Source organism: Spermophilus citellus, assembly GCF_964194105.1.
Source record: "Spermophilus citellus genome assembly, chromosome: 3".
NCBI lineage: Eukaryota > Metazoa > Chordata > Mammalia > Rodentia > Sciuridae > Spermophilus > Spermophilus citellus.
The window spans coordinates 169,297,595-169,441,773 of record NC_138184.1 but is presented as its reverse complement, the minus strand read 5'-3'; the positions used below and the strand labels follow the sequence as shown (position 1 = coordinate 169,441,773).

General features: G+C 34.7%; 1 pseudogene across 1 annotated transcript; it reads left to right on the top strand.

The window, feature by feature from the left end:
• Positions 1–129,450: 129,450 nt before the first annotated feature.
• Positions 129,451–129,952, top strand: LOC308643459 (large ribosomal subunit protein eL29-like; annotated as a pseudogene). The gene has a single exon. The product of its transcript is annotated as a large ribosomal subunit protein eL29-like (transcript).
• Positions 129,953–144,179: the final 14,227 nt, after the last annotated feature.

Below are 144,179 nucleotides of genomic sequence, written 5' to 3'. Positions count from 1 at the left end.
AAATCCATATGCAACAAAATGAAACTGAATCCCTTTCTCTCGCCATGCACAAAAGTTAACTCAAAATGGATCAAGGAGCTTGATATCAAATCAGAAACTCTGCGTCTGATAGAAGATAAAGTTGGCTCCGATCTACAGATTGTGGGGTCGGGCTCCAAATTCCTTAATAGGACACCCATAGCACAAGAGTTAACAACTAGAATCAACAAATGGGACTTAATTAAACTTAAAAGTTTTTTTTTCAGCAAAAGAAACAATAAGAGAGGTAAATAGGGAGCCTACATCCTGGGAACTAATTTTTACGCCTCACACTTCAGATAGAGCCCTAATATCCAGAGTATACAAAGAACTCAAAAAATTAGACAATAAGATAACAAATAACCCAATCAACAAATGGGCCAAGGACCTGAACAGACACTTCTCAGAGGAGGATATACAATCAATCAACAAGTACATGAAAAAATGCTCTCCATCTCTAGCAGTCAGAGAAATGCAAATCAAAACCACCCTAAGATACCATCTCACTCCAGTAAGATTGGCAGCCACTATGAATTCAAACAACAACAAGTGCTGGCGAGGATGTGGAGAAAAGGGTACACTTGTACATTGCTGGTCGGACTGCAAATTGGTGCGGCCAATTTGGAAAGCAGTTTGGAGATTCCTGGGAAAGCTGGGAATGGAACCACCATTTGACCCTGCTATTGCCCTTCTCGGACTATTCCCTGAAGACCTTAAAAGAGCATGCTACAGGGACACTGCCACATCGATGTTCATAGCAGCACAATTCACAATAGCTAGACTGTGGAACCAACCCAGATGCCCTTCAATAGATGAATGGATAAAAAAAATGTGGCATCTATACACAATGGAGTACTATGCAGCAATAAAAAATGACAAAATCATAGAATTTTCAGGGAAATGGATGGCATTAGAGCAGATTATGCTTAGTGAAGCTAGCCAAACCCTAAAAAACAGATACCAAATGTCTTCTTTGATATAATGAGAGCAAGTATGAACAGAGCAGGGAGGAAGAGTAGGAAGAAAAGAGTAACATTAAACAGAGACTTGAGATGGGAGGGAAAGGGAGAGAAAAGGGAAATTGCATGGAAATGAAGGGAGACACTCATTGCTAAACAAAATTGCATATAAGAGGTTGTGAGGGGAATGGGAAAATAAACAAGGAGAGAAATGAATTACAGTAGATGGGGTAGAGAGAGAAGATGGGAGGGGAGGGGAGGGGGGATAGTAGGGGATAGGAAAGGTAGCAGAATACAACAATTACTATTAGTGCATTATGTAAAATTGTGGATGTGTAACTGACGTGATTCTGCAATCTGCATTTGGGGTAAAATTGGGAGTTCATAACCCACTTCAATCTAATGTATGAAATATAATATGTCAAGAGCTTTGTAATGTTGTGAACAACCAATAAAAAAAATGTAAAAAAAAATAAAAATAAAAAAAAATAAATAAAAAGAAACAAACCAACCACAAAAAAAAAAAAAAAAAAGAATTATGACTTTATTCTGACCAGGATGCACATATTGCATTGAAGATATGCTTTCTCTAAAGAAAACTACATGGAAACTAATGTAGAATATTGCTTATTGCAGGAATAAGTAACAAGAATTTAGATGATCCTAAGGAGCTTCTCTTAGACTAGAACATTCTATTCCCAAAAGATGGCTTTATTAGACTTTGTTACTCTTGGTCATTAGTCAAGATGTCCTCTCTCTTATCTAACCTATCCAATGCTTGAACATGGAAAATTATGTTGTTGTTTTTCTTTGTTTTCTAGGTCCTTATGTATGATGAATAATAAGCAATTCTCCAAATGTTCCTTTCCTCTTTTTTTTTTGTTTGTTTGCTTTGTTTTATTTTATTTTATTTTTGAAACACTTTTTCACTGTGTTGCCCAGGCTGGCATCAAGAGATCTCCCTACTCAGCATCTTATAAACTATATTTGACTACAGTTCAGTCTATACTAGTAATCTCCAAAAGTGACTTTGTATAACTTTGATTTTATCCACTAAATATCTAATACTTTTTCTCACAAAAGCTCCCCATTTTTATTTCTACATCCTTTAAACAGGTTTAGCGAGGCATCTTACACTACCTGTACCTGTCACAGACACAGCTTTAGCCATATGAAAATTCTTTAGTCCTTATAATCAGGTTTGCTTTGAAAGATCCCTTATTCCCAGCTGCTATTAACACTGCCATCTCTTACTAATCTTACTCAATGAGGCTTCTAGCAAGTCAGAGGACTTTGAGACTACAACAGCAGTTGGTATGAATTGCCAGGAAAATAACAGATTTAGAAAGAACAGGATGGGGCTTAGACTTTCTGTAATGAAGACAGTATTTCTACCAGATGTTAACTGACTTGTCTCAAGAAGATCCCAGAGTCAGAGCCTGGGATGTTTGATTCAAAAATTGAAAAGCTAAATAATTTTGATAATTTTATGTTGGTATCTCTCTGTTACTCTCTAATAGAAGTATATCACATACAAATCCATTTGACCATAGAATTCTGGAACACCTACTAACATGCAACGGAATTGTGGTTTGAGAGATCCAGCTTAACTATTAGGGATTCACATTCAAATACAAATACAAACACCAATTTAAGTAATACATAAAAACTTTGGATCTTATTTATCATGGCTCCCAACAGCAGGGGAAGTTATAGACAGTTGTTTGGAGGATCCTTTTATGATAGAATAAATAAGTGGTAATAATACCAGGGAGAAACCATGGCTCTTGAGTATTTCTCAAAGTGTGATCTGTGACCCACTTATATTGAAATCAGCCAGGCTGCTTTACAAAAGTTCAAATTCCTGGGACTCACTGTAGACTTACTGAATCAGTATCTCTGAGAATGGATCAAAGAAGTTAGGACTAAAATGTTTTTATTGTTGCTGCTGTTTGTTCTTTGACCATCTTTGTTTTGTTTTTGGTAGCACTGGGGATTGAACCCAGGGCCTGGGACATGCTGAGCCCACACTCTACCACTGAACCACGTTTCCAGTAACTGTGACATTTTCATTCAAATTTGAGTTTAAGGAATATCGAATTAAATTCTCTGTTTAACTTAGAAAAAGACAAGTCATTAAAGCTCAAACCATTTTGGAAATCACCTGGCATTCATCATGCCACAGGGTTCAGGCAATGTTCTTGTCAAAAAGAGAAAAACTTTTTTTATGAAGTTTGTGTAAGCTTGAATCTACATAAGCTTCTTCAATACCCCTCCAATTCTACCATTCAAGTAATAGTAGTCCCACTTGTTAGTGGTTTTGCTTTCCATTTTCAGTTAACCACAGTTGAATGTGGTCAGTACAAGGCAAGAAGATATCTTGAGAGAGCAAGCGAGAAACCATCCATGTAACTTTTATTTTAGTACTTGCACTTGTTGTATTTTGTTACTATTGTTGTTAATCTCTTACTGTGTCCAATTTATAAGTTAAACTTCATTGTAGTTTATGTATGTGTGTATATTTTTAAAAATAGCATATTTAGGACTTAGTACTCTGTGGTTTTAGGTACTCACTCAGGGTCAGGAAACATCCCCACTCACACCATGGCTAAGGGGAGATACTGTGTATCCAAAGAGGCCTCATCTTTACAAGGTGAAACACATCCAAATCTTTTATTTATTTTTTTTTTTACTTTTTTAGCTGTTGATAGAGCTTTATTTTTTATTTATTTGTATGTGGTGCTGAGGATCGAACCCAGTGCCTCACAAATGCCAGGCAAGTGTGCTACTGCTGAGCCACAGCCAGAGCCCCATATCCAAATCTTAAACTAAGTACATTGTATATGCAAAATAGGAAAAATCTATATTCTTTTTTTATTTCCTATTTTTTTCTATTTTCTTTCCTATTTCTATAATTCAGAAAAGAAACCTATAAGACCCCAAAGAAACATGTAAAAGTGAGCAATTTTTTAAATTTGATTTCTTTGGAATAAAGTAAATCAAATTTCTTATCAATCAAGGATAACCTGAAAGAAACAAATTGGGAGACATTACCTGATTTAAGCTTCTTTCAGCATTTACCTAAATCAAACTGAATTATTACATTACTTCCCTGTCTTTCACAGCAAGGCTTTGTGAAACAGATTTCCACACAGTAAACTTTGTATACATGTCACAAAGGTAAATACATCCTTTTGCATTCCTGTCACTCCTTAAAATATTTAAAACTCTCCCCTTCCAAATATTTTGACCTGTTTGATTTTTCTATTTTGCATCCAGAAAATTTGGAATTTGTCCATTGATGAGTATTTATAAAGCTATATAGCTAGATCTAACTATATTTCTGTCTCTTCTCAAACCCCTAAATAGTTTAATTTCTTTGATATCATTTAAAGTATCTGAAAGGATTTTGTTCTATAAGTCTGTGCACATAGAAAACTATGCTTAAAAACTATAAGAAATATTTTTTTAATTCTTAAAGTTTAGTTTTAGTAAAAGTAATTTAATGTTCAAATGGCTAATATTTAAATGTGGGCACTGGTTAGGTGTGTCTCTAGTTCAAATGCCAATTAGTCATTTACAAAGGTGTTTGGATATAAATGTGAAATATTGGATGCACTGATTAACTGAATGTTACGGCTGTAATCATGCTTGTAGCTAGAAATAGTTAAACAGTTACTGTAGCCTAGAATTATATTAAGCATAAATTTTCATTAATTTGTTTAATCTTTATAACAATTTAGGTATATTGGTTTCATTATCCTCATTTTTTTTAAATTATAAAACTAAATTCAGGTATGTTAAACATCTTGTTTAAGGTTATTTAGCATGCCTAGCCATTCTAATGAAAACATTTCTACCCAATTGTGATTAAGAAATCAAGGAGGCTGAGATAGGAGGATCATGAGTTCAAAGCCAACCTCAGCAAAAGCAAAGTACTAAGCAACGCGGTGAGACCCTGTCTCTAAATAAAATACAAAATAGGGCTGGGGATGTGGCTCAGTGGCTGAGTGCCCCTGAGTTCAATCCCTGGTAACCCCCTCAACAAAAGAAATCAATACAGGAGCCTACAAAAATACTCAATGTGATTATTTTCCTGTTAACTTTAGATCAGAGCTACATCTGTCTAGTTTCCAAAGGACACCTGCAAAGTCGAGCTGTCTGTGTAAGCCCTTGGCATCTTCCTTTGACTCAGGATTATCATCTTCAAGTAGACAAGAATGGCATCATTGTGAAGTGTGCTGTGGGACACGTTACTGATCATGCCCTTCCAGCTTCTACCACCTTTTTTTTTTTGGGGGGGGGGGGGTTTAAAGCCTGTTCTTAACCTTTCTTTGTGGGAATGTCATCTCAATCTGACAAAAATATCGAAGGAAAAGCTGAATGGCCCAAAATAGGCCCATCACACTAGATGTCATAAAAATTTAAATCTTGAGTGAGTGGAACAAGAACAGAAAATGACAAAAATGAATCATGAGATTAATCTTCCCGGAAAAGAGTGTCATTAAGTCAGAGCTGCTCCCTTCCTGTCTTTCTGACAGCTTTTCCTTTGGTTGGATCCATTCTATTACAACCAGAGAACCCCAACCAGAATCCCCATGAAGGAACCATTCAGGAAAGTTACAAATGATTTTATTTCACACCGCAATCAATCAGAAGCCTTTGTTAAATAAAGCACTGGGTTATCTGCATAATGATTTTAAAAAGAAGTATAAAAACTCCCTGTCCTAAAAATATTGCAATCTAAGTGAATATATAGGGCATATATGCATACAAACCCGATGTCATTCATAATCTGAAAGTTTGTACAAAGTGCCAAATAGCTGAGTAATGCAGAATATAGAAGCTTTTCCTGTTGATCAGAACACAAAGTCATTTCCATAAGGGTCACAGAAAGGTTTCATTTTATAGATGGACTTCAGCTAGACACATTTAAATTTTAATAGGGAAATGGTAAATTCTACCAGCTTAAACTTATAAAGCTTGTCCTGGAGTGCACTTAGAGAACCAGTTTAGAGAAACGGTATCAAAGGTGGCAGGATGCAATTATAACATAATTAGCATGTATTGATTAAGAGTATTCTAGGATATGTGAGGTTTAGTACTGAAGATGCTTATCTTTCTTTCATGATCCAACCTTTAGTTCTACATACTACTTGAAAGAAAAAAAAATATAATGGCCAATTATTTGACAACCTGCCATCTAACATGGGAGTTTCATACAAAACTTCCTGGCATCTGGATTAGAGACAAGCCAACAAGATAAACAAGAGAAAAGAAGGGCACACTATCACACCATAATATTTTATGAATCTTAAAGCTGATTTTATCACCTTAATATAACTGGGATTGTATACTTTTGGTGATATTAATTTTCTTTTGTAAATGCTGCATCTCAGTCCTAACTAGAATCAGAACTTCATATGTATCAGAAAAGATTGATATGTTAATAAATAGAAATTGATAAATTTAGAAATTGATAATTTAGAAATTAGAAATTGATAAATCTAAATGGATATGTTTAATATTAAGTGAATAATTAAAATATGAGCTTCTTGGTTCTAAATATTTATCATTAAATATTTGTTTGACTTAGACTGCAGCTTCAGATAGAAATCACCGGTTATCTTTTGTATTAGACTGGGGTAAATTTAAAATTCATATTAGGTTGTTGCTCTTTATTTTTTTTTAATTGCACAAGCTTTCCTAGTAGTAAATATAAACAAATTGAATATATAGCTTGCTATACACTATATGTTAATATTTTATTTTTGATCATATTGATATATCATAATACTAATTGATAGCCCATTTTTCAAGTGGGGAGATTTTTCAGATAGAATTTTGTAGATATGAAGAGAAATTAAATCCCAAATCTATCTAGATCTAAAGTTTTTTGTTTTTGAGAACACAGTATTTCTAAACCAGATTCATCATCTCTCTATTCTCTCTCCCCTCCCGCTTTCCCCATCTATGCTAATTCAGAAAAATTATGGTGCTTAGAAGACAGGCTCCTGAGTTGGACTGACCCACCTTCAAGCCCTGACAAAAATGAATCATGAGATTAATCTTCCCGGAAAAGAATTTCTTACATTTACCAGCTCTGGGATGTGAGAAATTTACTCAAAGTCTCTATGCCTCAGTTTTCTCATCATTAAGATGAGAGTAGTAATTATTCCTATTTTATTCTGGTGTTATAAGGAGTAAATTTTTAATAATTGGGCAGAGTGTGTACCACATGGTTAGTTAAAAAAATGTCAACTATTTTTACTCTTCTTGGTTTCCATATTTGGATTTATAATTTAGTTGTTCATTTCGCTATTTAAGTGAAACATTGGAATCATTTGTTCTCAATGCTTTTCTTTCTCTTAACTACCAACAATATGTAGTTAATCCTGGTCTTACTTTTGAAATGATTTGTTCACAAACTTTAACCCTTATAGTTTCTCAGACATAACTACAAATCTGGTCTTTATGGATTATTCCAAGTTATTCCCAAAATCAGGACATTAATCTTCTGGTCTCTGGAGGTTTCTACAGTGAAATTCACCCATTCTGAGGGATGAGCATGACAGATGAGTAGAGCTTGAGAGAAAAATTTCAAAGCTGAATCTTAATTCCCTTTAACCCATCTAAATAAGTTTCCAATTAAGTATGTATTTTGAAATGTACCAAAGATTTTTACAGTAGTTACTGGAGGCTGGGAGAAATGGGGAATTGAAGAGAAGGTGGTCAAAGAATGAAAAATTTAATTTGATAGGAGAATAAGTCCAAGAGCTTTATTTTGCAACATCATAACTATAGTTAATAACAATATATTCTATTTTTTGAACTTGCTAAGACAGTAAATTTTAGGTATTCTTACTGCAAAAATAAGTACATGAAGTAATGTATATATTAATTAGCTCAACTTAGTTATGTCACAATGTATAACATGTCAAAACACATTAACATGATAAATATACATAATTTTTGATATTATATATAAAAAGTTAAAAGCTAAAAATGTTATCACAGTAGTATGTATACATATGCTTGATAGTATTCATGTATTAAAGATGTTTCACTAATGTTTTATTTTAGGATGGATGTTTAAAAATATTCCTGATAATACAAACTCTATAATTATGTGGTTATACAATTAATTATGTATACCATTTATTATAATACCATACAAAAAATATGAAAATCCCAGTTATCAACTCTTGCTTTCAAAGTTCAATGTAACCAGACCCAGTATTAGACTCTGTTTCATTTCTATTTTATATTTTACTTGTTTTAATGTAACCTGTTTTCTACCTTACTTGAGAATTTTATTAATCAGATTCTTTGGGGTCAGAATCGACACCACACTACCCCCCCACCCACTTTTCCATGTACTTTAGCTGATTTGAGTCTTTTTCTAACCCCACAGATACATTCATAGGAAGCAAATGTTCTTGCTAGATTGTTCCGCTTTGAAAACTGAAATTGGGCAGGTTAGACTTAGGAGTACAGTTCTGTTCTCCTTTCTTTATCCATAATTCTTCTTAAATCCACACCTCTTCCAGAAATCACATTTGCAGATTTGGGAAATGAACAATGAGCAGGCCATGTATAATCAAAAGGAGAACAAATTGAGTTCCCAGTATAGAAGTTGATTTGACTCTAAATGTTCTTATTAATTTGAAATAGCACTCATCTGATTCCAGATAAGAAATTCTAATAAAAGCATGAGTAAAGGAGAATATAATGCTTCATAGTATATGTTGTACTTCCATTATCAAAGTGCACCATTTCATGGCACTAACATTTTTCTCAGCACCTGTTCATAAGTTGTACTGAAGTAAGAAATAATGAATTATAACATAGAAAGTAAACCTACTTTTAAGTATAATATGACTTTAAGCTAAAGTTTCTTAGAAATTATTGGGGAAAAATCAGTTACCTTGAATTTTTAAGATTTCCTTGATCATAAAAGATAGAGAACACTCAACTTTTTGTTTTTCATGATAAACATACATTTCACCAAACCCTTATGAGTACAAAGATAGGGAATATAATAGTAATAGCTGATAGAACAGGGCATTCAATGTACACAATGTACAAATATAATGCCCAAAGTGGAACCTTCAAAGTGCTTTCAACTTTACTCATGGCTCTTATTTTAAATATACTTTGATATTGAGCCAGAGAAGAGTTTAGTCAGGCAATTTGCTTATAAGGATCAACCAGTAATTTGAACCAACCATAAATTTCAAAACATGAAATAGATTGCAACCATACATTACAAAACATGAACTAGATTGCAAGCATAAAAATATCACAAGCTCTAGCCTTAGGTAAGATGTTAAAATCAATGATAACCTAAAAAAAAAGTTTTAATAAGACTAAGGAGGCCCTTGAAATACCAGAAGTATATCATACCCCAAACAGTAAAATGAATTTTAAACTCTTAGGGCTTCCCTCTATGACCTTTAATATCTCAGTATGTATTTAAAATGTGATGTTTGTTCATACTTCCTCTCTTTATTTTGGCAAAGTCAATTTGTTTTCAGTATGTAGAAGTACTACAGAATGATCCCAATGGAAGATAATTATGTTCTCTTCTTTGTGTGATTGCATTTTTCAAGTGAAATTAGAAAGTTTAAAACCTACAAGGGAAAATCATCACAAGGTTTTAAATGAAATCTATCACCTCTAAACATCTATGCAGTACAGGTTAACAATGACCTAAATGCACTTTCATCTGAATACTCTAGTATTTATAATGAACTGATGTTCTCAAATATGTATCTAATGAAAAAGTATCTCCTCTACAAAATTCTTTCATCATAAATATCACACATAAATCAAAGGAGATTCTTTCAAAGTTACAAATTATATTTTCCTTCACATTTACAAGTTTTAGTAAGTTATTATAGAGTATGAAGATAGTCATTGTGTACATTGAATGCCCTATGCTATCAGCTATTACTAATAATTACTGGATTTACCAGATCATATTTTTAAAGACTGGACAGTTGTTTCAAACAAAAATCCATTTAGCCATGCAGTTGCTAGCCATCAAGATGATCTGAAATGACCCCAGATCCCTGAAAATTATATCTTCTGTAGTTTCCTTGCCTATAAATATAAAGCCTGCTCAGTGTAGCAACTAAAATACATCAGAAGTACTGATGTGCTGTTTCAGAGGCTTCCTCCCTGCTCTCAGTCATGCATTCCAGGAGAAATAAGCTGCTACATCACAGGACATTCAGGTAGCCCCAAAGAGAGGACCAGGACACAAGGAGACAGGGATGTGGCTGCACCTCAGATTCATCAAATGACTGAAGCCTGGGTCAATACATTATTTAAGCTCATGAGAGACCCTGAGTTAGAAAAACATGGCTAAGCAGCGACTATAATCATAACTTTAAGAAACCATGTGAGATTACCTACTTCTTTAAAGTACTAAATTTTAGGATATATTTTCACAGCAATACATAGTACAGCTTTATATATTTATGTAAGACAAATAAAGAATTCCAAAAGAATCATAATTTTTCTTTGGCCATTCAAAAAGATTACACAGCATTTCAGAAACTCCTTCAGTAAGTGGATGAGCTAAAGACAACAACAACAAGAAATGCACATCATCAGGAGTCTAACTAGCTGTTTTATGTACCTAGAAAATGTAAATATGCTATATACATTAAACAGAAAAATTTAAAAATGCTTGTTATTATTTTTATTGCCATTATTATTTTCTCAAAAAAGTTTGGACCATGATTTATATGAACCACAGAACTGCTTTAAAAAAAGAATTTAAGCCAACCTAAATTAATAACTTATTTTCACCTGCAAAATTTAGAATGATTCCTTTATTTCTTCACTGAATTGACAACCTTTTTTAAAAACATAGTTTTTAATTAAAAATAATCTAAAGAGTTATTGAGAACTTTATCTTGTATTTTTTTTTTAGTGTGCTTGAGAGTCAAAGCACATATTTATACCTACTTAAGAAACTGGTGTGAGTTTAATGTATCTAACAATATTTCATCAACTGTCTTTCTTCAGCATTAAATGTTTAAGTATATTCTCACAGAAAAATCTCCAAAAATGAATAACTTATCTAATGATTTTTCAACTCAGAAATTCATAGAACCCAATATCCCAGAAATTGCTGTTCTCATTGTATTTGGTTCAAAATTAGAGTCATGTTATATAATTATTATTTCCTTTTTACTTTTCTATTTCTGCTGTTTTATTTTACATTTTTTAAGAGAGAGAGAGAGAGAGAGAGAGAGAGAGAATTTTTAAATATTTATTTTTTAGTTTTCGGTGGACACAACATCTTTAATTTTATGTGGTGCTGAGGATCGAATCCAGAGCCCTGAGCATGCCAGGCGAGTGTGTTACCACTTGAGCCACATCCCCAGCCCTCTGTCATTTTATTTTGTTCTTTCTTGTGTTTTCATATTCTCATTATCACATTTTTCTATTCATGGTCTTAATTTGTAAGTAAAACTTGAAATAAATGGTAAATTTGGAATAGGGAACAAATTTTTAGATATTGTCTAGGGCTCATTTTAAAAACAGATCTAGAGAGGAGCAAGATGGCAGCTAAGATCCTCTGGTGATCATCTCCTCACAGACACACCATGTTTAAATGGCGTACTCATAAATCAAATTACCTTCACAAGAGCTAAGGAAAATAGGTAAGGAATCTTTTTTTTTATCCTTAATAAAGGGCAATATTGAAGTAGGCGAAAAGGAAGAGATGCCATAGTCATGTCTCCCCCAGCTCCAAGCAGCCCAGCTTGAAAAGACTTGATTCTTGCTTATTCTCTTCATAAAGTCTTTGTCATAAAAGTAAAAATTGTAAAGAAGCCCAAGTTTGCATTGGGAAAAAAATCATAAATCTTTATGGTCAAGGTGTTAGTTCTGGAAAAAATCATTGAGATAAGATGAGCACTAAAATTGAACAAACTGATAGATATGAAACATCAGGCCAAGAATGTTTTCCAAAATTAAGATTTTAATGGTAACAAAGAAAAGGTCCTATTTGTGAAAAATAAAACATACTTCAAAGATGTAGTCATCAAAATAGCATAGTATTTGTATATAAAGAGACCAATGAAACCGAATGAAAAGTCTAAAAGAAATGTACATCTACAACAGCTGGTTTTTGACAATGGTACTAAGAACACACACTGGAGATATTGTAGTCTTTTCAGAAAATGGTGCTGGGAAAATTGGACAGACACTTGGAAAAGCAGGAACTGAGACAATTTTCATTTAGCACTTAGAAAAATCAATTCAAAATGTATTAGGGAAATGTATGGCATGAACCACTAGAAAAAAAACACAAGGGAAATGCTTCAGGATATTGGAATGGGCAAGGTTTTTGGTCAAGATCCCAAAAATGCAGGACACAAAAGCAAAAATAGAGAAACTAAGACTACATTAAACTGAAAAGTTATTGTGTAGTAAAGGGAAAAAAAGTTAACTGAGTGAAGAAACAACTCACAGAACTGGAGAAAATATTTACAAACTATATATCTGACAAAAAACTGATATCTAGTATCAATAAAGAACTCAAAAACTCAATAGTAAAAACAAAATAAAATATAACCATATTTTAAAATAAGCAATAATATGCAATTGATAGTTCTCAAAAGAAGATATACAAGTGGCCAATAGCCATATGAAAAAATAAAGAACATCTCTAATCATCTGGAGAAAACAAATCAAAACCACAATGACATCTTACCTCACCCCAGCAAGAATGGCTATTATCAACGAATAAAGATAATAAATGCTGATAAGGATGTGGAGAAAAGGGCAATCTCTCATACTGTTTATGAAAATGCAAATTAGATATGCCTTATGGAAAACTATATGGAGTTTCTCAAAAAATTAAAAATAGAACTGCCATATGATCCAGCAATCTCACTACTGTGTGTATATATATCCATAGGGAATGAAATCAGTATATTAGAGACATATCTGCACTCCCACATTCATTGTAGTTATAATAACCAGGAAATGAAAACAACCTGTGTGTCCATCATCTGATAAATGAATAAATAAAAGGTGGTGTATATAAACAATTGAATACCATCCTGCCATAAAAACAATGAAATCTTGTCTTTTTCAGGAACATGGATGGAACAGGAGATCATTATTTTAAGTCAAATAAGCCATTATCAGAAAGACACTCATGTTGAATCTACAAAAGTTCATATCATAGAACTGAGAGTATAACAGTGTTTACTGAGGATGGGGGAAAGTAGGGTGTGGGAAGAGATAAGAAGATGTTTATCAATAAGTACTAAATTATAGTCAGATAAAAGCAAGAAATTCTGGTATGAAATTAAACAATAGGGTAAGTATATACAACAATAATGTACTGTATGTTTTGAAAAGCTGTAAGAGAGAATTCGAAAATTTTCACAATAAAAAGGACAATACTTAAGCTGATTTAAATACTACCCAATGTATATGTGCAATGCCCCACAGGTATGTATAATATTTAGTTCTTATGTTTCTGTCAAAATAAAAATTTAAATAAATAAATGCATATTTGAAAATCCTAGTGATTTTGCCAGACACAGTGGTGCATGCCTACAATCCCTGAAGCTTAGGAGGCTAAAACAGGAGGATCTCTAGTTCAAAGCCAGCTTCAACAATCGTGAAGGAGTAAGCAACTCAATGAGACCCTGTCTCCAAATAAAATACAAAATAGGGCTGGGGATGTGGCTCAGTGGTTGAATGTCCCTGAGTTCAATCCCCAGGACCTATGCCCCCTCCCCCCCCAAAACAAAACCTTAAACTTAAAAAACCCAATGAGTTTGAATTATATTTGAAATAGCATTTAAAGTTCTTGCCATCAAAATAAATAAATATATAAATCTATAGGTTCCTTTTTTCCTACATGTAAAGAGAAAAATTACTTCCATACTACATAGAATATATGCCATAGGAAATAGAAAATATGATATTACCTTCCCTTTCTGATATACTACCTGACCCAGGAGCCTAAGCATGTCTTTGATCTCTGATCTGTATTTGCCCTCTCTCTTACATAGATTCACCCTCTTGTAATCTTGCTTTCCTATTAACCCTTAACTATGTGGACATTCCACATAGGAGCAGGGGCAGCAGAAGAAAATAGAAAGAACAAGATCACAACCTGAAGTAAGCTCTATGGCTTTTAAGTATTAGCTTTCATTGACTATTTTACATTGGTGTATTCTGTTGAACTGTTCTCAAGATTTTTTCCATATGCATGTATTTTCTATTATGTGATTTTATTCTTTAAATTAATTCACTTTAATAGCTATATTTTTCATTATGCACATTAAAATAGATAACTAATGAAAAGAAATTTACTTTGCATTCCACCTACAAACAACTCAAATGTTCCTAATTGTATCACACTGTGAGTACGCTGTTCTATACTATTTATTGATAATGGAAGACCTTTGCTCCTAACCAGAGCTCACAAATTTCTTATAAGTAGAAATTGTACTAAGCATAATAGATTTCATTTTTTTTAGTTCTCACAGCACTTAGCAGGATTATTGTTCCTAGTATGAACTTAAATATTTAATTCTTATCTAAAAAATTGAAGTGAATCCCAACCTTCGTAGCTAGCCTCTTCTCCCTCATCATATTCTTCCTTCATCTTTTCATTCTTTCTGAGCATTTCTTTCTTTTCTCTTTTCCCCATCATTTGCTTTTCCAGTCTTCTACATTCACTACCCTCTCTTTTGAAATGATCTTTTGTTTTTTCAACTGAATAATGTCATGTTCTTGTTCTTACCAGTAAAGCCATCTATATCTCTCAGTCCTTGCCACCTTCAATAAAAGATTCTTTTTTTTAAAGACAGAGTTCTTTGAGAGCAGGGATCTCCAATGTCTAGTATTACTTTCAGTATGTGTTAAGTGCTTAATGGAATTTGAATTGTTTTGAAGTGAATTCCATTGAAGTAAAATCTAATTGAAAAATAAGAGCATACATCTCCAATCATCATTTGTAGAATGGGTTCTAAAGAAAAAAATATTGTCAGGTAAAAAAATGAATAATATTACTTTCATGTTGTGGCACAGCAAATGTTGTTTATCCACCAAATCCCTGGGTATATAGACTTCATTTCTTAGCTTCCCTGAATCTGGGTAAAACCATGAGATGGAGTGTGTGCAAAACTTAAGATAAGTACCTAAAATCCTCTTATGTTGCTCTCTCTATTCTCTTGAGTGCTATAAAGCTGTGGAAAATCCAATATATATACAAAACTCTAGGGTAGAAGGACTGTGCGGTTCTTGGATGAATCAATGAGCAGAGACCCTTCACAAAACAACCTTTAGTCCTCCAACACAACAGGACTCGTAACCTGAACAAGAAAAGGCATATGTGTTTGAAGCTATTGAGATTTAGTTTTAATGTTTGTTTGTTGGTTTGTTATAGAAAACAACAGTAATTCACTTTAATGCATATATAAGAATTATTTTCTTAAACTTGAAGTTTTAATTATTCTGTTTCATTTTGGGGGATTACAAATCATGAGGAGGGATAGGACATCTATTAAGGCTGGTACCAGAAGAAAGGATGCACATAAGTTACACTCTTAGTTCTATTATACATGTTTTTGTATCATGAAAGGATCACAAGTTATAAAAACATTAGAAAATGCAATGTTTTGTTGTTCAGATGTTGGTATTAAACACCTATCCTTGAGATTGAAAATTCTCATTTACTTAGAATTATCCTTATGGAATGTTTTTTGGCACTGTACATAGCTGAGACCTGCTTCCAACACATTAAAATAAATATAAAATTTAAAAGCACATCATAACCAGAATTATACTTCCTAGTTAAATATAAGGGTCTGTGGACCTAGGAATGCATTAGTATATATTTAAGTTGTAAAACCTCAATCCAAAACTCTTTTAGTGTGTACTTTAAATAAAAATATTCATGTAAATGTATTTGGTTTAATTATTAATCAATTTTAAAAGAAGATCAGATCTAGTAATTATTAAACATTTATATTTGTTATAATAATTTGATAATGAGTATCAAAAAGTTCATCTTCATAATTAAATAATTTAGAAATTAACCTGACTTCAATTTTTTTCATGTAATTATTTCAATAAAACTTTTTCTTTTCATAGCTTATCTCCAGTAACATCAATCATGCTAGACTTAGCAGAAGATATGAGGTTGTTACATACATGAGCACCAGCCTAGGGAGCAAACACCAAATGCCTACAGGCCCACAGCCTGCTTCCACCACCATTAAAAGAGCAGTTATTTTGATAGTCCTAATGAGAACATTTCTTGCCAAATGCTTCTCCCTTGTTTTAGGCACTATTCTTAGAACAGCTTCAAAGAACTATTCAGGAAGGGGATTTCAAGAGGAGTATTTTCTAGACATCTTTGAATTAGGCTCTAAACACTACAAAGTTATAGTACTTTTCATTCTGTTAGTGTTCTACATGTTGGTCTCTGGAGAGTTTAAATAAGCAAGTATGGGATATTCCCAAAGTTAGAATGGTGCCACAATCAATTTCTGTTGAGCAGCTGAGAAGCTGAAGTGGGCAGCAATGAAGCAGGGTCACACACCTTGGAAGAAATTTCCTAAACATTTTCTTTAGTTAATTAAGATGCAGAAGAAATGTTAAGAGTATACAACAGCATAAAGGTGTTACATTTCTACTTTAACTGGCCCTGAGACTATTGTTTTTTTTAATTAATAGACTTTACTTTTAGACCAGTTTTACATTAAAAGAAAAAATGAGCAGAAACTGCAGAGAATCCCTATTTGTCTCCATACTCCCAAACATAAACACACACATGCACAGTTCCCCTATTATTTATCTCTTGCATCAGTGTGGTACATTTGTCACAATTTAGGATCCCATATTGATATATCTTTACTAGCTAAAGTAAAGTTTGCAGTTTACATTAGGATTCATTCTTGTGCATTGTACATTCTGCATTGGAGAAATGTATGAGAAGTATTTACCATAACCCAAATCATATGAAATAGTTTCCCTGCTCTAAAAATTTCTGTCTTCTACTTATTTATCATTTCCTTCCTTCTGCCAAGCCCTGATCTCTTTGTCTTCATAGTGTTGCCTTTTACAAAAACGTTGGAATGCTACAATATTTTAGATTGAATTTTCTCACTAGGTAGTATGTGTTTAAGGACCCTCCATGTCTTCTTTTGCTTTTGACAGTTCTTTTCTTTTTATTGCTGAATAATATTCCTTGGATATACCACAGTTTGTCTAACCATTCACCCACTGAAGGACATTTTGCTTGCTTCCAAGTTTGGGGAGTTATCAATAAATCTGCTATAAATATTCATGCGTGGGTTTTGTGTTGACATAAGTTCTCAACTCTTTTCAGTAAATACTAGGGAGTATGAATGTGATTGAATCTTGTGAGAAAAGAAGTTCAGTTTTATAAAAAACTACCAAATATCTTCCAAAGTGCCTGTACCATTTTGCATTTCCACTGGAAATGAATAAAAGCTTCTGTTCCTCCACGTCCTTGTCAGTATTTGGAGTTGTCAGTGTTTCAGATTTTGCCCACCCCAATAAATATGTGCTCTGTCTCATTGTTTCGATTTGCAATTTCCTAATGATATATGATGCCAAGCATTTTTACTTATATATTTGCCATCTCTATATTATCATTAGCAAAACATTTCTTGTTACCCATTGGTTATATTTTAATTTGATGATTATTTTATTAAGTTTTAAGAATTCTTGTATATTTTAAATATCAGTCCTTTATTAGATATACATTTTACAAATGTTTTAAACATTTCAAAATTCTGTTGTCCTTTTTAAGAAAATATAAAATATATGTTTTAAGTCATAAATTATTAATTTTGTAAAATTAAAGATAATTATTTATCAATTTATATGAAAAGGTAATTCTTAGGAACACAGGGTCTGCATATACAATGACATGGGAGATCTTTCCATATCCTAAGTTCTTATTCAATTCCTTTCTTCAATGTTCTATAATTTTTATTATAGAACTTTTTAATCTCCTTGATTAGATTTATACCCAAGTTTTTGTTTATTATTTTGTTTTTCCTTTATAGGTTATTGTGAATGGGATTGTCTTCCTGATTTTCTCTCAACAGTTTTATTATTGTAGTGTAGGAAAGTTATTGATTTTAATATGTAGCTAATTCCTGCAACTTTTTTGAATTTGTTTATCAGTTCCAGAAACCTCTGGTGATATAAAATCATGTCATCTGCAAAGGATAATTTGATGTTGATGACTTTTTTTCCCTTTGGTATGCCTTAATTTATTTCTCTTGCCTAATTGCTCTGGCTAGAGTTTCAAAAAAAAAAAAAACAAGTATTCAAACACACACACACAAAAAGATAGTGTGTCCATCTACAATTAAAAAAAGAGAATTTTCAGAGAAAAAAAATACATTTGTGTGAATAAAAACACATATGAAGCATTAAAAAAAGAGTTATATTGCATAGTAATGATGAGGCTAGACATCTTTGCCTTGTTCCTGACTTTAAAGGAAATATTTTCAGCTTTTCTTCCTTCAATATGATGTTGATTTTTAGTTTGTAATACATAGTCTTTTTAATGTTGAGATAAGTTTCTTCTATCCATATTATCGCCAGTGTTTTTAACATGTATGGATACTGAATTTTGCCAAAGGGTTCTTCTACATCTACTGGGAATGTCTAGAATTCATATTCTTAGTTATATTTATGTGGTTAATTATATTAATTGATTTTCATATGTTAAACCAACCTTGCATCCCTAGCATGAAACCCACTTGTTTATGGTTTCCTCTCTTACTGATGTATTTTTAAATGTGGTTTGCTAATATTTTATGAGGAGTTTTTGCTTCTATGTCCATCGAGGATATTATTTTATAATTTTCTTTCCTTGATTGTCTGATTTGGTATCAGGATTATATTGTCTTCAAAGGAATATATTTTGGAATGTTCAGTCTCTTTGTATTTCATGGAATAATTTGAGGAAGACTGGCATTAGTTTTTCTTTAAATGTCTGGTTGAACTCCCCATCTGGTCATGAACTTTATTGTAAGGTTTTTAAGGACTGCTTCAATCTCACTGCTTGATGTTGTTCGGTATGGATTTTCCACATCTTAATGGTTCAATGTGGATAGATGGTATGTGTCTAGAAATTTGTCAATGTCTTCTAGGTTTTCCAATTTATTGGGGTTAAATTTCTCAAAAGAAGGATCTAGTGATCCTCTGGAATTCCAAAGTGGCAGTGGCAGAATGATGCCAAAATGGCTATGCTATCCAAAGCATTATACATATTCAATGAAATCCACATCAAAATACAAATCCCCAGCAGGGAACTAGAGAAAAGAGTCCTAAAAATTCATTTGGAAGAATAAAAGAGTTATAATATCAAAAGCAATACTGAGGAAGAAGAGCAATGTTGGAGGAATCACAATACCTGAACTCAAATTATATTATAGAAGTATAGTAACAAAAGAGCCTGATATTGGCATCAAAATAGACATAAAGATCAATGGAACAAAAGAGACAAAGATAGATCCACATAGTTACAGTCATCTGATACTTGACAAACGTGCCAAAATATAGATTGAAGAGAAGATAAACTTTTTAACAAATTGTGCTAGGAAATGGATATTCTTTATGTACAAGAATGAAAACTAGATCCCTACCTCTCACCAAGTTCAAAAATCAACTCACAGTTGATCAAGGATTGAGGAGATTGGACCAGAAACTTTTCAACTACAAGAAGAAAATAGGGTCAATACTACAACATAATGGCACAGGCACTGCTTTTCTTAATAAGACCCATAAAATTCATGAAATAAAACCGAGAATTAATAACAGGGGCAGTATCAAATTTAAAACTTCTGCACAGCAAAGAAAACAATTACAAGTGTGAACAGAGAACCTAGAGAATGGGAGAAAATCTTTGCCAGCTACTAATCCAACAGAAGATTAATATTCAGAATACTTAAAGAACTAAAAACAAAACACCCCCACTCAAAAAATACAAATAGACAATCAATACATGGGTAAAAGAACTAAAAAAACATTTCTAAAAAGAAGAAATTCAAATGGCCAACAAATTTATGAAGAAATGTTGAACATCTTTATCAATCAGAGATGCAAACCAACACTATATTAAAATTCCATCTCACTCCCATTTGAATGGCAATCATAAAGAATACAAAAAAATAATAAATGCTGGTGAGGATGTGGGGGAAAATGTATGCTCATATATTTTGAAGGGAATTCTAATTAATACTACCACTTTGCAAAGCATTAGGGAGATTCCTCAGAAGATTAAGAATGGTATTACTCTATGACCCAGCTGTCCCACTCCTTGGTATTTATCCAAAAGAACAAAATTCAGCATACTCTATTGATGCAGTCATAGCCATGTTTATAGCAGCACAATTTTAAATAGGCAAGTTATGGAACCAGCCAAGGTGCTCAAATGAATGTATTAAGAAAATGTATACATGCACAATAGAATTTTACTCAGCCATAAAGAGCAAAGTTTGGGCATTTGCTGATATATAGATCAAATTGGAGAACAGTATACTAAGTCAAATAAGCCATCTCAGAAAGTCAACTGTCACATGTTTTCTCTCACATGCAAAAACTAGAGCAAAGTAAGGTTAAAAGCAAGGAAAGATGCCGTGAATATAGAAGGAAGATCAGAGGAGTAGAGAAAGAGGATGGAGAGGGAGGAAGTTGATTCAGGAAAAGGGAGGAACTACAGGACAAAATTGACCAAATTTTGCTAAGTACATGTATGAAGGTACTACTGTGAATTTCACCCTTATGTATATCTATGGAGAACCAATTTAAAAGACAATACATAAATAAAAGAAGGACCAGTAGTGTAGAGGAAGTAGAACAGGCAGAGGGAAAGGGAAAGGAAAAAAAGGAAGTACTCAGGACTGAAATGGAGCAAGTTCTATTCCATGCACGTATGATTTTTTTTTTCAAATAAATCTCATTTTTATGGCTGGCATTTAGCAGTATTACATAAATGTCACTTACGTTTTATATTGATTCCATACAACTCTTGTAATGTTTAACTTATGTCAAATTCTCTTCCATACAATAATTTCCATCAGAGTTAACATAAATAATAAATTTGATGAACTCCTGTTACATAAAGTACCTCCTTTGTGATGGAATTAATATAAAAAAATACTAAGAACACATCTAGACGTGACATTTTAGGTTCAAACTTTATGAAGACTCCCTTCTTATTATGCTAATGTAACAAAAATAATGTTTCAGTTAAATCTAATTGGGTAGTTAAGTTCCTTTGTGGTTTCATGGAGATTAAGCAGGGATCACACTGTATTGACTAAAAAATATTTGTGAGCATTGAATCAATATATAGAAAAAGTCAGTTTCACATATTTTATTTGTAAATTGTTCACAAAGGATTCTATTTACTCTTTTATGAAAGAACTTTTACCTTAGAAAAAAAGATCAATGCTTTTTGCTTATCTAAATATTTATCTTATAGTTCCCAATGACCTAAGTTTATTTCTGAGTGTTCCTATTAATACACATCTTGAGTAGGAAAACACCAAGAAACAGAATTATATTTTGGCAAAGAAATTTATAGTTCTGTGGTTTGGGAGGTACCAGAGAAATCATCTTCTCCCAATTTTTGTCAGGATACCATCTGAAAAAAAAAAAAAAACCTAATATCCCAACTTTGCTTGAAATACTATAATAATAAATTTCCCCATTACATTATAGTCCTTTCCAATTTCAAATAGATCCAATTATTTAATATTCTTTCTACATATTTTGATACAAATTATTCTTTCTACACATTTTTCTGAGTGTTATAGAGTAAACATAACTTAAAAATAATTTACCTGTTTTTATTAGTTAGTCAGGCACTGTTGGTAGCAATTGAGAATATAACAGTGAACACAACAGACAAAAGTCCCTTTCTTGCCGCTAGAAGGAATCAAAGTAAAAAACTTTAAAAAATTATGTAAAAACATGTTACAATGTGACAAACACTGCTGGGAAGAATAGGCACAGCACAGAGGATAAGTATGTGTTTCTGTGGAAGTGGAGATGGGGAGATGAAAGGCTCAATAGGTTGGCCAAGGAATTCCTCAGGTAAGGTGAGGTATGAATAACCATCTGACAGTTGTTGTGAACTCTGTGGATATCAAGAGAAGCATTCCAGGGATTAGGAATAGCAATGGTAAAAACATCACAGGTGGGGAGTGTGCCTGGTTTGTTAAATAATGAACAAGGCGAGCGAGGTAACTAGAGCAGAGCAAGTGGGGTGTTAAAATATCAGGTCAAATTGGGTGACAGGCACCAAATAACACAAGCCTTTCTAGGCACTGGTAATTTTTTTGACAATTTATCACAGTAAAATGGGAAACTATTTGAAGGGCTTGGGGCAGAGGAACAAAATCTGATAATCTGATTTATGTTTTAATAGGCTCTCTTGCTACTGTATCGAGAACTGACGGAAGCAGAGGAAAAAAAAAAAAAAAAAACAGATGTAAGACAGATAACTTTGACCAGAGTAGCATAAGAACAAAGGTTCTAGCACATCATTGGATTTATTAACTCAAGAGGAACGTACTCTGGTATGGCTCTGAAGAGTAGGATATACAAAATCTTTGCTCTTGCCACTTAATGGAGGAATAAAAATGAATAAATAATAATGTCTGAAAATGTCCCATTTCTATCATATAAGAGAGAGTGATGGGTTTGATGGCTTGGGAGGAGGTGACTCATTTAGTTTAAGTGGGTAGGGAACCTTCTCTAGGGGCTAGACATTTAAGCTAAAGCTCTCGCAAACTGCCTAAACTAGAGGAAATACTGAAGAGCATGAGGAACTGAATGAAGTCAGAGTAGCTAAATAATATGAAAAATAGGAAAGGATATGGGGGGGATGACTGAAGGAGATACCAGCCAACTTACACTGGGCCCACAGAATGAGGAGGTATTTGTTTGCTATTGATGCTGTAACAAACTGAATGGCCTGAAACACTTGCAGTTCTGAAGGTTAGAAGTCCAAGAATGGATATTTTAAGGCTAAGGTCAAGGTGTTAATAAGGATAAATAAGAAAAAAAAAATAGAACTTCCTGACACTTTTGCTAAGATAAGCTTCCTGGTATTTTACCATACCTCTCATCTAAGCTCTTATAAAAGAATTGCTTTAATTTATATGATTAGTTTGATAATTTTTAACTATATCACCATAGTAGGATTCAGGATAATGAACTAATTATAATTTTCTCAATAAAAGAATATTTTCATTAAAATTAACTGAAATTTTCTTGTCAAAGATGTCATGTAATAGACAAATCTGACTAGAGCTAATTAAACCTGAGAGAAAGTGATAAGTTTATTTGGAAAGGCTCCTTGAAAAGTTTACTTTTGTCTTTATATTGTGAACTATAGTAACTCACCTCAGAGAGAAGATTCTTCCTCGAAGATAATATTATTTATGGAATTATTATGAAAAACTAGAAAAGACAATAATAAAGATGGTAATAAAAAGTGTCTTCTTAACTATAAGATGGAAACAGTAACTCACTTTATATTTTGTAGATTTGGTTACATACAAAGTAGTTAAATGATGATTGCAATTTGAATATTAAGCATTTCAAAAAAGCAAGCAGTTGGCAATTACTCTAGTTTTCTTGAATTATAAATGAAGAAATATGCAAAAAATATGGATAAAGAAAATGTGGTATATATCCACAATGGAGTATTACTTAGCCATAAAGAAGAATGAAATTATGGGATTTGGTTGTTGTTGTTTTTTTTTTTTTTTTTTTTTTTTTTTTGTAAATGAATGGAACTAGAGATTATTATGCTAAGTGAAATGAGCCAGTCCTCAAAAATTAAAGGGCAAATGCTTTCTCTGATATGCAGAAGCTAATTCATGATAAGAGGCAGGAGAAAAAGAGAGAGATAAAGGACAAAAAAAAGGGGTGGGAATTTCATTGAAATAGAGAAAAGATCAGTAAACAAAGGGGATTGAGGGAGAAGAAGAGGGGACCGGAAAAGGGAAGAACAGTGGAGTGAATCTGACAGGACTTTCATATATACATACATGGACATAGCACAGTGAATCACAACATCAAGTATATTCACAGACACTAATTTTAAAAAAATAAATTATATATATATATATATATATATATATATATATATATGTGTGTGTGTGTGTGTGTGTGTGTGTGTGTGTGTGTGTGTGTGTATATATATATATATATATAAACATATATCTCAGAAAGATCAGTAGAGTACAGGGAGGGGAGCAGGGGAAGAGTAAAAGTGCTGGAGACTGATTTACAGCAAATTATATTTTATGCTTTTGTGATTATGTCAAAATATACCCCAATCTTTTACATAAATGAAAAGAAACAACTAAAAAAGCAGAATTAAAAAATGAAAGCTTGAAACTATTAAAAAAGTAAAAGCAAAATGAAAGCTTTTTGAACTCTGCTTTTTAATTTATATTTCTATTCCCCCTGTGTATTTCATTATAAGTGTTCTCTCCATCCTTTAGGTCATGGACCAGCATTTCTTTTTCTGTAAAAGGAAAGGAATTAAATATTGTAGATTTGCAGGCCATGTGATCTCTTGGAAGTGCTCAACTCTGCTTTACAGCAGAAAACAGGTGCAGATGATATGTAACCAAACAAATATGGCTACGTTCCAGTAAAAATCCCATTTTGCTTGCTGAATCACAGTTTTCTGACCCTTTTTTTTTTTAGATTATTATTTCCAGTTCAATATTTTGTCTTACTTTTTAAAGAGGGCATTTGTCATTTAATCTTAGAAACACTAGTTTAAAATTAGAAATGATTTCCTAATACAAGACTTCATAGAATCTTCAATGGGTTTTATATATACTAAGTGAAGTTCCAAAAGGTGAATACTGTATGTGGGATTTCTAAATGAATTGGGAAATTAAAATATTTTTAAGATCATCTGCTGGGGCTATTAAATCACAGAAAACACTTGAGTAAATCTTGTGAGATATAAAAACAAAGAGTAATTTTGTGTTATTTCCAAAACAACTCAGGAATTGGGGGAAAAAGTGTTCGAGAGAATATTATAACACTTTGGAAAACAGAATGGAAGATAGAACATATTTTGCAAAATTAAAGAACACAGTGATAAAGACTATAAAATAAATAAAGAGGTACATTGAGAAATAATAGCAGGGAGATATAAATGAAGACAGGGAAAGTAGGAAGGACTCTTGATAAAGGAGAAAAAACAGACACATGAAGAATACAGTGGAGTTGGGTGAACTTGATGGGACAGAATTGTAAGACTTTGTAAATATAAACCAAGGCAGGCTATGAAAAAACTCAAACCATGTTTAGGTCTAAACATTGCCTTGAATGAAAATAAGAAAAGAGCAAATGCTTTTTGAGCCTGCAAGCAATATCTCTGGTTCTTTATTTTGAAAAGAGATATTGGACATAAATTTCTAGAAAGTATTAGAAGGTGACCAGAATGGAGACTAAAAAGCCTGTAGAAAGATTATTTGAATAATCTAATCAAAGTCATTGAGGCTTTCAAATACCAATGCTGCAAAGTGGAACTCAGGAGTTGAACCATCGAAGAGGCAGGAAGTATATGGAACTTGTTGGATAAAGCAGCTGTTACCTATGAAGGAGTGAGGGGAAAAGAAGATAACTCAGAGTTTTCTCTTGAATTACTAATGATGCTATTAGATAATAGTGATAATAAAATGAATGCAAATAATATTGGTAATATACTGTAAATTCTTGAAGTTTGGAATGCATTTGTGATACAAACTTTAAGCTATTTTTCCCAATTCATTTTTTTAATTATTTTTTTTATTTTTTTTCCCAATTCATTTTTTAAAGCTTAGAAATATCTATTCCTAAGGGAACTCTCTATTTTTTTTACAGCCTGTTAATTTACCTGTTAGATTAACACAATTGTTTAATTAAGGTGAGTCTAATTAAAATGCCAATCAACATACACATGGATAAAATAAAGTGGCAGACTTATGTCCACTTTGTTAAAGTGGACCGGAGAAATTTTGTTTAATTTCATGACCAATTATTATTTTTTAATCTAAGAATTTAGGATATGGAATAGGGCCACTGTTCTCTAATTGGATCCAATGTGAATCATATGCAGCATTCCTTCCCACCCCATGTTCTCTCCTGCCACAGTCTGGCAGCAGCAAAATAACCAGGGGGGGGTGACGAACAACTTGTGAAAATTGATACAGCAGGAGTAGGAGCTGTTTATTGTAGGACCGGAGGGGTATATATATATATATATACATTCCACACAGCTTATCTTAATTAACATAAACTAGATACAGCAGTCAACCAATAAGGAATCTCCACATTTAATGGCTCACTGGCTTTACTTCACAAACCACTCCCTCTGGCAAAATGCCAGGCACCATCTTGACTTGTTTACAGACCCTAACACTGTCCAAAATATTAGACACATCCAGCATTTATTTCACAAGAACCAAAATCAAACATCCTTCATTACTTGTCAAGTTCTTGTATGATGAGTTATGGCAAAAAGTTTATGTGGACTGTGAATATAATTTTTGAAAATAAATGATTCCTTTTCTGTATGTAAGCTCAAAATAAAAATTTTAATTACCTTACATCATGGTTTTTAATCTTATTACTATATGTATTAAAACTACCTGAGGTGCTTGGTAAAATATATGTTCCTTGATTCTACTTTCTGATTCAGTAACTCTTAAAGGAATCCTAGCAATCTGTAATTTAAATAAGTGCATCAATAATATCGTATGTGTGTGTTCCCTGGGTAAGGAAGCAATACCCTTAAATAAAGAAAAATAATGGGAGTGTTGTAAACTTTCTGTTATCATTTCATGTTTTGAAGTTGAAATTTGAAGTTGTAATATATCAAATATTTCCAATTATTTTCATTGTGTTTTTCAGTCTTGCAAATATCTTGACTGTGAGACATGAATAACCTGCCTTTCTGTAACTTTCCTTCTTCCCTAATGTACCTACTGGGGATCAGATGCCTGGGACTTGAAGCAGACTAATATAATGCCATACGTGCTGCCAGACACATTTCCCCTAGGTAGCAAAATCACTCTCACATCCTGTGAAGAGTATATCAAGTTGAATAAAATAGCTGTGACAAATTGGAGAGATTGCAGTTATTATTTTGCTATGATGTAGCTTTTAAATCCTTTTTCTTATAAAAGAAAAAAAAGTGAATGCATTTCTTTTCAGATCCATCAATGATATATTTAAGAGGTAAACAACAGCACTGTCCATCCACTTAGATCTTCCTGAGTAGATATTTACTTTGAAAGAAGCAATTTGTGGATGAACTGCTTCCTAGTTACCTTTAATTGGTTCTCTACAAAAATATTCTCTGTAATTTCACCTCTCTTCCCCAAGAAACTCATGCTACTAAAATGTAAAAGAAGTGAACTTACAATGTAATTGCTCAAGACCTCAAACTTGAACACATTCCTTAGTGCTGTGATTTTGTATACATTCTCTGAACAGGTGCTGGTTTGCTCTGATTCATCCAACCAATGGTTAGAAAGCATCCACTGATAAATACCATCACCTTCCTCTGTCATTAAGAACAGCTGCTAGAATAATGAAACATCTGGTATCTTCCTTTTTTGATTAAAAGGGTCATTCCAAAGAACTGTTGTTCAGCCCTTGGGCATACATACTTGAGGCTACACATATTCCCCTTCCATTCATGTTTTGCAGATGCAGGGACAGTCTACAAAGGAATTTGCAAGATTGGACAAGGTTAAATGATCACACACTTAATATAATGGGATGTTAAAGGAGACTCAATTGTAAGATATTAATTTTTCTTGTAAATTAAAATGCTATTAGATTTAACAATTTGGAAAGATAATAAAATTCAATGTAATTAATAGCATATGATTTATTCAGGAAAAAATATGTAAACCTTAATTTCAATGTAGTGGAATTTGAACTTTCTCTCATGGCTCAGGAAATGAATCAGAGATTGACTGAGAATATTATCTTAAACTTTCAGTAAAGCAGTGCAGCTGGGAAATAGAACTTAGAAACAATATAGAAAATATTTCGCCACCTCTGTACAACACATTCGTCTGCACCTGAAAATTCTATGTGGTGTCTGTTCATCACCCCTAGCCAATGGTAAAACAGAAATTGGAGGAAAAAGCAGAAATTAAGGATAATGAAGAGAAAAAGTTAACAGAGGAACATAGTTTTATTAATAGACTAGACAGTTAAATGTTTCTTACAGACTAAGGCGATGACTAAGAGGCTAAATTATTTGGAATGTACCAAGAAAGAAATAGGATAAATCTTTCCTCTTTGATACTAAAATTTGGAAAGAGAAACGTTTTCATACTTGTAAGATGTTTATATTATAGAAACATTATAAGCTTATAGCTAACAAGTCCATAATGGATCATCCCTGCCAAAAAATGTTTTGCAACATATCTAAAATTCCTCCAAAAACTTGACAGAGAGAGAGGTTGAACTGGAACAGTCTAACAATTATTATGTAACTAATCTTTCACTTTTTTTTACAGGTGATCAGTCTTCAATAATAAAACTTAGTAGAAAAGTAGATAAACCTTTCCTCAAATATTGGTGTTTCCCAAAATTCATTATGTGGAAATTAGTTCCATTGCATATTAACAGCTATTATTGACACAAAAAGGGTTCTGTGGCTAAGTAAATTTGAAATTCTAAAAACATTCTATATTGGAGAACTTCTCAGCATGCTTACTATCTAAAAATGTTTTAACTTCCTTTAGAGCCTCTTATATATAATATCCTTTAATTTTATTACAAAAACTGCTTTTTCTTAGAGCCCTCAGAACTAGTTATCCAAAGCAAAAATTTTGGGAAATATCTTCATCAAGCATTATAGGCAAAATTTCTCATTCCAGAAACTTTTGAAAATTCAAAGAAGATCACTATCATTAAGAATGAATTTAGTGCTTTCCTTATGATTAAATATTTGTTTGCCACATAGTAGCACTTTCTCTATGGACACATTATAATAATGTGTTGATAATTATGACACTTCCTAGAGATTTAGGTAAGTTTCTCATGAAGTAAATCACATTTGGGGGCAGGGATACTTCTTCCTTTTTAAGGAGGAGATGATTAGATTCCTATTGGCTCATGTAATATCCTTGGAAAATGAATGAATTGAATCTTGAATGGCCATACTCATTCCCACTCCAAAAATCCCTCCCTTACTCTCAACTCCTCCCTTCCCCCTGATCCCATTTCTCGACCCTTCAGGCCTCCCTTCTATTTTCATGAGATCCCCTTCTCCTCCTCCTCCATCTTTTTCTTTTCTTTCTTTCTTTTTGCTGCTGTTGTTCTCTTCTCTAGCCTCCACAAATGAGAAAAAAAAAATCCAGTACTTGTGCCTTCTGAGTCTGGCCTACTTATCTTAACATGATGCTTTCTCTAGTTCCATCCATTTTCCTGCCAATGACATAATTTGTGTGTGTGTGTGTGTGTGTGTGTGTGTGTGTGTGTGTCATTTTCTTTATCCATTCATCTATTGGTAGATACCTAGACTGGTTCCTTGACTTGATTATTGTCAATTGTGCTGCAATAAATGTGACTATGCATGTACCACTATAATATGCTGACCTTATTCTTTTGGATAAATTTGGAGGCATAGTACAATTGGATACTATAGTGGTTCCATTCTACTCTTTTGAGGAAACCCCATACTGATATCCATAATGTCTCACTGATTTTCATTCTGATAAATAGTGTATGACAAATCCCTTCCCCTGCATCCTAACCAGCAGGGGGGATATATTGTTATGTGCATTCTTGATGACTGTAATTTAAACTGAAATGAAATTAAATCTCAGTGTAGTGTTTTTGATTTGCATTTCCCTGATTGCAATGATTATTGTACATTTTTTTATACTTTTTTGAGCCATTTATATTTCTTGTTTAGAAAAGATATCTGTTTAGTTCATTTTCCCACTTATTGATTGTATTATATGGAGGGGTTGTGTATATGTGTGTTATGTTTTATTTCCTTATATAGTCTAACTTTAATCCCCTGTTAGAAGGGTAGCTCATTCTGTAGGCTTTCTCCTCATGCTCTTTTTAAAAAAAATATATGATAATAGAATGTATTTTGACATATTATACATATATAGAGTATAGCTTCTCATTCTTCTTGTTACACATGATGCATTGGTAATATATTTTTTTTATTGATTATTTAAAGCATTACATAGTTCATGATATATCATCTTTCATACATTTGACTCAAATTGTGTTTTGAACTCCCATTTTCACCCCAAATACAGATTGCAGAATCACATCTGTTACATATTCACATTTTTACATAATGCCATATTAGTGACTGTTGTATTCTGCTACCTTTCCTATCCCCTACTATCCCCCCTCCCCTCCCCTCCCCTCCCATCTTCCCTCTCTACCTCCCCTGCTGTTGTTCAATTCTCTCCCTCTTTTTCCTTCCCCCTTGCCCCTCATAACCTCTTATAATTTTATGTATCATTGAAGGTCTCCTACCATTTCCATGTGCTTTCCCTTCTCTCCCCGTTTCTCTCCCCCCATTCGTCTTTGTTTACTGTAGTCTTTTCCTCATGCTCTTCCTTCCTGTTCTGTACTTAGTTGTTCTCATTATATCAAAGCAGACATTTGGCATTTGTTTTTTAGGGCTTGGCTAGCTTCACTTAGCATAATCTGTTCTAATGCCATCCATTTCCCTGCAAATTCTATGATTTTGTCATTTCTTAGTGCTGCATAATACTCCATTGTGTATATATGCCACATTTTTTTTATCCATTCATCTATTGAGGGGCATCTAGGTTGGTTCCACAGTCTAGCTATTGTGAATTGTGCAGCTATAATCATTGATGCAGCCGTATCCCTATAGAGCGCTCTTTTAAGGTCCTCAGGGAATAGTCCGAGAAGGGCCATAGCTGGGTCAAATGGTGGATCCATTCCCAGCTTTCCCAGGAATCTCCATACTGCTTTCCAAATTGGCCTCACCATTTTGCAGCCCCACCAGCAGTGTACAAGTGTGCCCTTTTCCCCACATCCCCGCCAACACTTATTGTTGTTTGACTTCATAATGGCTGCCAATCTTACTGGAGTGAGATGGTATCTTAGGGTGGTTTTGATTTGCATTTCTCTGATTGCTAGAGATGGTGAGCATTTTTTCATGTACTTGTTGATTGATTGTATGTCCTCCTCTGAGAAGTGTCTGTTCAGGTCCTTGGCCCATTTGTTAATTGGGTTATTTGTTATCTTATTGTTTAATTTTTTGAGTTCTTTGTACATTCTGGATATTAGGGCTCTATCGGAGGTGTGGGGGGTAAAAATTTGTTCCCAGGATGTAGGCTCTCTATTTACCTCTTTTATTGTTTCTCTTGCTGAGAAAAAACTTTTTAGTTTAAGTAAGTCCCATTTGTTTATTCTTGTTGTTAACTCTTGGGCTATGGGTGTCCTATTAAGGAATTTGGAGCCCGACCCCACAATATGTAAATTGTATCCAACTTTTTCTTCTATCAGACGCAGTGTCTCTGATTTGATATCTAGCTCCCTGATCCATTTTGAGTTAATTTTTGTGGATGGCGAGAGAAAGGGATTCAATTTAATTTTGTTGCATATGGATTTCCAATTTTCCCAGCACCATTTGTTGAAGATGCTATCTTTCCTCCATTGCATGCTTTTAGCCCCTTTATCAAATATAAGATAGTTGTAACTTTGTGGATTAGTCTCTGTGTCTTCTATTCTGTACCATTGGTCCACCTGCCTGTTTTGGTACCAGTACCATGCTGTTTTTGTTACTATTGCTTTGTAGTACAGTTTGACCTCCGGTATCACTATACCTCCAGATTCACACTTCCTGCTTAGAATTGCTTTTGCTATTCTGGGTCTTTTGTTTTTCCATATGAATTTCATGATTGCTTTGTTTGTTTCTTCAAGATATGCCATTGGAATTTTGATTGGCATCGCATTAAACCTGTAGAGAACTTTGGGTAATATCGCCATTTTGATGATGTTAGTTCTGCCTATCCATGAACAGGGTACATTTTTCCATCTTCTGAGATCTTCTTCAATTTCTCTCTTTAGGGTTCTGTAGTTTTCATTGTATAAGTCTTTCACCTCTTTTGTTAGGTTGATTCCCAAGTATCTTATTTTCTTTGAGGATATTGTGAATGGAGTGGTTTTCCTTATTTCCATTTCAGAGGTTTTGTTACTGATATACAGGAATGCCTTTGATTTATGCGTGTTGATTTAATAACCTGCCACTTTGCTGAATTCATTTATTAACTCTAGCAGCTTCTTTGTAGACTCTTTTGGGTCTGTTAAGTATATTATCATGTCATCCGCAAATAGTGATAGTTTAATTTCTTCTTTTCCTATTTTTATGCCTTTAATTTCTTTCGTCTGTCTAATTGCTCTGGCTAGTACTTCGAGAACTAAATTGAATAGAAGTGGTGATAGAGGGCATCCCTGTCTTGTTCCAGATTTTAGAGGAAATGCCTTCAGTTTTTCTCCGTTCAAGATGATGCTAGCCTGAGGTTTAGCATAAATAGCTTTTACAATGTTGAGGTAAGTTCCTGTTATCCCTAGTTTTTCTAATGTTTTGAACATAAAGGGATGCTGTACTTTGTCAAATGCTTTTTCTGCATCCATCGAGATGATCATGTGGTTCTTGTCTTTAAGTCTATTGATGTGGTGAATAGCATTTATTGATTTCCGTATATTGAACCATCCTTGCATCCCAGGAATGAATCCTACTTGATCATGGTGCACAAGTTTTCTAATATGTTTTTGTATTCGATTCGCCAGAATTTTATTGAGAATTTTTGCATCCAAGTTCATTAGAGATATTGGTCTGTAGTTTTCTTTCTTTGAAGTATCTTTGTCTGGTTTTGGGATCAAAGTGATGTTGGCCTCATAGAATGAATTTGGAAGAGCTCCTTCTTTTTCTATTTCTTCAAATAGCTTGAAAAGTATTGGTATTAATTCTTCTTTGAAGGTTTTGTAGAACTCCGCTGTATACCCATCCGGTCCAGGGCTTTTCTTGGTTGGTAGTCTTTTGATGGCTTCTTCTATTTCTTCTTTTGTTATTGGTCTGTTTAAATTGTGTGTGTCTTCCTGTCTCAATCTGGGCAAATCATATGCCTTAAGAAATTTATCGATATCTTCATTATCTTCTATTTTATTGGAATATAGGGTTTCAAAATACTTTCTAATTATCTTCTGTATTTCTGTAGTGTCTGTTGTGATATTGCCTTTTTCATCCCGTATGTTAGTAATTTGAGTTCTCTCTCTTCTTCTTTTTGTTAGCATGGCTAAAGGCTTGTCTATCTTATTTATTTTTTCAAAGAACCAACTTTTAGTTTTATCAATTTTTTCAATGGTTTCTTTTGTTTCAATTTCGTTGATTTCTGCTCTAATTTTAATTATTTCTTGTCTTCTACTACATTTGCTGTTGTTTTGCTCTTCCTTTTCTAGATTTTTGAGGTGTTGCGTGAGTTCATTTATTTGTTGGTTTTTTCTTTTTTTGAGGTAAGAACTCCAAGAAATGAATTTCCCTCTTAAAACTGCTTTCATTGTGTCCCATAGATTCCGGTATGTTGTGTCTGTGTTATCATTTGATTCTAAGAATTTTTTCATCTCCTCCTTTATGTCTTCTATAACCCATTGATCATTCATTAACTTATTGTTCATTTTCCATGTTATGTAGGATTTTTCCTTCCTTCTTTTATCATTGATTTCCAATTTCATTCCATTATGATCAGATATGGTGCATGGTATTATCTCCACACCTTTATATTTACTAAGAGTTGCCTTATGGCATAATACATGGTCTATCTTTGAGTAGGATCCATGTGCTGCTGAGAAGAACGTATACCCACTTGATGATGGTTGATATATTCTATATATGTCGGTTAAGTCTAGGTTATTGATTGTGCTGTTGAGTTCTATAGTTTCTTTATTCAGCTTTTGTCTAGAGGATCTGTCTAATGGCGAGAGCGGTGTGTTGAAGTCACCCATAATTATTGTGTTTTGGTCTATTTGACTCTTGAACTTGAGGAGAGTTTGTTTTATGAACGTTGCAGCTCCATTGTTTGGTGCATACAAATTGATGATTGTTATGTCTTGTTGGTGGATGGTTCCTTTTAACAGTATATAGTGACCTTCTTTATCCTTCTTGATTAACTTAGGTTTGAAGTTGATTTTATTCGATATGAGTATGGCCACTCCTGCTTGCTTCCGAGGGCCATGTGAGTGGTATGATTTTTCCCAACCTTTTACTTTCAGCCTGTGTATGTCTTTTCCTATCATATGAGTCTCCTGAAGGCAGCATATTGTTGGATTTGTTTTCTTGATCCAGGTTACTAGCCTATGTCTCTTAATTGGTGAGTTTAGGCCATTAACATTTAAGGTTACAATTGAGATATGATTTGTACTTCCAGTCATGCTTCTTTATTTATTTATTTTAGTTTGGCTAGTTTTGCTTTTTGGTTATTCTTCTCCCCCTTTACTGAGATACCTCCTGCTGTTAGTTTTGGGCACTATTTTTCCATTCCTCTTCTTGTAGTGTTTTGTTCAAAATGCTTTGCAGAGCTGGTTTTCTTGCTGCAAATTCTTTTAGCTTTTGTTTATCGTGAAAGATTTTAATTTCATTGTCAAATTTGAAGCTCAATTTTGCTAGATATAGTATTCTTGGTTGGAATCCATTATTTATCAGCGTTTGAAATACATTATTCCAGGATCTTCTCGCTTTCAAAGTTTGTGATGAGAAATCGGTCGTTAACCTAATTGGTTTACCCCTGAATGTAATCTGCCTCTTTTCTCTCGTAGCTTTTAATATTCTCTCCTTGTTCTGTACGTTGGCTATCTTCATAATTATATGTCTTGGAGTTGGTCTATTATGGTTTTGAATGTTTGGGGTCCTGTAGGCTTCCAGGATTTAGCAATCCATTCCATCTTTCATCTCTGGGAAGTTTTCTAGAATTATTTCATTTAATATGCTGTCCATTCCTTTGGTTTGAAACTCTGTGCCTTCTTCTATCCCTATGACTCTCAGATTTGGTTTTTTTATGACATCCCATATCTCTTGAATAGATTGCTCATGGGATTTAAGCATCTTTTCTGTGTTGACTATATTCTTTTCAAGTTGATAAACCTTGTCTTCATTATCTGATGTTCTGACTTCTACTTGATCAAGTCTATTTGTAATATTCTCGTTTGAGTTTTTAATTTGGTTTATAGTTTCCTGTAATTCTAGGATTATTGTTTGATTTTTTTTTTAAGATCTCTATATCCTGGTAGAGCTCCTTTCTTTGCCATTTGAATTTGTTTGTTTAATTCATTTTCAAAATATACTTTTATTTCTTGGACTTGCTGTCTCATGTCTTCTCTAATATTCCTTTCCATTCGAGTTAGGTATGCCTTGAGTTCTTTCGCTATCCCTGTTTCTGATGTTTCTATGTCCTCCTGTAGAATTGGGTTGTCTTGCATTGTTTGTAATCCTTTTTTCCCTTGTTTTCTCATATTGTCAACGTTACTTTCCAGCTCTTTTTGATTGTCGTGTTTCTGCTCTCTTCTATAGATTTGTTTTGTTTCTGTATTACTCTGATGTCTCTCCTTTGTGTTGTTAAACTATACCTGCTAACTTGGATTCCGCTGGGAAGGAATTCCGACGTCCGAGCTCCAGTGACGACACTACTCTGCTATGATGGGCCCCAGTCTCCTTGCTGGGGTGCCCTAATGGGGGGGTGTGACTGGACTGTCTCTGTTTGGTTTCAGCTCCCTGTCGCGGCAGGCGGGCAGTCTCCAGCCGCCCAGTATCACAGGCCGCGAGCAGGTGATCAGTCGCCAGCGGGTGGGCGTTCTCCTACCGCCCAGTTACGCGGGCAGTGGGTGAGCTGTCGCCGGCAGGCCTGCAGTTTACAGCTGCTCAGTCGCGAGGGCCTTGCCTCTAGTCTCCTGGTTTCTCCTGCTAGTCTTGGTTTCTCCTGCTAGACCAGATTTCCCCTGAGTGATGGTTCTCGGCAGTTCAAACTGTACTCTGGGCCTGCCGTTTGTTGGGTGTGGAGGGTGGCTATTGGGAACCCCGGCACTCTATTGTTTTGTTTCCCTTGTGGTGAATAGAACTGTACCGTTTCCTTCCCCGTCTGAAATCCCGTACTCAGCCCGGGGGTCAGTGCGGGCTAGGCTGGCGGGATTCCACTTCATGGCAACCACTTATCTCCCTGCTTGCTAGTTAATACCTTGTCTGCAGCGCCACGCCTCTGAAGCCGCGGGGCAGGCCGCGCGAATCACATAGCCTGGATCTCCGGGGTCACACCGTTGTCTTTTGGGATCCTCGGCTCTCTATGGTTTTGATTTTTTCTGTTTGTTTACCCCTCCCCCGGCGCTGGCTAGACAGGTTTTGTTTTGGCTGCTGATGGGAGGGGGGGTTGAAGGTCAGGTGCCTCTAATTCTCCCTTAGTCTTTATGCAGGCTCACTGTGATACTCCCTTCCCCTGAAAGTCTAGGAGAGAATTTATGCGAAATCCCCCTATGTATGGGGGCTGAACTGAGTGACACACACCTGTCTTGTTGTTGCAATCTGTCGGAGAGTGGCGGTGGATACTTCAACTCTCCAAGATGGTGGCCGCTGGTTGCCTTAGTGGAGTGTCCCTTGTGGGGGAAGGGACTGTATCGCTTCCTTCCCCATCTGCAATCCCGAACTCAGCCCGGGGGTCAGTGCCCGCTTGGCAGTTGGGATACCACCATGTCCCAGGCCCTTATCTCCCTGCTTACTATTTAATCCCTTCTCTGTGGCGCCACGCCTTCTGTAGCCGCTGGGCAGTCCGCCAGAATCAGACAGCCTGGATCTCCGGGGTCACACCGTTGGCTTTTGGGATCCCCGGCACTCTATGGCTTTGATTTTTTCTGCTTGCCCCTCCCCCAGCGCTGGCTAGACAGGTTTTGTTTTGCCTGCTGATGGGAGGGGGAGTTGAAGGTCAGGTGCCTCTAATTCTCCCTTAGTCTTTATGCAGGCTCACTGTGATACTCCCTTCCCCTGAAAGTCTAGGAGAGAATTTATGCGAAATCCCCCTATGTATGGGGGCTGAACTGAGTGACACACACCTGTCTTGTTGTTGCAATCTGTCGGAGAGTGGCGGTGGATACTTCAGCTCTCCAAGATGGTGGCCGCTGGTTGCCTTAGTGGAGTGTCCCTTGTGGGGGAAGGGACTGTATCGCTTCCTTCCCTGTCTGCAATCCCGAACTCAGCCCGGGGGTCAGTGCCTGCTTGGCAGTTGGGATACCACCATGTCCCAGGCCCTTATCTCCCTGCTTACTATTTAATCCCTTCTCTGTGGCGCCACGCCTTCTGTAGCCGCGGGGCAGTCCGCCAGAATCAGACCGCCTGGATCTCCGGGGTCACACCATTGGCTTTTGGGATCCCCGGCACTGTGGCGCCACGCCTTCTGTAGCCACGGGGCAGGCCGCCAGAATCAGACAGCCTGGATCTCCGGGGTCACACCGTTGGCTTTTGGGATCCCTGGCACTCTATGGTTTTGATTTTTTCTGCTTTCCCCTCCCCCAGCGCTGGCTAGACAGGTTTTGTTTTGCCTGCTGATGGGAGGGGGAGTTGAAGGTCAGGTGCCTCTAATTCTCCCTTAGTCTTTATGCAGGCTCACTGTGATACTCCCTTCCCCTGAAAGTCTAGGAGAGAATTTATGCGAAATCCCCCTATGTATGGGGGCTGAACTGAGTGACACACACCTGTCTTGTTGTTGCAATCTGTCGGAGAGTGGCGGTGGATACTTCAGCTCTCCAAGATGGTGGCCGCTGGTTGCCTTAGTGGAGTGTCCCTTGTGGGGGAAGGGACTGTATCGCTTCCTTCCCTGTCTGCAATCCCGAACTCAGCCCGGGGTTCAGTGCCCGTTTGGCAGTTGGGATACCACCATGTCCCATGCCCTTATCTCCCTGCTTACTATTTAATCCCTTCTCTGTGGCGCCATGCCTTCTGTAGCCACTGGGCAGTCCGCCAGAATCAGACCGCCTGGATCTCCGGGGTCGGGGATCCCCGGCACTGTGGCGCCACGCCTTCTGTAGCCGCGGGGCAGGCCGCCAGAATCAGACAGCCTGGATCTCCGGGGTCACACCGTTGGCTTTTGGGATCCCTGGCACTCTATGGTTTTGATTTTTTTCTGCTTGCCCCTCCCCCAGCGCTGGCTAGACAGGTTTTGTTTTGCCTGCTGATGGGAGGGGGAGTTGAAGGTCAGGTGCCTCTAATTCTCCCTTAGTCTTTATGCAGGCTCACTGTGATACTCCCTTCCCCTGAAAGTCTAGGAGAGAATTTATGCGAAATCCCCCTATGTATGGGGGCTGAACTGAGTGACACACACCTGTCTTGTTGTTGCAATCTGTCAGAGAGTGGTGGTGGATACTTCAACTCTCCAAGATGGTGGCCGCTGGTTGCCTTAGTGGAGTGTCCCTTGTGGGGGAAGGGACTGTACCGTTTCCTTCCCTGTCTGCAATCCCGAACTCAGCCCGGGGGTCAGTGCCTGCTTGGCAGTTGGGATACCACCATGTCCCAGGCCCTTATCTCCCTGCTTACTATTTAATCCCTTCTCTGTGGCGCCACGCCTTCTGTAGCCACGGGGCAGTCCGCCCTAATCAGACCGCCTGGATCTCCGGAGTCACACCGTTGGCTTTTGGGATCACATTGGTAATATAATCATACATGCACATAGGATAATAATGTCCAATTCATTCTATTATCTTTCCTATTCCCATTCTAGCTCATTCCCTTCATTCCTCCTTGTCTAATCTAAAGGCCTTACCCACACACACACCCTTATTGTGAATTAGCATCTGCATATCAGAGAAAACATTCAGCTTTTGGCTTTTGGGGAATGGCTTATTTCAATTAGCATGAAAATCTCCAGCTCCATCCATTTACTAGCAAATGCCATAATTTCATTCTTCTTTACGACTGATTAATATTCTATTGTATATATATATATATATATATATATATATATATATATATATATATATCACATTTTCTTTATCCATTCATCTGTTCAAAGACACCTAGGTTGGTTCCATAGTTTAGCTATTGTGAATTGAGCTGCCATAAACTTTGATGTGGCTGTGTCACAATAGTGTGCTGATTTTAAGTTCTTAGGGTATAAACCAAGGAGTAAGATAACTGGGTCAAATGGTGGTTCCATTCCAAGTTTTCTGAGGAATCTCCATACTACTTTCCATAATGTTCACATATTTTTCATTCCCACCAGCAATGAATGAGTGTACCTCTTTCCCCACATCCTTGCCAATAATTAGTTTTACTTGTATTCTTGATAATTTCCATTCTTACTGGAGTGAAATGAAATTTCAGTGTAGTTTTCATTTGCTAGAGATGTTAAACATTATTTCATATGTTTGTTGACTGATTATATTCCTTGTTCTGTGAAGTGCTTGTTCAGTTCCTTGGTCCATCAGTTAATTGAGTTATTTGGTTTTTTTGTTGTTAAGTTTTGTTAGTTCTTTATTTTTCATGGAGATTAATGCTCAATCTGAGGTGCAGGTGGCAAAGATATTCTCCAATTCTGTAGGCTCTCTCTTCATGTTTTTGATTGTTTTCTTTGCTATGAAAAAGCTTTGTAGTTTGATTCCATCCCATTTGTTGATTCTTGATTTTCCTGGTTTCACTTTGGTAGTCTTGTTGAGGAAGTTGATTCCTAAGCCAACATGATAGACAGTTTGACCCTACATTTTCTTCTAGTAGGTATAGGGTCTCTGATATAAAGCCTAGGTCCTCAATCCACTTTGAGTTGAGTTTTGTGCAGGGTGAGAGATAGGGATTCAATGTGAGTCTACTACATACAGATTTCCAGTTCTCCCAGCACCATTTGTTGAAGAGCCTATCTTTTCTCCAATTATGTTTATGGCAATTTTGTCCAGTATGAGATAACTGTATTTACGTGGGTTAGTGTCTGTTTCTCTACTATTCTGTTCCACTGGTCCACATGTCTGTTTTGATGACAATAAAATGCAGTTTTTGTTACTATAGTTCTATAGTATATTTTAAGGTCTGATATTGTGATACCCCCTGCTTCACATTTCTTCTATGATTGCTTTGGCTATCCTAGGTCTTTTATTTTTCCAAATGAATGTCATAATTGCTTTTTCTAGTTCTATGAAGAATGTCATCAGGATTTTAATAGGACTTGCATTAAATCTGTATAGTTGCTTTTGGTAGGATGGCAATTTTTAAAATGTTAAATTTTGCCTATCCAAGGCCACATGAGGTCTTTCCATCTTCTAAGGTCTTACATGTTGAATAGAAGTGGTAAAAGAGGGTATCCTTGTCTTGTTCCAGTTTTCAGAGGGAATGCTTTCAATTTTTGTCCATTTAGAATGATGTTGGCCTTAGGTTTAGCATATATAGATTTTAAAATTTTCCTACTATGCCTAGTCTTTCTAGTGTTTTGAACAAGAAGGGGTGCTGTATTTTGTCAAGTGCTTTTTCTGCATTGAGATGATTATGTGATTTTTGTTTTTAAGTCTATGGATATGATGAATTTTGTTTATTGATTTCTATATATTGAACCAACCTTGTGTCCCTGAAATGAACCACACTTGATCATGGTACACAACTTTTTAAAATATGTTTTTGTATGCGGTTTGCCAGAATTTTATTGAGAATTTTTGTGTCTATGTTTATCAGGCATATTGGTCTGCAATTTTCTTTCCTTAATGTGTCTTTGTCTGGTTTTGGTATCAGAGTGATACTAGCTTCATAGAAGGGTTCCCTCCTTTTCTATTTCATGGAATAATTTGAGGAGTAATGGTGTTAATTCTTCTTTGATGGTCTTATATAACTCAGCTGAGAATCTGTCTGGTCCTTGGCTTTTTTTGATTGAAGATTTTGATGGTGTTTTCTATTTCATTACTTGTAATTGATTTGTTTAAATCATGTATGTCCTCCTGATTCATTTGGGTAGATTAAATGTCTCTAGAAACTTGTCAGTGTCTTCAAGGTTTTCTATTTTTTTGGAGTATAAATTTTCAAAAATAGTTTCTGATTATCGTTTGTATTTCAGGAGTGTCTATGGCGATGTTTTCTTTTTTATTCATCTTTCTCTTCATTAACATGGTTAAGGTTTATCAATTTTATTTATTTTTTCAAAGAACTAACTTTTTGTTTTGTCAATTTTTTGAATTGTTTCTTTTGTGTAAATTTCATTGATTTTAGCTCTGATTATAATGATGTCCTGTCTTCTATTGCTTTTGGTGTTGATTTGTTTTTTCCTAGGGCTTTGAGGTATAATGTTTGGTTATTTATTTGGCCATTTTGTATTCTTTGAATGAATGAGGTCAATGCAATGAACTGTCATGTTAGAACTACCTTTGTAGTGTTCTAGAGATTTGGGTATGTTGTATTGCTATTCTTATTTACCTCTAAGTATGATTTTTAAATTTCATCCCTGATTTCTTCTGCTAATCATTCATCAATCAATATCATATTATTTAGTCTCCAGGTGTTATAGTAGCTTTTATTTTTTTAAATTTTATTCTTGATTTCTAATTTTATTCCATTGATCTGATAGGATAGAAGTTGTTATCTCTAATTTTTTTTATATTTGCTAAGAGTTGCTTTGTGGCCTATAATATGATCAATTTTAGAGAAGGATTCATGTACTGCTGAGTAGAAAGTGTATTTAGTCCTTAATGGATGATATATTCTATATATGTCTGTTAAGTCTAAATTATTAACTGTATTTTTTGTCTATGACTTCTTTATTTAGTTTTTGTTTGGAGGAAGTATCCAGTGGTGAGATGGGTGTGTTAAAGTCACCGAGTATTATTGTGTTGTGGTCTATTTGTTTCTTGAAATTGAGAAAGGTTTGTTTGATGTATGTAGATTCTTCATTGTTTGGGGCATAAATACTTAGTATTGTTATCTCCTGGTGATATATAATCTCAATCATATCCCACATGGGTGAGGGAGAGGGTAATCATTGCAGATGTGGGCTGGCTGCAAAATAAAAGCTATGGAAGTAGTATTACAAAATAAACACAGACCAGAATAATTTTACAAGCAGAAAAGTGATGGAGATGTGACAGATTGAGCCCACCAGATGGGTCTGACTTCTAACAAAGAAAAAAACGGTGCTTGCGTTATTTGTATCAGTACAGACCAAAGGGGACAGATAGGGATCTCCTCAGAGCACACATGATCAGAGTGGAGATGAACAGGTTGTTTGTGCTTGCAGGCTATACCCATCTGTGGCAGCTGTGTTTCAAGATGGAGCTGTGAGCTAGGTCAGGGTGCCATCATGATTTGGGATTTCTCAGACCAGGGTATTTCACCCAGGCATTTCCAGAAGAGTGGCTTTCCTGTCTTAATGGCTCTAACATTGCCCGTAGTTCACATATGCCTTTCAACAGTATAATTCCCTTAAGCAGTGTGAAATGTCCTTCTTTGTCCCTTCTGATTAACTTTGGCTTAAAGTCCACTTTATCTGATATGAGGATAAAAACCCCTGCTTGTATAGATACATGTGAATGAAATATTTTTTTCCCATCTTTTACCTTTAGTCTGTGGATGGCTTCGCCTATGAGGTAAATCTCTTAGAGACAGCATATTGTTAGATCTTGTTTTTTAATCCAATCTGCCAGTCTTTTTTTTTTAATTGATGAATTTAGGCCATTTATATTCAAAGTTATTTTTTTAGATATGATTTGTATTCCCAGTCACTTTGGTTTTTTTCTGGTTTTGAAAATAAATTAGTTTCTCTGTCGATTAACTACACCTTTCGTGTCGTTCCTCCCTTTACTGGTTTTCACTTTTATTTTTCATTTGTTCATTATTGAATATTTTGGTGAGAATATTCTGTAATACAAGCTTTCCAGTTTTGAATTCTTTTTAACTTTTGTTTATCATGGAAGGTTTTATTTCATCTTCAAATCTGAAGCTTAATTTTTCTGGGTATAATATTCTTGGTTAGCATTCATTTTCTTTCAGAGATTGTTATATGCTGTCTCAAGACCTCCTAGCTTTGATGGTCTGGGTTGAGAAACACAATTTTTTTCCCTCTAAATTTATTTTGACATTTTTCTCTTGCAGCCTTTAAAATTCTATATGTATTATGTATGCTTAATATTTTCATAATGATGTGCCTTTGTATGGATCTGTTGTAATTTTGTATATCTGGGGTCCTTCTGAATTTGATTTTTCCATTTTAGTCTTCAGGTTTGAGAAATGTTATGATATTTATGAAAAGACAGCATTCCTTTTGTTTGAATCTCGGCATCTTTATCTATCCTGATAAATCTTAAGTTTGGTCTTTTCATGTTATCCCATATTTCTTGGAAGTTCTCTTCATGGTCTCTTAATATCTTTTTTCCATGGTCAACTGTATTTTAAAATTATATATTTTGTCTTCACTGCTTGAAACTCTGTCTTCCAAGTAGTCTAGTTGTTGGTGATGTTTTAATGGAATTTTTAATTTGTTTTATTATTGTTTTATTATGTCTTATTATTTTTTTCAAGTATTTATACTTGATTCCTTTTCATAATCATTGCCTCTTTATTGAAGCAATCTTCACCTTCTGAATTTTTTCTCTGATTTCACTCCTCACATCATCCTTTACCTCCCGGATCAGTTTAACTATGTATATTCTAAACTCCTTCTCTGACATTTCTTCCACTGTGGTGCCAGTGGAATTCTATTATTGGAGCATTGTGGTTTGTTTGGGGTAATGTGTTCCCTTGCTTTTTCATGCTGTTTGTGTGTCTACCCATTGAGCAGTGTGGATCTGAGGCAGTACAGTTTCTACCCTGTAGCATTGTAGCATCCCTGAATGTTTCTTGTACCTCACTGTTAAGGGGGAGACAAATAATAACAGCAATCAATGCAAACAATATACAACCTTAAACCACATAGCTCCTACTAAGAATTATACAGTTTTGTCACAATAAACAGAAATGATATGTTCTATTATTGCCTACAATAAAAATGGTAAGTTTGTAAAAGGGTTTGCCATTTCAAATGGTGGACAAAGAGAGAACAGAAGTGATGTAGGATGTGATGTTCATGAGGAAAGAGGAGAGAAGTAAATAATTAAAGAAAGTGTGAAATAGGGAATAACAGACCAATGACTGTTAGCAGGAGAAAAGAGAAAGAGAATCAAAGGAAACAGTTTAGAGGAAAAATATATATAAGGAAAATTTTTTTAAAAAATTAAAAATAGAAAAAAGTCAAAATAAAAGAGTATAAAACACAACTGAAATCAGACATCTCACTCCTCAATAAACTGATGCATGAAAATATTTGTTTCAAAAATGATGGAAAAGTGAAAGAAAAAAGAAAAAGATATTCATGGATCTCTATGAAAAATTGAGCATGTGATTCCATTGGGGTTCAGAAGATTCTCAGCTTCCCTTCTCAGCAGTTAGATTGTTGTCTGGAGTATCCAGACTTGCTTCACCCTCAGGGTGGGGTTGCTAGGTTGAGAAGTTTAATCCTGGAGGTGGAACTCCTTGAGGAGGGGTTTAGGCTTAGGTATGCTCCTTTATCTTGCTCCATGCCAATTGGTCACTTGGTCTGGAGATTTTAAATCATCGTACCTCTGGGGCTCATCAATTGCCGGTCTACACTAGAAGATTGCACCCCAGCAGCCAAATTGGAAGGGACGGGGTTGGGGGGTGGGGGGAAAGCTGGGTGAGTTTCTGCCACCAGTAGTCCCCTGTGTAAACCTCTCTCCATGCTTGATCTTTCTCTTTAGGCACACAGTTGCCCAGCATGGGTTCACCCAGACTAGGATCTGCTAGAAATTGGCTCGCCCAGCTGCGGGCCCCCATGCCAAAGCTGCAAATTCCTTCCACTGTCCTCCACAGGCCACCAGGAAAGAAGCAGCCTCTCCTACACAAAAATACTATGCAGCACACCTTAGTATCCAGTCAGGCAGTGACTCTGATCTCCAAACTCTCCATTCCAACATACCTCAGTCCTCCCAAGAATGGGGGTTCATTAATTCCCTTATTGTTTTACTGCATTCATGAAGGGACCCTTCTGGTTTGTGCCTCCAGCCACTGCTGCAGCTGTGGCACTGGAAATTTCTTTCTTGTTTTATTATATTCTATCTCCTGAGTCTTCGATTTGTTTTGACTGTCCAGAATTCTAGTAAAGTCCCCCCTAATTTTGTTCACTCACCCACCTTGCTGGAAAGCTGCCTGTCAGCTTTTCTTGATTTCACACCACAGAGACACTAGGGAAGCAACCTCTCTATTCCACTATCTTCCTTTATTCCTCTTCATGCTCTTAATCATTTTCTTTCTTGTGCACAAGCTTTTCAATTTGATACCATCCCACTTATTGATTCTTTGTTTTATTTCTTGAACTTTAAGGGTCTTACTAGGGAAGTTAGTGCCTGTACCAGCATGTTGGAGTGGTGACCGATATTTTCTTCTAGCAGTTGCACAATTTATGGTTTAATTTCTAGCTGTTTAATCCATTTTGAGTTGACTTTCAGGAAGGGTGAGAAGGATCTCATTTCATTTTACATGGATATCCAATTTTTCTAGTACCATTTGTTACAAGTCTGTCATTCCTTCAATATAAGCTTTTAGTACCTTTTTCAGGAATTAGCTAATTGTATGTGTGCGGACTTGTCTCTGTGTTTTCTGCTCTTTTTCACTGATCTACATGTATGTTTCTATTCCCATACCCTCTATTTTGTTACTATGGCTCTGTAATATAACATTTTACGACTTTTAAAAAATAACTTTTCAAACTGAAATTATTGTGTGATAAAAACCAAGGTTATGTCAATAGTTTTGTAATGTTTTGAATAACCAATAATAAAAAAAAAACCAAGGTTCCCATCACCAACTTCTAGTTACCAAAATTTGTCAGTCCTGTCAATATACTAATTTAATGGCATAACTGAGAAATATTCTTGCTATTTTTCATGGAAATTCTAGTAGCTACACATATAAGTGATAAAGGGCTGAATTCTAGGAGTTAACCAATAAATGAGGCATAACTTATAGACTTGAAGCATACTACTTTCCCCAATATGATGAAATACAACTCCTGGTTCTTTGCTGGAAGACACAGAAACCAATTAATTCTTCTGTACTGTTTGAAAAATAGGAAAACTGTGTGCTCAATATAAACTTTCTTGATTTTTGTAATAAAGGTGTCATTAAAATTGTTTCATAATCCAGGCACAGTGGTGCATGCCTGTAATCTCAGTGGCTCCATAGGCTAAGACAAGAGGATTGTAGGTTCAAGCCACCCTTAGCAATGTCGAGGCACTAAGCAATTCATTGAGACCCCTATATCTAAATAAAATACAAAATAGGTCTAGGGATGTGGTTTAGTGATTGAATGCCCCTGATTTCAGTCCATAGTACCTACCCCCCAAAAAAATTATTTCATAGGTTTATGTGTCATATGTAATATCTATAAGTAACTCTTTACCTAATTTTTACAATTCCTAAAATCCTCAATTTAATATGAAAGTTATTTAAACATTTTAATTATAACAATCTTTTGACAAAATATTTTAAGTACATCTCTACAATGCATAACCATGGCAAGAATGACACTTCAACACTGTATAAGAGATATATGAAAATTTTAATGAGGATTATTTATCACCTTGCAAAAATGCTGATAAAACTCATTCCTATAGCAACCAAACCAGAAAATTAGCTCTGACTAAAAATATGATACTATATTATCATGTTAAAAAGATGAATTCTGTAGTATTATTTCTCTAGTTTTTATTTCCATAAAATCTAATTTATCAACTATCTGTATGAATATTCATGTAGAAGATAGTTACTTCCCTTATCTTTTTCATTGCATATATGTCATAGTACCTATCATGTAAACTACCAGTCTTCAGTTAGGAGATTTAGGGTTCTATGTTCCTCCAAATAAAATCCTAGAAACAACTGATTGAATAATTTAGAAATGTAGAAATAGTGTTAATAACTCTTACTACCAAGAATGTACTTAATTCAACAACTGCACTCAATTGGCATAATCAATATACTATCCTCCTCCTCAGGTATTTAAAAATATTATATGGTTTGTATGAAGTCATAGGTAATAGGAAACAGACTAAAATGCATAATCTGATGTTAGAACCCAAACTTTTAATTACTAATTATATTGCCACTACCGTGTTATGATTTAGATATGAGTTGTGCCCCAAAAGCTCATTTGTAAGACAATGAAAAAAGTTTCAGAAGTGAACTGATTGCTTTATGAAAGCCTTAACCTAATCAGTTTATTTGTCAACTTGAATGAATTAAGCTAGGTGGTTACTGTGGGCAGGTAGGGTATGGCTTGATGAGATGGGTCACTGCGGAACTGCCTTTGGGGTATATATTTTGTCTTTCTTTGCTTCCTGGTGGCCATGCCCTGAGTTTCCTTCCTCCTCTCCACCCTATTGCCAAGATATTCTGCCCCACCTCAGGTCCAGAACAATGCAACTAGCAATCTATAGATTGAGATCTCTGAAACCGTGAGCACCAAATAAAGTTTTCCCCTTCTAAAATTGTAAATGTCAAGTCTTTTGGTGACAGCAGAAAAAAAGCTGACTAAAAGAACTATTAAAGTTTGCTGAGATAGATAGGCTATCCTCATTACAGTGAAATACCCATATTTCAGCTTAATGAAAAGTTAGAGTCAATATCATGCTGTTTTTGTTATTATTGTTCTGTAGCATAGTTTAAGGTCTAGTGTTGTGATGACTCTTGCTTCACTCCTCTTGCTAAAGATTGCTTTGGCTATTATTGGCCCCTTATTTTTCCAAATGGATTTTATGATTGCCTTTTCTAGTTCTTAGAAGAATGTCATTGGAACTTTAATAGGAATTTCATTAAATCGGTTTAACAGTTTTGGTAGTATGGCCATTTTGACAATATTAATTCTGCCTATCCAAAAACATGGGAGATCTTAGCATCTTCTAAAGTCTTCCTCGATTTTCTTCTTTAGTGTTCTGTAGCTTTCATTGTAGAGGTTTTTTATCTCTTTTGTTCTGTTAATTCCCAAGGTCTTTTGTTTGTTTATTTTAGGCTATTGTGAATGGAGTAATTTTTCTAATTTCTCTTTCAGTTTATTCATAACTTATGTATAGAAATGCATTTGATTTATGGGTATTGATTTCATATCCTGCTATGTGCAGAACTGGCACCAAAATAGATATGTATACTAATGGTACAGAATAGAAGACACAGAGACAAACCCACATAAATCACAGTTATCTTATACTAGACAAAGGCATCAAAGACATACATTGGAGAAAAGATAACCTATTCAACAGATGGTGCTAGGAAAACTGGAAATCCATATGTAGTGAAATGAAATTAAACCTTTATCTCTCAACCTGCACAAAAATCAACTCAAAGCAGATTAAAGATTTAGGCACTAGACAGAGACCCTGCACCTAATAGAAAAAGTGGGATCAAATCCCCACCATGTTGGCATAGGAACTGACGTCTTTAACCAGACTCCTAAAATTCAAGAAGTAAAATCAAGAATCAATAAATGGTATGGATTCAAACTAAAAATCTTCTTTCTAGCAAATTAAACAATCAGTAACATGAAGTCAGAGCCTGCAGAATGGGAGAAAATCTTTACCACATGCACCTAAGACACGGCACTAATCTCCAGGATATATAAAGAACTCCATAAACTTAACACCAAAATGAAGATAATAATGCAATTAATAAATGAGCTAAGGAACTAAACAGATACTTCACAGAAGAAGAAGTACAATCAATCAACAAACATGTAACATAATGTATGATTTTACTACCAGCATGACTCTGCACCTTATTCATCCAGAAGAAGGAGAAGTTGTACCCCATTTGTGTACAATATGTCTAAATGCATTCTACTGTCATGTGAAACTAATTAGAACAAATTCTTAAAAATAAAAAATTTAAATTAAAAAAAGAAAAGTTAGTTCACTTTTTGCTAGGGAAGTGGAGAACTCTTTTTACGCAGTCATTCAGGGATTCAGAATTCTGCCATATAATGTCACCACCATAATCAACATGGAATTTCCAAGTTTTTGGAAAGCAGTAATAAAGCATCTCTGTGGAATTATTTTTCCTATGTGTGGTTCTAGGGATTGAACCCAGAGGCATTGTACTTCCCAGCTACATACTCAGCCCTTTTAGTTTTTTGTTTGTTTGTTTTGTTTTAAATTTTGAGCCAGTGATTCAATAAGCCATAAAGGCTGGCCTCAAACTTGTGATTCTCTTTCCTCAGCCTCACAAGTAGCTAGGATTTTAAATCTAGGCTTTAGTGCCAGGTTCTGTGGAGGACTTTTTTTTTAACCAGGTCTAGAAGTCATATATAATCTCAACATAGTGTTTGCCAAAGTTTAGTGGCATGTTTCCTAACTTGAGGGGTTTAGGAATATAGTTTAGTTGTATGTACAGAAAGAAATGGGTTTTTTAAATTCACAGCTATTCACTGATACAACTCTGCTGGAAAATTTACAGATAACTCAAAATTTTTGTCTATCTTAATTAATAAGCTTACTTTCATACTCACAATTTATCTACCACCATTAATAAATTTACTTTTATACTACCTAAGAAAACAAGAATAATCCATCACAAATTATGTTTAGTATGTTTTAGACTGAGTTCATTTTCAATTAACTTTACTATCTGAATAAGCCTTCCTATAGCTTCAATCCAAAGATTGATGGATTTCTGAATGTATATAATTTGAGGTGGTATATGTTTAATACAAATAAAGTCACTTGGAAAACCAGAAAAAGTAATAAATAATAAATATTTCTCATAGTAAGATGGAAAGTGCCAAATGAATAGACACAAGGACTGAGTACACTTAGAAGTTATATTTAATGTTAAAATCAATGAGAGTCAACAGCATGCTTATATTCAAAAGAAAAAAAAACTGACATTCAGAATTACTTCAGAGCAGGGAAATAGACTTTCCATTATACTTGGCATTGGTGAAATCTTTTTTTTTAATTGGTTGTTCAAAACATTACAAAGCTCATGACATATCATCTTCCATACATTTGATTCAAGTGGGTTATGAACTCCCATTTTTTACCCCAAATACAAGTTGCAGAATCACATCGGTTACACATCCACATTTTTACATAATACCATATTAATGACTGTTGTATTCTGCTACCTTTCCTATCCCCTATTATCCCCCCTCCCCTTCCCTCTCATTTTCCCTCTCTACCCCATCTGCTGTTGTTTAATTCTGGTGAAATCTTTTTTTCATTATTTTGTCCAAATTGATACACAAATTTTACTTTGAACAGTCAAGTAAAAAGAAACTAGCTTAGGAAGAATGTAGAGAAAAAGTAACAGAATTTTATTACAGTTTCTGAAAAGATCCATGTAGGATTATTTATTTGAGGTTAAAAAGTATTAAAAATTATGAAGATGTAGCCATATCACCAGGTGTTCTCATACTTCCTACAGAATCAAAAAAGAAAGGAAATGATTCCTTGAAGATGATGGAATAGAGGAAGGGTGCCCTCTCTAGTTGCTCCTCAGTTTGAGATTCAAGCAGTAGGTGTATTGCTTCACAATGAGGTAGGTTACTGCGTGAATTCACTGAAAGTCAACATGAGACAGGAATATAATCATAGAGATATAGAAATACAGAAACTTTGAACATAAAATAAGAAATAATACATTAGAGACCTGCCAGCTTACCACTAGTCCACTATGCGAGGGGAATACAAAGGCAGAAAGAAAAGAAAACATGTAAGATAAATTTGCTTTGGGAGAACCTGTAGAAAGGGAGACTGATCTTAGCTGACCCAAGGATGGTGGGGCATGTTTATGATTGAAAAGTGACCAGAATTTCTCAGCTGCTGAGTGGAGACTCGTGAAGGGAACCTTGTAAGTGGCCACATGACAGTTTTCAGAGGTGGGAGATTAAGAGTTCCTAAAGATCACCCTGACCCAGTCACCTGTTGTGGGTCCTGTGTGTGCCTGGACCAGTGAGACTGAAACAGGCACAGAAAGGATTGTGCCCAGGGTGATCCATGCTGGGGATACCAAGCAGAGAGAGGTTCAAGTTTCCTTTGTTGCTGGTAGCCCACACAAGCCACTGGGAAGAGACCAGAATCTGGACAGACAGGCATCAAATTAAAAAGTTTCAACTAACTCTCTCCAAGTCAGAATGGCAATCATCAAGCATAAAAATAAGAATAAATGCTGGTGAGGATGTGGGGGGAAATGTGCATGCACAAATTTCTTGTGAGACTGAAAATTAGTACAAACACATTGGAAAGAAGTATGGAGATTCCTCAAAAGACCAGAAATAGATCCACTAGGACCCAGCTATCCCTGTCCTTGATATGTATCCAAAAGATTGAAATCAGCATACTATAGTGATAGAGGCACCTTTGTTTATAGCAGCACAATTAACAATAACCAAGTTATGGAACCAGCCTACCTGTCCTTCAACAGATGAGTATATAAAGAAAACATGATATATATTATATGTATAATATATACTGCACACACATATATATAGTATATATATATATATGTATATATGTGTGTGCATGTATATGTGTGTGTGCATGTGTGTGTGTGTGTGTGTGTGTGTGTGTGTGTGTGTGTAATGACAGTGGAATTTTACTCAGCCCTAAGGAAGAATGAAATTATGGCATTTGCTGGTAAGTGGATGGAACCGGAGACTATCATGCTGAGTAAAATAAGCCAGATTGAAAAAGTCAAGGTCTCATATGTGGAAGCTAGAGCAATATAATTTAAAAAAGGAAGTGGGTCCCACCAAAAATAGAGGGGAGATCAGTAGAGTAGAGGAAGGAAAAGAGAAGGCAGGTGGGTTGGAGAAAAGGAGGACTTGCAGAAAAAAAATCTAAGTTTCCTATGTACATATGTAAATATACCACAGTAAATTCCATCTACACATATTTATAAAACACCAATTTTAAAAATAAATAGATAAATAGAAGAAATAGGGGAAGGAAGAGAAAACATGGGAGACTTAAATGGACAAATTATATTTCATGTGTGTATGATTATGTTGGAATGAACCCTACTATTATGTATAACTATAATGCAACAAAGAAGCATTTTTAAAAATAAATAAAAATAATAATAGTGTATTGCTATAATTCAATAACAAATATACCTTGAAAAAGAAAAAAATAGAATATATTATACACTTAAACAATGGTCATGTTATTTTAATATACAAAGAAAATCATCACTTAGCAATCAAGTTTACCTGTAGCAAAAGCTTTAAAGCAAAATAGTCAAAGGTTATGAGCAAGCAACTTACAAAAGAATGAGTTAGAATGAGTAATTTCATTTTTATGATACATGTTGTTTGAGGCACATAAGTGACAAATTTGCAGCTGACATTGTAGCAAAGATTAGAGATATGTAAAAAGAGTAAATAGAGGTGGCATCTGCTCTGGAAGAAACTGTGGTTGTCCTGAAAGACATGGGGCATTTAGAGAAATAATTACCAACAAAGAGGAAATAGAACATTTCTGTGAGATTTTTACTCACATAAGTTTCAAAATCACTTTACAAAACTGTAATTGTAACCCTGATATTTAAATTTTTGTTCTATTTCAGAAGCTTCTAAATGTATCAGACATTAAAAGGATGGATAGTTGGTTACTGTACTCATTGTGAATAGAACAGGTCAATTAATATTTCACTACTGAATAATGATCTCTCCCATAACTAAAGGCATGTGATTCCAATCTGAACTACATATCACCATGTGAAGACTAGTTCACTAGCATTAAACATAGCTAACTTGTATTCACAGAATCCAGCATAAATCCACTGAGTGACACATGCGCTGCTATTTTTATTTGTTTTATGCTTATGAGATCTCTGGCTTCCATTTTACATCCTACTTTAAATTATTTTGATTTTATTATGTCTTTTTTGGATAACTCTATAATGTTGACCATGTTTTTTAATCCCAGCTGTACCTTAAAGGTTTGGGCTGTTGTATGCATGTATTTTCTTCTAGAAAACACAACTATGACAGGTCTGGAGGCTTTAGAATATTATATTATGCATGTTACAGTGTATATATATGCAGTTTAACTTATTTCCCTGTAATTATGAAAATCTGCAGTGAATAACACATAGAGAACTTAATCAGCTTGGATCTAAAACTGACCCAATTTATTTCAATTGCCTCCAAAAAATCATCTAGCTTTCAGATAACCATCCTTGTTATATAAATAAATATCTTAAAAGTTCACTTTAAATTAGCATTTAGATAGATTGAAGACAAATATGTAAATTTCTAATTTTTAAAATTAATGTTTTATTATTTAAGGTATTTTAGAATGACTTAAGGAAATAATATGTCTGAAAATAATAGGCATCATTGTAACTTTGGAATATGGACATTTTGAGGCAAAATGCCTTCCAAAAGTACTAATGTCAAAGCTCCTTCTTTTTTAACAAGTACCTTTTTAATCTTCAGTCTCTCTCCTCTGCAAAAAAACAAAATTTGTGAACTCTACTTCAAATATAAGGAAATACATTCATATAAAGCTTGAGATAAACAACACTGACATACAGAATAATATATATTGGATAATGATGTATTGGGGATTTTCAAATTTATTTTTATGGAAGGTAAGAGAAATACTTTATCTGAACTCACTATGTTTATAACAGAGATGTACTTTATTTTGGTGAAGCCATTAACTAACTTGAAATTGGGCAAAAACTTCTAATATATTTATAATGTATATTGAATGGCGAAGTTGTGTTGTTGTTATTGTGTTTTTCAGGTATTTAAAATATATTTTATTTGATGCCACTACACAATATAAATACTGTATTATCTAAAATTTTTCCTCCAGCACATTTCTTGCATGATCCATGAGATAAAATTTCTATATGTAACTTGGCAGTATGACAGTACCACAAGATGCATGCCTTCAGCCTGGGCAATTTGTGACCCTGTCTCAAAAAAAAAAAAAAAAATAAGGGGCTGGTGGTATGGTACCCCTGGAAATCTTCAGTACCACTAAATAAATAAAAAGATCCTCTCTCTTAGAAATATGAACAATTTCTTCCTGGCCCAAGTTTCTAGGTAATGCTGAAGACCAAAATACAGAATTGGGTTAGGTCTTGACTGTCCAAGAATTATCATAATAAAATTTTAATAAACAAATAATATACCACTGCTTTCAGCTCCAAAAAATCTAAACTGATAACTGATATTCACAATACCTAATGTTTAAGGAAACAAAAAATAATTTTCTTTACATGGTTAAGCCTCTTAAACCAAGAATAAGTAGTAAAAAAAATAAGATGTACCTCTATGGTTTAGGGACTTATTTTTTGTGTCAGAATAAAATTTGCTAAAATCACCCTTAAACAAAATTTCCATCTACTAACATTGATGATCACCAACCTCCAAGAAATTGTGCTTTTCTAAGGGGTGCATTTTATTTCTCTGCTTGTAACATGAATGTAGCAACCTGTATTAATAGGCATATTTATTTGTGTATTCTTTTAAAAATTCCCTGAAAATAAATGCAAACATTAAAAGTACTATTACTATTAAACCAAGTAGAATACTGAAGAGAACCAAATGTATATCAGGATAAGTAACCAAGTGATTTATATGATTTATTGTTATGATGACAGCTGCTGAATTTTAGTGAAAAGCTTATTACATATATCGTTTAATTCTAATGATGACCCTTCAAAGTACATAGTGTTGTTTATCAATATTATCTCCATTTAACACATAGGGAGATTACAGTTCAAGAAATTTAACAGTTACATGACATGATTTTTATGGATGTAAAATCTCATGATTTAAGGTTTGGTGAGACTCTTTTAATGGTGACAGAAAACTCTGAATGCATACAAAATAAAAAATTTACATTACAAAAGATATCACAAAATATGAAGGAGAAATTGGGGAAAATACTTGCAATACTCACAACACATAGAGGATTCATGTTTTATATAGATAGATAGATAGACAGACAGTTAGACATGTTGAAACAAAGTTTGTGAAAAAAAGTACTTTGCAAAATGGCAAAATGAATGGGCAATTATTAGGCAATTTAAACAAAATCAAATCCAAATAGCCAATGAACAGATTTATAAAAAGACAATCTGAATAATATTTAGGTAAATGCAAAAATGAAAATGGAAAAAGTATGAGCTGTTATTTCTCATCTTAAAAAAAAAAATTACAACCTGAAATGTAAGGGAAATATAATCCCAAACATTGTGAATAGAGAGGTAAGACTATAGACCAGTAATATCTATTAAAATTAAAATTGTACAGACTCCTTGATTCTGAAATCCCAGAATATAAGGATATGTGTGGAGGCATTTCTGTTGCTTGCAACACTAAGAATAAAATTAATGACGTATTCATGTAAAATTATTTATGTATGTCTACATATGAACATACACTTAAAGAGGTATTTGAACGGCTGACCACCATAATATTAGAAGGATATCATTTCTGTATTGTTTCAAATGTTATAATTAACCTATATTAGTTACATACAAATTAGAACTGTTTTCCTTTTAGGAAGCAAATCAAATTAATTTTTTACTCACCCTTTTAGTCATCTATGTCAGATATTCTATGTTTCTGAAAGGAGGAATCAATAACTCAGTGTCTAGGGGCAGGATTAATTTTCTAGAAATCCTATATTGAGGCAGAAATCTAGTACTAACACCCTAACTCCTAAATTGCCCTTGATTAGGATATCCTACAGCTTGGCATATATAATTACACTTTAATTTACATATATAATGGAAATAGTAAGAGTTCTAATTTCACATTATGTTTTCCTTCATTGTTATCAAATCATTTTTATGCTTTTATAAAATATCTCATTAAGATTCATTATCTAAAATTAACCAAGCTGGATCAAACCTACCCAACTAGGACTCTGGTGCTCAGTGGGCAACCACTGTAAGCAAGACTTGCAGAACTGTTTTGATAAGACTTAATTGTATTTGGAAGTGTTATCCTCCAGAGTTTGTTTTTACACTGAAACTGAAATGTCTTAAGGTAGGCAGGGGTAGGGGGTGAACTAAGTTTCTATGACTCTTCTGCCAACACAAAAGCTCTCTCATAGATGAGCTCGGCAGCATCTGGCATCTGTTTCATTAAGTTCTGCTAAATGCTCAGATGTTCTCATCACTCATTCTTTATGTTTATGTCAGCCCAAGTAATCATAGTCAGTATTAATTTACAGAGAGGTAATTTTTCAAAAAGTTTTTGGTTGACTCTTGATAGCTATACTGTCTTTTAATGAGAAACCTGCATTAGTCTTTATTTTAAAGTGAGGTCCTAATAAAAATAAATGTATTTTTACATGCTCTTAGGAAATTGCATCTCTGTAAGAACTTTGAATTCCTGAAAAACTAGATCATGTGGCATTTTTCTCTGAAAACAACAGAAACATTTCTTGCATGTATAATTCTTATAGGTATTTAAAAGCTTTCAATATTGTCAAAACATAATACCAAAATATTTTAGCTGAACAGATTTCTGTTTCTATCAAAATAATTTAAAGGCAACAGGTCTATGTTGGCTACCTATGTTTCTTCCTTGTCAGTCTTTGGGTTCCTAGTCTAATAGCATCCACATAAGCATTCTCACATCTGTAATCATGGAGGTAGATGGTGCTTGTACTTGCTGCCTGAGATTTAACATCTGTTCCCTAAGACAAGCAAGCAAAGTGATGATTTAAGCCTCAGGGCTATAATTCTTGTTATTTCTCCAGTACCATCAAGAAAAATTTAGAAGAATTCTAGTATTATAACAGCATGATTAGACCCTAACCACTTTTTACTGGATCAAGCACACATTGTTGAGAAGACTCTGATAACCACTTGAAACTCTCTAGAACACAGCTTAGTGGACATAAGGTGACAAAGGCTGGGAAGTAAGGCACAGTATTATGAACCAGAAATACTCATTCAACTAGAATCAATCTTTCAACAATTATTTCATCTAGAAATAAGGAAGGAGAATGATAACTTTTTTAACTAAGCTACAACATCCCCACACACTCCTAAATTTTGCATATAAGATTTTGCATTTAATTATATATTTTTTTTAAATTTGGTACATTTAAGTATTCCATATATCTATAATTTGTTTTTGTATGTTATGTAAGGAAATGTTCAACTTTTTTCCCTCTTCATCCAGATGAGGTGTTAATCAGCTTTCCATTATAATAACAAATACCTGAGATGATCGATTTATGAAGATAGAAGGTACATTTGGCTCACAGTTTTAGAGTCTTCAGACTATGACCAGTTGCTCTGTCACTTTGGACTTGTGGCAGCACACTGTGGTGGAGTACATGGTGGAGCAAAAGTGCTCTCCTCATTGCCAGAACGCAAAAAAAATGGAGCTGGGGCACTCTCAGAAAGGAGCTGGGGCACCATGATCTCCCATGAGAGCTGCCTCCAATAACTTCAGGACCTCCCTCCAAACTCCACCTCATTCACCTCCTCAAAATATCACCAAGCTAGGAACCAAGCCTTTAACACACAAGACCAGGAGATGCTCCAATTTCAAACTATAGCAGATGGCCATTAGCCAATTCAGATAGCCAAATTTATTAAATGGAAGATTCTGTCATACTCAACTGAAAACACCAGCTTTCACATTTCCTAAATATCTGTAAATATTGTAAGCCTTTTCTTCTACACTGAATAGTTGGTCCACTTCTTTTACATTACTACATAGGCTCATTATAACAACTTTGAAATAAGTTTTAGTATACAGTAAGACAAGATTCCTCCCAATTAACAAGTAAATAAATAAACAAAAGGGATTATGGACAAATTGTTATGAGACTCAAAGCTAGAGAAGTTTATAGTCACATTATCTAGGGTCCAGAAAATGCCAGGGCCTTCTAAGACAGTCATGATGGCCTCACATATTTCCAATGGCAACTGGAATAAAAAAAATGATAAAATTTGGAGTGAGGCAGGTTCTACAGGTCAGGAGTCCAAGAGGAATTTAAAAATACTTGATATGTGTTGTACAGGGATTTTTTTTTTTAATGTACAACTGCAGATTTTCGATTCCAGTAAGATTGACTACTTTCATGGGAATGTTGGCAAATGAATCTATGTAACACAAATTGCCTCCAAAGATCCTGACTTTAAACCATTTTGAGATCATGCCATTAGCAATTTCAATGCCAGAAAGCAAAAGAGAGAGAGAGAGAGAGAGAGAGAGAGAGAGAGAGAGAGAGAGAGAGAAAGGGGTTAGGGCACCACTATCTCTTCTGAGAGTATGCCTAAGAGTATGCTCACAGTGAACTTAGGACCTCCCACCAGACCCCACCTCTTTCACCACCTCAATCAGCACCAAGTTGGGAAACAAGCCTTTTATGCCTGCAGGCGCCTGCATTCGAGAGGAGATGTCAATCAAATTGTTTAAAGTATCAGTGAGATGAAAGGAATAAGTTTTAGTGTTTTTTTGTTGCCCTGTATAGTGACCATAGTTATAATAATATATACATTTCAAAATTGATGAAAGAATAGATTTTATAAATCCTCACTAGAAAAATATGATGGTTGGTGGGCTGATAATTTAATTAGCTTGATTTTATCTTTTTGCAATATATATAAGTAAAAAATCACACTGTATCCTATCAATGTATACAATTTCTATTGATCATTTAAAAATAATTTTTAAAAACTTAAATATGTGACTTGCATTATATTTCTATTGAAAAGTGCTGATCTCCAGATTGGAATTCTATTAATTCAAATTCTAAGAGTACTTACTCTGCTCTTGATTGGCTCTGCTAACATTTGCTTTTGTTGACTTATTACCTCAGATATCTTGTAATGTGTTTTGTGTTCTTAGCTTATTTTTCTGTCAGGTGAAGGAAAAATGTGTTACATGTGACCATTTAATTTCTCAGTTTACACTATCTCAGCCCATAAAAATACTGCCAATTTTCATTTTAAGCCTTATAATGACAAGATGGTGGCTACAAACTCTCGGAGAAGATATTTATCCCCACCCACAGTTCATGTTGAGGCAAATAAGTTTTTTTTTAAAGCTTCCATTTCTGAGGGCCACTTTTTGTTAATATATCATTTCATTGGTTAGGTGTGTTAGTGGTTCTACTTGATCTAGGTTTTTTCAAATTGAGCACCATCTCTTAAAAACCTAGTGCTTTGCTTCCTGGCCCTACAGGGACATCAAATGCAAAAAGATCCCTTGTCTGCCTCTCTAGTCCTCAACTTCCTCTAGGTTAATGGCTTTTATGTACTTCATTTTCAATTTTAAGATGCCATTCATTTACAGAATGTTTTACAATTTATCCAGCATTCTAGTTGCTTTCTACTGGAAATTCTTTGTATAATCTAATCTACAATTGTATTACAAATTGAAGACTCCCTCATTATCTATTTTGTAATTATTTTGCTCCATGAGATTTAATCTTGACAAAAGTACATTAAAATCACACATACAAATTATTCATGATGTTCTCCTTTCACCTATATGTTTCCAAACTTATTATATCGAATACAGTGCATTTACTACTCATACTTTCATCCTCAGTGGTACCTATGTTCATTATCTCTTTATAACCTTATAGTTGACTATGTTTTATGTTGCTTTGCAATCTTGCCATATTTCCCTTCTTTCTCCCCCTTTTCTTTTTGAAATGTTATAAAAATATATAAAATTTTTAAAAATATATTACTTGCCTTTAACTATGTTTCTCATAAACTAGAATAATATCCTATCATTATTTTCAAGTTATTGATAAATATTTATAATACTAGAACAAAAAAATCAGGAGATACTCTTGTAGACACATAATCAGTTTTCCTGGATCAGCTGCCCATTTGTTGAATTGTTTAGTGAATATAGAATATTCAATTATAAACAAGTTGAGGAAAAATACCTCTCTTTCTTCCAAATATGTATGTGAAGTTGTTTTTTAAACTTGGTTTCTGTTGGGTTGGGGATGTGGCTCAAGCGGTAGCGCGCTCGCCTCGCATGCGTGCTGCCCGGGTTTGATCCTCAGCACCACATACCAACAAAGATGTTGTGTCCGCCGAGAACTAAAAAATAAATATTAAAAATTCTCTCTCTCACTCTCTCTCCTCTCTCACTCTCTCTTTAAAAAAAAAAAAAAAAAAAAAAAAAAAAAAAAAAAAAAACTTGGTTTCTGTTCTCAATGACTCTTTGGAAGCCTTTAGAAGTTCTTTCCACTCTGAGTCTTAATCCAGTTTGAATCCTTTTCTTTGGGGTTTGGCTGATGATAATGATGATGATGATTTTGGTTTCTTCTTCATTCTTTTTTTTTTTAAGAGAGAGAGAGAGAGAGAGAGAGAGAGAATTTTTAATATTTATTTTTTAGTTCTCGGCGGACACAACATCTTTGTTGGTATGTGGTGCTGAGGATCGAACCCGGGCCGCACGCATGCCAGGCGAGCACGGTACCGCTTGAGCCACATCCTCAGCCCCTTCATTCTTGTTTCATTGTCTCCATTGAATGCTGTGATTGGATGCTCTTAGTCAGGAGCTCTTTCTGTGTAGGTCTAAGGTTTGTTAAAATTTGCCCAGTAGCTTCATAATAGCCCCTTTTCATATCCAAGTACTGTGCCATAAGTCTAAGTTATCTTCCTTTTTTTTTTCTGTGTCCTAATATCCCTCACTCCTTGAGTAAATATGAACCATTAAAGAAGGAAAGATTACATATCCTGATTACAGTCCAAAGAAAATCAATCCCTTTCCCTCATATCAGACATTGTTGCAATGAGAATTTTCATGCAGAATCATTACATGCTCCAACCCCACCCTCTTTCTCTACCATAACTAAAGACTATTACTGTATAACTATTTGACACACAATGTCATGTATAAAACATTGAAATATATGGAGATTTTATCACTGTATATATTGTGAATCTTTCATCTAAAAATGAAGATAGATGTGTCAAATACAAAAATCCATTGCATTCATATTAGTTCTCGTACTAAAGCACTAAGACATTCTTAGGATTAATCTCAGACAAAATTGTGAAAAAAAAAAGAATATTAAAACTGAGCACCATTCACCTAAAGACTCAAATACTCATGGTCACACATCCTCCCTAGGACTTCTTATGGACAGGCATTTAATTTGTATACATATTGCCAGAGTTATTATTTTTCCTTTCAGCGAATAACAATTTATCAAGTTTTCTTATATCCACACTGAAAATAATCTTTTCTACATTAGAGTCCCTCAGAGTTACAGGGAAACTGTTCAAGGTACAAATTACTTCACTTCATTCATTAATAATCCCCAAATGCCAAGCACAGTGCCTGAAATATGAGGCATTCCATAAATTTTTTAAATTAGTGGAGACATGAATATTTTTATGTTCCTCTTTTATCACCAGAGGGAAATGGTTTCTAGGACAGCTGGTCTGCATAGCAGTAAAGATTGTGGTAAAAGGAAATATTTCTCTGAATAGCAATAACTTACTTACATGGATATTTATATGTATCTTGGGTTAAAGATGCTTTTCCTAGTTCCATTTACCTTTTCAAAATCCCAAATACAACATAATACCTGGCAATTGGATATATAATAAAAGTTTTAAAATAAGTGAAAGCATATATAAATGAGTGAATGAACATATGTGTAATAAACACAATGTTCAAATCAACTATTACTTAGTGAATTCATAAAACAAGTAACACAGGGCTCAGTAACCAGGGAGACCTCCTCCAAGGAGTTGGAGGTACAAGGAACCAGCAAGAAAATATCTAGAATGTCAGCAAGGGAGTAGCAGGAATAATGACAAAAGCATCAGAAAGGTGATAAAAGGAACCAAACCCACCTTCATTTTTCCTCTCTTCCTGCTTTCTATGGATATTTGTAGACTTCCTATAAGGAGCCTGGCACTGTGTTAGGTTGTAACAAGAAAAGATTATTAGGACTAATCTTTCCCCTAAAAAAGGTCCCAGCCAGGAGTTTGAGAACCTGAAAGAAATCAATTTATTGCTAATACACAATATTTATATTTCCCTGCTGTTGCATATGATATTATAATCATCGCAATTATTCATCCTGGGCAAATAAAAAAAACTTAGCATATATGAAGATAAACAGTCCTTATAAATGTGTGTGTGTGTGTGTGTGTGTTTATAGAAAGCATTTTTAACTACTTAATTTGGAAGCAAAAATATTTTTTGAGCAGCTGTATATAAAAACAGACTAGCACTGAAATTTTGATCAAAAGTCTTAGAGATCTGTTTTATAATCTTTAGCAATTAACTGTGTTTATTCATGTGTTACACATAAAGATTTGGCTAAATTGCCCAGTGGGTAAAAATCCAGAGTTCTATATAAGGATTACTGGGACACAGCCAATGTTGTTTGAAAGTTTAAAAGTGTGAACTGTACAGTAATTCTGTTAGTGTAAAGCATTAACATTTTCTTCTTTATGTCTCTTTTTTTTTTTTTTTTTTGGGTCAAGTTATTTCTTAGTACAAATAATATATCATACACCAATCAGTTTTCCAGCCAACAGCATTACAAATTTACCACTATTAATTGTTAAACAATGCATTTACATGGTGAAAGATCAAAGAAAACTTAAGAACAACAACAACAACAACAACAACAACAAAGAAACCTCAAAAGAATTCCAAATCCTAAAATAAGAAATAAGAAATCTGGAAATTAAAAAATTTCAAATGTTGCTCAGAAATTTTTTATGCATTACTTGTACTCTCATTTTAACAGCTTGACATACATAATTTTATACTTAAAAAGACTGTAGCTAATTGTTTAATAATATTTATAGAATGTTACCTCTTTGGGTAGACATGTTTCACACAATAGATTTTAATTAAGAAAAAATCACTTGATAGTTTTTTTTTAAACTACTTGTAGGACAGCATGGATGACAAATGGTCCACTGTGTAAATTTTATTATTATTATTTTTTTAATATTTATTTTTTAGTTTTCGGCGGACACAACATCTTTGTTTTTTTTTTTTTTAATTTTTTTTTTATTGATTATTTATCGCATTACATAGTTCATGATATATCATCTTTCATACATTAGACTCAAATTGTGCTTTGAACTCCCATTTTCACCCCAAATACAGATTGCAGAATCACATCTGTTACATATTCGCATTTTTACATAATGCCATATTAGTGACTGTTGTATTCTGCTACTTTTCCTATCCCCTACTATCCCCCCTCCCCTCCCCTCCCCTCCCCTCCCATCTTCCCTCTCTACCTCCCCTGCTGTTGTTCAATTCTCTCCCTTTTTTTTTCCCTCCCCCTTGCCCCTCATAACCTCTTATAATTTTATGTATCCTTGAAGGTCTCCTACCATTTCCATATGCTTTCCCTTCTCTCTCCGTTTCTCTCCCCCCATTCGTCTTTATGTCTCTTAAAATGATTTGACTATACTCCGTGGAAATTGACTGTGTAGCTTTGGCATAGATCAAGAGATTGTTTACTGAACCTAGAAGAGATAATATATGAAAAGGAACTCATAATGGATATAAGAAAGTGTTTTCTCCATACCATTGTCTTGAAATGTCTGTAAGTAACCAAGCCTTGTGTATCTCACTCCCTTACCAAGGATGAAGAGTCCTGAGTGAGGAAATTTACAGTCAAACAAACCAGAAACTAGTAAACTGTGATTACCAAGCCACAAAGATCTTCAGTGGAATGGGAAATTCTTCATGCTAAGCACTACCTTATTCTCTCAGAAACACATGTTCAATCTTTAGCTTCTGAGGCAGCTCCATAGAAGAGTTTTTCTGAGCATGAAGAATTTTGATTAATATAGGAAATAAATTTCAAATTCCAGGAAAAGATGTCGTTTATTTATCTTTATGATTTTACTTGGTTATTTAAAATAATATTTTGCTATAGCCATGTTATTTCTGAGTTTACCATATTTATCATTTATTTCAGATTATAGCCTCAATGTGATATGCATATTCTACATAGAACAGGGAAAATAATAATTTTCAAGGAACTGGAAAAATGCAGGTTTTGGGTTAAGGATGATTCTTACCAAATTTGATTGGAAAAGCAAAAATGAAATTAATTAAATTAATCAAAATTGAAAGTCCTTGTTGTACTAATACATTGAATTAACTTTATCTATTTTTCCCTTTTGAATTTTTTACATATATAGTCTTAGAAATTGGATAAAAATGCTTAATCATATATTAGTGGTACATAACTATCTAGGTAAAGCCTTAGTAATTTTGTCTCACATATCACTGTTCTCACCCATGTCCCCCCAGCCCATGGACACATGATATCTTTGATGAGTCTTTCCCATACATTCTTCATACTTGTTCTTTAAATATTTTTGTGTGTATGTTTTTAGAAGTATGCAAATTATTTTATATTCCAAAAAAATTTTTTTTCAATTAGTATTGTTTTGTGATGCATATGATAAATAGGTAAGAGATGCAATATTATTCATATTTTTGCTTATGATTATATATTATTTTGTTAAGCTTCTCCTTTTCAAACTTATATAAAATTAATTAAAAATCCCTTGATTCCATGACTGATTTCTCAGTGAATATTATGGCACTTCTATGTTTTCCTTCAAAAAGATGGAAAAAATTCTCTAAGACACATATGTGGAAGGAAATAGTAAGCCCAAACTATGAACTACTTTTTTATACTCTATTGCCAAAATTCTCTTCAAATATCTGACTAATTATTTTATTTAAACTCTTTAAAGACAGTTCATATTTATTCACCTTCTTGCCAAACTGTGTCGATATTTGACTTTTTAATGTTTACCAATCCGGATGGAAAGTGTTATTTTAATATGATTTTTTTTAATTGAAGAAAAACAGCACCTATTCATTAGGTTTGAGGAGGGTTTTTTCTCACTAATTTTTCATTTAGACAATTTATTGACATTTTAAAAGTATTTTTAAGAGTGATTTGGGGATTTTCTAAGTATATTTTTAATTACATTCCTTTGTCTTCTATGTTTGACACAAATACCTTTCCTAATGCAATGCTTCACTTTTAATGCAGCTTTCTATTCCATCATCTTGTTTAATCTAATCACAGCCGGACCTATTTTTCTTACATGATGCAGGGTTCTTCATTTATTTTATTATTAATCTCTTGCCAACTACAAGATCATAAAGGTGACTTTCTATATATTCTTAGGATAGTCATTTTCATCATCTGTTTTCATTGTGAATGTGGTACTCTGAAATAAGTATCACTGTTGTGCCCATGCTATAGATGGGGAGAGACAGAGGCGACACTGACGTGATGGTTACACACCACTCCATCAGTTAGACGGTGCACATTTCAAATTCTAACTAAACACAAGACAGTAGTCTATCTTAGAGATCTCAAAAATGGAGCTATACTACAGATGTATGCCCTGCACAGCACTGTCCCCAAGATCATACATGTTGACATGCAAATAAAAATATATTACTAGACATTCTATAGGTAAACACCAATATGATAAAGTTTGATTTTCTGCTTTTGTGATTTGTTTATCTATTCTTATAACAGTTAAACCAACCCAAGTTAAAACCGAAAAGCAATTTTCATTGGAAAGATTTCGAATTTTTTCACACAGAAATAAATGGATGCAAGTCTTTATAATCAGTACATATATTTGGCTAGGCAACTTAAAAAATATATACTTCTACTAATAATTATGTGCAGTTAAACACCCATAAAATTGAAGGAAGAAAACCATAAAATTCTATCTGAACTAAAAATCAACTCTATTTTTGCACTTACCAAAGTGCATTTATTTATAAAAATATTTCCGTGGAACTTTATAAAATACTTTGATGTTATTTTACATAATTATCTCAACAACCTCATGATGAAGTATCATTTTTTAAATTAAAGATCAGAAAACTAATTCTCTGAGAGATGGTATTATTTGCTCAGAGTCAGGCAGTTAGTAAATGGCAGAGGCAGAACTGAACCAAATCCAGTAGCTATCACTTTCTTCCTCCTTTATCACATTAACTGTTCTAAGCAGAAAACTCAGAGAAATAGTGCAAATCTCAATGTTAAAATAAACAAAATGAGGGTGTGCTAATCTAATGTGCTAATTTAGAAAATGTGATTACACAGTATCCAAAGAGGCAAGATAATTAAGTTCTACTTAACATACTTCCACTACACAAGGAAGATTTAATAATGAGGAGAAAAGGAGCAAAATAACATTTTTGTCTTGGACAGTATAAATATACAGGCAATAAAATTTATATATAGGGAGGCTGAATTTGGGGGGAATAAAAGTTTTCTATTTAGGCCTGTTTTCTAAATAGAAAACATACAGTATTATGTATTAGTATACATACAGCATGGTGTGCTCAGGGTACATATTTAACTTTAAGGAAAGAGAAATGCCAAGTACTTTAGTATCTGTAGTGTTACCAGAAGGAGCCAAAAAGCAGGCTGGTGTACTAAAACAGCCAACACAGTGTATCTTAGATTTCTAATGCTTACCTTGTTCATTGTCACTATTTTGTTCATTCATGACAAGCCAGAAACTAGATGTTCTCTCTGGATAGTGAACATCAGGTAACATCATGTTTTGTTTAGACAAACTCATTTGTCCTTGTGTAACCAAATAATATTTACATATTAGTTGGTGATGTAATTCCAAAAGGCCTTTTTAAATGTCATTTATTTTTGTTTATCAACTTCTTGAACATTTATTGCATACCATTTCTGCTAGTATTTATCATTTTCATATGCACAGTACATGTGCTAATTTATTTTTAGTGTGTCTTTCCATGCACTACCTTAAGTCATTTTACTTACGATCATGGGAACACAAATTGCATTTTGGGAAACTAGAGTTTTTTTAGTTTTGTTTTTTAAAAAAAAGAGAGAGAAAGAAAAAAATGAAGGAGAAAAGAAAAAGAAAGCAGGTTCTTATCAAAGCTGGGGTTTAACCATTACAGGTTTCTGTGAGATCTAGCCATTACTCACAGACAAATTATGGCGCTGGCAGTAGCAAGACTTTGACAGAGTTGTTACATCTAGTCTTTCAATATTTAGTACTGATATTTAATAATGAAAACAAGATGAATTATTCCTTTTTGCATATGACAGGCATGATGAAATATGAATTATCATAGCTATTTACTACTTTTAAAAGAAGAAATGTGATAGGAAATGAAACCACTCAATAGGATACTTTGAAACCTTCATCTACTGTACCTCATAAAAGTGTCCATTGGAAATGCCTGATATAATTCTTCCCAAATGCATTTACTTTAATGTTTCTCATAGGATGGAAAACTTTTATCCTTTCACTTTGTGCAAATTTTAGCAGTATTTTATTGAAAGCAATCCTATGATCTACTGACTTGGCATGGAAATCATTTTATTTCTGCTTTTCTAAAGTTGGCTCACATCATCAATGTAAGAGTCAAGAAAAGTGCTAATCAGTGATCTGATTTGTGATCTCTCATTAAAAAGTGAGATATCACGATCCAACTTCCAGAGGAAACACAAAGTTTCCTTACTGCAAGTATAGTGAATAATAAAAGTAATAGTTAGCTAATTTATATATTTTGAGCAAAGACGCCAAAAACAGTGAACAGACTCAACATATCTATAAGAAGGCAGGCATGGTGATACATGACTGTAAGCCCAGCTACTTTTGAGGCTGTGGTAGGAGGATCATAAATTCTAGATTATCCATGGCAACTTAAAAAGACTGAAAAATTAAAAAAAAAAGACCTGAGGATGTAGCTCAGTGATACAGCACTTGATTATCATATGTGAGGCCATAGATTTGGTCCTCAATACCACAAAATATGTGGGGAGGAGGGGGGTGCACACATGTGCACATTACAAATATACACATATAGGAATATGTATGAATGTACAAGTGAATGGGAAAATGTGGCTAACAGACTAATAAGAATAGAATTTTGAAACATTAATTCCTATGCATTTATGCATTGCACAATTGCAAAAGTATTAATTGAATATCTACTATGAGTTAGGCAATGTTCTAGATTCTGGGAATAGAGCAGTAAGCAACAAATCAGGAAAAAAAAACTCACTTTGGTGCACAGGAAACCAAAACCACTTTAGTACATGGAACTGTACAATAAACTTTTTTTTTTTTAAGAGAGAGAGAGAGAGAGAGAGAGAGAGAGAGAGAGAGAGAGAGAATGTTTTAATATTTATTTTTCAGTTCTTGGCAGACACAACATCTTTGTATGTGGTGCTGAGGATCGAACCCGGGCCGCATGCACGCCAGGCGAGCACGCTACCGCTTGAGCCACGTCCCCAGCCCGATAATAAATTTATTAAATAAAACTCAATCAAAGGGCATGATTAGGGTGGAGAGATAACCTTTTGTTTGTTTGTTTGTTTTTTGGTTTTTGGTTTTTGTTTCTTTTTAACAGTTGCTTAGGGAAGGCCTAAGAAAACCTTGTTAAATCAAGACTTCGTAAGAGTGAGGGAATGAACCTTGAATATGTGGAAGAATTATATTCCTGGAAATGAGACTACTAAGAATATTTCAACAAGTGTGTACATACCAGGAATGTGTGAGGAGCACCAAGAAATCCCACATAGCTGGAACAAATGAACAGTGAGGAGAGTAATAGAGGGGAAATGTACTGAGAAGGACCCTGAAAAGCAAGGAGGCCTGCTAGGGCCACTTCCAGACCCTAAGGAGCTGGAGATATAGGGAATCCATGTCTAAGCTCTTCATTACACAGATAACCAAGTGAGGTCCTACAACTGAGGGAGATGGAACCCTTCATCCAACAGTCGACAGAGGGATACAAAGTCCGAATTAGGAAAAGAAGGAATATGAGCCCAGATGTCAGGATTGCCACCTAAGGGCAGAGATAGCTAAGAGCAGAAAACATAGTGAAATTTGGAAATGTTTTATTTCAAATTTCTTTTTCCAGTATAGGATTTGAAATTTTCATTATTTTTTTTTTCTGAGATTTCAGAGAAGAGATTTAAAGAGAAAGGTTAAACATTCTTGAATTTATAATAATTAGAGTCGACCGTAATTATGAAGTTAAAAAGCTCATGCATCCTCGAAATAATTAAAGATGTCAGTGAACAACTTGCCTATAGGTGAAACTGTCTCTTTTACTTAAATGTTTCATGTGATTAAGTAGAGGATGTGCTATCTGTTTCCAGTGGGTATCCGCTATCATTTGCCAAATGGAAAAGCACTTAGAGCAAGTGATTAATAGTTGTGATGGGAGGTGGGTAATGGGAGACTTTCATAGATATCATTAACTTTATAAATGCTTAATACAAATTAAACATCTAAACTTTTTTTTTTTTTGGTCCTGTTTCCCACATAACCATATTTTCCCACTCTGGGTTTGTTGTTGTTGTTTGGTTTTGGTTTTGTTTTGTTTTTTGGTACCAGGGATTGAACCCAGGGTTACTTAATGACTAAGCCGCATTCCCATCCCATTTTATTTTTTGAGACAGGGTACTAGGGCCTTGCTAAGTTGTTTCGGCTGGCTTTGAGCTTGCAATTCTCCTGCCTCATCCTCCTGAGCCACTTGCATTACAGGTGTGCACCACCATGCCCTGCCCTACTCTGGTTTTTGAAACAAAGAACATGCTCCAAAAAAGAAAATATTTTTTTCCTCAAATGATTATAAGCAAATCTGTTTATTCCTAAACCCCCAATTGCATATACGAATTATAATAGTATGACTATTATAATCTTAAAATTGTAAAGAACACTGGGACACATATTAGTAAATTTGCATTATAAACATACACAATGAACCAATCCCTTTTCATGATAAAACTGCTCGGCAAACTAGAAATCAAGGGAAATTTCTTCAATAAATAATGAACATCTATAAAAATATATAACTGATGTCACATTAGTGAAAAACTAAAAGTTATCCTTTTAACAAGGATATTCCCTTTCAACAATAATTTTCAACATCATACTGGAACTCATAGCTAATGAAATAAGACACAAAAAGTAAGTGAAATTATACAATAAAGAAATGGAGGGAACTGTCTTTGTATCAATTACATTAGTATGAAAAATATATATAAGTATAAATTTAGCAAAAACATAAAAAAATCTATGTGAGGAACACTACAAAACCCTGATAAAACTAAATCAAAGAAAAACTAAATAAATGAATATCATGTTCATGAAAAATAAGACTATATATCATTAAAATGTCAGTCCTTCTTAATTTGATCTATAGATACAATGCTACCCCAACTAAAATACTCACAAGTTAGTTTATATATATTGACAAACTGATTCTAGTGTTTAAATGGAAGACTAAACATTCTAGAATAACCAACACAATTTTGAAGGGGAAGAACAAGACTGGCACTATCCAACTCTGAGATTTATTATACACCATAGTAATCAAATGTGGTAATAATAAAAGATTAGATACATCAATCTACATTAGATATATACATACATAGAACAAAATAAAGAGCCCTAAGACCCACACACATAAAAAGAAAAACCAATTACCTTTGTGAAAAGAGTAAAGGCAATTCAATGGAAAAAGTCTAGCCTTTTCAATAAATAGTGCAGGAACAACTGGAAACCTCCACATGCAATAAAATAGATCAACACACAAACTTTACATGTCTCAAAAAAATGAGCTCAGAAGGATCACATAATCATAAGGAACATGCAAAACTATAAAATCCTAGATGATAACTCAGAAGAAATCTACATGACCTTGGGCTTGGTGGCAACTTTTGAGATGCAACCATCAAAATTAGTAAGTAGTAATTCATTAAAATTGAAATTTCTGATCTTCAAAAGAAACTGTTGAAAGAATGAGAAGGCAAAACACAGAATGATTATTTTTTTCTCTTACTGTGATATAGCTATACTCTTTAAATTTTGAGAAAGATATCTATCAGTGATTATTAATCCTAGCCTACCTTGGAATATACAATTAGTTTCTAAAGTGTATCTGTTTTTGGTCATTTTTCTGCAATTATATCAAAAATTTTTGCTGTTAGTTATTCTATTCTATTGAATGAGCTCTAATTTAATGGTACAGAAAATCAAAAAGGAAAACAACAATTAAAAGTCTCAACAAGAAAATGTGAAATACAACCCTCCCACACCACCCACCATCTCTGTGTCTCTCAACTATTTTATTTTAACTTTGCCAATGGTCTTGACCTATACCAAGTTTCATTTATTTTATAAAACAACATTACTTTAAAAAAAAATAGGAAGCCACTAATATTTAATTTATGTTAAAATTCTGAAGGGCTCCAAATTTTCTAATGCAAGTTAAAAGCAAACTGTATTTTTCAAGTTTACTCATTTTCTCCTATGAAAATAGTGACACCTTTCAGGAACTGTGCCTTCTTGTCTGTAATGCCTGCAGTTGACTTTACTCATTGCCCCTGGGAGAGTTGTGTCCTACATTATAAAGAGCTTTCTCAAGAATTCCCACTTTGCGGGCTGGGGATGTGGCTCTAGCGGTAGCGCGCTCACCTGGCATGCTTGTGGCCCGGGTTCGATCCTCAGCACCACTTACAAACAAAGATGTTGTGTCCGCCGAAAACTAAAAAATAAATATTAAAAAATTCTCTCTCTCTCTCTCTCTCTCTCTCTCTCTCTCTCTCTCTCTCTCTCTTTAAAAAAAAAAAAAAGAATTTCCACTTTGCAAAATCAATGAAAATTATCATTGTCATGGTCAGGGGCTTACTACCAATCATCTATTCCTATTAATTGGATTCATGAAATGAAATTCTTCTGTAGTTTAATGAGAATAATATGCTAAACACTTCACTGAACTCCTGCTCAAATAGACAGGCTTCACCAGATACAGGAAAAGAGTCTCTGCTACTTCTCAGGGCTCAGATCCTTACAGTCAGTGCCCAGCAAGCCTCTGCCTTTCAATCTGGGTTGTGTTTAAGTTGCAAAAGAAAAATAGGGCCCATATTTTCCTTATTTTAATAATCCAATTCACATTTGAGCTAACAATTCCAGAGCATAAAACTCTGCTAAACTGACACAAAATATAAACATTTTTAATTTTTAAGTTTATGATGAATAATTTCGAGTAGTTTGCCCTATAAGAAATTTGTAATGTCAGGGACTAAAGTTTTAATACTAAAGACATCATTTCTGGGATTACAAGGTACATTACTTATATCTAGGCTTAGGCCTACATCACGAGGTTACACCACAAAAAATATGCGACTGCATAAACACATGCATCATATATCTTTCACACTGTGTTTTATGTTCAACACATGAGAGATGAGTTCTGTTTTATTAGATATTCTCCAACTGAAGATTTTTAGGACACTATAGCAAAATTCTAAGCATATAAATTTCTGCAACATTAATAATAAAATTAAGAGATAAGTATATTTGTGCCTGCCGATTAGAACTTGCTTTAGTGACTGGAGTTAATCATTCATTGAAATTATCTATTAATGGGGCCTCCATAAATTCTCTCAAAACATTAATTTGAAATTGCTATATTAAGTGAGGGAGGTGCAAACCTGAGCAACATCTAATAGTCACTTCCATAAGTCTGTTAAGAGATGTAGGCCTGCAAAGCAAACATGCACAACACAGCAGCATACTTACAAAGTGCTGATGAACTAGAGAATAAGGGCTGCTTTCATGTAGGAAAGTTTAAATAGATTATATTTTATGGAGGGGAATATCCAATCACAAATGAAAAATGGTGCATCCTGAAGATAGCAAAAACATTTCATCATTGACTGACATGCATGGACTGTCTCTTCATATGTCTTATGATATACAGCCAATTGAGGAATACTTTCCTGGCAAGAGAAAAAAAAGTTTCAGGATTATTAAAAACAAGAAATTAAAAATTATGAAATTTGAAAATGATAAAATTATAATATCAATGACTTTTTGGCACAGAGTAATTGACGGATATTAGCAATTGGTAATTATTTGCTGAACAAATGAACAAACATTTTACACATAAAATGCCTAACTTGTTATTCACAACAAGCCTACATAACAAGCAAGGCAGGAATAACTTTCCATTTCAGAAAATTAAACCTAACCTAAGAGACTTTAAGAGAATTAGCCAAGGTCACCCAGGAAGTAAGTGACTGAATAGAAACTTGAGCAAATTTTGATTTCAGAGGCAGCTGTTTCTACCACATCATACCCTTTCTACCTATAGCTTTCTCATGTATTTTAATTTGAATTTGTCTGGGAATAAGAAAATGTGTTTATGACAAAGATAAGTGAGAAAAGAAAACCCTCCATTACTGGGAAATCCCCTAACAAAATCAGAGATATCTCTGTGAATAAATACAGTATACAAGAATGTGTGTAGGGTGATTCAAGATTAAAGTGAGTTCCTGGTAATTTCCATGAAATAACCCATTACTGCTCTCTAAGCAAAGAACACTTGAGTTGGGAAACAATATTGAGTGTTTTCTTAGTCTTTCCCCAATGAGAACATTTGCTTATCAGAGTAGTCTTCCTAACGTTCTCGAAACAGGGTGAGAAAGCCTGGCAATGGCAGAATCGAATTTATTTATAAGACATGAAGTATAAACCTGGTTGATATTCAGTGAGAGGTCTCAGTGATGGAGGACTGTGGACTACTGCCCAGAGGCCCACCTTGGGATCCAGATTTAAAAAGACAGTCTAGCAGGGTGCTTCAGATGTGGTCATGGTATCATCAGGAATTGGCACAAGTGATAGGAAGATTGGAGGTAAGCGGAGAGGAAAAAAAAAAAGTCAAAAATGGAGAAACTCGTTATTTGACTAATGTCCAGTCTTACATAAGATGAGAAAAAGTAATTCAGGCAGTAGACTGTTATATTTTGTGATACTCTGCTCAAACCATAGTTTAAAGAAGTCATGAATCCATTATGCCTCATAGAAAGGATATGACATTGTGAGGTAATACTGAAATCATGCAGCTAATCGTAAAATTTCCTCAATATTGTGGACAGTCTCTCAAGTTATGCCAGAAGCATGGTTAGCAAGAGTTGATCAATGGATTGATTTGCTGGCAAGATGCCTTTTAAAATAAACTGCAAAAAAACCTGTATTTTTTCAAGATAATTATAAATTGCTAAAACGGAGGTTGTATTCAGGAGCAATAACTCCTGAGGAAAGCTCCCAGAACTGGTAGGTTCTAGGAAGGCTTAATTCATGTGAAGACACTGGAATTGCTCTTGACAGCTCTCAGTTTCAATCATTCAGCAAAAAATACCAGGCTTTACCTGACAGCTATTTATCTTACTACAACAAACTATGTGTTTTCATTAACTTATTTATTCATTTATGGAACAAAAATTTATTGACTGCTTACTAAGTAGATAACAACACACTAGGTACTGGAAATAATATATAAATAATAATTTTATTTTCTTAGTTCACAGTCTAATGAGAAACAGCACATAAACTGCACAACAGGTACAATAATGGATTCTCAACTGGTCTTTAAATTCAGAACATTACAAAGCACAGAATGATTGTTGGGGGCAGTTTTCCTGAACCATATACTGAAATTGAACTGAATGTATAGACATTTTTCTAACAGAGAGGTGGAAGAGAGAACTTCCCCTATATGGATGCCATATGGAAGGAGTTAATAACTTTCAACAACAAAAATGCTATTCACCGCTGAAGTTTGATGCTAGTTAAGTGAGGGATGCCTGAACTTGCAAAATATTGAGAACAGCCCACAATTTAAATTACAGTTTTGAAAATAAGACACAAACAAGAAAATGCAAGATATAAACATCTTTACACAGCTTTCAGCAATTGATTTTAAACTTACTTAGTATAGACTTCACTGGAGTCATGACTTTGAGGCTGAAGGTAATCACAAATAGTCAGTGTATTAGTTTTGTTTTGTTTAAATGGAGGGTATCTGGGGAACTCATGGCTAATATAATTTTAACTTTGCAAGAAAATTCGACAGTAAATTATGAAATATGATTTTATGGTCTGATCAATTCATTATAATGAGTATATTTTTAGATATTGAACATTTTACAAGTATGTACTATATACTTTCAGTTGTAGTGACTAACCCTCTGGAATAAATGAGAGTAGTGTGGCAGATTGCCCAGAGGCAAAAGCTAACAAGTATTTTTAAAAATAATGTAACAGACCTTATCACTGTTTTGTCTTCTGACATTACCACCATGCATTGCATTTTTGGTCCTGGATTATACATTGTACATTGTTCTTCAAACCCATTTTTTGCTTTTGCACCTACAATATCATGCTTCTAATGCCGAGTACCCTCACCTCTTCCCACTCCCTGAGTAACTCAGAGTAACTAGTGGTTAATCTTCCTTTCTACTCTTGTACATATGGTAGTATTTCTCACTGTCACTGGTTCATACAATTTTTTTGGGCTTAGACCATTTAAGTTGTTGTATTTGTTAATTATTTTTGTTAGGGATCACAATTCCAACTGGGTTGAACCTGCCCAAACAACTTTGTTCCCATGATAAAAAGATCTTTGTAATATTAATGTAATTTTAAAACATAATACCTATCAGAAATTCTATTTAAACTGCGGTTTCTCCTTGGAATTAGTGAGGTCATATGAAGTGGGGGGACACTGTTAAGAAGGCATTTCCTCAGTAACTTGTAGGGAAATTGAAATCACTTTAATTTCACTGAGTGGCAAGAGATTAAATTGCCTTACTGGCTACAGAATAGTAAACATTCCAGTTTATCCAACAATTTCTTGACTGGTAATAACAGTATAATTTTGGAGGCCACCAAAAGCATTGGAGATAATGTAAGGCTACAACAAAAGGCCTAGGTTGATTAAAATCACAAATGTCAGGGTCCAGGATTGTGGCTCAGCGGTAGAGTGCTTGCCTAGCACATTGAGAGGCCATGGGTTCGATCCTCAGCACCACATAAAAATAAATTAGTAAAATAAAGATATTGTGTCCAACTACAACTAATAAATGTTTTAAAAATTACAATTATCAGAAAGATACAAATTCAAAAAAATGTGATAATTACCATAAAACATATTTCTTCACCTTAATTTGTCTTCATGAGTGCTCTAAATTTTCTCCCACTCAAGTCTGGCTGTGAAAATGCAGGCATCCCAAAGTTTTCAGAAGAAGTTGGCTAAAACTAAGCAGAAGCCAGAAGGCAATAGACCTCATTAATGCAGCCCTTTCATTCAGGCCCAGGAACACAGACTAAAGTGGAAGAGAAGAGAGGATATGGAATTCCGGAGAGGGGGCTTCTGTCCACCATAATCAGAAAAACTTAAAATGACGTCTGGTTAATTTCACACCTGGTTGCATACAAAATGTCTTCCTTCCCTCCCTCCCTCCCTCCCTCGCTCCTTCCTTCCTTCCTTCCTTCCTTCCTTCCTTCCTTCCTTCCTTCCTTCCTCCTTTCCTTCCTTCCTCCCTTCCTTCCTTTTTTCCTTCTTCCCCAGGTGATTCATGAACACATTATCATTTGAGAAGAATAGTTGCATACTGTAAAGGTCATTATTATTTCTTCAGCCTAAAATATCTTTCTTGTGTCTGAAAATATTAATATTTATTTTCTTTTTAGTGAATATCTCACCTCTCTACAACATAATTCTGAGATCACTTTTCTTTATGCCAAAGTTTATGCCTCAGGGCTTTTGTGGGGATTGGGGCCTTTCAACCAGAGTCTATACTTTCAAGTCAGAAAAGTTCTCATTTAGTTTTTCTTTTTAGATTTTTCTAGGAAAATTAGAGTATCTAGAAATATGGGCAGGACAGTTGTCTGGGTGCACCTCTTGATAGCTAGAGTCATATCCTCAGTGTGCCATGGTCTCTACCATGTCAGCACATACTCTTGTCCCCTGTTCTCTGGCAGCTTCACTCACTCATGTTGCCTGCCTGCAACTACCTGTTCAAATTGACCCAGAATCCCTGCCTGGAGGAGAGGTATGGTTTGTCCTGTTCAAAGTCCTGGTTATAACAAATACCTAATAAGTCTTCTCTAAATCAATGATACTTTCCATAGGCTTTCTTTTTTTAAAAAAGTACTGGGGATTGAACCCAGAGGCACTCAGCCACTTAGGTACATCTGCCTCAGTCTGGCTGGGCACAGAATCACGAGCCACTCAAGCAGGAACAAAACTTTATTTTTGAAAAAGCCGCCAATACTCCAAACTGGTCCACCCACCTACCGGAAGGGGGGGGCGACCTCCCCTGGAATTCCCTCCTACTATCCTTCCCCAACCAATGGGAACTCTCCAGGAGTCCCGCAGGCCAAGGTGAACAGCAGGAGTCCAATTTCCATATGAATGTAAATCTTAACATAATCATAGCATCTCAATGGCTAGCTGGCATCACCTTACTACCGAAGTGCCATGCATCATATTATTTGCTTGTGGCTCCTAGCATACATCCCCAATCCTTTTTATTTTTATTTTTTGAGAAAAGGTCTTGCTAAGTTTTTAAGGCTGGCCTCAAATATGTTTTTCTTCCTCAGTCTCCTGGATAACTGGGAGTACAGTTGTGCATGACCAAGCCTGGCTTAGACATTATTTTTTAAGGTGAGATAAAAAAGTACTTGACCAAAAGAAATTTACAGCATAGTTCTGACCTTAAAACTATATCTGACACCAAATACTGGTAAAGATACAGAGAACCTGGGTTAATCACATATTAATACTGAGGAGATTAAAAAAAAAAAACTTGGGAAACAGCTTGGCAGATTTATACAAAAGTAAATATGTTCTGACTGTATAATACTAAACAATTGTACTCTTGAGCATTGATTCCAGAGGAATTAAAACATGTTCACACACATAAACATACACACACATACACAAATAAAAAAATATCAAATGTTCTTAGCATCATTATTTATATTATCCCCAAACTGGAAACAAACCAAATGTCCTTCAACAGATAACCTGGTAAACAAACTCATATGTATAATATAAAATACTATACATCAATAAAAAGGAACAATATGTTGCTACATGCAACAATTTAGATGGCTTTCAAAAGAATCATATTGTGTGGAGAAAAGTTAGCCAAAAAAAAAGTTACATATTATATGATTCCATTTATATAACAATAAATAACAAAATTATAGAGATGAAGTAGAGAGTGATGGTTGTTGGGTTCAAGATCGGGAGGTTCTGGCTGCAGAGGGATAGCCCAGGGAGTCTTATGGTGATGGAACAATTTTGTACCTTGACTGTGGTGGTGGTGGTGGTAACAGGAATCTACACATGGGGTAAAATTGCATAAAACCGAATTTACACATAGTAACAAATGACTTGGGCATGTAAAATCTATGAAATATAAACATGTTCTATGGATTGTGCTAATGTCTACTTCCTGGCTTTGATACTCTATTACAGTTGTTATTGGGCAAAACTGGATAAAGAACACATAAAACTGACCTATGTGTTTTTTATAAAACTTCCTATGAACTTGTACTTATTTAAATATAACAATTTTAAATGATATGCTAAAATTACTGGCATTGGAGAATATGCAAGGTTTAAAACAATTATTTTCTTCCTTGGTAGAGATTAAAACACACAAGGAGGACAGAGATCTCTTTTTTATTTTTTGGTGGTGACCTGAGAAGCCAAAGACATGTGTTCATATGTATTTGTGTGTCTACTTTAACTTTTACAAAATTTACACCATGCTTTGGTAAATTACCATCAAAGTAACAATTGTTTCTGAAAGCCCCAACTAGGTAAAACTGCAACAGAGGATGTTTATTAGCACATGTTAATGCTGCTTGTGGTTCCTGTAACTTGAGAACTGCTGAGACAATAAAGCTTTCTCAGTTAGGCAAAACAATGGTGTTTAAATATTTACTGTATAATAGCTGACTGTAAAGTTCATATTAGGTAGGAATAGTTTATTTTGTTACTCTTCTCTCAGCCAGTACAGGATGATTTGTTTATTATTAGTGTATCCTTAGCCAGAAATTTTATAGCTATAATATCTGCACAGATTTATAATGTATAAAGTACTGACTTATGGCTGTATTTTCCTCATTAAAAAAAAAAAAAAAAAACTCAAGAAACTTGCCTATGACTAAAACAGAAAGATGATTTTAATATAGAATAAACAGCAAATCAATGACAACCCATGGAGTAGGCTCTTGGATTTCTCTCAGAAGATGCTTCCATGTTTCACAATAATCATTTCTTGAACAAATTCACATTTAAATAAAGGATGGGGTGGACATTAGTTTAAGAATATAGATATTTAGTCTTTTTATAGCCAGTTTTATCACCACATTTTTGGGTCATTTTTGAAGTTTTTCTCTTTGTTTCTAAATTTTCTTCTCATAGAAATATCAACTATTTTGTAGAAATATTGACAAAATGACAGAAAGATAGTAAAATATTGAGTTTTTCTTCCACAATGCATTTATTACATTTCCACAAATAGCCTAGTGAGCACAATAGGGAAATGTTGACTAAATAAGAGTGCAACTTACTGGTTTGTCTTTGGTTCAGTGAGGGAGCGTGACAAAGAGATCAGTTGGTTGTTTATAGCATCACTGTGGAAACTGGTGCTGACAAGTACCAGGGATTGAACCCAAGTGTTCTTAACCACTGAGCCACATTCTTAGCCCTTTTTACTTTTTCTTTTGAGATAGATCTCAATATTTTGCTCAGCCAGTTCTTAAAGATAATATACACTCACTTCTGAGCATACCTATAAAATGCAAACCAACCAATCCTGAACACATATACCCCAACCACCTACTTATACTTACACCCTGAGCCACTATTCCCCTGACATAATCACCCCATGGCCAGGTATGAAACAACTAGAGACAGTCCTGTTATCCCACAGTCCTGCTATCCCAAAGAACACTTAAATTATTCAAACTGGCGAAAGCTAAGGCTGCTTACCCAACCTTGCCCATTACTTTCCATAGAAACCACAATAAAACTTACGTAGCAGATCCTAGTGCTTCCCAGCGTGACATAGGGGCATGCCATGTTCCTATTTTTAGGTATTTTTGCAAGTAAGAATAATAAACTTTTCACTTCATAACAGTTATTGCCATTCCTTCATATTTTACCATAACTGATTAAAACAAATCCCAGATACACTTGAACACATGCCCAGGCAAAGGATTGCCCAGGGACAAAATTTGATAGGAATTTTTCAAATTCTATAGCAACAAAAACAAAAAAAAAAACTAAAATAAATGTCAGAAATCACTTCAGTATCTCTCCCCATCACAGCAAATGGTGGCATTATACATCAAAGTTATATTTGCAAGACACCCAGGGCCACAGTGGACATCTCTTTTCTTCCTTACTACCCATATCAGCTCAGTCAAAAACTAGACCATGAATCTACTTGCAACACACACATCTCTTTCTATCTCCATCTCTTCTGCCACTACATTTACTAAGACACCATAAACTTTGGCCTGGAGTATTTCAGTAGCCTTCTAACTTTCAAAGTCATTATTGATCTAATCAATTCAGCATATGGAAACTGTTTGCATAAAAGTAGCTTCTTCCCTAAACATCTTTCCTTTGCTTTTAGTTTTATTCCAAGATCTTTAACATGCCTAACAAGGTCTTCTAGGACATGAGTTCTCCTCACCTGTCTGGCCCCATTTCTGTACTATTCATTCATTAGTTGTTTTATTCTTGACTGAAAGAATTCCAGATCTATCTTCAGTTACTTAATGCTCTTCTATCACTTCACTGAATAATACCTACTTGTATTTCAGAGCTTTGCTAAATTGTCAATTTCTCAGAGAAGCATTGCCAAGTTAGGTCCTCTTGCATCTTTAGTATTCTGTAGCTTCTTTTCAAAGAAATGAATACATATTCATACACATTTAATCTGTCTCTTCAACTAGACTATCTATATGCTTTGTGACCGAAAGAACCACATGCATCTGTTTTCTGTGTCTTACCCAGTGTATATTTGCTGCAGTCCTGCTGCAGCAAAATAACTGGGGGGGGGGGGGGGGTGACAAACAACTTGTGTACATTCATGCAGCAGGAGTGGGAGCCGTTTATTGTAGGACAGGAGGGGTGTATATATACATTCCACACAGCTTATCTTAATTAACATAAACTAGATACAGCAGCCAACCAATAAGGAATCTCCACACTTAATGGCTCACTGGCGCCACCTCACAAACCACTTCCCCTGGCAAAATGCCAGGCGCCATCCTGACTTGTTTACAGACTCTAACATATATTTATGTAATCAATGTCTTGATAAGTTACAATTGTTCTGCCTTTATAACATATATGGCATGAATTGGGTAAACTACCCTCTAGTTTTCAACCAAGCTCAAAGGATAAGAAATCAAAAGATAGGATAATATTTTCTGTTTCTGGTGAAGAAGACATTGGGGTAAAGTGTCATATTTGCTGAGACCTCACTTACTTGCTTAGTGAGGTCTGGTGCAACCTATTACCAAGGCTTGATCCACAGATCAGCAGCATCAGCATTGCCTATAAGGATATTAGAAATGCAGATTCTGGAGCCCATTGCTGAATCATAAATCTGCACTTTAAAAAGGCCCTCAGGAGATTCATAAACACATAAAATATTAAGAAGTTTTAGCCCAGTATATCTTCATTTTCATGCTATTAATAACTTAAAAAATTATTTTATTTTTCAATGTAATGGATGTACTAGAGCACATCAACAAGAGAGAATAAACTGTACTACTGAGGTTTATTTCAATCACTCTTCCTTGGATGTTTCTTATGAGGAAATGTGCAGGCCGTGTTTAGTTACCCTTATGATCAGGGCAAGTTGACTTGACTAAAAAGCAAAGAGACAAACAAAACCTTCAAAGTCAAATCAATAGAGAAAGCAGATGGCAAACAGTCTCACAGTTTAAAATTCAGTCTGTAAGGCTGATGATGATGTGTAATACAAGCAGCTAGTTTGTAGCCTGTCATTTGGTATATACCTGCAAAACAGACATTTCTGAAACCCGTTTCATTTCAGTGACTGTGTTGCTGTGTGCAATTGCAGTTATTGAGAGTGATTTCTAATTATTTTGGCTTCCTTCCGGTAAATTACCAGAGAGAAGTCTAATTTACCATATGGTTTCCTGATACGCTAATATTCACAAGCCATCGTTAGGTGCAGTTAATCTACAGTCAGGTGCTCTGTTTGTTCAGGCATATTGGAACAACCACTGATTAATATCACAGAAGAGAGTAGTTAATTTTATTAGCTGCTAAGAAATCTACTGTGAAAAATTTTATTTGCTTCATTTGAACGTTCATCCCAAAATGTGTATCACAGAGATTGTACTTTAAATGCAAACTCTCCTGGAAATTCATTCCAACAATGGGAATGGAATTCCACAAAAGGTTCAGGACTTTATTCAGAGTTTGTAATCTGGGATTTGAAGGGTTCTTTTTTCCAACTATGTTTCTACTGTTATTTTTATTAAGAGTTGCAGTATTTTCTGTCAACCTCACCCGGAAAGACATCAATCCTACCCCATAGGGCTTAGAATCTAAACCAGTCCGACAGTACAACTCAGACATGTTTCTAATAGCCGTTTAGAAGTTCTGTGACAGAATTCTTTTTCCATTTGTCAAGATCTATACACAGGCATGTTGATCACTGTCACAATTTAGAGAGTAGGTAAGGATGAATGTGGGAAATCCCCCTCCTACCCAGGGACGGATTCTGTGTGATGCTCAACTGTTTAATGAAAAGAGCAGAGTTGGAGAGTAGAGTGCACCTTCCCATTTTACCTTCCTCACTCATAAGCTTGACTCCACCCTCTCTCTCTCTCCCCTGTGGTGCTCCTTGGCTTCTAACGTTTTTTGTCTCACCCAAACAGGCAACATACACTGGTCAAAATAGAATTTCAGTTTGTTTTAGAATAGTCGGAAATCTAAATGAATTCTTTTTCTAGAAATCACTTTCAAAATTGCAAGTGTTTTTAATAATTTTACTGCACTGTGAGTTGTTTATAATAAAAGAGATTAATTATAATCTGGGATTTGAAGGGTTCTTTTGCCAGCTATGTTTCTACTGTTATTTTTAATTTGAATCATTTTTAATCCTCAGATATCTAAATTTTTCCCCATTATTTCATTCATCTTACTGTAACAATTCTCTGAGCTCTTTGGAAAATATCCCTAATACTAGAAAGACTTTTGGATATTTGATATATATCTCTTACAGATAGATGTCACTACAAATTAATGGGAATTATTTCAAAATGTGCAACATAATTATTTCTTTCAATATTCCTTGACTGTGCTTAAGCATACACATAGCCAATACATAATGTGTCCACTGCATTGCAGATAGGTAATAAGATACAAGCCTCTCTGAGCAGGTGCTTTGAAGTCACAGAGAAATGAGAATGAGTTCCATTCAGTACTTACTACCATGACCTTGGCAAATCATTTAATCTCTAGACACCTCATTTTCCTCCATAGTAGGGGAATTATAGCTTTCTTATAAACACCCCTCAAAATTCATACCAACATGAAACTTTTATCAGGATTAAATGAGAAAACATATCCATAAAACTATTAATGCTGTGCCTTCCTGGCAAAACAAATACTCAAAATGTAGTTATTGATTATTTGGATATATTTTGGAAAAAAAATATCATCAAAATAGTTCAGCGTTTCTATGTGGGTGCTTGTTGTACATTGGATTCAAATAATGGTTCATTTGGTGACAGAAAATTTTAAAAGAGCTTCTTTTGGAAGTAACAAATTCACCCACAAGTATAATATTGAGACTCTGTGATCCACATAATATCAGTTCATGTTTCAGTTGAATGATGCAGCAAGAATGCAAAAACAGCTAACAACAAGTTTTATCTGTCTCTTGTCTATGCAAATATTATTCCTGAAAATAAAAGAACAACAAAAATATTTGGTTTTCAAATTTGTTTTAAGTTTTTCTATAAAAGTTAGACAGCATATGATTTTTAAATAAAAATAAAGATCAATAGGCTCAAAAATTATGTTCTTTCTGATCTAAAAATAAAAGATTACGAAACTAGTGATTTTAAAATATATACTGGATTTTCCAATTCCAATTGCATATTCCTTTCACCATTCAAAGACAGACTCACTACCTGCAAATAACATCATGATGCTTCTGTCTTTCCCATTCTGGTAATTGCTGAAAGCTACAAATTAAAAATATAATTGTGTGTACTTACAATATTTGAGTAGTGATTGCTACTTAGCTGGGCTCTTGAGTGGTGCTGACTAGAGGTATGTACAATTTTCCTGGGAATAATTAGTATTGGGGGAGTCAGAGACCAAACTTATCATGTTTACTTCTTCATTTTCATTCAGCACCAGAATTACTTAATTTTATACTTCTAATACTTTTGCTTAAAGCTCAAGTACTTGAAATAATTTCTTTTAATCACATATAGTGCATTTTGTTAAATAATAATTATTGATCTTTAAAGTTCTATGCAATAGTAGACCTGAATCTTCAGTAGGCCATTATCTCATTATTTTTCAATAGTTAATAAAGATAGCCCAATAGATGAGACCCGTTTAAATGCATGTGTTTTCATGATAGTTTATTAATGTTTTAAATACTGTAATTTAAATTGTTTTTATATAAATAAGATAATATTTAGTTATATTTGAAGAAATTTTTATTTGGTCAATTTTGTTGTAGTTGTTACCAAATTCTATAGCTGTTTCTAGGAGGAAACATTCACATCACAATTCACCCACTATGAGAGTTGGGTTACAGTTTCTTAGCTAGCAAAGTGACAAGTAACTGTACTTTTAAGCGTTCAAGCCCATAAAACCTGCAACTTCCATTCCTTGGTTGAGCTCAGACTCCATAACTGCTAGCTATTATAATACTGAAATAAAAATTGCACTTACAGATTTTCAATATTCCTGTACTAAATTTACTCCAGCTTTCAATTTGTATTCAGAAATGACCCTGACTGCAAGGATGTTTAAAGGAGACTATCTCTGTGGGTTTCTTCCAAGAGCTTATGTATTCCTTAGTGTTTAGTTATCTCCCATTTTTCAGCCTTAGAAGTTTAATTTTTGTCATCCCTGAAGAGATGATTCTAAGAGATTCATACAAACCTCTTCACATGAATATATAACTAAATTGTCTAATTTATTAACTACGTTGATGAATCCATCTGCCAAGAGGATAGAAGATGACAATATGCATCTTTTGTCAGAGGATTCCTGCCCTGGAGGAAAAGCCATAAGAAGCCAAATTATAATCAAAAGATTGCTTGATAATTATTCAATCAGAACAAGGGAATTTTTTGTATAATTTGTATGTTTAAGGTCAGGAGATTATAACTGGATATTGCAATTGCCACAGTTAACTTGATATCTGTCTCTGTCAGAGTCACCCTGTCTCCTGGAGAAATATGCCTATCTTATGGAGACACTGACCAATACTTTACTGACTAACAGTCCTTCCTGAGCTTGTCTTGTCTTTCTTGGTTCAGAAGGTCAATCTGTGCTTCTTAGTTTCTTGACTGCTATGGTTTGAATATGTAGTGTCCCCACAAAAACCCGTGTGTGAAACCATCAAGAATGTTGGGAGGTGAAATGCTTATAAGAGCTGTGATCCAAACAGTGAATGCTTTCACTTAAATGGATTAACCAAGTGGTAACTACAGGCAGTTAGGATGAGACTTGAGGAAGATCACTGGGGTTTATATTTTGTTGGTGGCGCCTCCTTGCTCTGTCTCTCACTCTGTCTGCTTCCTCACTGTTATGTCCTGAGCTGCTTTCCTAGGCCATGTCCTTCCACCATGATATTCTGCCTCTTGTTGGGCCCAGAGTTAAAGTGTCAGCCAGTCATGAAGTGAACCTCTGAAACCATGGGCTCAAACTAATCTTTTCCTCCTCTAGGTTGTTCTTGTCAGGTATTTTGGTCACAGCATCACAAAGTTGACTAAAACAACGACTTTTTATACTTCACATCAGGCTTTCTGTATTGGAGTAAAGGCCTTTCCATTTCCTGTTGTCAAGTTCCTAGAGGAATATTCCTTGAACCTAGCAAAATCAGCATCATTGTCTTAAATGAATTTGTCTGAAAAGTGATAAAATAATGTCAACATCACTTTCAAATTAAATTAGCTTTTTCAATGTATTATCTCATATGATAAAAATAACACTTTTTTAAACCTAGAAGACCCCAGTAAGAACAACAATAAGAAAGTACATAATAGGGTCAGTGTAATAACAAAATTCATGGAAGGAGATAGAATTATTTTTTTGTTGTTTCTGTATTAACTGGTCACTCACAGGAATTAAACACAAAGGTAGATTATAAATCAGCATGAAAGGTATTTTAAATACTTTGTTCTTTCTTTCATAAAAATATTGATACCTTTTTCTTGGACTTTTCTGGCTTTGATCTTTATCTTCATTTTTATTTTGTTTTTAAATGTGGTAACTGTCGGCAAAGCAGTCATTTGATAAAGAATATTGTCATTAAAATTCTCTGAGAGGGAATTACAATGCCAGACAGTAGGCATAGCACTGTGAAGAATAATTGTGTGGAATCTGCAATCAGTGCGAGGGGCACATTCCTGTAGTTTCAGGGAAATTACAACAGAACAATTATGTAGCATGTAAGAAAAAGCATTGCCTGTAAAATGGAGCAGAATTAGTAAAACAGAGATAGGTGTAATGGGAGACAGAGACCTTCCTACACAATAGTGAAAGGCACTCAAAATCCAGTGACGATCAAGAAAAGTATACTGTGCTTGATGCAATCCCTACAGCAGCTCAACTAAGAAAGAAATACTATTGTTTCCAACAGGGAAAGTCCCAATTTCTATTTTTTAATTTTAGTGTTTTTATTAGTACATTATAGTTATATATAATATTTATAATAATTATATATAATATTTATAATATAATATTTATATAATTATATAATTTATATATAATATTTATATGTAATATTTATAACAGTTATAATATATAATTAATATTTATTTAATATATTTATTTAATATATATATTTAATATTTATAGTTATATAATATTTATATATAATATTCTTATATAGTCATGTTTGAGTGGAATATAATTTGTTTCATAACAGTCCCCAGTCTTCCTCTTTCCGTCCCCTGCCCCCATTTCCCTTCCTCAGCTAGTCTTCCTATTTATTTCTAGTGGGTTTTTTTTAATTGGTTTTTATAGATACACATAAAGGTGACATTCACTGTGGTATATTCATTTATGTGCCTAGCATCATTTGGCCAACTTCTGTTTTTCACAAAGGTAGGAGAAGAAGGATTCTTTTTATTTTGCTCTACATCTCAATGTCTACTTCTGGTCTTGTAGTTATAGATGATTTGTTAATTGCTCCTTCCCTGCAAAATAACATATGTCATGCACTCCACTAAGATTCAGTTCCATGGTTTCATTTTCTTACTGGACATTTCTACTCAGATGTCCTGCAAAAACTACGGACTTACCTTTTCCAACACTGCTTTTCCTTTCCATGTGTAATCCTGCTCCTTTTTTCTTGACATATTCTTGACTGCCGTTATTAGTATCACCATCAACAACACATTCTCTCAGTCAAATGCTCAGTCATCTTCTGCTCTTCTCTGGACTTCAGCTCAGCATCCTGTCACTCCTTGCCAAAGCCAGTTGTCTGTATCTTAGAAATATTTTCTGCGTTTCACCTGTATCCCCCCCTCTCCATGATGCTGCCACTGCCTTTGTGTTCTAATCACCAGCTTTGATGAACTACCTAACTTTCCCTCACTCATCTGACCCTGGGGTAGTATATCCTTTATGTGGCACCAAAGTGATTTCATAAATAGAAGAGCTGATAGTGAGACTCTCCAACCTGAGGAAATCACCAATCTCCATTAGAGTAGCCTGTCAGGCCTGTGGCAAAAACAGGCCAGCTATTTGTCATTTTCCTTCCCTCCTGGGCCAACAGTGAGACTATATTGCCAAGCCTTCCTTGCACTTAGACATGGCCAAGTGACTGAGTTCTAGTCAATAAATTATGGGCAAATGTACACCATTTCTAGGCCAGACCACCAGCTGCCTATTGACGCCTGGGGCTCCCTCAGAAGCTCTAGGTTGAAGATGGATATTCCATCATCCAGGATCCCTGACAGGTTGAGTCTAGCAGAGACCCCACATGTAGGAATACTCACAAGTAGGATTATTCATTTTGGCTCACAAGAAAATGAAAAATCACTTTGTGTTTCTGAAGCTATTACAATTTTAGGATGTACCTATTATAGCTGCTGTTGTTACTTGAACACAAAACAATCTTTCCCACCCACAAACGAACAACTTCTTCCCTCATCATCCTCACATCCCTGGGAACATCAGTACCACATTGAGCCTATTGTTCAGGAGCCTCTGCATTTCTCACCCCTCACCTTAAAGTGTTTGGAAAATTGCAAGTCATCCTTCAAAACTGAACTCAAATATTACTCTTGTGATGGTTTCCTAGTTTTCCCAGGATTCTGATACTACACATACTCCATCACTTATCATAGGGGTCATAACTGCATGTGATCATTTATAGAAAAATCCTTGAAAGCAAGGACCACGTGATAAATTAATATATAGCCAGCTTCCTGCAATTATCTTTCAAAAATTTTTTGTTAAACAAATGAATAAATTAGCTTTTGCAACTACAATTTTACAATAGAAGAAAATAGCCAGTAATTAGAGTTTCTTTATGAAAATTATTCTCCATTTGAACAGATATGATTGAACAACATATTTTCTGAAAAACGAATTTGCAAATCTTCCCCAGTATGATGTGTAAATAGCTGTCTTTTGTTGTTTATTTGTTTGCTTTCTGGGGACAGCTGAGGCCAGAGTACATCTTCCTCAGTCCTTTCTAAAAGTTTCACATTTTTAAAACGACTGATTTATTTTTTTAAAGCTTCGCCATGCAGTGTTAAGCAAAAAGGATGAAGAAAGTAGGTCAAATTTCTGACCTTAATCTTGCTTTAGTTGTACTTTTACACAAAAGCAAGGGCAAGCATTTAAAATGCAGATATATGAACTGGAAGCACAATACCAATGGCAAAATCTTTCTCCCCACTTATATCTTTTTATTGTTCTCATAGCAGGATGATTTTGACAATGTGTTGTACACAAGAGAAATACTTTAAAATGCTGCTAATGGCTAGAGCTCCACATAAAACGGCTTCATATGAAACACGTGACTCCAGGTCTAAGATGTTTTAATTTTCTTTCCTATGGAGCATCCATTAAATAATCGTATGAAGTACAAGTTCAATTCACAAGTTGTGTTTCTTTTATTGTAAATAATAGGAAATACATAGAAAACACAGCATAATTAATCTTTTATCTCTTTAGTTATTGTCTATGCTATTAAATCATTAAATCTTAAGCTACTGATTCTTTTCAAGATGACAAATCTCACTCAACTCATTAATGTAATTTCTTACATGTCAAATATCATACAATAGCTCACTAAATTCTTTTAGTAATAATACATATCTCAGAAACTCTAATATAAAAAAGTTGATTCAAAATATTATTATTAACTTGAGTTATTCTATACTCAGATACATAATATTTACCTTTAAGTTCTAAACAATCTTTATTGTATTTGCTCAAGATAGGCTATCCTTGTTATGCAAAAAGAACACTTGAATTCTTCAAGTTCTTGCTTACAGTATTTTTGGCTGAAAAATAAGATCATCACTTTACAACATTTTAGCTAACTCGAAATTTATCTAACTGCTTTTATGATGTTACCCTAATTCTTGGTTTATTCTTCCAAGGTCTGTTTCCCATTCTCTAAGTCTTCTCTTTTGTGATAATTCAATTAGATTTTATAATATTTATCAACTGTTTAGTCTATTTATGTTTATTGTCTAATATGAATAAGGCTCTTTCACTAGAACTTAGTTATTCAGTGACCATTATACTCTAAACATACACTCTCATTCTACATATAAATGCTCACAAATCTTAAAGATAATGTACTTATAAAATCAAGAATCAGCAGCCTGTTCTTTCTGGAGGTTCTAAAGGAGAAGCTATTTCTGTGCTTTCCCATCTTCTAGAGTCTGCCTACATTCCATGGCTTATGCCCCCTCATTTGTCCAAAGCCAGAAAAAAATAGACGGACTCCTTCTCCTGCTGCCATTTCTCTTTCTCTTTTGCTTCCATCTATTACCTTTTTTAGGGCTCCTATGATTGCAGTGAGCCCACCTAGGTAATCCAGGATACTTTCCCTACAGTCAATTAGCAACCCTAACCCATCTGCAATCTTATTCCTCTCTCTCATGTAATACCACTATTAACAGGTTCTGGGGATTAGGACGCAGATGTTTGCAGGGAAGGGCATTATTCTATCACAAATAGGAAAGGCATGGACTAGGAAACTGACATATCTAGATTATTACTCATTATGAATTCACTAGTTTTTTATTATAGGCTGTCATGGGAATAGTAGTACTTATATCATTGGGTTACACCAGAAAGAATTTTTTTAAATGAATGTTGAGAGCTTTTTAGGATAATACCTAAGAGATTACCTAAAAGTTAACTCATACTAAAATTTTGGTAATTTCCTGATTGTTATTTCATAAAGTGATTGAGCAGAGTTCTTTTCCTTTTCTTTCTTTTTTTTTTTTTTTGTAAGATGGACACAATATCTTTACTTTATTTATTTATTCATTATTATTTTTTTAATGTGGTGTTGAGGATCGATCCCAGTGCCCCACACATGGGGGGCAAGCACTCTACCATTGAGCTATGACCCCATCACAGAACAGAAGTTGTTTCTTATGTCAAAATGATAGTGATGAACAGTTAAATTGATAATTTAAGGTCTAAAATTTTGGGAAAAAAGGAAAATTAAATCATGTAGTCCAAGATATAAAGCTATTTGGACCAGTGGTAGTGCAAGCCTATAATCCCAGTGGCTGGGGAGGCTGAGTCAAGAGGATTGCAAGTTCAAGGCCAGCCTCAGCAACTCAGTGAGACGGTTTCTTCAAATAAAATTTTACAAAGTTGGTCGTGGGGCTGGGGATGTAGTTCAGTGATAAAGCACTTCTGGATTAAATCTCCAGAACCGGACCACCCCCCCCACCCCACCCCCCCAAAAAAAAACAAAGGAAAGAAAGAAAGTTATTTTGAAACACTGAAGTTCTGCCTAAGTATATTCTATGATGAATTTAGCCCCTTTGCTTAATTGCATTGACCTTTTAAGGAAACCCGTGTCCCTTTAGATCTGTCTCACACACAGATATTAAGCACAATGTTCACTGACCCAGAACATAGTTCTCCAGCTCAATGTAAATTCTGTGGTTAAACTCTGGGAAACTTCCTCTCTTTCACAAACAATAATTTCATTTCATAAACACTTCACGGGAGTCTCAAAATAATTCACATATAGCCAGAGCCTCTTTCAAGTCCCAATACCCAAAGTAGAATATTTCAAAGTACACGCACTTAGTGTGGAGAGCAATTTTGCCACCTTTAATCTATAAGTGAATGCTACAGACAGCTGTTCTGCTGCAGAAGGCTGTGTTTGGTTCCCAATTCCCATATTTCCCATTCCTGCTCCCAAACTCAGCTATCTTCATGACTGTTGGTGGAAATGGTTCAACCAGTTCTCTGGAACCCACACATACATTTTATTAAATTATAGATGAAATCCATTTTTCATTGAAGTCCATCTACTTTATAGCCTCCAAAAATCCATCAGTCTTTCTGACACACGACCATCTTTCTATTTTCCAACAATGCTGTTGGGTTTTCCTATTTTCGTCTCCTTTGGCACTTTTATGGTATTTAAGGGATGTAAGCCTCATCTGCTAAAGGATCAAAAGTCTAAACCATCACATTTGATTTCTAAATATTCCTAGGTTAAAAATTTATTTGCAATAAGCAAGCACATATTTTTTAAATGAGCAATGCATTTTCATTGATATAGCATTGAAAATATAGTATATATAATTTTAACAGCAGCAATCTCAATTTTCTCTGATGGTTGAATACAATGCTCTCTCTCTCTCTCTCTCTCTCTCTCTCTATATATATATATATATATATATATATATACACACACACACACATATATGTATATATGAATTTATATATTTATATATGTACTATTTTGTGTTTAATGAATAAAGAAAATGATGTAATTAGAGCGAATTATCAATGTTAAAATTTACTTTCAGATCTAATTTCAAGAAGGAAAATACCAAATCTAAGTGGAACATAATCCAAAAACACTTTAAGCCATAACATTAACTTGCTCCTTATTTCTTCTTCTGATAAGATTCAATAAAAGCTATTTTCAAACATACAATTTTAAAATTATTTAAGTTGTATTTCATATTAGAGTCCAAAGACTTATACTGCTATCTAGTGGTAACATTGAGTAATTTAAAATTGTTAGCTGTGTAATCCTCTTGTCAAGTGCATAGTACTAGGCATTGCCATTAAATTTTTGAAAAATTTTCCAATTAATCTCGTAGGAAGACCAATCCAAAAAAAATTCACTCTACTTGCCTACAGACAACAAGTTTGGGGTTCTGTCATTTAAATACAATATGCTTTATGAATAAACACATATTATTTTATAAGATAAGATAATGTTTATAACATAAGATAATGTTTAAAATGGGAACATAGGACAAAATATTTTTCAGGTAAACATTCGAGCAAAATTTAAAATGGTTCACTTCCTTACACAATAAAACAACAAAATAGATAGCTTTTTCTAAATATGTAATTGATTATCCTTGACTTCAAAAAAATTTAGAATTCACATTCATACTTTTATATTTTTATTTTCATTTATTTACATATTTTTGTACTGGGAATTGAAATTAGGGGCACTCAACCACTGAGATATGTCCCTAGCCCCTTTTTTATTTTTTGAGACACGTTCTCCTCAAGTTGCTTTGGGCCTCACTAATTTGCTGAGGCTGGCCTTGAACTTGTAATCCTCTTGTCTCAGCCTCCCAAGCTGCTGAGATTACAGATGTTCACCACCATGCTTGAGTCATATTTTTTTTCCCAGAGATTTTTTAGTGGAAATACAAACTGAGTTACATTTTAAACCAAACTGTTTATAGGACACATAAATATCAAATACATTCTAAGGTAATTGTGTGTGTGTGTGTGTGTGTGTGTGTGTGTGTGTGTGTTTAGTACTGGGGATTGAACCTAGTGCCTTGTACACTGAAGTATATGCCCAGCATTTTATTTTAAGACAGAGTCTTGCTAGGTTGCCTAGGCTGGCCTCAAACTTGGATCCTCCTGCCTCAGCCTCCACAGTTTCTGGGAATACAAGTGTGCACCAGCAAATCCAGCTTCTAAGGTAATTGTTTTCAGCTTGTTATTCATATATTGAGAATTCACCTTAGACAAGAAAACTGAGATTTCTTAAAACTTAAATTGTTTACAATGAAGAAAACAAAGGAGAGTTTCCAATTTAAGATTTGGTAGCTGAGGTTGGGATCAAACTGGAAAAATGTAGCAGTTGGTCTAATATTTGTAATGACTATATTGCATCAACATTATTGAAAATATCAAGTGATGATTAATATGGCAAATAGCATATTTAAAAATATAGATATTTTACAACACCAAGAGAGATTATTCATATATTTAAGTTTTATTGTTAATGGGCAGAAGACTAATCTTCTATTTCTGAAACATATCTAAGCTAGAATAGGTATATATTTATATACCTATTCAAAGACGCAGATTGAAAACACACAAACATGCATACTCACAGAATTCAGGCTGCTTCTTGAACTACAGGAAAAACATTTAGTTTCCCTCTGAGGGTAATTTAATCCTTATTACCCTGCCAATAATCTGAAAGACTTGACATTTTCTGAAGATAGTTCTTTGATGTTTAAAAAATGTTCATTGACTCAGCCACATCTTTTGTGAAGATCTCACAAATTCAGAGAGTAATCATAGCAATGATGCAAGAAATGAGTTCTGAGGCAGGTTTACTGTGACTTTTGTTATATATGTATTATTTTTATACTAACGTATATTAATATTACCTTTATAGTAAATATGAAATATATTATGCATTCCAAATGTTAAGTGCTGTTTAGTTACAATCATCTTTATGTAAGAATTTCCACAGCTTGCTTTAGTCACCAAGAGAGATTATTCATATATTTAAGTTTCACAATGTATACATATATCAAAATATCACATAACCCATAATTATACATGTATATATAATTGTACCCTATACATGTATACAATTATTGTCAGTTAAATTTTTTTAAATGTTTAAAGAATTTCTGATGTCAGTGAATAATAATCTGAGGATTGTTGGCTCTGTTTTTCTATTTGCTCATTTCAAAACTCAAATATGTTTAAGCAACAAAAACAATTAGAGGAAAAGAAAAAAACCTAAATTACACTCAGGGGAAACTTTAGGTCCTTCTGAAGAACACATACATCCTTATATATGATTTAATGAAGTAGTCCCCATTACTTTAACACAGCTGGATTGCAAAGTAGAGATGTCGTCCAGCAGTCTTCTAATAAGAATTGGAATAGTAATCTATATGAGATCTGGTGTGGGTTGGAAAGCTTATTTCTGCTCTTATCTCCCTGTGGCAGATTTTTGCCAAGCCTCCATGGGCTATACTAATAATGTAAGGAGAAAAATTTTCCCTTGATATATGAAATGTAAAATTAAAGTGAAATAAATACATGTGAATGGGAAAATATAGTTACTACATTAAAATAGATGTTTTTTCATGTTTTCTAATCTCAGCCCTTTTGGAATGAGATATTGGTCTTTGAAACAAGGTGAGCAGAATCCCACTTGTTTCAACCGAAGAGCAAGTGACTGTTCATGGGGACCTTTTGTGTGAATTGCCAGTTCTCTGAGCAGATCAAGTCTCGCAATATTTTCCATTATACCTTTGAGTTTTCAATCTTTGAGATACAATTTATAAATTTTTATATGTTTACACTATCCTCAACCTCTTTACCTTATATTACTGTTATAAAAATTTGCCATTCCATTGCTATGATAATTAATACTAAATTCATATTAAGATTGTAATAGTTGATTAGAGCTTTTCAAGTCAAATACAGTGTATCACATATGACAATAATGGTGTTTATTATTTTTCATTTATTACTCATATGATAACTGTGAAAACAGTATAGATCTCCAACTATTGAGATCTATTGTTAACATATAAGCAAAAATGTGGCAAGTTTGCATCTTGTCCTATCATCCTTCTTGATTAATGCTTTGTCAATGGTATTAGTATTAACACCAACATTATTATTAATACTTTTCAGCAAGCTCACATCCAAACTTTTATTTTACCAACTATTATAAATTTAAGTCTTAAAATTACAATTTCATCAATATGTCAGCAGTCTATTTTCAAAGTTGGGGTGCTTCTTTAATAAAATTTTGAATTGCCTATTTACCTTTCAGGAAATATTCCCAAATTTAAGCAACAGACTTTTAAAAATATAATTCATAAGCTAAAAATCTTAGATATATTTTTACTACATTGAGAATCTTATATTTTACGTTCTGTTTTGAACTTTATATTTTAAGAGCATCTTACAGTTGAAAAAATAATTATCATAGCTTTTCTCTATAATTACTTTTAAATAATTGAAAGTAACATTTATAATTATTTGATATTTTTTTGATAAACCAAGCAAAGCAAAATAAAATGCCCAATATTTCTAGATATCTGAATTAAGAGAAAGAAAAGAATGCTTTAAAAACATGCTCACATTTAAAAAAAAAATGCTTGATAATAGAGGAAATACACATTCTAGAACTTTCACCCATGTCCATGTCACACTACTCTTCTGGTTGTTTTCCCCCTACTTTGCTCCACTCAAACCACAAATTTCTTCAAAATTTACTACACTATGCATGTGGTTGACAGAAACCCAATAAAGCTAGACACACCAAAGCCTGTGTTCAATTCAGCAGAAAGGAACACTTAACACACCATTAAGTCAGCCATTAAGGCCACCTTGTTCTCTCTGCTTCGCTGCTGCCTAATGCGGCCAAGTACAGGTACCACAAGTGCTTCCTGTGAATGAGGCTCAATAGAGCAACAGATTCAAATGGCAAGGAAGTTGGAATGTAGGTGCCAGGATGGAAAAGCAGCTGGCTGCCCTTAAGGTTCTCTGATTCTGCATGAGAGCAAGATTCAAAAAGGAAAATACAAATGCAAGGATGGGGCAATCAGTGGAAAGTAATTATTCAGATGTCTTTCCTTTCCTTTGTGTTTAAAAATGCTTTGTTAGTGTTTTGTGTGTGTATGATTTAAAACATTGTCAGTTCCCAATTGTGTATGGGTGTCTGTAAAAATAGACCCACTTTCTTTTTTTTTTTTTTCTTGTAGCCACCACTGTAATAATTTGACAAATGAAGCACTGGAAAAATTATCATTTCTATTGGGCTACCTCTCTATCACTAGGATGGAGTCTCTATAATTTGACTTATTAAATATTTACAACAATTATTTTTTTTTATTTTACAAATTAGTAGGTAATTTCAAAGATGCTAAGTAAATTTATCTGAATTCCCACAACTAATAAGAAGAGAGTGGAGTGTGAGCTAAGATCTATTAGGTATTATGCTCTAGACAACCATTAATCTAATTTCTGTCTCACTAGATTTACCTATTCACACATTTCATACAAATGGGATCAAGCAATATGCAGAATTTTTGTGGCTGATTTCTTTCACTTAGCATTATGTTTCAAGTGTTATCCTTGCTACTGCATAAATCAATGCTTCATTTCTTTTAAGGGCTAAATAATTTTACACTGTGTGAATATACCACATTTTATTAATCTATTTTTATTTGTTCTTATTAGTGATACATGACAGTAGAATGCACTTTGACACATTATACGTAAATGGAATATAACTTCTCATTCTTCTGGTTATACATGATGTAGAATCACACTGGTCCTGTCTTCATATATGCACATAGGATAATAATGTCTGATTCATTCTACTATCCTTCCTACCTCCATATCCTCCCCCTCTTCACTTCCCTCTGCCTAATCCAAAATAACTCAATTCTTCCCTAGTACCCTCCCCCTTATTGTGAATTATCATCTACATATCAGAGAAAACATTCGGCTTTTGGTTTCAGTGAACACTTAGATCATTTTCCCTTTTTGACTATTCTGAATAATATTGTTATGGACATTTGTACACGAGTTTTTGTGTGAGCAAATATTTTCATTTCTCTTGGGTGTAAGGTCCTTGCTTAACATCTGAATAGCCATCTTAAATGACAGCTGCAATTTTAAGGAAAAGTCTCACTTTCCTGCCCAAGGGCCTTTCTGAGAAAGGCTCACCACTCCCTCATACAAACCCCACCCTTAACTACCAGCAATCTGACCCACCTGGCTGTAATTCCTGAGCCTGCCCCAGACATGTATTGCCTCTCTCTGTCTATGGAGAGATGGCCTTTGTTTGTCAGCTCTGACAAATAAACTCTCATGTGTATCTCTGCCTGATCTCCATCTTTCATCTCTCGCTCTCCTGGTTCCTCGGTTTCCTTTCATTAGGTCCATACCAAGGAGTCCAATTGCTGATTTTGTGTTTAACCTTCTGAGAAACTACCAGTATTTGCCCTAGCAGCTGACCCCTTTTCTTCCTGATTGAAATATTTTGACTCTAATATCACCGATATTCTTGTTCATCTAGCTAATAGTCTGTCCAGTTTAGTAATTTTTTCAAAAAACAATTTTTAGTTTTACTAATTTTTTTTGTTTTTTCTATTCTCTCTTTCACTGACTTCTGTTCTAATCCTTATTATTTCCTTCTTTTAGATTTCTGTAGATCTAGTTTATATCTGAAGATGTAAGATAAACACATATTTTTGAATGACTAAAGAAATATTTTGAGTATTTTTTAATATGGCTGTTTCTTAAGAGCCTGTATTCAGTCTTTAGAAATTATACCCATGACTTAATCAATTTTATTTCAATTGACTAATATCATCTTTGACCCAAACTATTACCAAAAAGAGGAATAAAATATTATATACAGAAAACTATAGTAAATAAACATATATGTACATATATAGTGTGTATATACACATATATATGTATGAATGCATATATACACATATTGTTAAAACATTTTCATAAGATGGATGGTTGAATGTATAAGTTCATCATATCATTACCCTTCTTGTACTTTCTAAATAAATACTATTTAATATTTATAAATACCTAATTTTAATAAATAAAAATAAGTATACATGGAAAGACCCCTTTTAAAAAAGAAAATAAAGCCTAAAAGTTTGAATGACTAGCTCAAATTCAAATAGCTTGTTAAATCAGGGGCAAACTATGTTTTGTTTTATAAGATTTTAAGGGCCACCTCCACAGTAGTATTGCTCCAACACCAGGGTTAAAAGAAAAATTCCTTAGAATGATTAAATTTAGTAGAGTTTATTTGAGCAAAGCAAAGCAAAACAAAAACATGAGAATAGGACAGCCCCCACAACCAGAACAGGGACTGAGAAGTCCAGTCAATAATGTGATCAAATAGTATTTACAGGAAAAAAAAAAAAAGAAGAAGAAGAAGAAGAAGTAAGGCATAGAAAATAGCTTAATGGCTATGATATAAGGAGTAACTCACCCAAGACCTGAAGGCAAAATAAACCAAGAACACTGTCCTGAGAATTAGTGCCTGGGAAAGGGAAAGTTACTCTCTCCTTTCTAGTCAGCTCTCTTCAGGGGACTTTATTAGCATCATCCCCTCCTACCTCTTAGATTGGAAAGGACTTCCCCTTAGATCTAACTACTTTCCTTTGAAGTGTAAATGCCCCTGTGGAAGCTCCAGTCCCAAAGCTAGAGATTTATCAAAGGACTTGTTAAAAGAGCCAGTTCTCCCCCTTATCACACTTTGCTTCTGTGAAGATGCTTCCTGCCTGAAATCCTGTGCACAACTATGTATCCTTTAGACTAGAAAATTTATGACACTCGATAGCCCTATAAATGTTGTGAAAAACTGGTGATGGGCACTCAGAATTTGGAGTTACTCTCCGCTAGACCTGCTGCATAAAATAAAGTTTGAGTTCTCACACACTTCCACTGGGAGTTTGCTAGTTCTTGCCTGATTCTGACAAAAATAGCAGAGTCAACCAACCAGTCAACAGGGTACAACTTAATGAGTTTATTAGTCACAGGGCCTACTGCCACCAACCAAAGCTCAGTAACTGTGATTGAACTCTGTATTGCTTTGTTCTGTTGGGACAAGGGCAGGTGTCCCATCCAAATTCATGTCTTCCCACAAACTTTATTTAAAACTAGAAAAACATTTTAATTTATACAATTGGCCATACTTTCTGCTTAGTATAACAAGTTTTTGCATCATTTAACATTCTTATTAAATTCCCTTTAAAATGCAGCTAGAATAATTTACACTAAAATTTATAAATTTGTGGCTCATTTGCTGAACGTTCCCAGTCCCAGATTTACTTTTCTGATTGCACAAAAATGTTCTTCTACCCTACTGTCTTGTGTTGCCAAGATATGTTAGTCCCTTTTGATTTTAGAAAAACGCCATCAAAAATTTATAATGGACTGTAATCTTTGTGCATATTTAAATAGAACAAATACATATATTAGTACATGCATATATATGTTTTTTTCTTCTAGAAGGAATAAAAAGAATCTGGTAAATGTCATGTTATGTGTATTTTACTACATTTTTAAAAAGTAGTTTTAATGTGCGCCTCAAAGAAGTGGGTCATACAGGAAAGCTCAGACAAAGCTGCTCCTGGCAGTGTTTAGTTCAGTAGTTTACAAAGTGTGGCTCCTGGACCAGCAGCAAAAGCTACAGCAGCACAGTCACCTGAGAATATATTTAAATTGCAAATTCAGTAATTTGTGGTTTAATGAGCCTCTGGATGTTCCTGATTCAGGCTTTGAGAATCACTGTGCTAATATATAGCCGGTGTTCAAAATTATTTACTCCAGGGCAAATATTTGCAAGCCTATGACACAGTAGCTTCATCTGGAGAAATTTTAACAAATGCTGAGGGGCTCACCTTAAATCAACTCCATCAGAATTCCCAGAGGTGGAATCTGAATATTGATTCTTTTTTAAAAAATTCTCAAGGTTTTGTGGGTTGGTTTCTGTGTCCTCTATTCTGTACCATTGGTCCACCCGCCTGTTTTGGTACCAATACCATGCTGTTTTTGTTACTATTGCTCGGTAGTATAGTTTGAAGTCTGGTATCGCTATACCACCTGATTCACACTTCCTGCTTAACATTGTTTTTGCTATTCTGGGTCTTTTATTTTTCCATATGAATTTCATGATTGCTTTCTCTATTTCTACAAGAAATGCCATTGGGATTTTGATTGGCATTGCATTAAACCTATAGAGAACTTTTGGTAATATCGCCATTTTGATGATGTTAGTTCTGCCTATCCATGAACAGGGTATATTTTTCCATCTTCTAAGATCTTCTTCAATTTCTCTCTTTAGGGTTCTGTAGTTTTCATTGTATAAGTCTTTTACCTCTTTTGTTAGGTTGATTCCCAAGTATTTTATTATTTTTGAGGATATTGTGAATGGAGTGGTTGTCCTCATTTCCATTTCAGAGGGTTTGTCGCTGATATACAGGAATGCCTTTGATTTATGCGTGTTGATTTTATATCCTGCCACTTTGCTGAATTCATTTATTAGCTCTAATAGTTTCTTTGTAGACCCTTTTGGGTCTGCTAGGTATAGAATCATGTCATCTGCAAATAGTGATAATTTAAGTTCTTCTTTTCCTATTTTTATGCCTTTAATTTATTTCGTCTGTCTAATTGCTCTGGCCAGTGTTTCGAGAACTATGTTGAACAGAAGTGGTGAGAGAGGGCATCCCTGTCTTGTTCCAGATTTTAGAGGGAATGCCTTCAATTTTTCTCCATTCAGAATGATGCTAGCCTGGGGCTTAGCGTAGATTGCTTTTACAATGTTGAGGTATGTTCCTGTTATCCCTATTTTTTCTAGAGTTTTGAACAAAAAGGGATGCTGTACTTTGTCGAATGCTTTTTCCACATCTATCGAGATGATCATATGGTTCTTATTTTTAAGTCTATTGATGTGGTGGATAACACTTATTGATTTCCGTATATTGAAACAGCCTTGCATCCCAGGGATGAATCCTACTTGATCATGGTGTACAATTTTTTTGATATGATTTTGTATCCGATTCACCAGAATTTTATTGAGGATTTTTGTGTCTAGGTTCATTAGAGATATAGGTCTGTAGTTTTCTTTCTTTGAAGTGTCTTTGTCTGGTTTAGGAATCAGGGTGATGTTGGCCTCGTAGAATGAATTTGGAAGTTCTCCCTCTTTTTCTATTTCCTGAAATAGCTTGAAAAGTATTGGTATTAGTTCCTCTTTAAAGGTTTTGTAAAACTCTGCTGTATACCCATCCGGTCCTGGGCTTTTCTTAGTTGGTAATCTTTTGATGGTTTCTTCTATTTCCTCAATTGATATTGGTCTGTTTAGGTTGTCTATATCCTCCTGTCTCAATCTGGGCAGATCATATGACTTAAGAAATTTATCAATGCCTTCACTATCTTCTATTTTATTGGAGTATAAGGATTCAAAATAATTTCTGATTATCTTCTGTATTTCTGAAGTGTCTGTTGTGATATTGCCTTTTTCATCCTGTATGCTAGTAATTTGAGTTCTCTCTCTTCTTCTCTTCATTAGCATGGCTAAGGGTCTGTCGATCTTATTTATTTTTTCAAAACTACAACTTTCTTATATTTGATAAAGGGGCTAAAAGCATGCAATGGAGGAAGGATAGCATCTTCAACAAATGGTGCTGGGAAAACTGGAAATCCATATGCAACAAAATGAAACTGAATCCCTTTCTCTCGCCATGCACTAAAGTTAACTCAAAATGGATCAAGGAGCTTGATATCAAACCAGAGACACGGCATCTGATAGAAGAAAAAGTTGGCTACGACCTACATACTGTGGGGTCGGGCTCCAAATTCCTCAATAGGACACCCATAGCACAAGAATTAATATCTAGAATCAACAAATGGGACTTGCTCAAACTAAAAAGTTTTTTCTCAGCAAAAGAAACAATAAGAGAGGTAAATAGGGAGCCTACATCATGGGAACAAATCTTTACTCCTCACACTTGAGATAGAGCCCTAATATCCAGAGTATATAAAGAACTCAAAAAATTAGACAATAAGATAACAAATAACCCAATCAACAAATGGGCCAAGGACCTAAACAGACACTTCTCAGAGGAGGACATACAATCAATCAACAAGAACATGAAAAAATGCTCACCATCACTAGCAGTCAGAGAAATGCAAATCAAAACCACCCTAAGGTATCATCTCACTCCAGTAAGATTGGCAGCCATTATGAAGTCAAACAACAACAAGTGCTGGCGAGGATGTGGGGAAAAGGGTACACTTGTACATTGTTGGTGGGACTGCAAATTGGTGCAACCAATTTGGAAAGCAGTATGGAGATTTCTTGGAAAGCTGGGAATGGAACCACCATTTGATCCAGCTATTCCCCTTCTGGGTCTATTCCCTAAAGACCTAATAAGAGCATGCTACAGGGACACTGCTACATCGATGTTCATAGCAGTACAATTCACAATAGCAAGACTGTGGAAGCAACCTAGATGCCCTTCAATAGACGAATGGATAAAAAAAAAATGTGGCATTTATACACAATGGAGTATTACTCTGCATTAAAAAATGACAAAATTATAGAATTTGGAGGGAAATGGGTGGCATTAGAGCAGATTATGCTAAGTAAAGCTAGCCAATCCCTAAAAAACAAATGCCAAATGTCTTCTTTGATATAAGGAGAGTAACTAAGAACAGAGTAGGGAAGAAGAGCATGAGAAGATGACTAACATTAAACAGGGATGAGAGGTGGGAGGGACAGGGAGAGAGAAGGGAAATTGCTTGGAAATGGAAGGAGACCCTTAGGGTTATACAAAATTACATACAAGAGGAAGTGAGGGGAAAGGGAAAAATAATACAAGGGGGAGAAATGAATTACAGTAGAGGGGGTAGAGAGAGAAGAGGGGAGGGGAGGGGAGGGGGGATAGTAGAGGATAGAAAAGGCAGCAGAATACAACAGACATGAGTATGTCAATATGTAAATCAGTGGAAGTGTAACTGATGTGACTCTGCAATCTGTATACGGGGTAAAAATGGGAGTTCATAAACCACTTGAATCAAAGTGTGAAATATGATATATCAAGAACTATGTAATGTTTTGAACAACCAATAAAAAAAAGTCTAAAAAAAATTCTCAAGGTGAATGCAAATGAGATCCACAATAAACTATCCCTCACGCCTATTTGTCTGGCTATTATCAAAAACATAAGATAATGAAAGACCTAAGCAACCTCAGTCTACTTGGAACCTCATTTTGCTCTGAAACTTAACCCCTGACCTACTGCAGTCCTAAAGTCAGGAAAATACCAGAGAAAGCTCTGTGGAAAGAGTTCTTGGAAAAGCCGCAGATGGTGATTGCCTAAGATAGGCCAAGATATGGAAATACTGAAATTCCAGAGGGCCCCCACCTAGATGTGGTGACCAATATCTAAACTAGAAGCCCTGCACCTTGGCACGTACCCTCTTTGCAACACCCTCACGATTTCAACCCATCATTTTTATTGCATCAACCCCCCTTGAACTAACCAATAATCCTTTCCAGATTCTTTCCCACCACTTGATACGCTAATCATGTTTTAGAGTTGTTTGATTTTCCCATGGTGTGTGATGATTTGCTAAGAGATGCTATGATGTATGTGAAGTCCCTGCCTTCCCCAAAGAGTGTATAAAACTGCTGCAAACCCTGGGCTGGGGCTTCTCAGCATCACCAGTTGCTGTGTGCACGTGGAAGACCAAGCTAGCTCGCAATAAACACCTCTTTGCTGCTTACATTGATCTTGGTCTCTGGTGGTCCCGAATTCGAGCATAACAATAACAAGTGTTGGCAAGGTTTTAGAGGAATTGGAACTCTTATACAGTGTTGATGGGGATACAAAACGATGCAGTTTCTATAGAATACAGTGTAGAGGCTCAAAAAAATAAAAGTCAAAAATAGAACTACCATATGATCTAGCAATCCCAGTTTCAGGTATCCCAAATAATTTAAATCATAATCGTGCAAAGAAATCTGCATCCCCATGTATACTGCAGCACTAATCACAATACCTACAAGGTGGAAGCATCCCAAATGTCCATTGACAGACAAATGGATAAGAATATGGGTACACACACAAACACGTATAAATATGATTTATAATACATATACAATGAAATACTGTTCAGCCACTAAAAAGGACTTCTTGCCACATAAACCATAGGCGAACCTAGAGGACATTTATGTTAAGTAAAATAAGCCAGTCACAAAAGGACAAGTACTGCATGATTCCAATTACATAAGCTTTCAAAAATGTTCAAATTCATAGAAACAAAGAGTGGAATGGTATTTACCAGGAATTTGGGGTAAAGAGAAATGGGAGTTGTTATTCAATAGTTATCAGGTTTTGATTATGCAAGTTGAGTAAGTTCTAGAGAACTGCTGTGCCTATAATGCCTACAGCTCTCTTTTGAGCACTTAAAAACTCTTTGGAAATAGGGTAGATCTCATGTTAAGTGTTCTTACCACAAAAAGTGGGGCCATGAGGAAACTTTTGGAAGTGATGAATATGTTTATTACCTTCAGAGACAGTGGTGATGCTTCCACAGGTGTATGCTTATGTCCAAACACATCAAGTATATGCAATAGCTGTGCAGGGTTTTTTTTATGTATATGTTATGCCTAATTTAAAAAAAAAAGCCCCCAGGTGATTTTAACATGTAGCAAGGGTTGAGAAATATTGCTCTGATAGCTATCAGAAGGTTTAAATCTAGCCCTTAAATACTCCAGCTTCTGTGCCTGCCTTAGATATGTAGAATGATATAATGTAAGCAAAACATATGGACAGTTTAATCCCATTAGCAAAATCATCCTTATTGTGAGATGTGATTAGATATTAAATGTTCGAATAGTCAGAGTGATAGTCCTTAAGGAAACTATTGATTTTCACTTGATTTCTCATTTGCCATGCTTAGAGTTAAGAAAATGTTTTGATCATATTGCATAAAAGCAAACCTAGTTCTCTTTGAAAAAAAAAATCTATTGTGATTTAATAAATGGACTTTTGAGATATTTTTATATAAGTTTTACAAACCCAATTAATATGACTGTGGTGTCATATTATTTGGAGTCCCAAAGTCCTTATTTCTCTGGTGATGAAACCAGTCTTAAAAATCAGGATCTGGTCCCTGTTACCCTATTGTTAAAGAATGAACACCCAAGAAATGCCAGGGCAGGAGCAAAAAGGTTTTTTAAAGTGTAGAACACACAGAGAGAGACTCCTCCAGAGAAGAGGGGATCCAGAGCTGGTGTCCCCTGGAGTAGGGTGTCTTGCCCCTTTTACAGATTTTAGGTTTCTTCTCATGTTCCCTCCTCTCATCCTGCCCGGAAGGTGAAGTGACCAAAGGTGGGTAAAAGAACCACCCAGGGGGTACCCATTAACATCTCTGGCTGGGAGAACAAATCCCCTGGTGGCCAGTGACCTTAGCAACAGGTGAGGAGGCAGAGGTACTCTGGAGGTATTAGCATTTGATTTCCTTTTGAATCAGCTCTCATCATCCTGACCCAATCATTTATTATCTACACTGACTGTCCTTTTTCTCCAGTCTCAGTGATAACATCCCTCCTTAACCTGTGCATGTATATTTTGTTTTCCATACCTACTATGCTTCAGTTTGATGATGATTAAGAAACAAAATACTTCTAGGCATACAAACTCTTTGTCTTTTAACTGGTGCTTCAGAAATGGACATTGTTACTACTTTCAACATTCCCTTTCTGCAAACATTATTTTTATTGGAGGTCATAAAAATCAGTTCATTTCCAACCAGTGCGCTTATCCTGTGGCAGTGCATCGAGATCCAGCTCTACCTGGTGGTGCTCTTCAGCCTAAGCCTTTAAGCCTTTCCGGTGTCTTCTCATTCACTTGGCTTTAGATAATTTTGTTTTTGTTTTGAGGTGCTACTGGGAATCAAATCCAGGACCTTGCACATACAAGGCAAGCACTGAGCTACTTTCCCAGTCCTTTTTAAATTGTATTTTGAGATAGGATCTCATTAAATGCCCAAGTAACTGAGATTACAAGCATGTGCCACCACACCCAGTTCTGCCATTCTTATCGTAATCCCTACTGGCACCTTCAGAGAGCATGGAACCTGAAAGGAAAGCAAGGAACCAGGAGACGGGAGAGGGAGAAATGAAAGACGGAGACCAAGCAGAGATGCACACAAGAAGTTTATTGGTCAGAGCTGACAAATAAAGGCCATTTCTTCATACAGGGAGAGAGGCAATACAGGCTTGGGTTCTGCAACTTCCATAGGGCAGGCTCAGGAATCAGAGCTGAGCAAGTCCTAATAAATTAGTTAAGGGTGGGGTTGGTCTGAGGGAGTGGTGAGCCTTTCTCAGAAAGGCCATTGGGCAGGAAAGTGAAACTTTTTCTTAAAAACTTTGTCACTTAAGATGGTTGTCCAGATGCTAAGCAAGGACCTTCCAGAACCAATTATTAACATCTATATTGCTCTATTGCTCAACTGAGCAATAAACAGGAAAATATTACAGATTCCTGTGCCTTCTCCTGCCTTTTAAACAAATTAAGAAAATTTCTTTAAACGCAATCATCTTTATTTTTTGTTAGGTGCTTTTGTAAAGAAGTTAAAATTTTAAAAGAAACTTTTGACAAGTAACGTTTCCAAGGTCAGTTGACATCACCATTTGTTAAAAATTATTCTGGTTGATTTTAATATGTCATTGGGTTGCAATACCCTGTCCTATAGTCTATCATTCTCAATCCTGGTAAAAAAATACCTTAAAAATACTTCTTGAATCCCACTCTCACAGATTCTGTTTAAGCACTGTGGTTGATTTTAATGTTCAGTCAGAGTGGACAGTCATTGCTCTAGACGTGACTCACAAAGTCTGTCTCAGTAACACTGGGAGGATGCTCAGCATCACTAAACATCAGGGAAATGCAAACCAAAACCACAATGAGATATCATTTCACCCCAGTTAGACTAGCTATAATTAAAAAGACAAAAAATTAAAAAATGCTGACAAGGATATATAGAGAGGGGAACTCTCATCCCCTGTTTTTAGGAGTGTGAGTTAGTATAGTTTCTAGGAATATGAATAGTACAACATGGAAGTTCCTCAAAAAACTAAAAACAGAACTACCATATGATGCAGCTATCCCACTACTGGATACATAACCAAGGGAAATAAAATCAATATATCAAAAGATACCTGCACTGCTATATTCACTGAAGCACTCTTCCCAATAATTCATATATGGAATCAACCTTCATATCCATCTATACAAATGGATAAAGAAGTATAGTAGCATAGGCAATGGAATACTGTTCATCTATAAAAATGTATGAAATCCTGTCATTTGATGGAACATGAATGAAACTGGAGGACATTATGTTAAATGAAATAAGACAGTCACAGAAATGCAAGTATCACATGATATCATGCATAGGCAAAAGCTGGAAAAAAATGATATCATAGAGTAGAATAACACTCACCAGAGGCTAAGAGGAGTGGGAGATAAGGATAGTAGAGGAAAGTTGGATAATGGATACCTGTAATCATTCAGGTGTTCCCCAAAAGTTCATGTGTGAGACAATGCAAGAAGGTTGAGAGGTGAAATAACTGGGTTATGAGCCTTAACCCAACCAGTGAATTATTCCCCTGATAGGGATCAACTGGGTGATAACTGTAGACAGGTAGTGTGTGGCTGGAGGAGGTGGATCATTCGGGGCATGCCTTTGGGATATGTATTTTGTGCTTATTGAGCAGAACTCCACAAGCTCCTTCCTCCCTCCGTGCTACACCCTGAGCCACTTTCCTTCACCTACTCACTTATAACATGATGTTTTGCCTCACCTTGGTCCCTGAGGAGTGGAGTTGGCCATCTATGGACTGAGACCTCTGAAACCATGATCCTCAAAATGAACTTTTTCTTCACTAATTGTTCTTGTCAGGTCTTTTGGTCACAGCAATGAAAAAGCTGATTAAAACAGTACCAAAATATAATTAGGAGGTATGAGTAATAGTGTTCTACAGCACAATAAGATGACTATAGCTTGCAACAAATGATTATATATTTATAGAGATCTAGAAGAGAGCTGGGTGTGTACTGCCTATAATCTGACTATAGAGGCTGAGGCCAGAGGATCCTAAATTTAAGAACAGCCTTGGCAACTTAGCAAGACAGTGTCTTCAATTAAAAAAAAAAAAAAAACAGAAAGGGCTAGGGATGTCACTCAAAGTTTGGGTGTCACTGGGTTCAATTCCTTGTGCCACCAAAAAAGAAAAAGAGAAGAGCACAAACGTTTCCAACAACAAAAGTTGATAAATCTTTAAGTACAAGAGAATGTGAATTACCCTGATTTGGTAATTACACATTATACATATGTGTCAAACTATCATACTATTATCTCACAAGTAAGTGCACTTAATATTTGTCAATTTAAAATGTAAACAATTTTAAAATACTTTAAAAAAAACACTAGAGGAGCTCATTAAAGCACCATGGATTATGAGAAAACTGGTTGTACATTTTATGCCTTCCAAGCAACAATAAACAACAACAAAAACTGGATGTTATTATATGTGGACAGTTTCTGATTCCAGTTTCAGACATGTCATGAAATAGTTCCATACGCTGGGAAATGTGGAGCAGAGATGCAATTTGCTCCATGCATAGGAAAAAAAAATTGTTCTTCAGTAGAAATAATGCCTGTAAATAGCTCATCCCCGTGTTATCTGATATGATTTTGTGTAAATTATTTCATAATTCTGTAAATTACAGATAGTTGGTACCAATACAAAATAATTAGTCTGTACACTCACAAAGTCTGACTACATAGGTTCTATTGACTTCCTTCCCCCACTGTAGAAAAAGGTAGTTTGCATGAATTTTTACTTTCATTTAACTATAAGAATTTTTTCCTTATTTTTCTTTGAAATAATTTTGACATCTGATTAGTTTTATCATTAATTAGTAATAAAATGAACACATGTTCATTTTTATATCTCTATGGGAGATATCATTTTCTCAAGTTTATAAAATTATTTTAAATATATTAAAATTTTAATTATTTGTATCCCTAAAATGAAAATTAACTAGTAAGGGACTTTTTCCAAAGGAACATTTAAGAATTTTTAATGTCACCAGTTTGATGTTGTTTAATTGAAACAATATTGTATATATTATGTTCTTAACAAGATAAAATAATAAGTTATAAACTGAATGATTTCCCAAATTATTTTGTAGACATTAATGTAGTGAATATATTGAGGAATAACTAGTGCATATTTTATTCATTACCTGTAAGGACTTAAAAAAAAAAAAAAAAGTTGTTTTTTTTTCCTTAAAAAAGTACCAAGATGAACCACTAGGTGGCAAGGTAGCATTTGCAAAGACAAATATCAAGAAAGGCCTGAATTCTGTTCAATGTTGTTATAATTGAAATAGAGATGTTCAAAGGATTATAATTCAATTAACATTTTCTAAATATTCCCTTATTTAAATGAACTTATCTGCTTGCCATTAGTATTCTCATAGAAAAATAATTTTAGAATAAATTTTTTAAAATGCCACCAAATAAAAATATTAGATTCAACCTATTTCTTGAAATCTTGAATTTAAAGTTACTTTTTATATCTGATACAAAAATATTCAAGTATGAAGGGACTTTAGATATCATCTAAGCTTCTTCTTTGTGCTGAAACTAAATACAATTTTCCTGATCTGTAACCAAACTTCCTATTAAACACTTCAGGTAGAGAGAGAAGAAGCCCTGTCTCACAAATCAGCATAACCATGCTATTTTCCTTTTCCTTTTTAAATTAGATAACCATGCTATTTTCCATTTTCTTTTATTGGGGGGGTGGGGGGGTGGGAAAGTGGTTACCAGGGATTAAATGCAGAGGCAATTGACCACTGAGACACATCCCCAGCCCTATTTTGTATTTTTTATTTAGACATAGGGTCTCACTGAGTTTTTCAGTGCCTCACCATTGCTGAGACTGGATTTGAACTCCTGATCCTCCTGCCTCAGACTCCCAAGCCACTGTGATTACAGGCATGCGCCACCACGCCCAGTTCCATTTCCTTTTTTAATTAGGTAAGTTTCATATAAATTATGGACAATAATATATCTATCCTCCAATTACATACTATGTGGAATTTTTAAAATATTAACTTTTTTCCATCATTGTAGAGTTTAATTTTTTTTAAAGAAAAACATACTTTCTATGGAATAGAACTCCAAACTCAGAAACTTCGGAGAAAAAATGGTTCATGCTCTGAAATCCTAATGACAAACCATTTCATGACCTTTTAAAGTAGAAAAAGGGAGGTATTTAAAAGATGGTAGGACTTCTCTTAAGATTATAACTGTAATAATTTAATGTGTTTCCTTCTTTTCACCTTTTCCACCTGCAAACAATTTCAGGAAAAAAAATTACAAACTATATTTCCAGCGGAGTTGTATGATAGATACACACAAACTCCATATGGGTTAAGACTTTCCAAAGCAGCTGAGGTAAATCAAAAACAATGTAGGAAGAATAAAAGTGATAAAACCCAAGGTCAAAACGTGCAACTCTGATAAATCTGGTTCCTTTCTTCATTTGACATTATATACTGGAGGTTTATTTTTCTTTTCAATTTCCTTTTTTTCATTTTAATTCTGGAAATATGTTTTCTGTGTCACACATTCTATTTGATACAATTCATCTTTTGGGGTGTTTACTGGGGATTGAACCCAGGGTCTAAGCTGTATTTCTAAGTTACATCCCCAGCTGTTTTATTTTTATTTTGAGATAGGGTCTTCCTAAGTTTCTGTGGGTGGGGGTTCTCAGTAAATTGCTGAGACTGGCCTTAAACTTGCAATCCTCCTGCCTCATCTTCCTAAATCACCAGGGTTTCAGGGGTGCTCCACCATGCCTGGGCATATTGATCTTTCTTATCATAGGAATTTTAGAAGCATCTGGAGTAAAAGCAGGAAGAAAAAATAGGATGCCCATGGTATTGGTTATGTAATAAAAACTAATGCTAACTTAGGAGCTTCAGATCACACACACTGATCATCACACGGTTGCTACAGATCAGAAGTCCATGCATGACTTTCCTGGGCTCTCTGCTGAGGATCTCACAGTGTTGTCAATTTCATCTGAGGCCTAACTGTGGGAAGATTTGCTTTGATATGCAAAATTTAATTTCTTGTAGAGTTATGACTGAGGGTTTAAGTTCTTGCTGGCTGTCACCTAGAAACTGAGTTTCTTTTCTCGTGTGTCTCCCAACAGAGACAGACCACAACATGGCAACTTCTTCAAAGCCATTAAGCAGTAGAGAAAAGCAAGAGGTTCTACCAGTCAAGTACTACAAACTTATGTACCTACTTATGTACATTTCATCAACTTTGCTGTATTCCACGGGTTATAAACAAGTCATAGGTCTTGCCCACCCTCCAGGAAAGGGACCATGCAAAGACACAAACATCAGGAAAGAAGCATAATAGGGAGGCACCCAAGGGTGTGTCCACCCCACCACCAGCTCCATTTTTTATCTAACAGTATATTTGAGGTACTAACATACAAGAAAACAAAGAGAAGGAAAATAAAAATAGAGCCAAACAGGAATAACAAAACCAGTGAAGTAAGTCCTTATTAAAGACAATATTTGTGGATCAGATAGTTAATATGGATCAGATAATTTTTTACAGCTAACAAAAGGCTTTCTATTTTATTTTTGCTAGGGTCCAATATCTTATCAACTGTATTTACTCTAAAATGACACAGGAAACCTTTGATGTAAACAGAGAAATTATTTTAGAGGACATGCATAAAAATTCGACAGTATGAAAATAGAACCTTTCTTAACATGTATGTTAATATACAAAGGGACAAAACAAGTTACGTTATATTTATGAATAGCATACATTTCAAAATAAAATGCCACTTTTTAAAAGCTTCCTAGGCTTAAGAAATTCTATCAAGATATTTGTAACAAGCAAAGTAGGACTTCTGGCAATGGCAGCATGAAAAAATCAGATGATTTCTCTCACAGAAAACATCTACATACAATGTACAAAAATATTTAGAAACAACTCTTTAAGGCATGGAAAATGACGAAAACCAGGAAAAATCTTGAGAAGAGTTTACTCATAGTAGGCTGCTATTGCGTGATGTTCTTCCTGGAACATTCCTCAACCACACCCATCCCCTCTGGTCAGGAGGTAGAAAATAGCAGCCTTAACAGCTCAAGATGGTAGAGGATAGAAAAGCTGGAAATTTAACAGGAAACATTGTGAGATTCCCCCAAATCTGGCTCTGCACCCTGTCCAAGTCTCTGACTGATCATGAACATATGTGTACACAGAAAGGATCCAGGAATCCTGGTGGGAAAGAAGCAGAATCTGGAGATGGGTCTACTCCCTGATAAAACTGCTCCTAATGAGATTTCAGGGTTACTTCACCTCTGACCAAAGATAATCCCCACACTGTACACAGTTTAAGAAGCAGAAAGCAGAAAACGTTCAAGGCCAAAGTGTCAAAGAGTAGAAGTTTAAGCTGGCAGAACAACCAGTCATTTAGGAAAAAAACCAGAAGCAAGGGAACCACAAAACGGATGTGCCTTAGTCCTGAGTGAGTATAAACCACCTGAAATCTCCAGTTCATCACAAAACTACATAGTTCTGGGGGAAAATCCAAGGAGTCACCATGAAAATGCAGTGTCTGGAAGGCAAAAAAAAAAAAAAAAAAAAAAAGTATACATATAAGCTGCTGAACACCATGGGGTGACAGATTTTCCTGTTTGATTCTAAGCAAGATAATTATATATTATCATAAAAAATCAAGTCCTCACAAGAGCTAAAGAGATCACAGAGGCATTTCCTAGTGTTATTTGAAAGGACAATAATTCAACCAAAAATTATTAGACAAGCAAAAGCAGAGAAATAGCAATTTCTGTAAGGTTGTAGATGTTAGTGAATGGACTTCAAAATAGGTACTAAAATATACTTGAATAATTAAAGATGTTACTTTAATGAGTGACCTAATAAGGAATTTTACTAGAGAAGGGGGAGCTCTGTATATAAGAAACTAAAAAATAAAATAACTGAAGTGAAACAATTAACTATGTACAACAGCAGATTTGAGACTACAGAAGAATCTATAAGGATTCTGATCCATAATGGGGGAAGAATGGGAAGAATGGAGGAACTTTGGATTGGGCAAGGGGAGGGGAAAGGCAGGGGGCACAGAGGTAGGTAAGATAGCAGAATGAGATGGACATCACTTTCCCAAGTACATGTATGATTGCAAAATGGTGTGACTCTGCATCATGTACAACCAGAGAAATGAAAAGTTGTGTGCAATGAAATGAAATGCATTCTGCTGTCATGTATAACTAATTAGAAAGAAAATTAAAACTGTTTTAGAAAAGAAAAAAAAAAAAAGAAGAATCTATAAACTTGAAAATAACTCCTTAAAAATGCTTCATTCTGGCTGGGCCATAGTGGCACACACCTGCAATTCCAGTGACTTAGGAGGCTGAAGCAGGAGAATTGAGAGTTCAAAGTCAGCCTTAGCAAAAGCGAGGTGCTAAGCATCTCAGTGAGACCCTGTCTCTAAATAAAATACAAAATAAGGCTGCAATGTGGCTCAGTGGTTAAGCAACCCTAGGTTTAATCCCTGGTACAAAAAAAAAAAAAAATCATTTTGAAGTAGTATGAGAAGAAAAAGTGAAGGAAAGAAAAAAAAACATTGAAGCGTCTAAGGAAAAATATAAAGCAGTTCAAATTTTATGGAATTTGAATCTCAGAAAGGAATGAAAATAAAAAAGAGGAGAACAATTTTTGAATACAGAATTGCAGAAAACTCCCATAATTTCACAGGAAACACATACTTCCAAAACCCTCTGTTAGAATAAACACAAAGAAATCCACACTTAGATATATCTAGATGAAAGCCAGGGATAAGGGGAAAAAAAATCTAAAAATGGTAAGAGATTATAGCAGCCTTATTTATACTAGCCAAAACTAGAAAACAATCTATATGCTTATTACCTGGTGACCGGATAGATAAAATTTATGAATGGACACTATTCAAAAACAAAAAGCAAGGGCTAGAGACGAAGTTCAGTGGTAGAATGCTTGCCTGGCAAGCATGAGGTCATAGTTCTATTCCCAGCACCAGGAAAGAAAATCTTTAAAACAAAAAGCAAAACAAGTAAGAAATATTCTCTAAAGGAAAATTTAGTGAGTCAACATTATTGTTTAATCCAAACATATTAGGAATTATTATAATATATAAAAACATAAAAAGTAGAATTTGGAAAGGAACCTTAGACAGATAATCTTGTCCCTGAAATGAATAAGTCTTTACAGAATAGAATCTTGTCCCAGAACAAATAAGACACTGCTTGAAAGCCCTTAAAACAAATATTACCCATTTTATCAGTGAAGAATCAAACTCATAATAACAATAAGTGACTCCTTAGAGTTATTCTGAAGTAATTAGATATTGTGATTCTCCCAGGGAACTGTGATATCAATATGTGTTCAACTTTGCAATTCTGGTTTTGTTGTTGTTAATGTTGTTATTGTCATTCCAACACTCAATCAACATATCAGTTTTAGTAACTGTTTTGACCCTTGTCCTTTCTAAACAAAATTGTGCTATCTACAGCCCAGACTGATGCTAACACTGTGACCCTTCTCACAGGCACAGACAGAGAGCTGGGCCAATCATATTCTCCTTCACAGAAATTTGAATTGTAAATATGGGGTGGGTGATGAATTCATTGTTAGTGGCAACTTAAGGTGAAATAATGCCAAGAGGTAGATTCAGGGTCATTAGTTGTGTGCTGGATTGATTTTTATGATGAGAAAGAAACTCTAAGTAAATTGGAAATTGAGAATGTGAATAAAGCAAGAGCTGAGAGGTAGAGAAATATAGTTGGAGAATAATTCTGTATTCAGCATTTCTGTAACCCAGTGTGCTTGAGGTTTATGAGGAACTTTAAATGCTAAGCCCTAAATCCCTGTGGGGAAGGTTGTAAAAAGACTATGCATTAAATATTTCTAGGTGGTTTAAATGCTATAAAATTTTGCCAGGGTGCCTTTAATATTTGGCATCTTTTCAACCATAATTACCATTTTCATCTATTTCCCCTAAGTAATATCATTTTTAGTCAAGGCATTATGGTTATTATGATAAAGAAGCATTTTCCTTATTTATCACCTCTTTTAAATGTTGTTTGCATCTTCCAAGACTACAAAAGTCATTAACTTAAACATATATTTATTACGATCTTACTGTTTGCCAGGTACATTGTTACCTATGGCTATATGAGGTAAAATTGGAGGGATCCATGGGAGGACACTAAATGAAAGAAAGCTAAACAGAGAAGGAAATCACTTTTCCAGCTAATATTTAAGGCTTCCACATAACCACACACAGAAAAGAACTAAACAAAAATCCCTATTTGTATGCCAATTTTTTTTTTCAGAGAACTGAGACCGAAGGAAACAAATTTTCCAGTCTAGAGCAGAATCATCCATGTATAAGAAACAACTAGCACCAAATCCCTGACAAGAAAATGTATTCAACACCCTCATCTTAAAAGGAGAAACTAGGGTCCTGGGAATGAAAGATCATGAGCAATGCTGGGACATCAACCATAATATCTTTACCTCAAAGAACATTTCTCTTCCTAAAGGAATGAAAAAATGAGATACAATATGCATTCATTATATGGTCTATATAAAATCAAATTTGCCCACTCAAATATGCCATTGCAGAACAAAAACATTCTATAAAAATTGGAGCATTCATAACATAGAATATCATAAAAGTCATTCCGTAGAAGGTCAATGATATGTTAAATGTTAATAATATATTATAAAAATGAGATTTACACTGAGCATGTGGTTTGCTTTGCCCTGCAGTTCTACCCAAAAGCTATTAGGTGAATCTGAAGTGTAGGTTTCGGCAGTAAAAAAGGGATTGAAGCCCAAGTGGGTGGACAGGGCCTATGGTCAGGAGTCAGAGGGCCCAGTATGAGTAACATAACCATTTGAGAATGAGAAGGGAACCTGTGCTGGCAGGTGACCTGACCCTGGAAGTGGGAGTGCAAACAGGGTAAACAGGACTTCAGCATGGGAAGATGATTGTTTCAGGGTCTCAGGGTGCCAGGTGAGTCCTGACAACTTCAGTGCAATAGGCAACATGACATATCCAGAATGAGGAAAGAAAGTTACCTATGCAAGTGAGAATGGTGACAGTGACAGGAGATTATTTACATAGAAGGATATTGATAAAATTAGGAAATAAGAATAATGATGGTCATGGTTCTCATTGTCAAAGAACTGTCTATATGAAAAGGGAGAAAATGGAAATGAATCCTGTGGTTTCAGATCAGCATTAGTTGTCAGATATCAGTATTAATTCATGGTTTAGATAAATAGCTACATAAAGGGATGGAAAAATGGGGTTGTGGCTCAGTGGTGCAGCACTTGTCTAGCATATGTGAAGCACTGGATTTGATCCTCAGCATCACATAAAAATAAACGAAATAAAGGTATTTATGTCTATCTACAACTGAAAAAAATAAATATTTATTTATTTAGAAATAGAAAATGTAGAAGTAAATGTGCATGGAGATGTAGATATATATGAAATACACAGATACATATATGTGTGGTTTCACTTTCTTCAGTTTTAGTTACTTGAGGTCAAGAGTGATCTGAAATTACAGTAAAGTACAATAAGATATTTGGAGCGAGACCATGTTCCATAACTTTAACTATAGTATATTATTATAATTTAGTATTTGATTATTAGTTATTGTTAAAATCTTACTATATAAAATTTATAAATTAAAATATATCAGGGGTATGTGTGTATTGGATAAAACATGATCAATGTGTAGGGTACAGTACTACTGAGATTTTAGACATCCACTGGGAACCTTGGAATATATCCTGCATGTTAAAGAGGAACTACTAGCTCTTCTCATTCTCTTTTTCACTCTCTGTACTTGTATACATGTACACATGCATGCACACACATGTAACCTTAGCTTGGGCTGCCATAACAAAATACTATAGACTGAGGGGCTTAAACAACAGAAATCTATTTATCACAGTTTTGTAGCCTGAAATGTGCAAGATGACCAACTTCTGGCGAGGATTTTCTTCCTAACTTGCAGACAGCTGCCTTCTTCCTGTCTCATCAGACAGCCTTTCCACTTTTTGTACATGTCCGTAAACAGAGGTCCTTTCTCTCCTTCTTCATTTGGGACCACCAAACCTACTGGATTAGGATGCCACATTTACAACCTCAGTTAACATCATTTACCTACAAAAAGCTCTATCTCCAAATACGCATACATTGGGAGTTAGGACTTCAACATTTGAACTGGGGTAATGCAGCTCTGTCCGTAACATATGTATATTGAGTGTTTATGTGCATGTGCATGTGCATGTGCATGTATATCCATTACCTAGATCTTGATTTCTGATACTGTTCTATACTATAAGGAGCCTGCGATCCTTGTACAAATGGTTGACTTAAAGACTGTGAAGAAAAAAAAAAAAACACAAGGTGAAGTAGAAAAAAAATACAAGATGAACTCTAGGAAGTAAGGAGGTACTCAAAAAATGATGAAGATATTTCAAAAGGACATGAAAGCAGATTGAAAAGAGCTTCCTCTGACTGTATCTGGGATATTTGGAGCCTTAAAATAAATTATGGTTTTAATCCATTATTATCCATTGAATAAAATAAGAATCCATAACAACAGTTAAACATTATATTGACTATATATAAATTAACTATGTAACTATAAATTATATAGACTGGAGTTTTTATAAGGCACAGTGTGTTTATGCCGCAGTCTGGCTGGGCACAAAATCACGAGCCACTCAAGCAGGAACAAACTTTATTTCCAAAACTCCCGCCAATGCCACTCACGCGGCCTTCTCCCCAGACACACTACCCCAACAGTAAATCTCTCCTCCGGAATTCCCTCCTACCGCACTTCCCCAACCAATGGGAACTCTCCGGGAGTCCCGCAAGAGCTCCAAAGTAGCAGGCTGAGGCGGACAGCAGGGGTCTAATCTCCAATTGAATGCACATCTTAACATAATCATTATCATCTCAATGGCTTGCTGGTGTCACCTTTCAACCAAAAATGCCATGGATCATTCCTACTTGGCTATGGCTCTCAGCATGTTTATATTATTTAACATAAAAACTTCTCTTCTCTCTGGTCCTACTCCCCTGTTTCTCTGCTGATGCCCTAACCCATCCCTAAACTCAATCCTCAGCCCTGAGCACTTCTCACATTGGTCAAGAACATATTTCACCAACTTTGCAACTTAAGAGTCCTCCCTATTACTCCCTTTTCCTAAATCCCTAGATCTAAAAATGAAACATATTAAATGGAATTTATTTTCTTACCATTTTTCAACATAACCATCCTTCACTGGTACAAGCCTAAATGACTGCCTTCTTCCAACCCTCCCTGTCTCTAGTTCAATCCTTAATTGATTCTGCCATTCACTCATCCAATATACATTCATGTTCTTTTATGCATTACCATAAGATGGCAAGTTTCTGCTCTCATATAATTTATAGTGTAGTGGTGATTAGAGAACTAGTTTAATAAATACTTAAAAGTTGATCTTTTAAGCACAATTGTGACAACTGATATGAAGGAGACATACAGAGGTTATAAAAAACATGTAACAAAAATAAAAGGAGTTAGGGGTTGGCTTAGTGGTAGAGACCTTGCCTGGCATGGAGAATGCACTGGGTTCGATCCTTAGCACCACATAAAAATAAATAATAAAATAAAGGTATTGTGTCTAACCACAACTAAGAAAAATATTTTAAAAATAAAAAATCTAATTTGGAGGACCCACTGGGTCTGGTGTTATCAGAGAGAGGTATCGAGGACAACTCCTGAATTTCTGATTTTAGCTGCTGGTTAGATGATTATGTTATTTCCTTTCTGAGACTATCAGAGTGATCTCAGGCTCACAAAATGAAGCAAGTAACCACGTATGGTATGTTTGCTTTCAGTTTCTAGCTAATAACATTCATTTACCTGTGGAACCTCCTACTGGTGACATGCAGAGTTCTTAGAAGACATGTGATAGACATATTCATTTGAGGACAGCTATGAAGAATAGAATTTTTAGAGACTGAGGAGTCAAAAAAGCTAAAGGAAGGAAGGTTTTCCAAAAGCAGGATATGAAAAAACAGTGCCAATTTCTGCTGACACATAAGAGAGGGTAATTACTGGAAAGCCTCCACTGGAATTAACCATGTGAAGGTCATCAAGCCCGTAGAACAAACCACTTCACATTCTAAAACATGCTGTTGCCTGGGTGGGCTTACTCACTGACTCTCCTCCAACTTAGGTCACTTACCACATTCCTCCTCAGTGTCCCCTTCTGTTGATGCTCCCTCAGAAATATTACCTTCCATTCAAGCCCCACCTCAAAATTCCTCACCTCAAAGAAACTTTCCACTTTGTGTTTTGATTTACAATGGACATCTCTTTTAATAACTGTGATTTTTATATGTGCTCTTTTCCCTATAAAAATATTTGTTCTTTCAGAGCCAGCACAATAGTTTATTCATCTTTGCTTTCACAGTGACTTGTACAAGGGAAATAAATACATGTTTAGTTGTATTTTTCCAATTTCCTATTACTCATGGGTTGCTTTTCAATGGATTTTTCATTATACCATTTCTCTTTTTGTGTGCATTTCTGAAAGAGACTGACAAGATGTTTCTGAGTAAGCTTTGCCAGGTGTCGGCACATTCGTGGAGTCACCATGGATACAAGTTCTGCTCTTCAATTTAGTAAGTCAAATATCTTAATCTCACCAGTTAATCTAGTGGCAGCAAGGTTCTAGAAAGTATTCATAACAACCAAGTTAACCAAAAAGACATATGTGCATACATGCATACATATTGTGAAGATAATACACATTCATGTGTTAGATGTTCCAAATTAAATAGTTGTCTGAATGAATATGTAACAGAAAAAGAGAAACACATTAAGATATTCAACTTTTACCTCATTTGATATTTTGAAAATGGGAAAGGAAAATGGAATCTGTAGATACAGTTAGCATGATGAAGCAGGAAGAACACAGTGGGTTTGAAATCAAACAGACCAGGGGACTGATGCGAACAACAGTTCTTATGAGCTTCTTTGTCTCTGAGCCAGAGATGGGGCTAGTTTGAGAATTCAATGATTTAATTTATGAAAAGTTCCCTAGGATACTACTTACAATAATATCTGAGATGCAATGTAAATATTGATTCTGATTCTTTGCCTCTGTTTAGATCAATATATTATTATATGTCCTTTTGTCCCAATTCCCCCCTTTTGATGAGGAAATAAGTACTTATTACCCTAGTCACCTTACATCCCAGCAGAAGTACTACTTTATTTTTCAACTTTTCTGCAATCATTGAAGTAATAGAGTCCAGGGACTCTGGAATAACAAGAAAGCAAATGTTGTCTTCTTAACTCAAAATCAAATGTGAGTATATGGTCAACAGACCCTACTGAACACCAAGACTAGGTTGTCAAAGCACATTTGAATATCTAGAATTTAATTTAGACTAGGAAAACATGAGTAGGTAAATATTCTAGACCCCTTCTATCTAGAAAAGAAGAATTTGGGAATATGTTAGTATAGATGTATTAGCACAAAATCAGGCTCTGAGCCTTGCTAATCTACTTTAATAGCTAATTTAATGTATCAACTTGATGGTACAAGGGTGAACAGACGTCAACCATTATTTCTGTTTCCATGAAGGTGTTTCTGCATAAGATTGAGTTGTAGATTGAGTTAAGGGGATTGTCCTCCCTAGTGTAGGTAAATGTCATCTAATCAGTTGAAGACCTGAGTAACAAAAGGACTGACATGTCTTTGAATAAGAAGGAAGTTCTGATTGACTGTGTTGAGCTGACCCAAGTTCTTTCATGCCTTTGGATTGGAACTGAAATACCAACTCTTCTGGGGTCTTGTGCTGCCAGCATTCAGTCTAGAATTATACCATCACCCATCCTGGGTCTAGAACTTGCTTTTAATTTAAAATTTTAGGACTACTTAGCCTCAAAAAAAAAAAAAAAAGTATGAGCCAATTCCACATATGCATATATTATGTACCCTCCTCCCCCCCCACATTCCCTGTTGATTCTGCTTCTCTGAAAAAATCTGAATAATATAGAGAAATTGAGAGAATGAAAGAGCTTAGCAAGAGTCCTCAAAAGCATAGCTGCTGATCAGGCTTATTACAGATTATCTTTGATATTTGTCATCTCAGTCAGTGCCTTCTCCCATCTTGATTATTGTAGTATGCTAAGAGCATACATTTACTAGAAATATTTAGAAGCCTTGGCTGGCCTTTGAATATGTTCCAATGTACATGGGTAAACAAATTTCTCCGTTGTTTTTACAGCAACATCTATTACAGACTTTTTTTTTCTCCTTGACATATGATATGATTTTTTAAAATATTTGTAGCAATACATTTGTAAGGAAATGTTTAATCTACCTCAAAAGTGCTTATTAAGACACTATAGAAGCTAAAGCATGCATTTTAAAATTCAGTGATTTCAAAAATGCCTCCCCACACACTCACTCTCTTTCTTTCTCTGCATACATGAGCAACCACAGACATTTTTACTACCCAGAAATGTTTAAATGAGAAAATTAGCATCATATGTTATTTAGAAGTAAAATATACTGAACATATTTTATTGAAACAGTTTGAATTTTAGCCTGATATTGTCAAAATCTGCAACACCACACCTTTTCTCCAGTACTTCATTTGCTATGTAAAAATTGTTGTGTTAAAAAAAAATAAGATGTTATCTTTGGTCCATTTTGCATGAGCATTTGGAATTTTAGTTAACAGATGACCCACAGTAATTTTACTGTAAAAATGCTTCAAAGGCAACATATATCTGGAAAAAAAAGTCAATATAATTTTTTTCAGTCAATAATACCTAATACAATTTCTGGCATGAATTTTCTCCTACCTATTTAACTGGACTGGATAAACAACAAAGTTATAAACTTTGTTTCTCTCCTTTATGTCTAAGGAAAAACAAATGAGATTCTTCCCTTGTTTTTATTAACAAATAATTCTCACAGAGGGGTAAAATCTTGATTTCCATATAATTTAAAAAAACTGAGCAGATTTTAAAAATGTTATTTAACTCTTAATCATGAGAGAAATAGGCAGATGTTAAAGCTGGTTTAAACAAGAATCCAAATGGCTGACACATTTATAGACCAAGAATATTGAAGTAAATGTGCAGACATATACAAAACTCTTTTTTCTCTATAAGAAGGGGAAGAACGGGTAATATCAACAGAGACTCTCCTCAATTTGGAAAGAATTTTGTGTACAGGTAAAAATATTTTGGCATTTGTAATTAGTTATTCTTAATTTACATAGTTGTGAAATAGCTTCCATAGATTTAGAATCAGATGACCTAACAAGGTATCTCTTGAAAATCTCATTTTATACTGAAGTGCAAATTTTTCTTTACATTAAAAAGAAGAAGAAGAAGAATGTAACCTTTCTCTGCTCCCTTCAGCTGTCAGTAAGGAAAAATGTTGCATTTACATCTTTTTGGGTGGAGGGGGCATATGCTAACCAAACATCCCACAAAACTTCAGAGGAATCATTTGAAGTCTCACTCCTCCACCCCAGCTGGGAGCATATAGCTAGCTCTTCAAGGACCTAGATTCATTCTAAAATTAAAATGTCCAATAGTTCATATTCTGTGTGGTTGGACTCAGTTGAGTGAGCAGGGGTAACTGAGCTGACTGGCCCCTGTCCCTCATGAACTCACCCTGAATCTAAAGAATAAAATTAATGTGGACTTCTTATTTAGTGCAATCATATCTATACAGAACTCTATTACTTTTACACCCCAGAAATCCATTTTTTAAATTGTGTTGAAATATACATAGTAAAAAATTCACCTTTGCGTCATTTTCAAGCTGGCAATCCAGTGGCATTAAGTTTATTAATTATTGTATAATGATCCCCCAGTCCTCCATTTTTAAATTCTTGTTTCTAAATCATTTCCAAGAAGAAAGTAGAATGAGGTAGAAATAGAAAACAATCACATATTTAACATTAAGTTTCTCCTTGTTAGCATGTTTCTTCAAAAACATTCATCTATTGCTAATGTATTTCCTCATCTGTGTAATTTCAAATGTTATTAAAATTGGCCTAAAAAACTGGTGTGAATTTTTGAAAAATGATAACAGATCTGGAATCCAAAGCTTGTTTGCATGTAAAAAGTCTGTTTCTACAAGGCCATCTTTCAAAGCATCACCAACAGGTCTTTTGCCTACTAACATAAAAGGATAAACACATTGCTAGATAATACTACATAATTAAAAGGCTCAGATTTCCCAACAAAGAACACGTGTGTGGACATCTTGGGTCATAATAACATTTCTGACATATATCAAATGAGTCACATTTAGAACATGCCATCACGTCTGTGGGATTTTCCACTTATTATTTCTTCGATATGGATAAGTCATTTTACTTATTCCCAGAACTTTTTCCAGCTTGACTATTTCCTGGTTATATCTCATTGCTAAAAACTCTACCTCTAATCAGTGTCATAACCCTCATTGAAAACAACAACAATCGCTAGCACTTATAATACGCTGAACATTCAGTTCTCACAATGATCCTATCAAATAGGGGTGACACAGCACAAATTTGTAAATGACAATGAGTCTTTGATTTAACAGTTGACCCAGTCCCAAAGCTATTAACTGATTGACTTTAATTAATAAATAATTCTTTCATTTCTTTGCTTAAACTTTTAGTAAATATTGCACTAGCTATATTCTAGAGCCCACGTAAAAGAAAAGATTCTAGATTTTCAGTGGCACAGTTGGGTGTAGTTAGCCAGATACCTGTTGAATCTCAACTGGGGAAAAAAATGTAATTTGAGGAGTTTCTAAGCAATTTTTACCCTTTGAGGAAATAGCTTTAAAAAGTTCCTTACTTTTTTCTAGAAAGTGACTTTTTGGTGATATCCAATAGATAAAGAATGATGGAGAAACTCTTTAGTCATTGTTTTTACAAGTCCTGGTCATTGGTGAGCAGATTTTAAATCATATGCTTCAAGTCTGCTTACACCTGGAAATCACGTGGCTTCTTAGGAAACATTCTCTACTGAGACAAAGATTTAGGTCAACCTGTATCTGAGGATAATTATTTATTCTTGATACATCTGTGTCCTTTGGTCCAAGAATTTCCTGAAAGGAAATTTTGGTCTAAATAAATAACAAAATAGATACATGAAACTGGTCTTCTAGTCATATCAGAGTGAAACTTACAACAAAGAATTGGAATAGATTAGCAAGAAAAGTTATCCGGGGACAATATTTTTTGTCTTATGAATGGTTCATGAAAGGCATAATAAATGGGTTTTAAATGCTTAATATGGGCTATTGTGTTTGATCATTTCTGAGTGTTGAGGGTACACTCCTTTAAAGGAAACAGACAAACCTACTTTCAGTATTCCAGGGAATGGAAAGTGGAACTGAACATGCTTATTCCTCTTTCTTGGTCCAAAGGTGACAGAGGTGAAATTATAAAGTATAGGAATGCCTGCACAATGGTGAAGAGTGATCCTAACTTTGTGGAAGCCAGCCAAGAATAGGTCTGGTCTTTGCAAATAAGGATTGTCCCATGGATTCATAGACTTATTACAGGAGGTATTTCATTCCATCTGATACAATCAAGCTATTCCCAAGCCCTCAGCAAAACTTGGCTAAATTTCAGAGCCTAATTTTCGTTATACCATAGGGAATAAGGAACACTGCTTCTTCCACGAGGTTGGAACAGGAATATTTTGTAGAAGTACCATGAGATTTTAAATTACTCTGCAGAGAGATTAATCATAACTTTTTATAAAATTTTTTCATTTGCATATCTCATGACCAATTATTTATTTTTGCTGTTTGCTTAAATGTTTACTATGTTTCTTCCATGAGCTTATAATCTATAAACTACTTAAAGAGGATCAGAGGTGTCCGGTTTGCTGTTGAACACCCATGGCCTAACATAGTAACCAGTACACAAGATCTACCTAAAATATAGAGGGCTGGGGTTGTGGCTCAGTGGTAGCGCAATTGCCTGGCATGTGTGAAGCACTGGGTTTGATTCTCAGCACCACATATAAATTAATAAAAATAAAGGTCTATCAACAGCTAAAAAATGTACATTTATAAAATAAAAATAAATACTCCTTGAATGAGCAAAGCAGTGTTATTGATAGCAGAAGCAGCAGTAAGATGACAAGATGAGAAAACAATGGAAGAAAGAGGAAAATTATCAACTTAAAACCAAGTTTGCTTAACTTTGGAATTAAGATGGGGAAATTCCTATAGGGATTCTGAGTACCATAAAGCAGAAAAGTCAAGTAATAGTTCAGATTAAATTTGGGTGCAAGTGCAAAGAGGACATGATCCCACTGAATAAATTTAAAATGGTGGGGGAATTCTAATTTAAATTTTGGGGGTTTTTATGATTACATCCAATGAAATGGGACAGTTCACTCTGCTGGTAACATGCATATGCATGAACCTAATAGATTTCTCAATCCTTATGTTTTACACTTGTTTTAAATCAAAGGCCATGTTTATAATCATCATTAGTGGCAGCATGAACTAGATGGTTTAAGAAAACCCATGTATTTTTATTTTTAATGGAAGGCAAGAATGCTGCAAAGGTTTCAACTACAAGAATGATATATAAGTAAAATTATTATGAGATTATTTTATAGCAATTTCCATAATTTAAAGCAAACCAGAAATACCTTGATTGTCTCAAAAGAATTTAAAATAGTTTAAAATAGTTACATTTTAGTTATGATTTAAATATTTACAATTTAAAATAGTTACAATTTAAAATAGTTACATTTTACAGTTCAGTGGGAAGTCCCCTTGATACTTTTATTAATGATAGTGTCAGGCAAGACAAATTCATCCTCTGAGTCTAGAGCAGGGTTACTTTATAGGCAGGCAAGTCAGCCCTTATTCTAAAACTATGATTATAAATTCTAAAGTGATTGCTTAGCTACTATTGTTACTGATTAAGAGAATATCAATTTGGAATAGCATTTTTGTTGCTTGCTTTCTTTTGTTTCTTTCAAAATCTTGAATTCTGAGTACTTATATTACAGTTTTCGTTGTTTATGTCTGAGAAGCAATACAGAGAAATTCACTTTAAAGTTACAAAAATATAAATAAAAAGATTAGGTCTTATCTATCCAATCTCCAAACAATTTCAGAAGGAAAAACCATGGGCATTTTACCTGACTCTATAATTCATCTATGCTGTTGGAGGTTGCCTTGTAAACCAAATTGAATGCATAAGCTTCTGCTTCTTCAAATTCTGACATGTCAGAGCCCCACTGTAAATAGCACCCTTATTATCTTCATTTTAAGTGAGCTTATTTTTTTCCTCTCTTTTTTGCCTTTTTGTCATGTCTATTTGTTATCTCTCCAGTAATTAATCATGCCTTCCATGCTGTATAAGCTAAATCAAGAAATATGATTTGGTAGATTACACAAATGGATTGTTTTACGTAAGGGAGGAAGCAGAAGTTTGCCACCATTACTACCCCTCCAATCTCTTAATAGATTTTGCAGAAAATTCATCAACAGAAAAGCATCTATCCTCTGTAGCTTAATCTTCTTAAAGGTACCATCAACATTCTCCATAATTACCATATTCTAGTTCACTTGTTTGATTGGCTTTTGTGCTCTTTGAGGAAGAACAATACAATCTGTTTTCTCTGTTTTCCAGGAGCAATTTTGTATCTTTTGACAGGGCTCCCAAATATCTCCTGGAATACAAAGGGCTCTATTCTTCCACTCAGTGTAAAAGAATTGTACCAATAACCTCCCATACACATCACTGATTCTGAGGAATAGATAGCCCCCTTATAATATCAAACACATCATTTAAAATTGAACCTATCAGTCATTTAAAAATCTATTATCATGCTTTGAGTGTTTGAATTAGAAATTTTAAGCATTAATATTACAAAATGTTAATATATTATGCAATGTGAATGATTTGCCACCTTTAAAATGTTAAAGTTTAGAAGTTTCCTGAAGTCTTTATATATTTTCCTAAAATTTTTAATTGTGAGAGAATTTATGCTTTTGATACTGAACTTTAAAATGGAATACTCAACAAATTCCTGATATCTTTTGTGAATTTGTGACATTGTGCCCTGAAGAGATGATTAGTCAGACATAATTTTATACATTCTTAAACTTCTTTACTAAAGAACCAGCATAGTGACAAGATTATTATACTTTATCATGCATCTATCTATATTCCATATACTACTTATATTTAAAAGGTGCTAAGTTTGGTCATAATATTTTCCATTTAATTATTCAAATCAGTCAGTTTAGATTGATATTTCTCTTAGCAGAAATCCTGAATTTGAATAGTGAAGCAAATCTTACAGTGTTTGACTATTAATTAATTAATTAATTAATTAATACTCTTAACTAGGTTATTAATTAGAGCCATTTATAGCCACTTGTTTCTTATTATCTATAACTGTGCAAGTTTTACAAAAGTGTTTTTATCTATCAGTGTCTATGCTGAAAACCCAGCAGATTTTGCTGATTAAACTTCACCTGTTCTTCCTTCCTTTTCTTTCTTTCTTTTTTTTTTTTTTTTTTGGTACCAGGGATTGAACCCAGGGGATTTAACCACTGAGCCACATCCTCAGTCTTTTTTATTTTTTAAGACAAGGTCATCCTAAGTTGCTTAGGGCTTTGCTAAATTGCTGAGGCTGGCTTTGAACTTGCAGTCCTCCTGCCTCAGTCTCCTGAGCTGCTGGGATTATAGGCATGAGCCACCATACCAAGCCATCTGTTCTTTCATTTAAGAGAAAAAAAGAAATAGAATGAAAAGCACATTTGCAAATAAGAGATGTACCAATACTGTGTTTTATTTTATTTTATTTTTTTAAAGAGAGAGGGAGAGAGAGAGAGAGAGAGAGAGAGAGAATTTTTTTTTAATATTTATTTTTTTTAGTTTTCGGCGGACACAACATCCCTGTTCGTATGCGGTGCTGAGGATCGAACCCGGGCCGCACGCATGCCAGGCGAGCGCGCTACCACTTGAGCCACATCCCCAGCCCCCCAATACTGTGTTTTAATGGAAAACTATGCATCCTCTATAGTATATAGTTCAAGGTTATTAGATTTTCAGTTTCAAGCTATTTTGCAACTCTATAAATTGTAGTTACCTGATAACCATATTCTGTCTCCACAGGAAGTAATTTAACTCACATCTTCCAACCTATGTGTTCATTTCTAATATGTCTCAATAACCAAATTGAATTTTTTCTGTTTTAACTTTTACTTTGAATCAGTTGTAACATATAACTGGTTTTCTTCTACCATAAGTATGATAATTTCTTTAACATGTCTTCACTTTTTGATTTATATGAAAGTCATGATTTTACTTTTCTGAAAATTATGTTCTCACAGAATTTTCCAAACAGATTATATTATTTAGAAGTAGATGCTGAGACAAAGATTGAGGTATGAGAGGTTCATCAGAGATGAATAGCTATGAAATAGAAAGAAAGGAAATGCAATTGGGTCAAGAAACAAGTGGGATTGCAAAGAAGGCTTGAGGCTGTCTCTGTAGACAAGTCCATTAGAGTCCCACACTGGCCTTTTACTTGTCAGACCTGAATCATTGCTGGATATAGAATGCCCTCAGAAATCTGTGACCTCAGCCAAGGAACTTCCCTAAGGCAGACACTGCCTCCCATTTCTTTTTCTATGTAAAGCCTTACACAAAACACACCTACATACAATCACGCATCTTTTGACCTGCACAAGACTGGATGAACCAACACAGGGCCAACAGGATCCTCCTGGAAACTTTCTGCACAGACCTGCTAGGCTAGATTTAACATGATTGCTCTTGTATGTGACTGTGAAGTATATCAATATGGTCTGCTGATTAAATGCTCAGTACATCCCCTTATCCAGGTTCCAGAAATGCCTGTCACCTCCCCACTAGGCCAATCTTAATTAGGAGAAGGTGGAGTAAAATGGGAAGTGACTTACCCAATTGCAGTTTTGAAAATTTACATTTGGCTTTTCTTCTTCTGGTCTCAATGGCTCTGGTAGCTGCAGCTTACAGTGCAGACATAGTCAAGTCTAAGAACCACACCATGCACAAGTAGTCCCCAAAATGGCACAGAAATGGCATCAAGAAACTCCAGTCACAAAAATATGAATCTCTTAAGCGGGTAGACCCCAAGTTCCTGAGAAATATGTGTTTTGCCAAGAATCACAACAAAAAGGGCCAGAAAAAGATGCAGGCAAACAACACCAAGGGTATGAGTGCACGTGCTGAGGCCATCAAGGGCCTGGTAAAGCCCAAGGAGGTTAAGCTCAAGAGCATAGGGTGTCAGCTGCAAAAGCTTGATTGCCTTGCCTTCCTTGCCCACCCCAAGCTCAGGAAGCATGCTAGTGCCTCCAGGGCCAGGAATTCATAGGTTCTACCGGCCAAAGGCCAAAGCCCAAGCCCAAGCCAAGACATTAGTATTGTATTAGCTCCAGCTCTTGCTCCCAAAGGAACCCAAGGGTGCCCAGATTCCTGTGAAGACTCCATAGTGAAAGCTTCTATCTGCAAAGTGAAGACAGAAGGACTGGTGGTGTGACCCCTGGGACCCTGTCTACATAGGGGACTGGTGTCCTCCTGTGCTGCATGTACAAATAAATCCAGAGACAGGAAAAAAAAAATTCTACATTTGCCAATATCACAAAAACAAATTACATGTCAATATTTAGCAAGGGTCCTCCCTGACGCTTGGAAGGGCTCTTTGAAATTTAAGCACCATTCTCTTAAAGCAAAAGTGTATCCAAGTACAGTCAGCCCTCCATATCCATGGGTAATGCATCCATGGAATCAACAAACCACAGATAGAATATATTAGGAAAAAATTGAACCAATACTGAACAAACATTTATTCTTGTTACTATTCCTAAGCAAGACCCTATAACAATGATATATATGGCATTTACAGTGTATTAGGCATTATAAGTATCTAGAGATAATTTAAAGTATATAGGAGGATATGTGTAGGTTATATAAAAATGCTACATAATTTTATATAAGTGACCTGAGCATCCTCAGTATCTCCTGTCTGTGGGTGTCCTGAAACTGATCTACTGTGGATACCAAGGGACACTGTATGTGTATGATCACAGTGTCATGTGGAGCCCAGAAGATAGAATGCCTACTCTTGCCAGAAGAGATAAAAAGGAAAACATTACCAAGAAAATATTTTCTTTTTCTGGGCAGAGAGAAGACAGCAGGTAGAGAAATAATATTGGACTTAAAACCAACAGGAAACACTTCTAATGAGTGTAGCTTTAAAGTCTGGTTTGCTTAGACTTTCTAAATTTAAGTGTTTATCTCTATGTTTGCTGTTTTCTAAAAATCAACTACATCTAGAAAATAGGAATGTAAATATTCTGAGAATAGACTATTTGATTAGATTATTACTTCCTGTATAAAGTTTTGCTTTCCAGTAGGGACAAAGCAAGTATTCAGGCTAGATTATTTTTTAAGGAGACAAAACAAGCCCTTGATAATATTCTATACAGAATATTGATTTAAAAACCCCAATATATTTTTAATTTCCTCAATAATCCCCTTTCTATTTTTTCTTCTTTACTTCCTGTCCTTCTACTCTTTCCCTTCTTTTTAATAAACACAATTAAATAAAAATGCTGATTCTGCTCCTCCTAAACCATTTCTAATATACACTCTGGACAACTTACTGTAATAAACTCTTCTATATTCATTATAACTTTTTGATATAGCCCCGTGTTGGGGCACATGCCTATGATCCCAGCAACTCAGGAGGCTGAAGCAGGAGTATCTCAAGTTTGAGGCTAGCCTCAACAACTTAGCAAGGCCCTGTCTCAAAATTAAAAGGAGGAGGAAAAGGAGGTGAGTGGGGGAGGAGTAGTATGTAGCTCAGTTATACAGTGCAGCCACTGCTACCAGTTTAATCCACACTAGGGATTATATATATATATATATATATATATATATATATATATATATATATATATATATCCTTCTGCTACAGCCCTACCTTAATTGAGATCTTTTCTTTTAATATTAAGAGAGATTATTATTTTAGCTCCTAAACGTAGGTAAGCATACACTTTAACATCCTAACTAGAAATTTTCAAAGAGTAAAAAGGGAAGTTGTATATCCCATTACACTGGCATCTCAGGTATAAACTTGAAATACCTGAAGCAAACCTGGATGTGTGTCACTCTACCTCAACCCCAAACTTTGTGGAAATTGGCTGCTTAAGAACACGAGGTAGAGTCCTTAAATTTCCACTGATGCTTCAAAAACATTTTGTAAGTCTTATCTGATAATTGATCATCAGGATAACTTCATTCCTAGACTAGATCAGTAATTTGCAGACCAAATCTAGCCCCCTGCTTATTTTTATAGATACCTTTATATCATAATATAGCCGTGCTTTTCATGTACACGCCATCTGGCTGCTTTTAACTACAGTGACAGAGATGAAGAGTTGCAACACAACAGACTAGTTCTTTTTTTAAAAAATTCTAATTTGTTATATATGACAGTAGAATGCATTACAATTCATATATATGTTACACATATACAGCACAATTTTTCATATCTCTGGTTGTATACAAAGTATATTAACACCATTTGTGAAGTATTTATAATCTATTCATGAACAGAAAATTTTGCTGATTCCTGGACTTCAAGAAGGCCTCATGAGCTCGGGGGATGTGTGTGTCTACAGGCCTTATTCACCATGAGTGTATACATAGTGTGCCAAGCACAAGGTAGATGCACAAGTATTGTTTTACGGATGAACCAACATAAAAGATAAGCCGAAAAAATCACTAACAAAGCATGGCATTATGTTCAAATAGACTAATCAATGAAACAGAAAATGCAAACTCTCCCTAATAGTTGTCACTGTTTAGTATATATAAGGAAAGATAGCTTATAAAATAAATAAAAGTGAAAAATTTTAAATTATTTGTATCATATATAATATAATATTATATTACATTAATATAATATTATATATATATATATATATATATATTTACTTATTAGATCTTTTGTGTAAAATTAAAAAAAAAAAAACTTTCTCCTTAGGTTAGAACTTTCAAACATTCACCAACACATTGATATTCTTTTTCTTTCTTCAAACAGCAGAAGTGAATCTGTACTCTGTGTTGGGCTATGCAATTCCTGTCCTACACTTGGGGGCTCTCACTCCATGCTATTATTATTATTATTATCATTATTATTACCACTAAGAATTGAACCTAGAGGCACACTGAGCCACATCTCCAGCCCTTTTTGTTTTTAATTTTGAGACAGAGTCTCACTAGTTTGCAAAGGCTGGCCTCAAACTTGGAATCCTCCTGCCTCAGCCTACGAGGTTGCTGGGATTATATATGCGTGCCATCAAGCCTGGCTTACTGTCACTCCTTCCTTCTGTCTTCTCCCTCCAGCATCTTCCATCTCTAGATGGTCTTCCTGTTCCTCAAGATGCAGTAGTTACAAATGAGGGCTCTTGAGCCAGACTGCCTGGGTTGAAGCCTGGCTCTCACTTCTTCCAGGTGGCCTGGTCTTGGGCAAGATTTTTAACCTTTCTGTCCTTCATTTGATTTGTCTTAAAAAGGAGGATCCCTAGTTCACACATGTCTTATAAGTTTATTTGAAAAATATATAAAACAATTCATTTAAAATGCAAGCACAGGACTAGGGCTGTAGTTCAGTGGTAGAATGCTTGTCTAGCATGCGTGAGGCACTAGCTTCAATCCTCACTACCACATAAAAATGAACAAATAAAATAAATGCATTCCATCTACAACTACAAATTTTTAAAGAAAAATACAAGCACAACATCTAATGTATAATAAATCCCTGATTTAAAAATTAAACATAAAATAAATTAAATTATATTCAAGACTATCTTACCTCTAAAAAGAAAAATCTAAATGTTCCATGATGCTAACTAAATCCCTCTACATACACTATTCCCTTCTGGGTCAAGAGTAGTTAGAGTACATTCAAGTACTTCTTTCCCCTCCACCATTTCAATGAACTGTTTTTCACATCAGGGCCTCTGATGACCCATTTTCTAATACCAAGGAAAATATTTCAATGTACATTTATTGAATATAGTGTTGCATGTTCCTTGTTAACTATTACATCCCCTTAAAACTCTTCTCTCTCTTTCCATCTGTGAAAATATATTTTTTTCCTGATGGTGCTCCTGATATGATCCCTTCCTTGGCTCTTTTGCTTCTATTAAAAGATTGTTAATCTCAAAATTTCTTTATGGGTCCTCCTCTCCTACCATTCTTTATTTCTCTTCTTGGACTCTTAGAGTGTCTCTAGCCATATATCCACATCCAAAGTTATATCTTTTGGTCTCTGGAGTTGCATTTACAAGTACCTTCTCTATATATAATTGGACAGGTCATAGTTACTTTACACTTTTTGTTTCCTTCATCTTTTGTCTCCAGCCAACACTGCTTAGTTTTACTAATGGGCCCACCATCTACCTAAGTAGTCAACCCCCCAAATCTGGTGGTCCTACGTTCCTTTTGTAATTCTAAAAGAATTACATATAAAGGGAAAAGTGTGTGGTTGGAAGTCAAGCACCCTGCTTTAATTCCAGCTCTTGCAGTACCTAGCTGGTTACATTTGACATATAGAAAAACATTCTTTGACCTTCTAGTTCTTCTTATGCAAAAAATGAGGCAGCAACACTCCATTCTCAGATTTGTGGGGGAGTTCAAATAGAAGCACATAGTGAAGTACCTCGCATGAAGCACATAGGAGATATTTAAAAAGTACTAACTTCCTTTCTCTTCATTTTCCATATAGCTAATTCATCTTTTTCTCAATATTCTTACTATTTGGTTTTCAAACCCTCTCATTGTCTATACCTATTGCCACTGCCTTAGATTAGTCCTTTATTGCTGCTGACTTGAATCAGCAACATCTTCACTCATCTCCCAATTTTCATTCTCCAACATTCTTCAAACATCCTCCAACCCATCTTTTACAACTGGAATGTGCCTTGGAGCATTTATGCCTGATTACATCGTGCTCCTACTTTAAAATCAATAAATCCCAAAACCTCCAAAAAATTAAATACAAATTTCTCATCATATAATTGGACACATATAGATTCTGATCTCTCCCTTTCTTCTTGACACAGCCACCTCCCAATCTACATCTCCACTTTCAAGTTTCCATTTTTACACAACTCATTCCTCTGAAACACACTTTTCTCAACTCTAACTAAAGCTATTTATCCTACAAAGCAGCATTTTCATGGAATGGGGGTCACCATCTCCTAGGGTGGAGGATATTTATCTTAAGTAGGGGGACTTTTTCAAATATCTTTCATGTCCCTTACACCATTGAAAATTCTGATCCATTGCTTTTAGGGTGACACATCATCCCACATCTCAAAAAGATGGATTGCAACAACACCATTGACATTTTGAATACTATCAACTTCAAAAGGGAAATTTATTGAAATTTAATTTTATTAAAATTTAAGAATATTTATTAAAAATTCCATCAAATTTAATTGAAATTATCATAAATCCTGACTTAATAAATTCTAAAAGATACTGTGAATTTTCACTGAATCATAATTTCCTACAATCATAATCAAGATCTTCAGGGAATAGGAATAAAAACTACTGCCCAAATTTCTAGACCTTCTGTAGATGAAATGAATACATACATGCAACAGAGAAAAAGTAAGGTTTATTGAGTCCATAACCAAAACTAGTTCTCACTTAGCTTGTAAATTTTGTGCTCTTTCCATGGGGCTCTTTCAGGAGAAATTAGCAAGAAACCTGTGTGCCTGAAAGAAGACCATCCCTCTGCAGTGTACCATTGATAGCAAATTGCCTTTGACACAGGTCAAAGGATCCCCTGTGCTCTGGGCAGCAGCCCTTCACTGTCAGACTGAAGGCTTCCAAAGGCAGAGGTCATAAGTTAGATTGCACTAGGAGCAGGACTCCACTCTGCAGAAATCTGTGCCTTTATTGGTACAAGAAAGGCGGCAGACTAGAAGACTTCCTGCCCCTGACACTCAACAGCCTGGCCGCCACTCTCTGCCTTGAAACATTAAGACTAAATCCATTAAGCCACTTCTACCAGTTAATATTAACCCCTAGAAAACAACCAACATTCCTGGAATATATATCTGGTCTTCCTGCATAGTGCCTTTTGTGATGCTATACCTCACTGATCCCATCTTCTCTCGCTGCAACACTGGAAGTCATGGTAGATAATCAGCAAATTCTTCTGTGAACCCTCCCTGGGCCATCTTGCTTTAATGAAAACCTTGGCTTTCCTGGAAGCCCTTTTCCTATTTATTGTATGCTCAAATGATGACCGCTTGTGTTCCACTTGTCTTACAAGTGGGCCGAGAGACGCATTAGGGATTCTCTTTGCTCTGCTTTGCTTCTTCCAGCCCACTCTTCTTTCCTCTTCTTTAAAAGCCTTCTGCTTTCAAATTTGTGCCATCAATTTATATCTCCCATTATTTCTCTTTGTTGCAGTCATGTGTAACTCCACAGGCCATCACTCACCCTCTTCCTTGAATAAGCATCACTGGGTTTCTAATTACTGTAATGCCCTCTGCACTACTTCTGCAATTTTTTTCATCATTGCAATATTCATATAGATGATCCTATTAGTTCCATGGACATTTGAGTACTAGACCTTCTGCCTTAGGTCAAAACTAGATAACTACATCTTTATAGTCTTTGTTTTTCTTTCTGAAACCACTCCAAATAATTCTGTTTCTGATACCTGAAATCCAAAATTTATTTGCTCTCTCTGACATTTATAACATATTACATACCATCCTCTCAACATCCTATCTCTCCCCGCTTTAATCTAACAAGTCTTATGTCCATCATTATAACCACTTCCTTATTTACATTCTCAACTCCCTGTCCCTTTCCCGTTTATCTTACTTTCTCTGCTAACTATGACTTTAGTTAAAACCTAACTATCTTGCCTACTCTTTGAATGTAATCCCATAGCTGAGCACAGCTAAAGAAAAACTCATGGATGTCCATACTTATTTCAATTTCAGTATCACTAACCCAAATAGTCCTTGACGCTGCTGCCTTCTATCTTGTAAATCCATATACTGATCATGTTTTTATTTACCTAGCTAGACTCTGTTTCTGCCTATTCTCAACCTTTTAACAATTCATCTTTATTGTGACCTAAGGATTTGACTTCCTATTCTAGTAAGAAAATAGAAGCAATTTTTGAAAAGATTGAACATAGACTTACAACACTAACATATACACCCATCGGAATCTTTTGCATTTCTTTCTGTTATGGTGGGTGAATTGTCCATTCTGACATTAAGGGCCAGTTTTAATTGTTTACCAGATACTATTCTTATGATGCACTGCAGGATAGTGTTCCAGCAATTAATTTATCTCTCTGTTTCTTGAATCATACATTTTTTTCTGTCTCTTCTGGGTCATTTCCTTCAGCATATAACAATACTATTCATTAAAATCATCTTTGAAAAAACCTTTCATATCCTCATTACCTCCTCCTACTTATATCTCATTTCATTTGTTCCCTCTATACTAAATTCCTTGAATGAGGTGTCTATACACCCACTTTCCCTCCTCTCATACTCTCTTGAATCTTTTAATCAACTTTTCACCCCTCTCTGCTTCACAAAATATGCTTCTATTAAATTAGTCACATTGCAATATTCAGTCTGTATTCTTAGTCATTTTTTTTTCTTCACCTGACGACATCATTGTACCCATTAGGTGATATTTTTTCCTCTCTTGAAAAAAATTTTTGTATTCTCTTGACAACCAAACCATCATACACTCTAGGTTTTTCCTCTACCTTTCTGGAACCTCTGTTAGTCTCTCCTATTCCTCCATTTCCTGATCTCTAAATATGGAAATAGAGAGCCATCATTTGGGATCATCTCCTTATGCCAACACTGAGTCATTAGGAAATTTTGTCCAATCTCGTGGTATGATATACCACTCATATGCTGAGGATCCCCACATTTCTATGTCCATCCTGGACCTCTTCTCCAAGATTGAGACTCATAAAACCATCTGCCTTTTTTATATATATTTGAATGTCTAATAGGAAACTCAGGGTTAAATGATCAAAATTGAACTCCGAGTATCTTTCCACTACCACCATCAAAACAAAAGTATTCTTCTCATTTTTCTTGTCTCTGTCAATGAGAACCCTAGGAAGGCTTATTTGAAGAAAGTGGCACCTGTAATATTACTGTAGTTACATATTAAAGCTTAAGGACTTATATTTTTATGTGTTACATTAATAGCATATAATTTTCCTCAGAGAGCTTGAACACAAAAAATCTCTTAGTTTGGACTCTTTATGTGATTTAAAAAAAAGCCTTCATGTTAATGTGCTAATTATTTAGAAGGGTAATTCCATGGCACCAAGCATAAGAGATAAAGTGAGGCAAAGAAATTGGGGGAAGGGGATGCATGGTGTTGCATTATTATGCTATCATAATTTGACAAACCTTGAAGTGGCGTGTATGGAAAAAGTCCTCCTACGAATTGGAGCACTTCATTGAGTAAAAAGCAGAGAGAAAACTTATCTGTTATATCTTTTGTGTCTCTTACCAATCAATGGTCAAAATTTGCTCCCAGTGGGAGCCTCAGGGGTGGCCAGATCCCACCTCATACAATGATGGGGCAAGCAGCACAGGATCTGAATCAGAGAACATATGTGAACAGTGTTACCAACACCTACCTACTGCAGCAAATTTGATGGTTCATGTCTTCTCTCAGCAAAAAGTGTCATCTATGCTTTAATATTTAATAGCGTTTTTTTTTTTAATTTGAAGAAAATAGTGATTTACGAATGCTACCTGTTTGTGGTCTTTTTTAATTTTAATTTTTTATTTTGTTGTAGATGGACATAGTGACTTTATTTTATTCATTTATTTTTATTGGTGTTGAGGATTGAACCAAAAGCCTCACATACGCTAGGTGAGCACTCTACTACTGAGCAACAACCCCAACCCTGTTTATTGTCTTTTAAAAATGATTTTCAACTTAATAATGTGGCTTATATTTATGGAAGAGTCTGAAAATATACATGAGCATTCTGGACCATAGAGTTTCTGAATAATTTCTTAAATTATATTCTGAATTAGAAACTACCTAATACTATATTTTATCTTAATTATACCTTTCAATCTTCTTGATATTTAGAATTTGATGACTAAAGTGAATTATATGACTTTGTAATGTCCAATCATAAAGCAGTATTTTTCCATATAAAGTTTGAATTCTTGCAACAAGAATTCTTTTCCATTTCTGTTTCTACTATTTTTAGAAACCCCTGAATAAAATAATATTTTATGTGAATTAGTTGTGTGAGCTACACATATTTACAAATAAAATATCAGTATTAGAAAACTTGCGTTAACACTGAATTATGTCGTAGGCTACTACTGGTTGGTAATGTTAATTGCTCTAAAGATATCTCAAGAATAAAGAAGTCGATCTAAATTATGTAGACCCCAAATCTGGTGTTAACTAAATGAGTAATTCCAACTTCTAGGATAAATCAATGTTCAAAGATTTACAACTTATTTTAAACAAATAAATTGAGTTATTCTCTATAAGGAAAATAGAAAATAACTATATGTATATATACAAAAATAAGTTGTATATCTTTTACCACTAGAGGAAACTTTAATATTAAGCTAGAGGAAAATTTAATATTAATCTTTAAAAGGGATTACAAAAATAATTCAATAAAAAGTATACCCCATTAGGCCTTATGTTTTCAAATAAAGATTGCAATATCGAGAACTTTCTCCAAAAAAATTTTCAACTTTTGCCTTCTTAGGCTTTTAATGTAAATTTTAGTTAAATATAATGCACATGGTATGTATAATATTTCTATTCAAATCATGTTATCCATCTCAATGAATTTATACAAAGTATGACCAGCTCCCAGACCAAGAAAAGAGAACACTACATAAACACTCCCCTGTTTATATAATAAATGTGGAACTGTGCATGAATATGAATTTATTTAAATTAATAGTTGTTCTATGACACACTTCTGAGTTCATGTCCATCATAATTATTTAAAATCATTTTTGGAGTTAGAGTACAGTGAGATCCCTCTAAGTGTCACAAGTAATGTTCATGAGTGAAGAGAATGTTCTTAAGCACAAATTAAATCCTTGTATTTTAAAGCAGTCTCACATTATCTTTTATAGGCTAGCTCAGGCAGATAAATCTTAAAGCAATATCATTTTGACAGAAAAACATTCATATCATTAATTCATTTTTATATATGAAAGAAAATATTTTATTTGCTTTTCTTAAACCAACCTGGTGCACACCATATTTGTTCCTAATAAATAATGAAAAGATAAGGTCAACATCTTTCTTCCAGTGAATAGTATTTAAGAAAGTTCAAAACATGAATATATTGTGCTCAGGTTTACAGACTATTAGGTTTAAAGAATATTTACACATACTATTATTACCAAGCAGTGATAAAAGAGCTTACATTACTCTGTTCTGTTAGAAAGCCAAAAAGGCAAATTTCATAGCTTCTAAAGGTGAATCTTTTTACATAGCTCTTTGTTCTTAGTCTTTTGTTTGATGTTACAAAAGTAATTTATCTATTTTAGTGGCATTAACTCATTAGCACTATCTATATACAAATATCTATATTAGAATAACTATAAAATAGTAAGAAGAATAAAACTGTGGACTTTAGGTAAAGTACACAACTGAAAAATAAAAGATGAATTTAATATTGCAAAAACTTGATTCTGTGAAGCAAGACATACTAGTAAATTTAACTAACAAGCAAACCAACTATGGACAACTAATGCCATATTTTCAAACTAAAGAGCAAAGACAAATTAGAAACACTCAGGAGGATGATTTTCAAAGACCACTAGGTGCCACTGTTTTGTGAAAAACTCATTAAATGACATAATTTATCTCTAACTTATATCCCTTTTTATTTTTAGTCACATAATGAATTGGGAGGTTGCCATATTATAATTCTAAAGTACTTAGGATTACTGGAGGATTTTGTCTTGGATTAGTTAAACCCATATAAAAATGAAAGTAATATGATTCATTCAAGAAATTATAGAGCATGGATATATCAATGTAAATTTTTGACTGCTAAAACCAATCCTTTATTGATCTATAATCAAGGGATTTGTGAGGTGAAAACTTTAATGGTTTGAGTATTTGTAATGATATTGCTGTATAAACCTTTTCAAAGCAGAATATTGCTTGGATGCAAAATAATTTCTTTTCCTACAGTGATTGCAATGGAAAAAGGAATAAGATTCCATATAATTTCTTGCAAGCACATCTCCTTATTCCATCAAACAGCATTGTCCCTAACATGGATGTAAGTGGATCCACTTATCAACTCATCAATATGGAAATACAGGAGACCATTTTCTTATAAATATGGAACTCCTAAGTGCTAATTCATTTGTTCCCCAGAATAAACCTAAACAAAGTCATTAACATAATCCTTTAGTGTCAGGCAGAGTTCTAGTATATAACATTTTTTTAATGTTCATGGAAATTTTATGGGAAGTTGTGAGTTGATAAGTGTTATACTTTTTAACTAACACTAAACTCTAAGTATTTATAAGGAACTCCTTTGAACAGACTATGGGTTTTCCAAATCAAAACACGTGTTTAAAGCCACTAATGTTGATTAACAAATAAGCTATCATGTTATTAGACTAATGTCACCTATTAGACTCTCTTTGATGATGATGATGATGATGATGAGGAGGAGGAGGAGGAGGAGGAGGAGGAGGAGGATGAGTGTGTGTTGCTAGGGACTGAACCCAGGGCCTTGTGCATGTGAAGCAAGCACTCTACCAAGTGAGCTATAACCCCCGCCCCTATTTTATTATTTTTAAGTATTGGAGATAACATGTTATATGGAACAGTATATTCTATTACTTATCTGTTGCTATATAACATAGTATCTCAAAATTTAGCACCTGAAAAATAATAAACATTTGTTCTAATCTCATGGTTTCTGAAGGTCCAGAATCCAGAAGTGGTTTATCCTGATGATTCTGATGCAAGTTTTTTCACTGGGCTGCATTTAAATTGTTATCCCAGGCTTCCATCATCTCAAAATTCAATAAAATTGAAGGGTTCACTTCCAAATTCATTTATGTTGTTGATAAGCTTCCATTTCATGCTGTGCAGAGATGTTAGTTTCCCACCAGATAGACTTCTCCTTAGAATTGCTTACAATACTCAAAGCCTGCTGGCCTGAGAATGAGTGATGAGAGAAAGAGAAAAAGAAAATGAGAACACCAAGACAGAACTCACAGTCATTTTATAACCTAGTCTCAGAAGTGACATATCATCCCTTCCATATTTTATTCATTAGATGTGCACAGTATGTCCTTCCCACACTCAAGGGAAGGTGGCTATAGGAAGACACAAATGTCTGGGGTGTGGCAGTTTTCTTACAAACTGTCTGCTGCATTCAATGCCAAAGTCCAGGATACCTTCAGTCGCTTTTAAAAACACTAAGATTTTCCTAAAATTCATTTGCCTTATCAGTTTTCATCTGACTACCAGAAGACTAATTTCATTTTAAAACATTTGTGCAATATTGTCATAGCACAAAGGTACTGATTTCCAGAGTATATAAAAAGAAACAGTGAAAGGATTCTGTCATTGTACCTACATACCACCCAGGCACCCAGAAATAAATACCCAGTTTAGGATAGAATAGTATGACGCCATTGTTTTCTGAAATCATTCAGCTCTCTTCATTATATCTCTATATATTACATACCAACAATACAATCTTGGTAAAGTAATGGTCTTGTGCAAACCTATCTAAATATTTGTCTTTCCTCTGAATAATATGAAAAATTTTGTGGAGCCATCATAAAATGTGAAGGTTTTAGTTTAATTTCTTGGTGAGAAGTACCATGTGAAGGAGATCTGACTGTGTGGTTTGTTGCCCCATGATTCATTCTACTGATGGACTGGTTTGCTCCTTCAGTGTGCCAAGTGTTCACCTCCTTCATCTGTGACCTGGATTGAAGAGGATGATGATATTTCCTGAAAGTGTCAATTAATACTTTCATATTGTATTAGTCTCTAGTGACTCAAGAGTAATTTCCCAAGAGCCCAATAATCACTCAGTAACCTGATAAAATTATGACTGGCATATAATAGATACAACATAACTTGTGAAATGCCTGAACATGCAAACCTAAGGACCAACTTGACCACATCTAACTTGCCTTCCCCTATCTTTTAAATATATTTTAATGTTGTTTAAAAATAAGGTTATTTAGGTGTCAAATGTGGTGGTACAAGTCTGAAGGCCCAGTAACTCAGGAGGTTGAAGCAGAAGAATCTCAAGTTCTAGATCAGCTTGGGCAGCTTAGTGAGACTCTGTATCAAAATAAAAAATAAATTAATTAAATTTATTTTATTTGTAAATAAATAATGCAGCTGAGAGGTAGAGCACCCCTGGGTTCAATCCCCAATACTGCAAAGGAAAAACACGTCCTTTAGGGATGGAGATGCAGCTCATTGGTAGAGCATGTGTCTAGACTGTGCAAAGCCCTGGGTTTGACCACCAACATGGTAAAAACAAACAATTTAATAAATAAATATCATCTCTATGTTGTTTGGCAGTTACTATGGTTTTTAAAATGTATCAAACTCTAAGTATTGATTATTCCAACAGCCCTTGCTGCACACAGTGTGATTGTGGTCAAGTTTTGTGGCCTCTAAGGGAAGAGGATGACTGGAAAGGACACAGTTTGACCCTACAAGATATCACCAGTTCTTCCGGCAGATATAAATGTCACAGAAACTAAGCCAGGCAAGGGCAAGGGGAGGTCAGCACTGCTTCCCTGGTCGTTATCTCCCTTATCTAAACTAGTTATGGTCCTTTTGCACCTAGTCAGGCTCAAGCCAGAGCTGGGTGACAGAATCAAGTTTGTGAGGTGTAAACCTGGAAGGAGATAGGATTTATAAAAGGAGAAAAAGAAGAAAGAAAGGGAGTGAAGTGTAAATGGAACTGTGATGATCATATAAGAGAAAGAAATTGCATGAGGAAGGCTTTCTTTATTTTGGGAAGAATACAGAATTTTTGTGACCTTTCACAGCCCCTTGAAGGCCTGATAGAAGCCAATGGTATAGGTAAGGTCCCTGGAACCCAAAGAGTTCAATTTGACTGGACCTTGGGTGGTGAACTGACGATATCAATTTTGAACAAACAAACAATAAACCACAGAAGAAATGTATACCATTATCTTTTGAAGTAAAAAAAAAATCAGTTATCAATATCAAGGATCAAGGTCATCCTCAAAAATACGCACATACACATATAAATATACAGAATCCACATTCCTAATTATGCCTTTGTTAACTGTCGGAATATAAACAAGGTATATAACCAATTTTTAAGCTTCACTTTCTTTCTCTACAAAAAACAAACAAACAAACAAATAAAAAAAAAAACAGCACCTGCCTCACTAGGTTAGCCTACACATTGTATTAATTTGGTATTTCATTGGAAAACTGCATCGTTTGCAGCACGCCCTTCTGGGTTGTCATATTCTAGTCCTGTTCATTTTCTTTAAGCTCCTTTGAACTTTTCTTTTCTTTTTTTTTTTTTTTTTTTTTTTTTTTGGTACCTAACTGATAGATAAGTCAATTTTGCTAGGTCTGGCAGTGAGTGACGGAACTGAC